This window comes from Henckelia pumila, chromosome 1 (genome assembly GCF_033568475.1).
Source record: "Henckelia pumila isolate YLH828 chromosome 1, ASM3356847v2, whole genome shotgun sequence".
NCBI classification, from domain to species: Eukaryota; Viridiplantae; Streptophyta; class Magnoliopsida; order Lamiales; family Gesneriaceae; genus Henckelia; species Henckelia pumila.
Genome location: NC_133120.1, coordinates 121,681,349 through 121,825,527, shown reverse-complemented (window position 1 = coordinate 121,825,527; position 144,179 = coordinate 121,681,349).

Genomic DNA, 144,179 nt, shown 5'->3' with positions numbered 1-144,179 from the left:
TCCTCGAAATCCAGACTAGGATGATCAGAACAAAACATAACTGAAAAAAACTATATTACAATGTTGAAGTAGCAATTCCAACTAAAATGAAAATGGAAAACAATTACAATCAAAACAACTCCGGATGCACAGAACGCATACGACTTTCTAACTCCCAAGTCATTTTCTCGGTGCCTTGACGCTCCCATTGAACCATGACCAGAGGAATGTGTTTATTCCAAATTACCTTGTCCTTCTGTCGAGAATTCCGAGTGGTTTCTCCATGTATGACAAATCGTGCTCAAGCTAAACCTCTGTCGGATGCAGAATGTGCGACTCATCTGCAACATACTGACGGAGTAATGATACGTTAAATACATTGTGAATACTGGAGAGGTACGGTGGTAATGCCAAGCGGTAAGCCACATCTCCAATCTTTTCTAGTATCTCGAATGGACCAATGAATCTAGGCACTAACTTGTCCTTCAGACCAAATCTCTTCACCTTTTGGAAAGGCGACACTTTCATGAAAACATATTCTCCCGCTTCAAAATGCAATGGTCTACGCTTGGTGTTGGCATAACTTGTTTGCTTGTCTTGTGATGTTTCGATCATCTTCTTGATCAACTCAACTTTTTCAACAATCTACTGGATCAATTTCTGTCCTTCAACCCATCTTTCCCAAACTTCATCCCAAATAAGGGTGTCCGACAACGGCAACCATAAAAAGCCTTGAATGGTGCCATACCAATGCTACAATGATAGCTGTTGTAGGAGAACTCTATCGACGGTAAGTGATCCTGCCAGGATAACCCAAAATCCATCACTGAAGTCCTCAACATATCCTCCGATGTTCGAGTAGTTCTCTCGGATTGACCATCCATCTCTGGGTGATATGCAGTACCCAAACTCATAGTAGTACCCAAATATCGCTGAAAGCTACCCCAAAATAGTGAGGTAAATCTTGGATCTCTATCACTGACTATGATAAAAGAAACTCCATAATATCTCACAATAGTTCTCTCGGATTGACCATCCATCTCTGGGTGATATGCAGTACCCAAACTCATAGTAGTACCCAAATATCGCTGAAAGCTACCCCAAAACAGTGAGGTAAATCTTGGATCTCTATCACTGACTATGATAAAAGAAACTCCATAAAATCTCACAATCTCCTGAATGTATAACCTTGCCATGCGATCAAAAGTGAACTCGCGGTTATACGTAAGAAAATGAGCAGATTTGGACAACCTGTCCACAATAATCCAAATAGCATCACACTGCCTGGAGGTCACTGGCAAGTGGGTGACAAAATCCATCGTTATGTGCTCCCACTTCCATTCTGGAATCTCCAAGCTCTGCATCAGAACATCGGGTCATCGATGCTCAACCTTGACCTGCTGACAAACAAGACATTGAGAGACAAAATGATAAACACTACACTTCATACCTTTCCATCAGAATCTGGTATATAGATTCTTATACATCTTGGCACTACTTGGGTGCAAGGAGAATCTACTACGATGAGCCTGAGACAGAATCTCATCTCGCAAGGTCCAATCGTCAGGTACCACTACTCTACCAGACAAACACACCAATCCATCTGTCTGAAAGTGAAAACCAGATGGTTGTCTCCCTAAGCAAGTCTCTCTAACTTTTGTGTCTTTGGATCAGATAATTGTACCTCTCGGATACGGGCGAACAAGGATGGCTCAGCTAGCACTGAGAACACTCAGATCCCTTAATTTCGTTTCTTATGCCGAAGACAAAGTCCAAGGAACAACACTCCAGTACTATACTAGCCCTGAAACTGGTGCGGAGAGCATTAAGTGTGTCTACCAATGGATTCGCAGTACCCAGATGGTACTTAATCTCATAATCATAGTCCTTGATAAGATCCATCCAACGATGCTGTCGCATGTTCAACTCTGCCTGAGTGAACAAATACTTCAAACTCTTGTGGTCCAAAAAAATTTCAAACCGCTCGGCATAAAGATAATGACGCCAAATCTTCAGTTCAAACACAATCGCTGCAAGCTCTAGATCGTGCACTGGGTAATTTCCTTTGTGGTTCTTCAAATACCTCAAAGAATAGAAAATAACATGCCCATTCTATGTTAACACACAACCTAACCCTTGAAGAGATGCATCGGTGAAAACCACATAACCTCCAGGTTCAGAGGGTAATGCAAGAATAGGTGCGGTATTCTGTCGGCCCCTCAACTCATCAAAACTCAGCTCACACTTGCTAGAACAGACAAAAAGAACATCCTTCCTTGTTATCTGTGTCAATGGTCTAGAAATTTATGAGAAATTCTCATTGAATCGCCTATAGTAACCTGCTAAACCCAAAAAGCTACAAATTTCTGAAGCTGTTGTAGGACGCGACCAATTCATTATAGCTTCAGTCTTACACGGGTCAACTGATACACCTTCCTAAGAGATGACATGACCAGGGAATACTACTTGGTCAATCCAAAACTCACACTTATTGAAATTGAAGTATAACTGCCTCTCATAGAGAATCTGCAGTACTAGCCACAAAGTGCTGCGCATGTTCCTCAACACTACGCGAGTAGACCAAAATGTCATCAATGAAGACCACGACAAAATTGTTTAGATAATCGTGGAAGACTCGGTTCATCAAATCCATGAACACTGCAGGTGCGTTCATTTTCCCAAAAGGCATCACTAAAACTGGTAATGACCATATCTGGTACGAAACACTGTCTTTGAAATATCCGCATCTCGAACACGCAACTGATGATACCCTGACCTCAGATCAATCTTGTAATACAAAGAAGTACCCTGAAGTTGGTCGAACAAATAATCAATCTGAGGCAAATGATACTTGTTCTTAATTGTCTCTTGGTTCAACTGTCTATAATCGATAAAGAGATGCATAGAAACATCTTTCTTCCCGCAACTGCTGCTCAAACTCTCTCATCTCTGCTAGTGCTAGACGATAAGGTGCACGAGAAATCTGTGTCGTCCCTAGCATATATAAGTTCAATCTCGAACTCGACTTCTCTAACTGAAGAAACCCTGTAATCTCATCTGCAAAAACATCTGGGTACTCGCAAACTACTGTAACTCCTCTACAGTCCTGCTCACCGTGGATGTATCAATCACATAGATAAGGAAGCCTTCCCCACCTGTCTCTAAATCTTGACAAGCCTTCAGAGCTGAAACTAGAGGCATAAGAGGTCGCGCTCCCTCACCATAGAAAAATCAACTATCGCCCTCAACCAGACAAAATTGAACAAAATTTTGATAACAATTCACAGTATCTCGATAGAAGTCAACACATCGATACCCAAAATACAATCAAATTAATCCTCAATCGCTAACAACTCAGATCCCTCAAACTATAAAGTACAACCCAAGACTAAAAAATTGGCCAAAGCCGAATGAATAGTTGGGGTAGACACTAAAAATATTACGTCTAGAGATATGTACGACAATACATGACGCTTAGCAAAACATGCCGAAGCAAATGAATGCGATGCATCAGTATCTATGAGAACGAAAGCATGAATTCCACAAAAAAATGTACCTGCGATAACCTCCTCATTCTCTTTCTGAACCTGATATTGGCTTAGAGAAAAACTTGTCCTGGAACACATGGCCTCTGGTTGGTACTCCCAACCAACTGTCCAGCTGGCTTCTGCGGAACTGATGCTTGAGAATCCGAGCCAGATGCTGATCCTCCAACCATCTATGGACAATCCTTGACCGCTAAAATCGGTGTGATATAAATCTACTGGCAAGCATACCAGGTCAAGTAATAAATAGTGGACAAAGGTCCAGATGTCGAACCCACATAGACTGTATATGTATGAGTACCAAAATATGATTATTCCTACTTAATCTAGATTTTAGACTAACCAATAAAAGTCATGAAATTTTAGATTTTTAACTAAGAAATTAAATTGCAAATGAATTTTAATTAAAACCGCAGCAGGAGTTTTGGATTAAATTTAAATATGAGAAAGTTCAATTAAGGACACACGTAGGTACCGGACAAATCATGTAACAAGTAGCCGATTCAGGACTCAGATTTAATCATAGATTACGGGAATTTTCCTCAATTGTTTAAAGGTTTATTTCTAGAACAATCAAATCTATTCAAATATTGACGAATTAATTTTTCGTAATTCTAATCAAATTTGAATGCATTAAATATTTGTGAAAATTCAATTTTCACCTAAAACCGCACACTGAAATCGAATACTATTTATAGTCAATTTTACCATGTGTTAATTATTATAGTGATCGAAATCAATTCCTCCTCTGTCGACTTGGAATCGATTAACATGCAAGCAAACAATTGATCAGGATATTCACAAAGACAAATATAAATCTAACAATAAATAAAATAAAATGAAGTCTGAAAAACCCAAATAAACATCCAAATTTTCTACATAAATTTGTCCGGCACAATCACCTAGCCTTGATCGAAAATAAAGAACTACTCAAGGTCTAACATAATTCACAATTGAAGTTTTTAATCCAAAACATCAACCAAAAATCAAAAATAAAAGAAAAATAAGAAGAATAGAATGGTAGACGAAGTTGTAGCCGCCTCTTGCCTCTTCAATCCTTGTGTCCTTTAATCTGATGGAGAGAGATCTATTTATACGCCCAAGGATCCCCAAAATATAGTGTCCAGCCCGAGAAAGAGTTTCCAAATTTAAAATGTCTGTGCGTCAATATCGCTAAAGCGCGCAAACATGCGCCCTAGCGAGAGATCCTCTGTTCCGACATTTTTTGGTTCCTCATTTCTCGCTAGAGCGCGCAAAATGCGCCCTAGCGAGATAATTTCTGCTCGAATGAATTCCTCACGATGCATCACTTTCTGGGGCGCGCAAACATGCGCCCTAGCGAAACTTTTTCTGTCCCAAATTCCAACTTTTCTTCAATTATTCCAGCTTTTCTGCAAATAAACCAAGGGAGATGAAATGAAGACACCATTCATGAACTATGATTAAAACACACCAAAAACATAATGACCACAACACAAATGCATGCAAATAAAAAACATACTAACATAACAAAATATTTTTACAAAACACACTTATCAATTCCCCCACACTTGAATCTTGCTCGCCCTCGAGCAAGACATGCAACAAACAATATGCAAACAATAACACAAGTAAGAATGAATCATGAATAAAAATAGCCTCAGATAAGTTCCAACTCCAAAAATTAAAAATGAAAATAATGTTCAAACCAGAGTGGGTCTTTCTCAGGTGCATGAATGTGCGCTCGAGTGAGACAATTGCACCTAAAATTTCTGAGGCCCAGAGCCTTTCTCGCTCGGGCGCATGAATGCGCGCTCAAGCGAGATTTTCAATTTTTCAAAAATTTATTTATTTTTTTTTTATATTTTTTTTTCAAAAATTTATAATAGCTAAAAACAAAAAAAAATGATTCACAAATACATTAACAAGTAAAAAGAGATGAAGAAAAAGAGCATTGGGTTGCCTCCCAGTCAGCGCTAAATTTATAGTCTATAGCCCGACTGTACTTCCCTTTCATTGGCAAAATTATGGTGGTTCATCCACCCTTTTGAATAAGGTCTGATCAATCTCGCTACTGCCACGTGATTCAATTCCATACAAATTTTGCAAGGGATTGATGTTTTCATACCACTGAGCATGCAAATTTTTATCAATCAAATCATTAACTACATCTATAAAATTCATAGTAGCGCAAGAATTTGAGTTAGGACTATTGCCAGCCGAATTAAACATATAAAATATTACTTGCTCGACATTCATTCTTAGAACTAACTCTCATTTTTCCACATCAATTAATGATCTACTCATGACTAAGAAGGGACAACCTAGAATTAGAGGAACTTCACAATTTTCATCAATGTCAAGAATAACAAAATCTATAGGATAAATAAATTGTTCTATCTTGACTAAAACATGTTTCACAACTCCTCTTGGGTATTTAATGGATCCATCAGCAAATTAAAGAGAAATATTCGTTGTTTCGATGTTGCTTATACCAAACTTCTTAGCAAGTGAATATGACATCAGATTTATACTCGCTCCTAAGTCACACAATACATTATCAAACTTTCTATTTGACAAGGTATGGAAAAACTCCGTGGGTCCTGAAAATTGCATGGGCGCTTGTTTTGCAGCACAGCCAAACACTCCTAGTTCATTGTGACTTGCGTTATATCATTCAACTACTTTTTATTTTTCAGCAAGTCCTTCAGAAATTTTGTATAACTTGGCATCTGAGCTAAAGTATCTGCAAAAGGAAGGTTAATATATAATTTCTTGAAAATTTCAAGAAACTTTTTAAATTGATGATCAAATAATACTTGCTTAGCTCTCTGAGGAAAGAGGAGGCTAGACACATCTACATCAGCATTAACTTCAAAATTTGAATTTTTACCTTTATTTTTCTTACCTGTCGCCACAAGGTTTTCTGCGTCATGCGTGTCCTCCTTGGGTTCTGAGATTTTTGTCCTCTCCTTGTTCTTTTCTTCATCACTAATCTATGGTTCCACCTTTTGTGCCCTTGTCACCACCATAATTGCGTTCACATCCCGAGGATTTTTCTCAGTGTTGCTTGGTAGTGATCATGTTGGCCTTATCGACAGTTGGGTTTCTATCTGAGCCATTTGTATCTCCAAATTTTGATACATTGCCTCTTGATTCTGCAGACGAGTCTCAGTACCTGCTACATATTTCATCATGATTTCTTCAAAAGAGGGTTTTTTCTCGACTGGCTTCAAAGCACTGGCTGTGGGGTCTGCAGGTTTCCATGAGAGATTTGGATAATTTTTCCAGCCAGGATTATAGGTATTGTTGTAAGTATTGTATGGCTATCTCCCTTGATTTCCCATGAACCGCATCAATCTCAAAGATCTGCTGCTTCTCGAGCTGCTGTGCCTGTACTTGATTAGCTGTATCTGTATGCATAATCACCATCTGATGTGTAAGAGCATCAATCTTGGCATTCAGTGTTGTCAGTGCATCAACTTCTAGAACTCCAGCCTTTTTCTCCTTCTTCACATCTGGCCACCCTATGTTGCTCTCTTCCATGTTCCCAATAATCTTCCACGCTTCTGCTGGTGTCTTTCTGAATAAAATTCTATTGGCAGTAGCATCCAACATAGATCAAATAGACTGATCAGCCCCATTGTATAATGTTTGAGTCTGCTAGCTCTGAGTAAGATTATGTTGAGGACACATCCTTAACATATTTTTAAATCTGGTCCATGTCGCATGAAGAGATTCACCCTTCTTTTGTTTGAATGAGATAATATCCGAGAATAATTTCGCCATTTCGTAGGAGGGAAATACTTGTTCAAAAAAGTTTGAACAAGTTGGGTCCAAGTAGTGATAGAACCCGCATACAGATCATTCAGCCACTCCATTGCTTTGCCTTGTAGAGAGAATGAGAATAACCGCAGTTTCACTGCATCAGAGGTTACCCCATTAAATTTTAAAGTGTTGCTGATCGACAGAAAATGCTCCAGATGAGCATAATGATCCTCCTAAGAAGTGCCCCCAAACCGCGCTTGAAGCTGGATCATCTGAATGATAGAAGGCTTCAACTCAAAATTGTTCATCTCAACAGTAGGACAAACTATGCTAGATCCATATCCTTCAATAGGTGTGCGAATTAAATCCATAACTGTACGATTGTCCGCCATCTTTTCGTCTAACTCTGATTCAAGCTCTAGATTAAGATTCCTCTTTGCCTTCCGAATTCTGCTCAGTGTGCGTTCAATCTCCAAGTCAAGTGGCAATAGATTTTCAGTGCGTCGATTGCTATACATGCACAAGAAGAAAGTACCTGAAAATCACAAAGAAAAGAGAGGAATTCAGAATTTAGGATGAAAAATAAAATAAAATAAAAATCTAATATCAAGTAAAATAAAAATTTTGATATCACAAACAGTCCCCGGCAATGGCGCCAAAATCTCCGATCGGAACGTCCGATCCTGCCATCGGAGCTTCCGAACATCGTTATCTGCCACGTGTCAAAATATCACTGGTTGACTTCGGATAGGGGTGATCGGAGCTTCCGATCCTGATCGGAGCTTCCGATCCTGCCACATGTCATGCCTGACGTAATACCATCGGAGCTTCCGATCTCGATCGAGACGTCCGATCCTGCATCGGAGCTTCCGATCCGTTCGGTACCCCAATCTATTTAATTAGCGTTGATTAATCCTTTAATCACTGATTTTGGTTACGGGCTACTACATTCTCCCCCACTTAAGATATTTCGTCCTCGAAATCAGATCTTAAGTACCGAATGTAATACAGAAATCAGAAACATTCTTTATTCAAATCAAACGTTTACAGAGTTTGCAACTGAATACAACTTTAAGAATGAAATCAAAACAACTCAGGATGGTCTTCACGCATCCTGTCCTCAAGCTCCCAAGTAGCTTCTTCAGTGCCTCGGCGCTGCCACTGAACTAAAGCCAAAGGAATGACTTTGTTCCGCAAAACCTTATCCTTATGATCCAGGATACGAATAGGTTTCTCAACATAGGTCAAATCCTTGCTCACCTGAACCTCAGACCGCTGCAGAATATGAGACTCATCCACCACATACTGTCGCAACAGAGATACGTGGAACACGTCGTGAATACTGGAAATATGCGGTGGCAAAGCTAGTCGATAAGCCAAATCGCCAATGCTCTCCAAGATCCCAAACGGACCGATAAACCTGAGAGACAACTTGCCCTTAAGGCCAAATCTGAGAATTTTAAGAAAAGTTGACACTCTCAGAAACACTTTCTCCCCGACATCGAACTGCAAAGGCCTACGCTTGGTGTTAGCATAGCTGGCCTGACGATCCTGTGCAGTCTTAATCCGTTTCTTGATCTGATCAACAATGTCTACCGCCTGCTGGATAAACTCCGGTCCCTCAGCCTGTCTCTCCTCCAATTCTTCCCAGAAGAGTGGAGTACGGCAACGTCGTCCGTACAACGCCTCAAAAGGTGCCATCCCAATGCTAGTATGATAGCTGTTGTTGTACGCGAACTCGATCAATGGAAAATGATCCTGCCAGGCTGAACCAAAATCCATGACGCACGCTCTAAGCATATCCTCCAAAGTACGGATAGTGCGCTCTGACAGACCATCAGTCTTCGGATGATAGGCAGTACTCAAACTGAGAGTAGTACCCATCGCACGCTGAACACTCCCCCAGAATCTAGAAGTAAACCTGGGGTCCCGATCGCTGACAATGCTCACAGGCACTCCATGAAGTCGAACGATCTCCTGAATGTACAACCGAGCCATACGATCCACATTGTACTCCTGGCTATAGGCAATGAAATGCACTGACTTTATGAGTCGGTTCACCACAACCCAGATAGCATCACAGTTCCTTGGGGATACCGGCAAATGGGTCACAAAGTCCATTGTGATAAACTCCCATTTCCATTCAGGAATAGGCAGACTGTGAAGCAATCCTCCAGGTTGTCGGTGCTCTGCCTTGACCTATTGACACACCAAACATCTCGAAACAAACTGATAAACACTGCGTTTCATTCCCTTCCACCAGAAACGAGTACATAGATCCTTGTACATCTTGTTGCTCCTAGGATGAATACTCAACTTAGTGCGATGCGCCTGAGACAAAATCTCCTCTCGCAACTCTACATCCTTCGGAATCACAAGCCTACCAGACAAACACAGAAAGCCATCTGACTGATAATTAAATCCAGACGAGCTACCCTCGTTAGCTAGACGAGCTAAACGCTGGGTCTTCGAATCAGACATCTGAGCATTTCGAATCCGCGAATACAAAGCTGGCTCAGATAATATCGCAAACATCTGTATACCCTGCATACCTTTCTTATGCTTGAAAGTATATCCTGAAGTACAACAGTCACTGATCGCACTAGACATCGAACAAGTCTGAAATGCGGATAGTCGCACCTTGCGACTCAATGCATCAGCGGTGAGATTAGCAGCTCCCGGATGATACTTAATCTCGCAATCATAGTCCTTAAGCAAGTCCATCCAACGTCTCTGCCTCATGTTCAACTCCGCCTGAGTGGACAAATACTTGAGACTCTTATGGTCGGTGAAGATCTCAAATTTCTCGCCATACAGATAATGACGCTAGATCTTCAAAGCGAACACAATGGCTGCTAACTCCAAATCATGGACTGGGTACTTGTCCTCGTGAAGCTTCAGCTGTCTAGAAGCGTATGCAATCACATGCCCATTCTGAGTCAGGACACAACCTAACCCCTGAAGAGAAGCATCAGTGTATACCACATACCCTCCAGATCCTGACGGTAATGCCAACACTGGCGCAGAAGTCAACCGCCGTCGAAGCTCACAGAAGTTCTCCTCACACTCGGAGGACCACTCGAAATCCACACCCTTGCGGGTCAAAGGTCGAGCTAAATGAGAGAAGTTCAGAATGATGCGACGATAACATCCTGCTAGACCCAAAAAACTACGAATCTCAGTAACTGTCGTTGGACGCGACCAATTAAGCACCGCCTCAATCTTTCTTGGATCAACAGAAATCCCCTCCCTGGATATGATATGGCCAAGAAAGACCACTCGATCCATCCAGAACTCACACTTGCTTAGCTTGGCCTATAACTGCTCATCTCGAAGAGTCTGCAGTACCAACCGCAAGTGAGAAACATGCTTTTCCATATTACGCGAATACACCAAGATGTCGTCAATGAAGACCACGACAAACTTGTCCAAATACTCCCTGAAGACACGGTTCATCAGATCCATGAATACAGCCGGCGCATTAGTCAAACCAAATGGCATCACTAGAAACTCGTAATGCCCATAGCGAATACGGAATGCAGTCTTGGCTACGTCCTGATCTCGGACTCTCAACTGATGATACCCAGATCTCAAGTCAAACTTGGAGTAAACTGAAGTGCCCTGCAGCTGATCAAACAAGTCATCAATACGAGGCAAAGGATACTTGTTGTTCACAGTGACTCGATTCAGCTGCCGATAGTCAATGCACAGCCGCATTGACCCATCCTTCTTCTTCACAAAGAGAACAGGAGCTCCCCAAGAAGATACACTAGGATGAATGTACCCCTTGTCCAAAAGATCCTGTAGCTGATTCTTTAACTCTCGCATCTCTGACGGAGCCAGACGATACGGTGCTCGAGAAATAGGAGAAGTACCCGGCATCAACTCTATGCCAAACTCGACTTCCCTAACAGGAGGAAAACCCGGAATCTCATCAGGAAATAAATCTTGAAATTCATCCACAACAGGAATACTTTCTATCCCAACGCTCTCAGCGGACAAATTAACTGCATAGATAAGGTAGCCTTCCCCGCCAGACTCTAGAGCTCGACAGGCTCTCAAAGCTGATACCAAAGGCATCGGGGGTCGCGCTCCCTCTCCATAGAAAAACCAGCTATCACCCCCCTCCGGATGAAAGTGTACTAATCTCTGGTAGCAGTCCACTGAAGCTCGATAGGTAGTCAACATATCTATTCCCAGAATGCAATCAAAGTCGTCCATCGCAAGAACCATGAGATTCGCTAACAGAATGTTCCCCTCGAACTCTAAAGGGCAACCCATCACTAGACTCTTAGCCAAAGCAGATTGGCCCATCGGAGTAGAAACAGACATCACTACGTCTAGTGCAATGCATGGTAACTTATGCCTCTTAACAAAACGTGCAGAAATGAAGGAATGAGATGCACCAGTGTCAATAAGTACAAGAGCAGGTATACCATAAAGCAGAAATGTACCTGCGATGACTTTCTCATTCTCCTCCACTGCCTGATCATGTCTTAGGGCAAACACCTGGCCAGAAGCTCGTGGCCTCAAATGAAAACTCCCAACAAGCTGTCCCTACGACCTCTGCTGAACGGTGGCCTGAGAACCAGATCCTGAACCAGAACCAGAACCGCCTCCCCCAGATAGTGGACAATCCCTCCAGATATGACCCACCTCACCGCAACGAAAACAAGCTCCAGAAGCTCTACGGCACTTGTCGGATGGATGGTTCTTCCCACAGTGATCACACTTGTCTTTTTTTCCAAAACAGACAACACCAGCAGAGCAATAGGAAGAAGAAGTAGATCCAGACTTCTTAAAATGTTTGGGCACGGGGACCCAAAGAACTAGCAGGTCTTGACTGAGAGAAAGACCTGTTCCGTCGAATGCTGTTGTAGTGACCCGTATCCGTAATTAGCGATTAATGAGTATATTAATCATGTATTCATGTTTAGATTAAGTAAAACTTGATTAAGGAAATTCCAAATGGGTTAACGAAGTCCAGAAATGGATTCAGGACACTCGAAAATAGCCGGGAAGGTCCCAAGGGTTCGGATGGTTCGGAAGCTCCGAACCAAGTCAAGAGGCTCCGAACTGGATCAGAGGATCCGAACTCAGGATCGGAGGCTCCGAAGTGGATCGGAAGCTCCGTCGGTAAGATCGGACGTTCCGATCGGGACCAGGGCACACGTCATCGCTTACGTCAGCAAGGTGATGTCATGGCTGACGTAATATTGGGCGATCGGACGCTGCGAAGATGGGATCGGAGGATCCGATCGTGTTCGGACGTTCCGAACAGGGTCCAGAGGCTCCAAACTCCGTCTATATATAGGGGGCCAAGATTTCATTTCAAAGTGCACCTTTCCCTCTCTTCTCTCTGATTCCTAGGCCTTCTAACTCAGATCTAGGGAGTTCTAGGCATCCTATTAGGAATCCGGAAGTGGCATAGCAATCCAAGCATCGAGGCGGAGCTGTGGCCTAGTTATGAGGCAATTGTCATCAGCGGACTGACGACGGAAGCAGGTATAGCTATGGTCTCCTTAAATTATTTAGGAGTATGCAATAGCTTAATTATGGCTTTTTGTAACGCCCTGTTTTTATCTTAAATGAGTTTATTTGAGTTAATCAGAGATTACAGAGTTCTCGAGCCGGTTTGATTTTGATCAGGGTCCTTTTTGAAAATTTTGGAAATTTCAGGGACTAAAATGCAAATATTAATTTTTATATATTATCTACACTTGAAATTGATTTCTAAAGTCTTCCTCCTACTCCACACAACCGAGAGACTCCATTGAAGCGCCCCTTTTGGATTTCAAGCTTCCAGATTTCCTCCCGAACTCGATCCGGCCGTTAGAAAGTATTTCTGAAGGCAGATTATCGATCACTGCAGTGAGAGCTCTGTTATACCGTAAGTATTTCTCCGATCAAAATTTTTTTGTTTTTCTGAGGTTTTTAGAATCGATCTAGATTCTAGTATGTTGTTCTTGGCAGAGTTCTGATTGTTTATTATCCGTCGGTTTTGAATTAGAGCGACGTTCGGATTTGTTGTGATTTTTGAAAGCCATTTTCGGAAGTTTGAGTTTTGAGATTTGTTGGGATTGCTTTGTTGTTGTTGTATTAGCATTGTTATGAGATTATATCGGTATTGAACTGCTGTCCGCGTTTTCGGTTTGTTCAGTTTTTAGCCGTTATGCCGTCGGTTTGAGTTTTGGGATTTCGAACCGTTTTTGAGTGTTGAACTTGGCTTGTAAGTTGATCATGGTTATTGATCTTTGATTTGTATCTGAACAGATTCGTTTGGAGTTTGTCAAGCCCAGGGTTAACAGCATTTGTTCGTTTCAGAGATTTGGACGAAGAACGGTATAGATAATTACCTTGAGCCTTGTTGTTGTTTAGATTGGTTAGACTTTGATATAATCTTTTGTTGTAGCTTCCCAGAAGTTGAAACTACTGCCTTGAAAGGTAAAAGCAGACATCGATAGCGGGATAGCATACTCGGGACAGTTGGTTCTCGAGTTTCCCTTAAAAGAACATACTTTCATCTACACTCGTTCTGGCATGAGGAACTTGTGTTCTGTTGTTTTGATTGAGCTTTTGTTATATGGCTATGTTTTATGTTCTGTTATGCATTCATCTTGAGCCAATATTGTTTTCAGCGGGCAGAACCGCCCTTTTTGTCTAGAAGTTTGGGAACTATAATTGAGTGGCCTAGGTCGTAGTCATTTCGCCTAGTGCTAGCATACTCATTATAGTTGCTCAAAGTATAGAGAAGTGGGATACGTGGCACCACCTCGATTGGGAGAGTCTTGGCTTTTAATTGCTTACTTATTGAATTACTCCTTTAATTGTTGTTTAGAACCGAGGTCTCACATTAAGTGGTATCAGAGACGTTAAGATTCTTGGTCGAACTAGAGTGAGCGGGTAGATCGAGTCTGCGTGTATTGTCTCCTCGAATGTGTTTGAATTATTTTAAATGTGTACTTAATTCCATGCGAGCATGCTTTATTATTGAGAATTATTGAATTACATGGTTATGTGATTTAAATTATAAAGCATGATCTACTTGAAATATAACTGTTTCTGTTATCGACTGGTATCCGGTATTCCAAGCGGTTGTAAGGGCACTGATTGTAGCGATTGAGATATCTCGTGTCCTAACCTTTGATTATCAGATGGGTCCTCATCGAGTGATAAACATAAACACACCGCCAGTTATCCCTGCAACTGAGCAAGCTAGCACTGAAGTTGATCAGTTGGATGCTTCAGCAACGCCTATGGAAACCTTGTTGAAGAGGTTTCAGTCGTTCAATCCGCCATTATTGATGGGTTCAGAAAATCCAGTTGACTGCGAGAGTTAGTTGGATGATATTGATCAGATATTCGATTCCATTGATTACACAGATGACCGCAGAATCAGGTTAGTCATTCATCAGCTACGTGAGGTTGCTAAGAGCTGGTGGATCATGACAAAGAAAGCAATAGAGAATAGAGGTACGGAAGTTACTTGGACTCTTTTTAAATCTGAATTCTATAAGCGATTTTTCCCTATCTCGTACCGTAAGGACAAGGGAGCAGAATTTTCCAATTTGAGACAAGGGAATCTTAACATCGAAGAGTACGTTGCCAAGTTTGATAGTCTGTTGCGTTTTGCACCACTAATTTCCGGAGATGAAGAAGCTAAGGCAGATCATTTCATAAATGGCTTGAATCCTGACATCTTCACTTTGGTAAACACTGCTAGTCCAGACAATTTTGCGGATGCCATGAATCACGCAAAGGGAGTAGAAGCAGGCTTGTGGAGGCAAAGAGGTAATCAGGTAGCACCTCAGCAGCAGAGGCAGTATCAGAACCAACCCCCTCAGTATCAGAATCAGCCACCTCAGCATCAGAACCAGCAGCAGAGGTATGAAGGTGGTAACAGTGGGGAAAATAGAAAGGATCAGTACAAGGAAAGAGGTAATTCAGGACCGAGTTTTGGGTCATCATCCTTGTACTGCAGCAAGTGTGGAGGAAGGCACTCACCGGATCAGTGTGTGGGAGTCTTCGGCAATTGTAACACATGTCAGCAACCGGGACACTTCTCTAAGGTGTGCCCTCAGCGTAATAGAGATAGAGCTCAGAGTGGGAGTTCATCTAGACCTGCAGCTCAGCCTGAGAGGCAGTCTTCTGCAGTGCACTCTTTCCAGCCTCAGCAGCAGAACAGACAGGGAGGTAGTACCAGTGCAAATCAGCCTCCGAGACAGCAAGCACGAGTCTTTGCTCTGACAGAGGATCAGGCTCAAGCAGCACCTGACGATGTTATAGCAGGTAACTGTTCGATTTTTGGTTATTCTGCTCATGTCTTGATAGATACAGGTGCTTCCCATTCTTTTATCTCTGAGAAATTCGTATTATTGCATGCTTTGCCAACTGAATTGTTGCCTACAGTAGTAGCTGTTACTTCACCTTTGGGTGGAGGAATTATTTCTGTCAGATTAGTCAGGAACTGTGAACTGGGTTTTGAAGGAAAATTGTTAGAATTCGACTGTATTGTACTTGGACTGTGAGATTTTGATTGTATTGTCGGAATAGATGCTTTAACCAAGTACAGGGCGACAGTCGATTGTTTCCAGAAAGTTTTCAGGTTCAGACCGGAAATGGCAGACGAGTGGAAATTCTTTGGTAAGGGTTCTCGATCTAGAATTCCTTTGATTTCAGTGTTATCTATGACTCGTTTGCTACAGAAAGGTGCAGAAGGATTTTTGGTGTATGCAGTTGATGTACTGAAATCTAGCCCAGCTTTGGTAGATTTACCGGTGGTTAGAGAATTTGCGGATGTGTTCCCGAAAGATGTTCCTGGATTGCCGCCTATTCGAGAAATCGAATTCAGCATTGACTTAGTGCCAGGTACTCAACCTATTTCAAAAGCTCCTTATCGTATGGCACTTGTTGAATTTAGAGAGTTGAAGGAGCAGCTTGAGGATTTGATTGCCAAGGGATACATCAGATCTAGTGTATCGCCTTGGGGTGCTCCTGTTCTATTCGTTCGGAAGAAGGATGGTTCTATGCGGCTTTGTATCGACTACCGTCAATTGAATCAGGCTACAGTTAAGAACAGGTATCCTTTACCCCGAATAGATGACTTGTTTGATCAGCTGTAGGGTTCTTCTGTCTACTCTAAGATTGATCTGAGGTCAGGTTATCACCAGTTGAGAGTGCGAGAGGAAGACGTTCCTAAGACCGCATTCAGGACGAGGTATGGTCACTTTGAGTTTATAGTCATGCCGTTCGGTTTGACTAACGCCCCAGCGGTTTTTATGGGTTTTATGAACCGTATCTTTCAGCGTTATTTAGATGAGTTCGTCATTATCTTTATCGATGATATTCTTATCTACTCGAAGAACCGTACTGACCATGCAGAGCACTTGAGGACCGTATTGCAGATTTTGCGAGTTGAGCAGTTGTTTGCCAAGCTGTCGAAATGCGAATTTTGGTTAGATCGAGTTGTCTTTCTCGGTCATATTATTTCTGAAGATGGGATTTCTGTCGATCCCAGTAAGATTGAAGCGGTTATGAATTGGCCTAGACCGACATCAGTACCTGAGATCCGAAGCTTCATGGGTTTAGCGGGTTATTATCGCAGATTCATCGAGGGTTTCTCATCTATTGCCAAGCCAATTACCCAGCTGACTCAGAAGAATGCGCCTTTTGTTTAGACTCCAGATTGTGAGGCTAGCTTTGTTGATCTGAAGAGGAGACTGACCAGTGCTCCAATTCTTTCTATTCCGAAGGGTACTGGAGGTTTCACAGTCTATTGTGATGCTTCTAACCGAGGCTTGAGTTGTGTTCTTATGCAGCATAAGCATGTGATAGCGTATGCATCGAGGCAGCTGAAACCGCACGAGACTCGTTATCCGGTCCATGATCTTGAACTAGCTGCGATCGTCTTTGCTCTGAAGATCTGGCATCACTATCTTTATGGTGAGTCTTTCGAGATCTTTTCTGACCATAAGAGCCTTAATACTTGTTTTCACAGGCAGAGCTACATATGAGACAGAGAAGATGGTTAGATCTGTTGAAGGATTTCGACTGTGAAATCAAGTACTATCCGGGGAAGTCTAATGCAGTTGCAGATGCCTTGAGCTGAAAGCTTTGTTCTTTATCTCTTTCTACTATCGGTGTTTCTCAGTTGATCGATGATTGTTGCACTTCTGGTTTAGAGTTTGAACCAGATAGGGAGACTATCAGAGTATTTGCTATTCAAGCCGAGCCAGAGTTGTTTGTTGCAATCAGAGAAGCACAGAAGTCTGAGCCGAGCATCCAGATTTCTGTAGAGAAAGTCAGATCGGGTCATCAGTTTGAATTCCAGGTTAGAGATGATGTTTTGTTCGTGAATAACCGTATTGTTGTGCCTGATATTTCGGAGTTGAGACAGCGTATTCTCCGAGAGGCTCATTGCAGTCGGTTTAGTATTCATCCTGGAGGTCGTAAGATGTACAACGATCTGAAGAACCAGTTCTGGTGGAAGAGAATGAAGAGCAACGTAGCGAGGTTTGTATCTCGGTGTTTGAATTGTCAACAGGTGAAAGCAGAACGAAAGCAACCAGGAGGTCTGTTGTACAGTCTATCTGTTCCTGAATGGAAGTGGGATCACATTTCCATGGATTTCGTCACGAAGCTACCACGATCCGTTCGAGGATGCGATGCCATTTGGGTAGTGATCGACCGATTGACGAAGTCTGCATGTTTTATTCCGTACAGGATGACGTATCGTCATGATCAGATGGCTGAGTTGTATGTTAGCAATGTTGTGAGATTGCATGGTGTGCCGAAGTCGATCGTTTCAGACAGAGATCCTAGATTCACTTCTCACTTCTGGCACAGTCTTCAGGGGGCACTTGGTACTCAATTGCATCTGAGTACATCTTATCATCCTCAGACCGATGGACAGTCAGAGCGGACTATCCAGACATTAGAGGATATGCTGCGAGCGGTAGTGCTAGATTTTGGCACTAGTTGGCAGGATTCTTTGCCTCTTGTCGAGTTTTCTTACAACAACAACTTCCAAGCGAGTATCGGTATGGAGCCTTTTGAGGCATTGTATGGTAAGAAATACCGATCTCTGTTGTTTTGGGATGACTTGTCCGAGTCACCAGATTTGGGACCGGATATGCTTCGAGATATGGCAGAGCAGGTTAAGATCATTCAGACCAGAATGAAGTCAGATCAAGATAGACAGGCGAAGTATGCGAACGTCAGACGTAGACCTCTGAGTTTTGAGCAGGGAGACCGCGTTTTCCTTAAGATTTCTCCGTTCAGAGGCACTGTCAGATTCGGTAAGAGAGGAAAGTTGTCTCCGAGATTCATCGGTCCGTACGAGATTCTCGAGAAGATAGGCGATCTTGCCTACAGACTTGCACTTCCTCCGTCTTGATCTGGTATTCACGACGTTTTTCACGTCTCTATGCTGCGAAAGTATCATCCAGATCCTTCACATATCCTTCAGCCTGACGAAGCCAAATTAGACGAGACTCTGAGCTACTTTGAGCGACCGATTCAGATCCTTGATCGGAAGGAGAAACAACTCAGGACCAAGTTGATTCCGTTGGTGAAAGTGCAGTGGAGCCGTCACGGCATTGAGGAAGCGACTTGGGAGACAGAGTCTGACATAAGACAGCAATTTTCGGAGTTATTCGGATGACGTGAGTTCTTCTTACTGTCTTTAGTCCTTTATTCTATCTTATGAGTTGTGGTTCTCATTGATTTCGAGGACGAAATCTCTTCTTAGTGGGGGAGAATTGTAACGCCCTGTTTTTATCTTAAATGAGTTTATTTGAGTTAATCAGAGATTACAGAGTTCTCGAGCCGGTTTGATTTTGATCAGGGTCCTTTTTGCAAATTTTGGAAATTTCAGGGACTAAAATGCAAATATTGATTTTTATATATTATCTACACTTGAAATTGATTTCTAAAGTCTTCCTCCTCCTCCACACAACCGAGAGACTCCATTGAAGCGCCCCTTTTGGATTTCAAGCTTCCAGATTTCCTCCCGAGCTCGATCCGGCCGTTAGAAAGTATTTCTGAAGGCAGATTATCGATCACTGCAGTGAGAGCTCTGTTATACCGTAAGTATTTCTCCGATCAGATATGTTTTGTTTTTCAGAGGTTGTTAGAATCGATCTAGATTCTAGTATGTTGTTCTTGGCAGAGTTCTGATCGTTTATTATCTGTCGGTTTTGAATTAGAGCGACGTTCGGATTTGTTGTGATTTTTGGAAGCCATTTTCGAAAGTTTGAGGTTTGAGATTTGTTGGGATTGCTTTGTTGTTGTTGTATTAGCATTGTTATGAGATTATATCGGTATTGAACTGCTGTTCGCGTTTCTGGTTTGTTCAGTTTTTAGCCGTTATGCCGTCGGTTTGAGTTTTGGGATTTCGAACCGTTTTTGAGTGTTGAACTTGGCTTGTAAGTTGATCATGGTTATTGATCTTTGATTTGTATCTGAACAGATTCGTTTGGAGTTTGTCAAGCCCAGGGTTAACAGCATTTGTTCGTTTCAGAGATTTGGACGAAGAACGGTATAGATAATTACCTTGAGCCTTGTTGTTGTTTAGATTGGTTAGACTTTGATACAATCTTTTGTTGTAGCTTCCCAGAAGTTGGAACTACTGCCATGAAAGGTAAAAGCAGACATCGATAGCGGGATAGCATACTCGGGACAGTTGGTTCTCGAGTTTCCCTTAAAAGCACATACTTGCATCTACACTCGTTCTGGCATGAGGAACTTGTGTTCTGTTGTTTTGATTGAGCTTTTGTTATATGGCTATGTTTTATGTTCTGTTATGCATTCATCTTGAGCCAATCTTGTTTTCAGCGGGCAGAACCGCCCTTTTGTCTAGACGTTTGGGAACTATAATTGAGTGGCCTAGGTCGTAGTCATTTTGCCTAGTGCTAGCATACTCATTATAGTTGCTCAAAGTCTAGAGGAGTGGGATACGTGGCACCACCTCGATTGGGAGAGTCGGTGAGTGGTTACGTGATCTCATCCTCGGGTTCCCAAAAGCACAGAAGAAATCCCTCGTTTATCAGATTTGATATCCCGGTTTAAAGACATGCATTTCATTACGTTGTTATTGATTTCGTTGTTGTTTTGAAAGCATGTTTGTTGTTGTATTACTTGTATGTTGCTTTTACTGGGATTATCATTCTCACCGGTTATCCGGCTGTTGCTTTGTTTTGTATGTGTACTTGGCAACAGGTGGGGCAGGATCAAGTCCGAAGAGGCATGGTTAGCTTTGAGGGAATGATGCAGAAGTGAGACTCGGTTTAGAAGTCTTGTTAGCATGACAATCTAGTTTATGTTTTGAAGCATGTTAAGAACTGGAACTTGGATTGGAAGTGGTCTTGCTTGTGGTTAGAACTCTTGTATTCTGTATTCGGCTTGTAATAGCTAGCATCGATGCGTGTTCTTCACTTTTATGTATTTAACTGCTATGTTGTTGGATATATATATTAGTTGGATCATGTTAGAGTTCTTTTGGTTATGATATTGCACTTTTGGAGGCTTGTTTTGAGCCAATTCAGCAGGCCATGCGCGCCCGCACCTTGTTGGAAAACTGGCGAGTTCCCAGACCAATTACGATTGATACCCGGTGCAGCGGAAGTTTAAAAAATTTTTTCATGGAACGTTTCCATGGTATGGGTATCAACCGTTCATCGATTGAATTACGTGTGTGTAAAATTTAAATAACAATTAAATAAATTTTACCTCAAATCTCGCAACGAGATTAATGGACACCAACAGAACAATTCTGCTCTTGTTGTCTCTCCCTGGAACCGATGAACGCCTTCAATCAGGTCCACGAACAGAGGTTTAATCCCTCTGATAGATTGCACTAGAAAATCTATCAGAAGTTTTCTGCGAAGAGAATACACGAATTTGATTCGTTATTCCTTACTGCGATTCAAAATCACAGACCGGAATTTTCTCGGGCAGAGGGGGAGGGGTCGGCCGAAATTTTCTTTTAGAGAGACTAGGGTTTTCGATTTTTTTTCTCAAAAATTATGACCCATTGTATATAATTTCTGTACTGAAATAACTTATTTATAATGCAGGCCACTAACACCTTAGGGCCCATTAGTCATAAGCTGGGGCCCGACAAGCAAAGCCCGCTCGTTCAGAAATTAATATAAAATTCATCGTGACTCCGATTGATGAAACGATTTCACCAATGTGCACAGAAACCATTTCTGCACGTTTTAAAGTCAAAATAAATTTTCCTGAATCCGAATTCAGTGGTTTCCAAAAATGTCCATCCCTATGTCATTTTAGGAAATCCTACTCCCTTACTCTTATTTAAGAATTCCAACTTCTTAGTTCATTAAATTTAACTCTTTAAATTTAACTATCTCAACGGGGATTAAAACTCCATTACACTGTGTGACCCTCAATGGTTCAGGGATACAGCTAGCCGTGGGCTCACAACTCCTTGTGACTCGGAACAACACTTTTCCGACTTGCCCAACGAATCATGGTAAAGCGCCTAGCAACATCGCCCCATGATTCCCTAGGTATCACTGATAGTGCCTACAAGAACCAGTAGATTTTGGTTAGCGTACACGGTCCCTTCATCCATATATCCCGATCGAATCAACAACCATTGGTATATCGAGAGTCGCTCAAGATTCGATAACTATGCAATACATCTTGAAGATCAAATTAGTGACATCGCATGTGCTACTAAGAAACCATTTCTTAAATCACATCAAGTACTCTGGCCAGAGATTTGTCACACTAATATCTCCTCAGATCGCATAGGATATCCACACTCGCAAGTATGTGGTGAATCCTTGACAACAATGCATTGACTCCTATATGTGTCGTAACTGTACCCAATCTCGACACCTGATGACCCCCTCAGAGTCGGTAAACGAGTCAAAGCACAGTACTAGCATATAGAGTCTCCATGATGTTTCAAGTCGTAAGGACTAATGGTGTACAACCAAAACCGCGGACTTTATCCACTCGATAAGTGATAACCACTTGGAAAGTCCGGATAGGGTAGTTCGACTATTCATCCTATGAATATCCATTTGCATGCTTCGAACATCTCCATGTTCCCTACCAATGAAACGTGGTACTCCGCATCGCAAATGCTAGTCTCAAACTCGAGCGATCCTTATCCTTATTATCGGACGGCTCAATCGACTAGGAACGGTTTTAGAATATACAGTGACTATAAGATGTATTTCATGATAGACATCTCCATGTTCTACCACATCTTACATACACTATAGTATATTCAAGGTCTTTATCAAAACAACAATAGTATATCACAATATAACAATATGAAGTAATATAAAGTCATTGCCATAAAAGTGTAAATAATATTAAACAAAAGATTGTTTATACAAAGAGTCAACAAAGCCCATAGCCACACAGTTGGCTCACTGGGCACCCACTCTTACAATCTCCCACTTGCCCTATAGCCAACTAGTCATACTACGTAGACTCATTGCTTCGCGATGTTTGTCAAACAATGGTCCTGGCAAAGGCTTAGTAAGTGGATCAGCGATATTGTCTGCAGAGGCCACTCGTTCGACACTGATGTCTCCTCTTTCCACAATCTCCCGGATTATGTGGTATTTCCTCAGTACGTGTTTGGATCTTTGATGAGACCTTGGTTCCTTTGCTTGAGCAACGGCACCCGTGTTGTCGCAGTACACCGGGACTGGACCAACAAATTCAGGAATGACGCCCAACTCTTGGACGAAATTCCTCATCCAAACGGCCTCTTTAGCAGCAGCTGATGCTGCAATGTATTCAGCCTCAGTGGTGGAATCCGCTGTGGTGTCCTGCTTGGAACTCTTCCAAGAGACAGCACCACCATTGAGCATGAACACAAATCCAGAGGTTGACTTCGAGTCATCCACATCACTTTGGAAGCTAGAGTCGGTATAGCCTTCCAGTTTGAGTTCTCGTCCTCCATAAACCATGAACATATTCTTAGTCCTTCGCAAGTACTTAAGAATGTCCTTCACGGCTTTCCAATGCATCTGACCAGGATTAGACTGATATCTGCTCGTGACACTCAGAGCAAATGCTACATCCGGTCTGGTAGATATCATCCCATACATGATACTACCTATAGCTGACGCATATGGTACATGTGTCATATTCTCTATCTCTGCATCAGTCTTGGGACACATAGACTTGGATAGAGAAACTCCATGACACATGGGTAGATGTCCTCTCTTGGACCCATCCATTGAAAACCGTTTCAATATGGTATCGATGTAGGTTGATTGAGTGAGTCCTATCATTCTCTTAGATCTATCCCTATAGATCTGTATCCCAAGAATGTAGGATGCCTCACCCAAATCCTTCATCGAAAATCTACCTGATAACCATATCTTTGTTGACTGCAACATCCCTACATCATTCCCAATGAGTAGGATGTCATCAACATAAAGTACTAAGAATGTCACCGCATCCTTAACTACTTTCTTGTACACGCAAGGTTCCTCCGGGTTCTTGATGAAACCAAAATCTTTAATTGTTTCATCAAATTTATGGTTCCAACTTCTTGATGCTTGTTTTAGACCATAAATTGATCTCTGAAGCTTGCATACCTTATGCTCGCTTCCCATGGATGTGAACCCCTCAGGCTGCTTCATATAGATTTCTTCCTTAATGTCTCCATTAAGAAAAGCAGTCTTCACATCCATCTGCCATATCTCATAGTCATACCATGCAGCTATGGCAATTAGGATTCTTATGGACTTGAACATTGCGACTGGTGAAAAGGTTTCATCATAGTCAACTCCTTGCCTTTGAGTATAACCTTTCGCCACCAATCGCGCCTTGTAAGTCAATATCTTACCATCAGGCCCAAGCTTTCTTTTGTAGATCCATTTACACCCTATTGGAACAATTCCATCGGGAGGATCCACTAAAGACCAGACTTGGTTAGTATGCATCGAATCCAATTCTGATTGCATAGCTTCAAGCCATAAATTCGAATCCGCATCAGAAATTGCTTCCTTGAAGCTTCTTGGATCACATCCAATGTCGGGTTCATCTTGACCCTCTTCAAGAAGAAGACCATATCGAACTGGAGGTCTAGAAGTCCTCTCGGATCTTCTAGGTGCAGGCGTGTCCAGCAATGGTTCCTGAGGTGTGGGATCGTTATTTTGTATTTCGGGTTCTTCTCGAACTTCTTCGAGTTCCATCATCTCGCCTTTCTTATCCAATAAGAACTCCTTCTCCAAGAAGGTGGCATTCCGTGAAACAAACACCTTTGTTTCAGCAGGATAATAGAAATAATATCCGATTGAATTCTTCGGATACCCCACAAAATAACACAAGCTGGATCGACTATCCAACTTATCTCCCACTGTCCGCTTCACGTAAGCAGGACATCCCCAAATCCTCAAGTATGAATACTTAGGAGCTTTGCCATTCCATAACTCGTATGGTGTTTTGTCCACTGCTTTAGTGTGGACGTTATTCAACAATAATACCGCCGTTTCAAGCGCATAGCCCCAAAACGAAGGTGGAAGCTCAGTGAAGCTCATCATGGATCGAACCATGTCCAACAAAGTTCGATTACGACGCTCCGATACACCATTAAGCTGTGGTGTCATAGGAGGAGTCCACTGAGAGAGAATCCCATTCTCTTTTAGATAGTCCAAAAACTCGGTACTCAAGTATTCTCCACCTCGATCCGATCGAAGTGCTTTAATACTTTTACCTAGCTTGTTTTCTACTTCAGCCTTGAATTCTTTGAACTTTTCAAATGCTTCAGACTTATATTTCATTAAATATAAATACCCATACCTAGAATAATCATCAGTAAAGGTAATGAAGTAGGTGTGGCCATGTTGAGTCCCTACTCTAAATGGACACAAACATCTGTATGGATCAAATCCAACAGATTTTGACTACGTTCAGGCTTCCCCTTAAAAGGAGATTTAGTCATTTTCCCTTTTAGGCAGGATTCACAAGTAGGTAGAGAGTTAATATCAGACATATCAAACATGCCCTCTCCCACTAGCTTGTTCATCCTCCTTGAGGAAATATGACCTAGTCTAGCGTGCCAAAGGTTTGCCGGGTTTTGACTATCGATTTTCCTTTTGTTTGTTGTCGCCGTTTGTCAATACAATTTACTGGAAGTTCTTTTAGTTTTAATTTGTATTGATCGTTTCCACGTTTTCCATTCCAATTAAACATTCATTCTTGTAAATATTGCAAATCCCATTCACAAAATTACAAGAATAACCATCTCTATCAAGCATAGAAATAGAAATAATGTTTTTAATTAAATCTGGCACAAATAAAACATCTCTCAACAATAATTTAAAACCATTCTGCAAAATCAAACAAACATCTCCAATGGCCGTAGTTTCAACTCTGGAACCATTCCCGAGCCTCAGCTGGGTCTCACCCATTCTAAGCCTGCGACTTCTTGTCATCACCTGCAAATCATTGCAAATGTGAGATCCACATCCGGTATCCAATACCCAAGAAGTTGTATTAAGTGACATGTTTATTTCGATATAGAACATACCCTTTGCAGTTCCCAACTGCTCAAGATACTCCTTGCAGTTGCGCTTCCAATGACCCGGCTTCTTGCAGTAATGGCAAACATCCTTGGATTTTCCATCGTTTGAAGCCTTTGTCTTTTGATTCTTCTCGGGTTCCACTTTCTTGGGTGGGGCAGAACGTTTCTTGCCCTTCATACTTGGCCCCTTCTTAGCAGAAGATGAGGAGCCCACCAAGAAAGCTGGCTTATCCTTCTTAAGTGTGGATTCATATGTAACGAGCATATTGACCATCTCTTCAAGGGTGGCCTCTATCTTGTTCATATTAAAATTTATCACGAATCCATCAAATGAAGAAGGAAGAGATAGAAGCAGCAAGTCCACATTGAGTTCATGCTCCAACACCAAATCAAGGGTCGCTAACTTCTGTATGAGCCAAATCACTCGTACCCCATGATCACGGACCGAAGTCCCTTCACGCATGCGGCACGTCATCAACTCCTTAACAGTAGAGAACCTTTCAGCCCTCGACTGAGCCCCAAAAAGTTCCTTGAGTTGCGTGTGAATGTCAGCAGCATTCACCGTGTCCTCAAATCGCCTCTGGAGTTCATCAGACATCGAGGCTTGCATATAGCATTTGGTCTTGATGTCATGGTCACACCATGCATCAAGTTTGGCCAATTCCTCCGGACTTATGTCAGCTGGTGCTTCCTTCGGAGGTGCTTTCTCTAACACGTAGAGCATTTTCTCCGAAGTTAAGACAATCTTCAACTTCCGGAACCATTCCGTATAGTTGGCGCCAGTCAGCTTGTTTTGTTCGAGGATCGAGAATAAAGGATTTCGCGAATTCATTGTATGAAATACTGAAAAGGAAAAACAGACATATATCAATGATTGTTTAACAATTTACTAAGACATAAAATAGGCGAATTTAATTTTATGAATCTCACTCCCACTATTTTAACGATTTCACCACCCTCTAGTGAAAACGGGAAACTTTTTCCTTAGTGAGAACATGGAGTCCAATTGACAAACTTATGGTCCCGAATAATATCAACCAACCATAATTCTCAAAAGGTAGAGCCCAATTGCTTCCAAAGCAACCCCCATGTATTTACCTCATGTCCAATAAGGGCCCAATAATATGACGCCGTTTAAAGTGACATGTCAAGATGACCCATCAATATTAAGTTGTGATGGACGGTCGCCATGTGGATCCCCCAATAATATGAGCCGATCCCATGGGAGTTCCACCCAACTTACAACATTTGTCGATCCAATGTACAGCTTTCCGACGGACGGGCCCCCCCAATAATATGAGCCGGACCGTATCCGCGGGTAGCATCACATACATTGACCGTTGATGGAAGGTAGGAACATTTAAACAATATTTAAATTTCCTTTATTTATCTTGATATAAATTTTAAATCATATTTAAAATGAGGGATTTTATTTATAAAAATATTTGTCTCATCATATTTAATTTATTGCATGCATTGCCGGATTCACGCAATTTATGTCTAAACATGCATACAATCATAATATCACATATTATATAGGATGATCGATTCCATTTCTAATTGACCCGTGGTTGCCAATCACGGGTCTTAGTCCAATCCTAGGTAATATGCAGTATGCAAATGCAATCCTATTACATATGCTTCCAATTTACATTTCTTCAGTCTTCATTGTCTGCTGGGCCCACCATCTTCAAATCTTGATCTCCCACTAAATCTAATGTATTTACAATAAATAACAATGACAAGTAGGGGATACATTTTTAGGGGGTGGGAACGGGCTATAAACCAAGCCCACTTTTATTACATATGACATTCATATCGGGTCATAAACCAGGCCCATTAATAAAACCAACAACAATAAAGACAAAATGTAAATTCCTAACATACACCTACAAAATTGGTCATGGCAATCGATCATCCTTATCCAATAACATTTAATTCAAAATTAATTTATTGGATAACATGCTGTGGCAATTCAAATTTAAACAAGATAAAATCATATTTTATATATAAAATCACATTTCACATATAAAATCATATTTTATCTCCATATCAAATAAAATCATATTTTATCTATAAAATCCAATTTTACAAATAAAATCATATTTTACTTAATATATCATAAGATCATATCTTATCATCAATTGTACCAAAATAATTGATTTCAAAATTCAATTTATCCAAAATCAATTTTAAAATTTACGGACTCGAACAATTCGATCCGAAATCTCGTGAACCAATCAAAAACAATTTTTTGACCGGACCAAAAATAAAATTTTAACATATTAAAATTAATTTTTAATAAAATATTAATTTTTCCCGCGGGCCACCCGGGACACTCCCGGGTTGGCCCGCACCCGGGGCGCGGGCCGGGGCAGCCCGGCTGCCCCCTTAGGGCAGCAACGCTTGCTGCCCTGGCGGCGCCTGGCGCCGCCGCTGGGCGGCGCCGAGCGCCGCCCTTGGGCGGCGCTGTGCACCGCCCTGGGCGGCGCCGAGCGCTGCCCTGCGCAGCGCACAGCGCTGCCCTGGGCAGCGCCGTGCGCCGCCCCTGGGGGCAGCGACCATCGCTGCCCCCTCCGGGCAGCGATCCAATCGCTGCCCGGGTTTCGCCCCCGGAAAAAAAATTTATTTTTTTTTATTAAAAATATTTATTTTGTTTCATAAACCGAGACTCAAAAATTTTGTACAATTGATTAATTCAATCGATTGATCTGAGCAACCTGGCTCTGATACCACTGTTGGAAAACTGGCGAGTTCCCAGACCAATTACGATTGATACCCGGTGCAGCGGAAGTTTAAAAATTTTTTTCATGGAACGTTTCCATGGTATGGGTATCAACCGTTCATCGATTGAATTACGTGTGTGTAAAATTTAAATAACAATTAAATAAATTTTACCTCAAATCTCGCAACGAGATTAATGGACACCAACAGAACAATTCTGCTCTTGTTGTCTCTCCCTGGAACCGATGAACGCCTTCAATCAGGTCCACGAACAGAGGTTTAATCCCTCTGATAGATTGCACTAGAAAATCTATCAGAAGTTTTCTGCGAAGAGAATACACGAATTTGATTCGTTATTCCTTACTGCGATTCAAAATCACAGACCGGAATTTTCTCGGGCAGAGGGGGAGGGGTCGGCCGAAATTTTCTTTTAGAGAGACTAGGGTTTTCGATTTTTTTTCTCAAAAATTATGACCCATTGTATATAATTTCTGTACTGAAATAACTTATTTATAATGCAGGCCACTAACACCTTAGGGCCCATTAGTCATAAGCTGGGGCCCGACAAGCAAAGCCCGCTCGTTCAGAAATTAATATAAAATTCATCGTGACTCCGATTGATGAAACGATTTCACCAATGTGCACAGAAACCATTTCTGCACGTTTTAAAGTCAAAATAAATTTTCCTGAATCCGAATTCAGTGGTTTCCAAAAATGTCCATCCCTATGTCATTTTAGGAAATCCTACTCCCTTACTCTTATTTAAGAATTCCAACTTCTTAGTTCATTAAATTTAACTCTTTAAATTTAACTATCTCAACGGGGATTAAAACTCCATTACACTGTGTGACCCTCAATGGTTCAGGGATACAGCTAGCCGTGGGCTCACAACTCCTTGTGACTCGGAACAACACTTTTCCGACTTGCCCAACGAATCATGGTAAAGCGCCTAGCAACATCGCCCCATGATTCCCTAGGTATCACTGATAGTGCCTACAAGAACCAGTAGATTTTGGTTAGCGTACAGTACGGTCCCTTCATCCATATATCCCGATCGAATCAACAACCATTGGTATATCGAGAGTCGCTCAAGATTCGATAACTATGCAATACATCTTGAAGATCAAATTAGTGACATCGCATGTGCTACTAAGAAACCATTTCTTAAATCACATCAAGTACTCTGGCCAGAGATTTGTCACACTAATATCTCCTCAGATCGCATAGGATATCCACACTCGCAAGTATGTGGTGAATCCTTGACAACAATGCATTGACTCCTATATGTGTCGTAACTGTACCCAATCTCGACACCTGATGACCCCCTCAGAGTCGGTAAACGAGTCAAAGCACAGTACTAGCATATAGAGTCTCCATGATGTTTCAAGTCGTAAGGACTAATGGTGTACAACCAAAACCGCGGACTTTATCCACTCGATAAGTGATAACCACTTGGAAAGTCCGGATAGGGTAGTTCGACTATTCATCCTATGAATATCCATTTGCATGCTTCGAACATCTCCATGTTCCCTACCAATGAAACGTGGTACTCCGCATCGCAAATGCTAGTCTCAAACTCGAGCGATCCTTATCCTTATTATCGGACGGCTCAATCGACTAGGAACGGTTTTAGAATATACAGTGACTATAAGATGTATTTCATGATAGACATCTCCATGTTCTACCACATCTTACATACACTATAGTATATTCAAGGTCTTTATCAAAACAACAATAGTATATCACAATATAACAATATGAAGTAATATAAAGTCATTGCCATAAAAGTGTAAATAATATTAAACAAAAGATTGTTTATACAAAGAGTCAACAAAGCCCATAGCCACACAGTTGGCTCACTGGGCACCCACTCTTACACACCTCGGGTGGCGCGTCCCGCGTCCCGCACTTCATTTCGAAAGTTTTGGTCAGAGCTTCAGGCGCGCTCGTGCCTCGTGTGGCGCGCCCGCGCAAGGGCTTGGGCAGGACGCCATGCGCGCCCGCGCCTCACCTTTTAAAAAAAAAATGCTCTTGGCTTTTAATTGCTTACTTATTGAATTACTCCTTTAATTGTTGTTTAGAACCGAGGTCTCACACTTTTAGAGCTTAATTATTGATGCATGGGTATTTGTATTGTAGAGCTGATATAGGCTTGGAACCTAGAGTGGGACTGCTAGGAACTTCCTGTAGTATGGTACGTAAGTACAGACTGAGATAGCCAGCGGGTTTTTCATGCTTATATGTTGCATTTGTATGTCATTTATTATGCAGCATGTGCATATCATATTGTGCCTATCCATCTTGTGAGATGAGCCATGTAGGGCCGCTCAGCCCTGTCTGGACGGGTGATGACTAGTGCCTAGTGACTGACGGGTCATGGGTGATTAGCATCTGGAGACACAGACCACGTCCTATAGGAATGAGCAGTGTCGATAGGGTTTGCTGCCCGGGTTGTACCACTCATGTCCTAGGCGCCATTACTGAGCAGTTATATACAGTTATCCCAGATATGGATACCCTATCATTTGTATGCATCATATTTGTATGTTTTACCTAGTGCTTTCGTATTGAGCTTAGAGCTCACGTCCAATCTTTTCTGTGTATTTGGACACCCCATTCGACGGGGCAGGTGTAGATGCAGGATTGAGCACCCGGAGCTTGGAGTAGCCAGTGACAAGTGAAGACAGCAGGATTAGCTATAGGTTTTGCCTTTAGGCTATTTATTCGATTTGGTTGTATAAATCTTATTGGTTTAACCGGTTGTATACCGCCGGTCTGTTTTTATTTAAGTCTTCCACATCGATTTATTTAATGCATGTTTAATTATGCTCTTAACTCTGATTAGGTAGCGGATCCGGGTAGGGTCGCTACATTTATTGGTATTAGAGCATATGCATGCAAGAGACTTGGGATATAGTAATGAGACTTTGGGTTATCCTTATAGGATTGATGAGACCTTGGAAGAGGTGATGATGCGGCGATTAGTTGCCCAGAGACTATCATCATCGGCAGGATTTCTGAAGATTTGTCTTATGGGATTCCAGCAAGTGCGGACAGGAGTGATGGATCGTGTCCGAGTTTTCAAGATTTCTACTCAGGTGGATCCTACTTTTGGATCGAGTACCGGATGCTAGAGGCAGTGGCAGAGGATTGGTGGGGACTTACTTGATGCTTGCATCTGTATCGTCCATACCATGATGACACTACTCTGAAGATTCTCCACTAGTAGTTGGAGAGATTGTCAGATAGAACTTTACCAAGGAATGCCTCGAGTGCCTAAAGTATGACAGGTTTCGAGCATGAGGTATTTAACCTCATGCAGAACATGGTTTTTCCGGTATGCTGATATCGATGCTTTCGGTAGGCACACGGGAAACTTCATGTTCAAAAGCATGATTTGGCTACAAGAAGAACGCTGATGGTAGATCGTGAGCAGAAGAGGTCGACTGACATGCACTGACGTAGAGCATAGCTGGTTAGCTATCACGAGCCATTTCTCCAGAGTTCTTTGTAGGAGGACATGTAGAGAGACTTGGTCGGGAGTATGCTTGTATCGATGCGTGTGTCGATTAGAAGCTTCATGCTCAAGAAACGAAGACTAGTACGATGATTTAAATACTATATTGATGTAGTTGTAAACAGTATTTCAGTTGTAATGAATCATCATACTTTAGCTGTATCATTTCAAGTTCGATTGTACATTTCATTGTATTTTGAATCCTATATGTATTACATGAGATTGTAATAAAGAGAATTGTACATAACTTGAAATAAGTAATACTTGTTTTATTTATCCAGCAATTTATGGATGATTGCATGATTGTGCGGAAGTTTGGATTGGGTTTAGTTGATTAGCGTTCAACTATTGCAGCTCATGGGATTTGAGTGGGCCGACTGTGATTGTTTGACTTATGGTTAGTCTAGGCGTTTTTCTAGGATTGACCTAGTTAGTCAGTGGACTATGTTAGTGCCAGCGATGAGTGGACTCATCTAGAGGCATTAAGGGTATTGTTCGGTTTAGAACATTTGGGCTTTGTTCTAGGTTGTTTTCTTGGAACATTAGGCTGTCTGACCTTCGTTAGGTTGAGACTTGAGATGATGGGTTTTCATCAGGTTACCAGGTCCAGTATATGCCAAGAGTTGTGGACTATGACCATGAAATAGACGTGATGGGGCGCGACCCTATGCCAGTGTTACTCTGGGAGTCCTTGTACTTCAGAGGATACCTGGGAGCCTTTGTGCTTCAGGAGATGGCGATGGGAAGGCTACTCAGTCTAGGGATTTGGTGACAGTCACGACGACATATGACCTTGGATTAGATATCAGGTTTGATATCGATGGTACGATATCGTCTGGTGAGCCAGAGATATATATTGAGTTTTCTGCTGAGGAACCAGTCATGGAGGGATTTTCTTGACAAGTGTATACTCTGAGCAGATAGGTTTTAACCTTTGGGTTACTGCTAGATGCATGGATCTAGTAGGTGGACAGATTTCTACCAGCGATGACTAGGGGTTTTCATCAGAGTTGTGATTAGAATTTCCTTGTAATAGGAGTCATCCGAGATACTGGATGGGATACTGATTCAAGACTTAGACTCGAATAGGAGAATTAATTCATGATGATGGACTTCATCTGTGATGGTTTATACCGTATGCTAAGGATTGTATAAGCATTAATTGAGATAAGAGGGAAGCGTGGCCTATACCCGTGAAACCTTGGTGATTGTCCAAGTGGGTTATCGTGGTAAGCTACCTCAGTCTTAATTTGTTGCACAATCCTAGCGTGGGATATAATCAGGAGCATGTCCGGGAATGTTGGGAATCTTTGGAATTCCTTAGGTATAACTTTGGACTTGACGAATCGCGATGTTCATTCTGAATGAACGAGGTAAGGATAGTGAGTCCGGTGATTGCACTAAGTATTGCCTGACATTTTCAGAGATTGAGCGTAGGATTTTCCATGGGATGGAAATGGGCTTAGTTTATCTTAATGTTTGCCTTGAGTGAACAAGACAACGATTGGTAGTGCTAAGGTGGCACGGGATCTGTGCTAGTGACTACTAGTGATTATTGGCTAACTCTATCAGAGTTAGGATGATTAAGTTCAGAATACGAAACAGCGGTTAGTAGTGCTGAAAAGGCGCAGGACTTGTGCCAAGTAAACTACTTATGTACCGTGATCTGACACCGTTTGGAAATGGTTCTTTGTGGCAGCTGAGTCATGGTTATTGACCGAGCCATGTAGGTTGGATGATCAGTGGTGGTCTGATCTGATAAAGTGCGAGCTTAAGTAGATCGACAAGTTCGATTGGTTGAGCCAATCAGGGTTGATCAGGATGTAGCAATTAAGAAATACTTGGAATAGTATTTTGTCGAGTAATGCTTATGGGATGAGTACTGAATACCATCTCAGAAAAATCGAAGATTTGAGTTATTTAGTCTCAATGATCGCCAGAGATGAAATCTTCTGGGATTGCTGTAATCGGGAACGATTGCAAGTGGACTTGTATGATCAAGTTAGGTGCTAACTTGACAGTGGAGACAAGCAAGGGAGTTGGTAGTTTCCAGTATAGGGCATTCTTGTTAAGAAAGAAGCTGATATTGATCCAATCAATTGTATAGTGATAGCAATAGGTCAGGAAAGGATCATGTTGTTGTTTCATGTGAAAGTTTTCCATTGAACAACAATAGTGAAGATTGTTGACCGGACATTTCGGTTAAGTGAGGGCATCTATGTGTACCGTTGTGGTTGGATCCGACGAGTAGTTGGAAATGCTAATGGACATTAGCAAGGAAACATCAGTTGTCTGATCTGTGTGACATTAGCTAGGATCTGATCCTCGAGATCTAGTAGGATGTGTCACTAGTCTTCTAGCGTGTGATGAACGATGTCTCTGAAATGACAGAGATAGTCAAGGATCGACTTAGTAGCCAACAAGGTTTGCCTTTGGGATCGAAGATTTCGCAAGATCGTGACATTTCGAGTTATTTCTTTCGATTCAGTGAGTCACATATATGCAGACTGTTTGTCAAATATATTGCGTTGTAGCAATAGATGACAATCAGAGACGCATTGTGTGACAAGTTACTTCGAGCACAAGTATTTCCCAGGATTGACTAGGGAATCGACGAGTTAGATCGTTCAGTGCTGAGACAGATGCATTCGGCAAGGGAGCGGTTTGAATATTGAGAATCCGTTGGGATTTAGTTCCAGGATCAGTATGTTCAACGTTCGGAGATTGGTATGAGCTGATGGTATTATCAGAGACTCTGTTTTGAGTTATACCAGGTGCCATGACTGTCAAGTTTTGAGATGGAATAGGAAGCATTTCCATATGTCTGTGCACTGTGGAATGTCCCAGTCAAGCATATTGGTGGGAGCTTGCCTTAGTCTTGATGAGCGTACAGTGATTGCAAGTATGTATAACTATTAGGAGGATGTTTATCGATCAAATTCATGAGGTGAATAACCTATGATCGAGATGGTGTAGATCATCAGAGGCGTGATGACTTTCATTGCAATGTATGCGTGATTTCGTAGGCAAATGGCTAGGAGATGACGTAGCGTCATGAATTGCAAGTGATGATAATTATCATCAGGGCACAGTGTTGAGGTTATACTAAGAAATGTGGACAGCAGAATGTACTAGACATGATGGTTTAAATTTCCAGTATTCCTTGGGAAGCCGGTTGTGCTTCAGGGAGAGTGGGGAGGGTAACCAGTCTAGGGAACATTGTGAGCAGTTACGTTGGAGTATATACTTGAGTCAACTGGATTATCTTAAAGCGAGATTCATGTTAGAATGTGTCAGCACAATGTTGGGATTAGTGTTTTCCTGACTAGAGGTGTTGAGCACCGAGAACTTTTGGAACCATTAGATGGTTAATTTGATTAGCAATTCGACGATTGTCGAAAGCCAGTCAGGTTATGACTTGGTCTTCGTTAACTTAAGATTTTACTTGAGATGATGATCTTGATAAAATGGGTGTTGGCATCCTTCGTGATCAGTTAGATAGTGGTTACGACAGAGGACGTATCAGTGCTGTGATACGTTAGTGTCAAGGAATATTGGTTGTCATCAAGTAGCGCAGAAATTTTCAGCTGGGAAAATGTTAATGCGGTTCGGCATTAATGGAGCTTGCAGAGAATTCGACGGGAGTCTGAGTGTGTCGAAGAATATTTCGACCAGACACTCGAGCAAGGGTTTCTTGTACGTTCTCAAGGTATTACCTTAGATTTCGAGGACGAAATCTTTTAAGGGCGGGGGGGGGGGGGGGGGGGAATGTAGTGACCCGTATCCATAATTAGCGATTAATGAGTATATTAATCGTGTATTCATGTTTAGATTAAGTAAAACATGATTAAGGAAATTCCAAATGGGTTAACGAAGTCCAGAAATGGATTCAGGACACTCGAAAATAGCCGGGAAGGTCCCAAGGGTTCGGATGCTCCGAACCAAGTCAGGAGGCTCCGAACTGGATCGGAGGCTCCGAAGTGGATCGGAAGCTCTGTCGGTAAGATCGGACGTTCCGATCGGAACTAGGGCACACGTCATCGCTTACGTCATCAAGGTGACATCATGGCTGACGTAATATTGGGAGATCGGATGCTCCGAAGATGGGATCGGAGGATCCGATCGTGTTCGGACATTCCAAACCAGGTTTGGAGGCTCCGAACTCCGTCTATAAATAGGGGGCCGAGATTTCATTTCAAAGTGCACCTTTCCCTCTCTTCTCTCTGATTCCTAGGCCTTCTAACTCAGATCTAGGGAGTTCTAGGCATCCTATTGGGAATCCGGAAGTGGCATAGCGATCCAGGCGTCGAGGCGGAGCTGTGGCCTAGTTTTGAGGCAATTGTCATCAGCGGGCTGACGACGGACGCAGGTATAGCTATGGTCTCCTTAAATTATTTAGGAGTATGCAATATCTTAATTAAAGCTTTTAGAGCTTAATTATTGATGCATGGTTATTTGTATTGTAGAGCTGATATAGGCTTGAAACCTAGAGAGGGCCTGCTAGGAACTGCTTGTAGTAAGGTACGTAAGTACAGACTGAGATAGCCAGCGGGTTTTGCATGCTTATATGTTGCATTTGTATGTCATTTATTATGCAGCATGTGCATATCATATTGTGCCTATCCATCTTGTGAGATGAGCTATGTAGGGCCGCTCAACCTTGTCTGGATGGGTGATGACTAGTGCCTAGTGACTGACGGGTCATGGGTGATTAGCATCTGGGGACACAGCCCACGTCCTATAGGAATGAGCAGTGTCGACAGGGTTTGCTCCCCGAGTTGTACCACCCATGTCCTAGGCGCCATTACTGAGCAGTTATATACAGTTATCCCAGATATGGATACCATATCATTTGCATGCATCATATTTGTATGTTTTACCCAGTGCTTTCGTATTGAGCTTAGAGCTCACGTCCAGTATTTTCTGTGTATTTGGACACCCCATTCGACGGGGCAGGTGTAGGTGCAGGATTGAGCACCCGGAGCTTGGAGTAGCCAGTGACCAGTGAAGACAGCAGAATTAGCTATAGGTTTTGCCTTTAGGCTATTTATTTGATTTGGTTGTATAAATCAAATTGGTTTAACCGGTTGTATACCGCCGGTCTGTTTTTATTTAAGTCTTCCGCAGCGATTTATTTAATGCATGTTTAATTATGCTCTTAACTCTGATTAGGTAGCGGATCTGGGTAGGGTCGCTACAGCTGTCCTCCGCCTGGTGACAACGGCTCACCAAAACCTCGTAGGACATATTGTCACCAACCGCCACACGGTCATGGATCTCAGGGTTAAGGCCCTGAAGGAACAGATTATACTTCATCTCAGAGCTGTCGGCAATCTTGGGGCAATAGGATAGCAGATCAAAGAACTTCTGCTGATACTCATCAATAGACATGGCTCCCTGTCGCAGACTCAGTAGCTCGCCCGCCTTCGACTGACGGAGTGCAAGAGGAAAATACAGCTTTTGAAAAGCTATGCGGAACTCGGCCCAGGTGACCACTCCTCTCGCCGCAACAAAAGGTTCAGAAGTAAACCTCCACCACCTGCGCGCACGTCCATCCAGAAGATAACCAAGGGTCTCCATCTTCTGCTCCTCGGTGCATTGGAAAGTCTGAAAAGTCGTCTCCATGAGGTCCAACCAGTTCTCCGCATCCTCCGGAGATAAACCTCCAACCAAGGGCTTAGGCCCCATCTGCAAGAATCGACGTACACTGAAATGGTCCTCATCTCGATGACGATGGAGGCGTTCCCGACGAGGCTCTCGGTCGGCATCACCCCAACACCCACCAATACTGCCATGAGAACTCTGGTCATCACGATCTGCCATCTACAAAATTAACCTAACGGTTATCTTATGTAGAATCTAAATCCCAAGAATACTTTGCATGCTCTGATACCATAAATGTAGTGACCCTTACCTAGATCATCTACTAAACAGAACTTAGGCATGCAATTAACTTAATTAAATGGATATCAGAATAAAACTGCGGAAACCATAAACATTATACAATCCCAAGGCAAGGAATCTGTAAATACCCAAATATAATACAACCCAATCGAACAGTTGTATCAATCCAAATAACAACAGAATAAAACCTAGGCGAAGCTCCAGCTGGCCAACCACTGCCTAGCCCCTCTTGGATCCACCCGCCTCGTCCAATCGCAAACCTGCCCCATGGAATAGGGTGTCCAAAAACATAGAGTACGAGACGTGAGCATAAAATTCTCAGCACGAGAGTATGAGTATACATGCATGCAAAGTGAATTACCTATAAACTCGAGATCAAGGATCAGATAACAGAGACAGACCGGGACCTGGTATGTAGCAAGCTGTGCCGTCACTTCAGGAGGTGACTCCCATACCATAATACTAGTGGATTTACCGGACCCAAAGCCATGGAAGTCCATCCACTAACAGGATAGGGTACAACCCTACTAATAGACATCTCGAAGGAGATAGCTCAGTATGCAAATGAATGCAGCATAAATCAATGACATATAAACCATGCAGTCACATAATACATGCATACTCAGTCAGGATATCTCGAACAGTACTTTCGTACCTCAAATCAGTGCAAGCTCTACCAACTCTAGGTCCACGCCTATAGTTTGCTTTACACTGCCAAATGATACTACTATCATTATAGCGCTCTTAAAGCCTTAACTAAGCTAAAGCATACTCATAAATATTTTTAGGAAGCAAAAGCTATACCTTCGTCCGTCGTTAGCCCTTTGATGTCGATGCCTCCAGAACTTGAGCACAACTCTGCTACGACTATCGAACGCCTCGCCAACCCCCGGGTCAAGCCTATGAAGACTAGAACTACTCAAATATGCTTGGAATAGAGAGGGATTCTCGGAATTGGCAAATGAAAGTGAAGCCTTGGCCTTCTATTTATAGACATCGATCGGAACCTCCGATCTTCAATCGGAACTTCCGATCTCCGATCGGAACGTCCGATCCTGCCATCGGAGCTTCCGAACATCGTTATCTGCCACATGTCAAAATATCACTGGTTGACTTCGGATAAAGGTGATCGGAGCTTCCGATCCTGCCACATGTCATGCTTGACGTAATACCATCGGAGATTCCGATCTTCCATCGGAGCTTCCGATCTCGATCGAAACGTCCGATCCTGCATAGGAGCTTCCGATCCGTCCGGTACCCCAATCTATTTAATTAGCGTTGATTAATCCCTTAATCACTGATTTTGGTTACGGGCTACTACAATATGTATGTGTACCAAAATATTATTATTCCTACTTAATCTAGACTAACCAATAAAAGTGATGAAATTTTAGATTTTTAACTAATAATTTAAATTGCAAATGAAGTTTAATTAAAAACGCAAGAGGAATTTTGGATTAAATTTAAATATGAAAAAAGTTCGATCAAGGACACACGTAGGTACCGGACATATCATGCACCAAGTAGTTGATTCAGGACTCAGATTTAATCTTAGATTACGGGAATTTTCCTCAATTGTTTAAAGGTCTATTTCTAGAACAATCAAACCTATTCAAATATTGACAGATTAATTTTTCGTAATTCTAATCAAATTTGAATGCATTAAATATTTGTGAAAATTCAGTTTTTAATTAAAACCGCACACTGAAATCGAATACTATTTCTAGTCGGTTTTACCATGTTAATTATTAGAGTGATCGAAATCAATTCCTCCTCTTTTGACTTGGAATCGATTAACATGCAAGCAAACAGTTGATCAGGCTATTCACAAGACAAATATAAATGTAAGGTCCAAATCCACTAAACTCACTTACGATGATTTTAAAATAATTTTTATGATTTTATGCCATAAATTGTTTAAGTTATGATTTAATGATTATGGTTTCATGATATAATTATTTTATGTTTAATGCTTTCGATTAAGTTAATGGTTTCAGGTCGAGTTTGATTTTGGAATCATGGGACGAGGCTAACCTATGAACGAGATGATAGAGCGTATTTTTACGAACGTTTTAAGTATAATATTGATATGTTTTTGATGTATGAGTCGGGGATGGTATTTTTATCAGACGAGTCGGGACGGGTGACTGACTGCATTTTAGAGATGAACACACATTATGTATTGAATGATCATTATCCTATCTATCTACCCGGTTCCCACCCCATTACTTCCCATGTCCCCTTGTTCCCTTGACTCTCTCTTCTTCCCTATCCTCTACACGATTCTTTCCCCTTCTCTTCATTCTATCATCTTCTCCTTCTTGTTTCCTAATTGAACCTTCACGGTTCTTCAAGAAAGTCACAAGCCAAAGTTCCAAATCTCGTTCTTGGTGTGGTTAGCTCGTTGCCAAGAATCCGAATCAACTTCGTCTTCATTTCAAGGCAAGTACAAATTTAAAAGATTTTGAAACCCATTCAAGCTATTATGTATTTTTCTATGAATTGTTGTGTGTTGAAATATGTATGCATGATTTTCATGAATTTCAAGAGCATGAAGTTATGATTTTACGAGATTGTGAAGCGCAGGTTGTTCTTGTCAAGTACTTGAGTTGATTCAAGAGGTTCATGTTCTTTTAAGATTTTAATGTTTTGAAGTTAGTTAAATCATGTTCAATTACAAGAAAATGAGCTTTGATGATTTATGTAGTTATGATTTTGATTAAAAGAAGTTTATGTTTGAAGTTTGAAGTGTTGAAGTTGTGTTTGGTGGCACCAGATTACCTATACTTGTTATGATTTTGAGGATAACAATTAGGATAGTGATCCAAATGATATGAGGCCAATTCTATTTGAAATCTAGCTTATTTGTCTACAACTTTCTTGTTTTGAGTTTTGTCAAAATCATTTTGGAAGATTGGTCAAAGTCACCCCAAAGTGTGTCGAGTGTTTTGATTTCCCGGCAGTGACACATTTGGGGAGAATGAGCATAACGTTTTACTGAAAACTCCAATTGAGGTGCGGTTTTCGGCATTCGAAAGCCAAGATAGAGAGCTACAACTTTTTTGTTTACCACATTTTCAAATTCTGAATTAAAAATAGATTTGCGGAGAGAGCACGATGAAACATTTGCGCAGGTCAGGCGCGCCCGCGCCCAGAAGTTAAGCGGCCGCGCCTTTCCTTAGAAATTCATGATTTGTTTATGTTATTTTAGGGTCCTAAATTCATGATTATGATCTCAAAGGCTTATAAATTATATTTAAGAGTTTCTATGCAAAAAGTTTCAAGTTTTAAGTCAAGAACGACAAGAACGACTTACGTGGATCGATTACGCTATGTGATGCATGTAAATGTCTATGTTTCATTCATGAAACCTATGTTCAATATGAAAGTATGTTTTTTATCATCTATGACATGCATGAAGTAATGGAGTAAAGTTTTATGTTCATGAAATGAAAGTTATGACGGAATTTACGATGAAACAATGATGTTTCATAATGAATGAAATGATATGATGAATGATGTTAAGATGAAGCATGATATGATATGCTGATGCATTAAAAGATTTTGATGTCTTATGTGTCCTTGTGGTGGCAAACACGGGATTGGTGCTCCGGTTTGGGCTCCAGAGAGGGCCTTTCCAAACATGGCTTATGAGACAGATAAGTACACGGGACTGGTGCTCCGGGATGAGCTCCGGAGAGGGCCTTTCCAGAGAACGAATGTTATGAGGCTTAGTGCCATATGCTTGTTGATCAACAAGAAAAGGATGAATGTGCCCATTATGACTGTTGCCACAATTTCGCATAATTCGTCACCAAATGATGAGTTTATGTTATCTTATGTTACGTTTAAATGATATTTGAAATCTCACGATTTTTACTGCATATACTTGCTGAGTCTTTAGACTCACTATACTTGAATGTGCAGGTAATGAGGATGAAATTTATGCATATGTCGACGAGTTTAATGTCGGACATGAAGAAGAGCAAGGAGTCGGACCGGCGGGCGATGCATGAGTGTGTTATGTGTTGAGTGTGATATGCTATGTCTTGAGTTATTTGCAACTTTATGATGTATTTTAAGGTTGTAAACAAGTTATATAAATTTTAAGGTTTGGATTTGGTTTGTAAACTATTCTGAAAAGTTTTAAGTAAGGTTTGATGTATGCATACATCTTTCAAAAAATTTCTTTTCCGCGTTATTTTAAGGTTATGTTAGTTTTGTAACATCTTCATCGGTTGAGGGTGTTAAAGTTTGGTGTCAGAGCAGTTCGCTCTGGGTTTTCTTGAAACATTCATGCATACTCGCCCCGACTCCAACGCTCCGTCTTCATGTCTGTAAGTTATGATGTTTATTCGATTATGTGTATGATAATGCGATGAGATATTGTATGCATGTTACATGTTAAATTATATTTACGTATTGAATCGTGACTGAGCGGTGTGGATAATATTGGACTTTAGGACTATGGCATCACGTAGGGGAAATAACACCAACGCCAACGCCAATGCCGCTAACAACAACCATAATGATTGCGGGCCAGATAGTGAGAACAATCAAAACAACCAGTTTTTGGCGGGATTAACTGCTCTGCTTCAAGAGCAAAGCCGTGCTCAGGGAGCTCAAATCCAACAGTTTCTTCAAGCCCAGATAGCTAATGCCAGAAATAACCATCCTGTAGCTAATCAAAACCCTATCTACAAAAGGTTCTTAGAGTTGGGACCACCTGAGTTCAAAGGAGAGACTGATCCTTTGATTGCGGAACAATGGTTCCAAGCTATGGAGACTGCTTTTGAATTCATGCAGATCACAGATGCGGATAGATTGAGATGTGCTACCTATATGTTCCGTGATGACGCTCGTGTTTGGTGGAATGGAGCCAAAGCAGCATTGAACCTAACCACCCTTACTTGGAATGGATTCAAGGATGTGTTCTACGGCAAATATTTCACGGTGAGCACCCGAAACAGGTTGGCTAGAGAGTTTTTGGAGATCCGTCAAGGAAACATGTCAATTGCGGAGTATGTAAAGAAGTTTGAAAGGGGAAGATACTTTGTACCGATGATTTTTGGTGATCCTGCTGAAGAGTTGAAACACTTTACAGAAGGGTTGAATGCCTTCATCAGAAAGGATGTTAGACTAAGTGGAGCGAAAAATTACAAAGAAGCGGTAGATCAGGCCATGCTGTCCGAAAAGGACAGAAACAATATTATCAGAGAGTCACAGGCAAAGAGATCTAACTATCAGGGTCGAGACCAACAAGGAAATTCTAGCAGAAAGAGGCCGTACCAAGCCCCTCCCCAACACCGACCGTACCAACAACAACAGCCTCAACCTCAAGGGCAGAAACAGTTGGATCTGCCAGCACCAAAACCGGCAAATGCACCAACAGCTTGTCAAAAATGTGGAAAACTTCATTCAGGCCAATGTATGATGGGAACTGGTGTATGTTACTTGTGAAAACAACCAGGACATTTTGCGAAGGAATGTCCCCAACAAAGAGGACCGGTCAAAGGCCGAGTGTTTGCCATGACTCATGAGCAAGTGGACACAAACTCAGCCATTGTCACAGGTATGATTAATGTTTCCAGTATTCCTGCTCATATCTTAATTGATATTGGAGCTACACATTCATTCATATCTGTTGAATTTGTTAATAAATTGGGTTTGGTATCGGATAAGTCAATTTCGGGGTTTAGTATATCTTTGCCTTCAGGGGAAGAATTGAGTAGTGATTTGATTATCAGAGGATGCGGTATACAGATGCAAGGTCATGAGTTGTATGCTGATCTTATTATCCTCAAAATGTCGGACTTTGACGAGATATTTGGTATGGATTGGTTGTCTTGTTAAGAGGCTACCATAGACTGTAAACGGAGGACGGTTTCCTTGAAAACTAAGGATGGAGAAACGTTTCTATTCCATGCCACACCGAAAAATAATTCATCTCTTTTAATTTCAGTAGGTAAGGCATGGAAACTGTTGAATAAGGGATGTGCAGGTTTCCTCGCAAGTGTCACTTGCGACCAAGAATTACCTCGACCGAAACTTGAAGACGTCGAGGTAGTGAGAGATTTCCCAGAAGTATTTCCTGATGATATTGCAGGATTACCTCCAGCTAGGGAGGTAGAATTTGGGATTGAATTAATGCCCGGAACCCAACCAGCTTCCAAAGCACCATACAGATTAGCACCGAAGGAAATGAAAGAATTGAAGGAGCAACTACAAGAGCTACTCAATAAAGGCTTTATTAGACCAATTATATCGCCTTGGGGTGCACTGGTATTGTTTGTCAAGAAGAAAGATGGGTCTATGAGACTGTGCATCGATTATAGAAAGCTGAATCGAGTAACAGTGAAGAACAAATATCCACTGCCAAGGATTGATGATTTGTTTGATCAGTTACAAGGGGCAGTAGTATTCTCCAAGATCGATTTGAGATCAGGTTATCACCAATTGATGGTGAAAGATGAAGATATTCATAAGACGGCTTTCAGGACTCGTTATGGCCACTACGAGTTTTTAGTCATGCCATTTGGAGTTACCAATGCACCGGCAGTATTCATGGATCTTATGAATTTCAGCCTTTCTTAGATCAGTTTGTCATAGTATTCATAGATGACATACTGATTTACTCTCGTAGTTCGGATGAGCATCATCAGCATCTAACTACAGTCTTGCAGATTCTGAAAGAAAAACAATTGTTTGCTAAGTTCAGTAAGTGTGAATTTTGGCTGGAACAGATTGCATTTTTGGGTCACATAGTTTTGGCTAAGGGAATAGAGGTTGATCCAGCAAAGATAGAAGCAATTAAAAATTGGGTTACTCCAAACAATGCTACAGAGATACGGAGTTTCTTGGGATTAGCGGGTTACTATAGGAGATTCATTCAAGATTTCTCCAAGATAGCGCTGCCACTAACGTCATTAACTCGCAAAAGTGTGAAGTTTGAATGGTCTAATCAGTGTGAGAAAAGCTTTTTAGTGTTAAAGAAAAAGTTGATGACAGCACCAGTACTAGCCATACCAGAAGGAACAGGTCGATTCGTAATTTATACAGATGCTTCCAAGAGTGGTTTAGGGGCTGTCTTGATGCAAGATGGAAAGGTCATAGCATATGCTTCACGACAGTTGAAGATTCATGAAAAGAATTACCCTACCCATGACCTTGATTTGGTAGCAGTTGTATTTGCACTCAAACTGTGGAGACATTACCTTTATGGTGAGAAGTGTCAGATTTTCACTGATCATAAGAGTTTGAAGTACTTCTTCACCCAGAAGGAGTTGAACATGAGGCAGAGAAGATGGCTCGAATTGGTGAAAGATTATGACTGTGATATTAGCTACCACCCAGGTAAAGCTAATGTAGTAGCAGATGCTTTGAGTCGTAAATCTGCAACCTTGAATAGAATGACAACTCAACAAGAGTTGATTGCAGATTTTGAACGACTCAGATTGGAAGTAGTTGAGCCGATGGAAGTTTGTGCCCTATCAGCCTTAACAATGGTTCCAAGTTTGCTCGACAAGATTCGAACAGGTCAGGCTTCAGACCAGCAATTATTAACTTGGAAACTTAAAGATGAAGCTAAAGGGGGTGCAATGTATACAGTGAAGGATGGGATCGTGCATCACAAAGGGCGAAAGTGGGTACCAGCAGTAGATTCACTGAGGGAAGATGTGATGACTGAGGCTCACACTGTACCATATTCTATTCATCCAGGGAGTACAAAGATGTTCAAGGATTTACAGATGCTATACTGGTGGCCAGGTATGAAGAAAGACATCGTTAAGTTTGTTAGAGAATGTTTGACATGTCAACAGGTCAAAGTTGAACATCAAAGGCCTGAAGGACTTCTGAAACCATTACACATTCCCACTTGGAAATGGGAAGATGTCACCATGGACTTTGTGATTGGACTGCCAATTACACATCGAAGAATGAATTCAATATGGATAATAGTTGACAGGTTGACGAAGTCAGCTCACTTTTTACCAGATAGAAACAACTTCTCGATGAATCAATATGAAGAGTTGTATATTCGAGAGGTAGTTAGATTGCATGGAGTTCCAGCAAGGACAGTCTCTGACAGGGATCCCAGGTTCACATCGACCTTTTGGAAGAGTCTACATCATGGATTGGGGACAAAGTTAGCCTTCAGTACAACTTTTCATCCACAAACAGATGGACAATCTGAGCGAGTGATTCAGATACTGGAGGATTTACTTAGGGCTTGCATGATTGACTTCGGAGGAAATTGGGAACCGAAGTTGCCTTTAGTGGAGTTCACATATAACAATAGTTATCAAGCTACTATTGGAATGGCTCCTTATGAGGCTTTGTATGGGAGAAAGTGTAGGACTCCATTGCATTGGGATGAAGTGGGAGAAAGAGCTGTATTGGGGCCAGAAATAATGCAACAGACAATCGACATGATAGCAAAAGTCAAGGACAGAATGTTGACATCACAGAGTTGACAAAAAAGCTACGCCGATAAGAGGGGTAGAGACTTGGAGTTTCAGGTAGGATGGAGTTTTGAGATTTGGGAAGAAAGGAAAGCTGAGTCCGAGATATATAGGGCCTTTCGAGATCCTAGACAAGATTGGAGAAAGAGCCTATCGATTAGCATTGCCTCCAAATCTAGAAGGAGTACACGATGTCTTCCATGTCTCGATGTTGAGGAAGTATATCTCAAATCCTTCCCATGTCATTCGTCATGAACCAGTTCAGTGGACGCCATACTTGTCATATGAAGAGGTACCTATCCAAATTTTGGATACACAAGTCTGGAAGTTGAGAAACAAAGAGATCAAGATGGTAAAGGTATTATGGCGCAATCAATTAGTGGAAGAGGCTACATGGGAGACTGAACAAGATATGCGTAGCCGATACTCAGAATTTTTTGGTGAGTCGAATTTTGAGGACAAAATTCTTTTAAGGAGGGTAGAGTTGTAAGGTCCAAATCCACTAAACTCACTTACGATGATTTTAAAATAATTTTTATGATTTTATGCCATAAATTTTTTAAGTTATGATTTAATGATTATGGTTTCATGATATAATTATTTTATGTTTAACGCTTTCGATTAAGTTAATGGTTTCAGGTCGAGTTTGATTTTGGAATCATGGGACGAGGCTAACCTACGAACGAGATGATAGAGCGTATTTTTACGAACGTTTTAAGTATAATATTGATATGTTTTTGATGTATGAGTCGGGGGATTGTATTTTTATCAGACGAGTCGGGACGGGTGACTGACTGCATTTTAGAGATGAACACACATTATGTATTGAATGATCATTATCCTATCTATCTACCCGGTTCCCCACCCCATTACTTCCCATGTCCCCTTGTTCCCTTGACTCTCTCTTCTTCCCTATCCTCTACACGATTCTTTCCCCTTCTCTCCATTCTATCATCTTTTCCTTCTTGTTTCTTAATTGAACCTTCACGGTTCTTCAAGAAAGTCACAAGACAAAGTTCCAAATCTCGTTCTTGGCGTGGTTAGCTCGTTGCCAAGAATCCGAATCAACTTCGTCTTCATTTCAAGGCAAGTACAAATTTAAAAGATTTTGAAACCCATTCAAGCTATTATGTATTTTGACATGAATTGTTGTGTGTTGAAATATGTATGCATGATTTTCATGAATTTCAAGAGCATGAAGTTATGATTTTACGAGATTGTGAAGCACAGGTTGTTCTTGTCAAGTACTTGAGTTGATTCAAGAGGTTCATGTTCTTTTAAGATTTTAATGTTTTGAAGTTATTTAAACCATGTTCAATTACAAGAAAATGAGCTTTGATGATTTATGTAGTTAGGATTTTGATTAAAAGAAGTTTATGTTTGAAGTTTGAAGTGTTGAAGTTGTGTTTGGTGGCACCAGATTACCTATACTTGTTATGATTTTGAGGATAAAAATTAGGATAGTGATCCAAATGATATGAGGCCAATTCTATTTGAAAGCTAGCTTATTTATCTACAACTTTAATGTTTTGAGTTTTGTCAAAATCAATTTTGAAGATTGGTCAAAGTCACCCCAAAGTGTATCAAGTGTTTTGATTTCCCGGCAGTGACACATCTGGGGAGAATGAGCATAACGTTTTACTGAAAACTCCAATTGAGGTGCGGTTTTCGGCATTCGAAAGCCATGATCCTGAGCTACAACTTTCCTGTTTACCGCATTTTCAAATTCAGAATTAAAAATAGAGTTTCGGAGCGAGCAGAATGAAACATTTGCGCAGGTCAGGCGCACCCGCGCCTAGAAGTTGAGCGGCCGCGCCTTTCCTTCAAAATTCATGATTTGTTTATGTTATTTTAGGGTCCTAAATTCATGATTATGATCTTCAAAGGCTTATAAAATATATTTAAGAGTTTCTATGCAAAATGTTTCAAGTTTTAAGTCAAGAACGACAAGAACGACTTACATGGATCGATTACGCTATGTTATGCATGTAAATGTCTAAATTTCATTCATGAAACCTATGTTCAATATGAAAGTATGATTTTTATCATCTATGACATGCATGAAGTAATGGAGTAAAGTTTTATGTTCATGAAATGAAAGTTATGACGGAATTTACGATGAAACAATGATGTTTCATAATGAATGAAATGATATGATGAATGATGTTAAGATGAAGCATGATATGATATGTTGATGCATGAAAAGATTTTGATGTCTTATGTGTCCTTGTGGTGGCAAACACGGGATTGGTGCTCCGGTTTGGGCTCCGGAGAGGGCCTTTCCAAACATGGCTTATGAGACAGATAAGTACACGGGACTGGTGCTCCGGGATGAGCTCCGGAGAGGGCCTTTCCAAAGAACGAATGTTATGAGGCTTAGTGCCATATTCTTGTTGATCAACAAGAAAAGGATGAATGTGCCCATTATGACGGTTGCCACAATTTCGCATAATTCGTCACCAAATGATGAGTTTATGTTATGTTATGTTACGTTTAAATGATATTTGAAATCTCACGATTTTTACTGCATATACTTGCTGAGTCTTTAGACTCACTATACTTGAATGGTGCAGGTAATGAGGATGACATTTATGCATATGTCGACGAGTTTAATGTTGGACATGAAGAAGAGCAAGGAGTCGGACTGGCGGGTGATGCATGAGTGTGTTATGTGTTGAGTGTGATATGCTATGTCTTGAGTTATTTGCAACTTTATGATGTATTTTAAGGTTGTAAACAAGTTTTATAAATTTTAAGGTTTGGATTTGGTTTGTAAACTATTCTGAAATGTTTTAAGTAAGGTTTGATGTATGCATACATCTTTCAAAAAAATTCTTTTCCGCGTTATTTTAAGGTTATGTTAGTTTTGTAACATCTTCATCGGTTGAGGGTGTTACAATAATTCTAACAATCAATAAAATGAAATCAAGTCTGAAAAATTCCAAATAAATATCCAAGTATTCTTCATAAATTTTCCGGCCCAATCACGTGGCCTTGATCGAAAAGAAAGAACTACCCAAGGCCTAACATAATTCACAATCAAAGTTTTTAATCCAAAACATCAACAAAAAATCAAAAATAAAATAAAAAATGAAGAATAGAATGGTAGACGAAGTTGAGCCTCCTCTTGCCTCTTCAATCCTTGTGTCCCTTAATATGATGGAGAGAGATCTATTTATACGCCCAAGGATCCCCAAAATATAGTGTCCAGTCTGAGCAAGAGTTTCCAAATTTAAAAATTTTGTGCGTCAATCTTGCTAGAGCGCGCAAACATGTGCCCTAGCGAGAGATCCTCTGTTCCGACATTTTTTGGTTCTGCATTTCTCGTTAGAGCGCGCAAAATGCGCCCTAGCGAGACAATTTATGTTCGAATGAATTCCTCATGATGCATCACTCGGTGGGGCGCGCAAACATGCGCCCTAGCGAGACTTCTTCTGTCCCGAATTCCAACTTTTCTTCAATTATTCCAGTTTTTCTGCAAATAAACCAAGGGAGATGAAATGAAGACACCATGCATGAACTATGATTAAAACACACCAAAAACATAATGAACACAACACAAATGCATGCAAATAAACAACATACTAACATAAAAAATATGCATACAAAACACACTTATCAATCCTCTTCATGTGACCCATCTGGCCACAACGAAAACAAGCTCCATATACTCCACGACAATGGTCTGTATGATGACGTCCCCCCACACTTCTCGCATTGTCCCTTCTTCTTTCCAAAGTGGAACACACCACCACTAGATCCTGAACCTGATCCTGAAGAAGAAGACGCAACAGGTTTCTTGAAAGATTGGGTTTTTGGCCCTAAAGAGTTACTGATCGGAAAAATGAAAAGTTCATGTTCCGCTTGATGTTTCTCTCTGCTTGGCGACAACGGTTCACCAGCACATTGTGCAATGTCGGATCGTCGTTAATGGCTACTCGATCATGAATCTTTGGGTTAAGACCTTAGAGGAAAAGATCATACTTGGCTTCTGAGTTAAGGGCAACATACGGAAAATATGGTAGTAGCTCAAAGAACTTCTGCTGGTACTCGTCAATTGTCAAGTTTCCCTACTTCAAGTTCATCAGCTCATTCACCTTTGACAGTCGGACTGCTGGAGAAAAATACAGTTCTCTAAACGCTGTACAAAATTTGGTCCAAGTGACTGTGCCTCGTTCAAATATCGAAGGAGCAGAAGTGGACCTCTATTACTTGCGGACAGTTCCATCCAGAAGGAAATTAGTAGCCTACATCTTCTGCTCATCAGTGCTGCAGTACACATTGAAACAGTTCTCCATACTCTCTAATAATTTCTCTCCGACCTCCGGAGTCTCGCCTCCCTCCAATGGCTTAAGAGCCATCTGCACAAACCTACGCAAGTAGAAACGGTGTTTATCATCCCTGTGGCGATGGTGCCTCCGAGACTGCTCCCTCTCCTCGTCATCTCCCCAACGACCACCAATACTCCCATGACTTTCATTTCTTGTCCTTTCATCTAGCAAAGATAACAAAATTTAAACCTCAAGACCGTTTACCTAGATCCCAAATCTCATTGCATGATCTGATACCAAAACAATTAGTGACACGTGTAGTGGCTTACACCATGATCACCTACTAATCAAAAGCTTAAGCATGCATTTAACTTAACAAATTAAATAATCAGAAATAACAGCGGAAACCATAATCAATAATTAAAATACCAAATAAAATATTGTTATACAACCATATCGAATCCAAATGTATTAACCCAAATACATAACAACTGAAAACTTAAACATCTTTGCTGGCCATCTGCAGCCTAAGCCCTCTTGGAACCACCCGCCTAATCCAACCGCAAACCTGCACCATGGAATAGGGTGTCCAGAACAACAAAGTACGGGGACGTGAGCATAAAATTCTCAGTGCGAGAGTATGAGTATAAGGTATTATACATGCATGTATGCAAGTGAACTGGTACCAAGATACTCATGTCAAGAAAAAAGCTCATAGACCGGGCCCAAGGTATATAGCACGCTGCACCGTCGCCTCAGGAGGTGGCTCATATACCCAGTGGATAATGGTGACCTGATACTAGTACAAGTGTCCAACCATAACGGTGACCTGTCACAAGATTTACTCATCCAATTATCCATAAACTCGTAGGGTGAACGCCCTACTACAAGATACCTCTAGGATAAGGGCTCAATATGTTCATGTATGAAACATACAGTCATGACATGTTGTATCATATAAATCATGTAATCACATAATACATACATACTCAATCTGGATATCTCGAATAATACTTCCGTACCTCAAAAACTAGGTAAGCTAAACCACCTCTATGTTCAAGCCTTAGTCCGCACTACAATGAAAAATAATCATGCATTATATTCTTATTCTAAAAACCTTAACTAAGCTATAGCATACTCCATATTTACTATAAGAATCTGGAGCTATACCTGCGTCCGTCGTCAGCCCGCTGATAACGACTGCCCCCGAACTTGGGCACCTCTCTACCGCAACCCCGAAGCACCTTGCCAACTCTCGGAGAAAACCTAGGAAGGCTAGAAACACCTCCAAAACACCTAGAAGGCCTAAGAACCGAGAGAGAAGTTTGAGAAATTGTATGCCAAAATTGAATCTCGGAGGGCCTATTTATAGGCAGAGATCGGACGCTTCGATCCTTGCATGCGCAACACGTCACTGCATGCATAGTTAGGATGCTCCGATCCCTATTTTGGAGGATCCAGAATGCTGCGTGTCCATTCAACCTTGACACTTCAACACTTGTGTGGCCTACCTGAGATCGGATGCTCTGATCTTGGTTTAGACTGTCCGATCTATCCATAGCCTCCGATCCTCTGATTCTTGCCTCAGAAGGGTTCGGACCATCCGATCCCGATTTTGGACGCTCCGAACTTCCCTTGGCCAAAATTCCAAAAATTGTCCAATTAGATCCAAATTAAGCCTCTAATCCATGATTAATCATTTTTACTTAATTAATCTTTTAAAATGGAGTCGGGAGTAACATTCTCCCCCTACTTAAGATATTTCGTCCTCGAACAAATCTTAAGTACTGAATGCAGCCAATAATGAATAAACATATTTTATTCAAACTGAACATTTTACAAGATATAGCTGAAATACAAATCAATCAAAACAATGCTGGATAATTTGTACGCAAATGGATCTCAAGTTTTCAAGTGACTTCTTCAGTGCCTCGGTGTTGCTACTGAACTAGAACAAGAAGAATTATCTTGTTACGTAAAACCTTATCCTTATTACCTCTGATACCCAAAGGTCTCTCCACATACGTCAAATCTGTATCCAACTGTACTTCAGACGACGGTAAGATATGAGAATCGTCTGCCACATACCGTCGTAACAATGATATATGGAATACATAATGGATACTTGACAAGTATGGTGGTAACGCCACTCTGTAAGCCAAATCTCCTACACTTTCCAAAATATCAAATGGACCAATGAACCTAGGAGATAGCTTACCCTTGAGTCTGAATCTCAGAATTTTGCGAAATGATGAAACTTTCAATAACACCTTCTCGCCCACATCAAACTTCAAAGGCCCACGTTTAACATTCGTATAACTAGCCTACTATCATAATTTATTTAAGTTTCATAAACTGAGAACGAACAAAAAATTTTAATTTACATGTGAGATACACGATGAATTTTTCAGTCTTTTAGACTTTCATCTTCTGCTATCATAATTCTTATGCACTAAACAATCGAGTCCCTGGTAAATGAACCCAATTAATTTAAGCGTGGACTAGTTCAGGGAAATTCAACTTAACTATGAAAAGCGAGGGATAATATATACATACTGGAACATAATTAGAAGTTGTATGAGATTTATATATCCCAAGTTATCATATTATCTAAAACTCCATCAGAAAGTTCGGCACCACCCAGAACACCACCTGCGAGTCACTGAACGCCGCCGCTGGCAGCCACCTCTGGGACAAGCCCGACCTATCACCGCGTGGCTAACTCACAGATGCATCGCTCAGTTCAAAAAGCCCCATCAATCGTCGCTTCTATATATCTTCAATACTTCATTGAGGAAGTGGGGGGCCGCACAATCGGACCTATTTTGGTATATTTGTTCGATTTACTTGAGGCATGGAAAATTAGTGCGAGCCAACCATCCTTGAACTATCCGACATTTTGTACTCCAGTTCCAAACCGACCACCGCCCTTTACGCCGCCTGAGTCGGGGAGAATCAAAGTGCAGACACGGCTCCAAAACATCCTCCAACAGTTGGCCTTAATCAACAGATAAGTTTTAAATCCACGCAGTAAATTTATGCCCAGAATTTAATTATTATTATTTCATCATACGTGAGTTAACATCACAAGAGTTTGAAAATAAAAATTGATAGCAGCAAAATCTTCGCGAGCTAAAACTTTGTTATCTGTGTTTGTGGCATAATAATTCTTAATGATTAAATTAATTCATGTTCTATAATTCCTTATTTACTTGTCAAACATTTAATAACTTGGGATATATAAATCTCATACAACTTCTAACTATGTTCCAGTATGTATTATCCCTCGCTTTTCATAGTTAAGTTGAACTTCCCTGAACTAGTCCACACTTAAATTAATCGGGTTCATTTATCAGGGACTCGATTGTTTAGTGTATAAGAATTATGATAGCAGAAGATGAAAGTCAGAAAGATTGAAAAATTCATCGTGTATCTCCACTAGTAGACTTGGAGTCTTTTGTGTCAGAAATCCAATTTGCATCACAATATCCTTCTAGGACCGCAGGATATTTTGTATACACTATTCCATAACTTGAAGTGTATTTCAAATATCCAAGAACTCTCATTAATGCTTTCCAATGATCCTCACTTGGATTACTTGTGAACCGACTAAGTTTGTTTACTGTATATGCAAGATCAGGACGTGTACAGTTAGTTAAGTACATCAAACTTCCTATCACCCTTGCATATTCCACTTGTGAAACAGGTTCTCCTCTATTTTTGGCTAAATGTATACCCAATTCCATAAGTGTTCTAGCCGAAGGACGATTTGTGGCATGAAATTGTTCAAGAAATTTTTCTACATAATGGGTTTGTGATAAAATAATTCCAGCAGATGTTCTAGAGACTTTAATCCCTAGAATAATATCACACAATCCCAAATCCTTCATATCAAAATATTGTCAAAAATCTTTTTCATTTTCACAATCAATTCATGGTTACTTCCCATGATTAACATGTCATCTACATAAAGGCAAACAATTACATATGCATTTGTAGTACCTTTAATATAGACACATTTGTCACATTCATTTATTGTGAAATCATGTGACAACATTGTAGTGTCAAACTTTTGATGCCACTGTTTAGGTGTTTGTTTAAGTCCATACAACGAATTGACAAGTTTACACACCTTTTCTTCTTTTTTGTGTACAATAAACCCTTCTGGTTGTTTTATATATATTTATTCTTCCAATTCTCCATTAAAAAAATGCAGTTTTAACATCCATTTGATGAATATCAAGATCATGCAATGCAGCAATAGCTATGAGAACACGAATGGATGCTATTTTAGAAACTAGAGAGTAGGTATCGAAGAAAACATATCCATCCTTTTGTCTAAAACCTTTAACCACTAGTCAAGCTTTATATTTATCTATAGATCCATCTTATTTGTATTTCCTTTTAAGAATCCACTTGGATCCCAAAGGTTTACATCTCGGAGGGAGATCAACCAAATCCCACGTATGATTATGCATGATGGAATCTATCTCATTTTGTATGGCTTCCTTCCAAAAAGGAGCCTCAGGATTTGATAAATCCTCTTGAAGAATTCTTGGTTCATTATCTAACAAGTATGTTAGAAATCAGGACCAAAAAAATTTTCAACTTGTGCACGCTTGCTGCGTCTTGATTCATCGTTGGTTTGTGGAGTTTCTATTGTATTTTCATAAGTTCGCTTGTTCAAACTTATTTATTTCCTTTCTTTACAAGGAAATATCTTTTCAAAGAATACAACATTTCTTGACTCCATGATTGTGCCTTCATTTACATCAAGAATTGTTGACTTATGCAATAAGAATCGATATGCACTACTATTGTATGCATAACCAATAAATATGCAGTAAACCGTTGAGGTATTGGTAAGAAGGTTTACGACCTTTCCACTGTTCATACGGTGTTTCATCTTTCCCTTTGATTGGTATCCTATTTAGAATGTGAGTTGCTGAGAGAATCGCTTTACCCCACATATTTTGAGGTAAGCCGGAATTTATTAACAACGCGTTCATAATTTCCTTTAATGTTCGATTCTTGCATTCTGAAACGCCATTAGATTGAGGTGAGTAAGGGGCTGTCGTTTGATGAATGATGCCCGAAGTTGAGCAAAATTCTTCAAGAGGAGCCACATACTCTCTACCTCGATCATTTCGAATCATTTTAATCTTTGAACTTTGTTGATTTTCAATCTCAGTCCTATATTTCTTGAAAGCTTCAATTTCTTCTGTAACGCCCCGTTTTTATCTTAAATGAGTTTATTTGAGTTAATCGGAGATTTCAGAGTTCACGAGCCGACTTGATTTTGATCAGGGTCCATTTTGCAAATTTTGAATTTTTGAGGGACTAAAATGCAAATATTGGATTTTATATATTATCTACTCATGGAAATGATTGACTTAGTCATTCTTCACTCCCTTCATCCCTTCCAAACCGAGACCTCCATTGTAGGCGCCCAAAAAATCTTCCAAGCTTTGTGATTTTGATTTTCGGTCGATCCGTCCGTTGGAAATTATTTCTGAAGGCAGATTAGCGATCACTGCAGCGAGAGCTCCGTTATATCGTAAGTTTTTTTACGATCGGATACATTCTAGTTTTTGGATGTTATTAGAATCGTTCTAGATTCGAGTATGTTGTTCTAGACAGAGTTCTGATCGTTTATTATCTGTCGGTTTTGAATTAGAGCGACGTTCGGATTTGTTATGATTTTTGGAAGTCGTTTTCAAAAATGTGGATTTTGAGATTGATGGGTTTACTTTGTTATTGTTGTTTTGGGCATTGATATGAGGTTATATCGGTATTGAACTGTTGTCTGCGTTTCCGATTTGTTCAGTTTATAGCCGTTATGCCGTCGGTTTGAGTTTTGGAGATTTCGAACCATTTTTGTATTGATTGAAGCTTTGGCTTGTGAGTGATCATGATTGTTGATCAACTCTTGTATTCGTACAGATTCGTTGGAGTTGCCGAGCCCTGTGTTAGCAGCATTGTTCGTCATGAGTTGGACGAAGAATGGTAAAGAGATTTCCTTGAACCGTTGTTTGTTGTTTAGGTTGTATAGTTGTTGATACAATCTTTTGTTGTAGCTTGTCCGGAGTTGGATCTACGATATTTAAAGGTAAAAGCTGTCATCGTAGCGGGATAGCATACTCGGGACAGTTGGTTCTCGAGTTTTCCTTTCAAATAACATATTGCATCTACACTTGTTCCAGCATAAGGAACTTGTGTCTTGTTGATTGAATTTGCTTTTGACTATGTGGCTTATGTTTTATGTTTCTGTTATGCATTCATCTTGAGCCTACGTTGATTCAGCGGGCAGAACCGCCCTTTTTGTTGGGACGTTTGGGAACTATGATTGAGTGGCCTAGGTCGTAGTCATATCGCCTAGTGCTAGCATACTCATTATGGTTGCTCAAAGTCTAGAGGAGTGAGATATGTGGCACCACGTCGATTGGGAGAGTCGGTGAGTCGTCACATGATCTCATCCTCGGGATCCCAAAAGCACAGCAGCAATCCTTTGTTTATCAAATTTGATATCCCGGTTTAAAGACATGCATTTCATTACGTTGTTATTGATTGTGTTGTTGTCTTGAAAGCATGTTTATTGTTGTATTACTTGATATGTTTCTTTTACTAGGATTATCATTCTCACCGATTTATCCGGCTGTTGCTTTGTTTTGTATGTGTACTTGGCAGCAGGAAGGGCAGGATCAAGTCAGCATAGACCTGGTTAGCGTCCAGAGCAAGAGATAGAAGTGAGACTCGTTTTGAATTCGAATCAGCATGTCAACCTAGTTATGTTTTGCGAACATGTTTAGTAATTCGAACTTCTCGTATTTGTTTTGTAAGCAAGAATCGATGTAGGTACTATTGTATTGAATGTTTCTCTTCCCTAAACCTTACTTGTATTGTTATTGGCATGTCAAATACTTTTAATGCAAATGTTTAGGTTTGGTTGGATTTCTTTTCGGTCCCTTGGATTTCTGGGCGAGAGAAAGGCGCGGGCGCGATGACTCTTGGCGAGGTTAGGGCGCGGGCGCGCTGGTTTTGGCGAGGTTCCGGCGCGGGCGCGCGAACGTCCTTTTAAAAAAAATAAAATTAATATATGTCATTAGTTGTTTGGAAACTAGGTCTCACATTAAGTGGTATCAGAGAGATAAGATTCTTGGTTGAACTAGAGTGAGCGGGTAGATCGAGTCTGCGTGTATTGGCTCCTCGCATGTGTTGAATTATTTAAACTGTATACTTAATTCCATGCGAACATGCTTTATTGTTGAGAATTATTTGAATTACATGGTTATGTGATTTACTTTTATAAAGCATGATCTACTTGAGATATAACTGCTTATGTTATCGACTGGTATCCGGTTTTTCTAAGCGGTTGTAAAGGGGCACCGGTTGTAGCGATTGAGATATCTTGTGCCCTAACCTTTGTTATTTAGATGGGTCCTCGTCGAGTGATAAACAGAAACAACACCGCCAGTTATCCCTGCGACTGAGCAAGCTAGCACTGAAGTTGATCAGTTGGATGCTTCAGCAACGCCTATGAAAACCTTGATGAAGAGGTTTCAGTCGTTCAATCCGTCGTTATTGATGGGTTCAGAAAATCCAGTTGACTGCGAGAGTTGGTTGGATGATATTGATCAGCTGTTCGATTCCATTGATTACACAGATGACCGCTGAATCAGGTTAGTCATTCATCAGCTACGTGGGGTTACTAAGAGCTGGTGGATCATGACAAAGAAAGCAATGGAGAGTAGAGGTACGGAAGTTACTTGGACTCTTTTTAAATCTTAATTTTATAAGCGGTTTTTCCCTATCTCGTATCGCAAAGATAAGGGAGCAGAGTTTGCCAACCTGAGGCAAGGGAATCTTAACATTGAAGAGTACGTGGCTAAGTTTGATAGTCTGTTGCGTTTTGCACCGCTAATTGCCGGTGATGAAGAAGCTAAGGCAGATCAGTTCATCAATGGTTTGAACCCCGACGTCTTCACGTTGGTAAACACCAACAGGCCTAACAACTTTGCAGATGCCATGAATCACGCAAAGGGAGCAGAAGCAGGCTTGTGGAGGCATAGAGGTAACCAGGTAGCACCTCAGCAATAGAGGCAGTATCAGAACCCACCATCTCAGTACCAGAATCAGCCACCTCAGCATCGGAACCAGCAGCAAAGGTATGAAGGTGGAAATAGTGGGGGAAACAGAAAGGATCAGTACAAAGTAAGAGGTAAACAGTTCAAGAGGCAGGGGAACAGTTCTTCTAGTTCCAGTGGTTCTAAGCAATTTGGTTCAGGACAGAGTTCTGGATCTTCATCCATGTACTGCAGCAAGTGTGGGGGAAGACACTCACCGGATCAGTGTGTGGGAGTCTTTGGTAATTGTAACAACTGTCAGCAACCGGGACACTTCTCTAAGGTGTGCCCTCAGCGTAACAGAGATAGAGCTCAGAGCGGAAGTTCATCTCGACCTGCAGCTCAAACCGAGAGGCAGTCTTCTACAATGCACTCTTTCCACCCTCAGCAGCAGAACAGACAGGTAGATAACTCTAGTGCAAACCAGCCTCCGAGACAGCAGGAACGAGTCTTTACTTTGACAGAGGATCAGGCTCAGGCAACACCTGACGATGTTATAGCAGGTAACTGTTCGATTTTCGGTTATTCTGCTCATGTTTTGATAGATACAGGTGCTTCCCATTCCTTTATCTCTGAGAAATTTGTGTTATTGAATGCCTTGCCTACTGAGCTGTTGCCTACTTTAGTAGCTGTTACTTCACCGTTGGGTGGGGGGAATTGTTTCTGTCAGACTAGTCAGGAACTGTGAACTTTGTTTTGAGGGAAATTTGTTAGAATTCGACTGTATTGTGCTTGGGTTGTCAGATTTTGATTGTATTATCGGTATAGATGCTTTGACCAAGTACAGGGCAACAGTTGATTGTTTTCTGAAGGTTGTCAGGTTCAGACCTGAAATGGCAGACGAGTGGAAATTCTTTGGTAAGGGTTCTCAATCTAGAATTCCTTTGATTTCAGTGTTATCTATGACTCGTTTGTTACAGAGAGGTGCAGAAATTTTTGGTTTATGCAGTTGATGTACTGAAATCTAGCCCAGCTTTGGTTGACTTACCAGTGGTTAGAGATTTTGCTGATGTGTTTCCGGAAGATGTTCCTGGATTGCCACCCATTCGAGAGATCGAATTCAGCATCGATTTGGTGCCAGGTACTCAACCTATTTTCAAAGCTCCTTATCGTATGGCACCTATTGAACTGAGAGAGTTGAAGGAGAAACTTAAAGATTTGATTGCCAAGGGATACATCAGACCTAGTGTATCGCCTTGGGGTGTTCCTGTTCTATTTGTTCGGAAGAAGGATGGTTCTATGCGGCTTTGTATCGACTACCGTCAGTTGAATCAGGCTACAGTTAAGAACATGTATACTTTACCCCGAATAGATGACCTTTTTGATCAGCTGCAGGGTTCTTCTGTCTATTTGAAGATTGATCTGAGGTCAGGCTATCGCCAGCTAAGAGTGCGAGAGGAAGATGTTCCTAAGACCGCATTCAGAATGAGGTATGGTCACTTTGAGTTTATAGTCATGCCGTTCGGTTTGACTAACGCTCCAGCGGTTTTTATGGGTTTGATGAACCGTATCTTTCAGCGTTATTTAGATGAGTTCGTCATTATCTTTATCGATGATATTATTATCTACTCGAAGAACCGTACTGACCATGCAGAGCACTTGAGGACCGTACTGCAGATTTTGCAAGTTGAGCAGTTGTCTAAGTGTGAATTCTGGTTGGATCGAGTTGTCTTTCTCGGTCATATCATTTCTGGAGATGGGATTTCTGTCGACCCCAGCAAGATTGAAGCGGTTATGAATTGGCCTAGACCGACATCAGTACCTGAGATCCGAAGCTTCATGGGTTTAGCTGGTTATTATCGCCGATTCATCGAGGGTTTCTCGTCTATTGCCAAGCCTATTACCCAGTTGACTCAGAAGAATGCGCCTTTTGTCTGGACTGCAGATTGTGAGGCTAGCTTTGTTGATCTGAAGAGGAGACTGACCAGTGCTCCGATTCTTTCTATTCCGAAGGGTACTGGAGGTTTCACAGTATATTGTGATGCTTCTAACCGAGGCTTGGGTTGTGTTCTTATGCAGCATAAGCATGTGGTGGCGTATGCATCGAGGCAGCTGAAACCGCACGAGACTCGTTATCCGGTTCATGATCTTGAACTAGTTGCGATCGTCTTTGCTCTGAAGATCTGGCGTCACTATCTGTATGGTGAGTCTTTCGAGATCTTTTCTGACCATAAGAGCCTTAAGTACTTGTTTTCACAGGCAGAGCTGAATATGAGACAGAGAAGATGGTTAGACCTGTTGAAGGATTTCGACTGTGAAATCAAGTATTATCCGGGAAAGTCGAATGCAGTTGCAGATGTCTTGAGCCGAAAGCTTTGTTCTTTATCTCTTTCTACTATTGGTATTTCTCAGTTGATCGATGATTGTTGCACTTCTGGTTTAGAGTTTGAAACATATAGGGAGACTATCAGAGTGTTTGCTATTCAAGCCGAACCGGAGTTGTTTGTTGCAATCAGAGAAGCACAGAAGTCTGAGCCAAACATTCAGGTTTCAGTAGAGAAAGTCAGATCTGGGCATCAGTCTGAATTCCAGGTTAGAGATGACGTTTTGTTTGTGAATAACCGTATTGTTGTGCCTGATATTTTGGAGTTGAGGCAGCGTATTCTCCGAGAGGCTCATTGCAGTCGGTTTAGTATTCATCCTGGAGGTCGTAAGATGTACAACGACCTGAAGAACCAGTTCTGGTGGAAAAGAATGAAGAGCGATGTTGCGAGGTTCATATCTCGGTGTTTGAACTGTCAGCAAGTTAAAGCAGAACGGAAGCGACCAGGAGGTCTGTTGCACAGTCTATCTATTCCAGAATGGAAGTGGGATCACATTTCCATGGATTTCGTCACAAAGCTACCACGATCCGTTCGAGGATGCGATGCCATTTGGGTAGTGATCGACCGATTGACGAAGTCTGCATGTTTTATTCCGTACAGGATGACATATCGTCATGATCAGATGGCTGAGTTGTATGTTAGCAATGTTGTGAGATTGCATGGTGTGCCGAAGTCGATCGTTTCAGACAGAGACCCTAGATTCACTTCGCACTTCTGGCACAGTCTTCAGGGGGCACTTGGTACTCGATTGCATCTGAGTACAGCTTATCATCCTCAGACCGATGGACAGTCAGAGCGGACTATCCAGACGTTAGAGGATATGCTGCGAGTGGTAGTGCTAGACTTTGGCACTAGTTGGCAGGATTCTTTGCAACAACAGCTTCCAAGAGAGTATCGGTATGGCGCCTTTTGAGGCTTTGTATGTTAAGAAGTGCCGATCTCCGTTGTTTTGGGATGATTTGTCCGAGTCACCAGATTTGGGACCGGAGATGCTTAGAGATATGACATAGCAAGTTAAGATCATTCAGACCAGAATGAAGTCAGCTCAAGATAGACAGGAAAAGTATGCGAATGTCAGGCGTAGACCTTTGAGTTTTGATCAGGGAGACCGAGTCTTTCTGAAGATTTCTCCGTTCAGAGGCACTGTCAGATTCGGTAAGAGAGGGAAGTTATCTCCGAGATTCATCGGGCCGTACGAGATTCTCGAGAAGATAGGCGATCTTGCCTACAGACTTGCACTTCCTCCGTCTTTATCTGGTATTCACGACGTTTTTCACGTCTCTATGCTACGAAAGTATCATCCAGATCCTTCTCATATTCTTCAGCCTGACGAAGCCGAGTTAGACGAGACTCTGAGCTACTTTGAGCGACCGCTTCAGATCCTTGATCGGAAGGAGAAACAACTCAGAACCAAGTCGATCCCGTTAGTGAAAGTGCAGTGGAGTTGTCACGGCGTCGAGGAAGCGACTTGGGAGACAGAATCTGACATGAGACAGCGATTTTCGGAGTTATTCGGATGACGTGAGTTCTTCTTACTGTCTTTAGTTCTTTATTCTATCTTATGAGTTGTGGTTCTCGTTGATTTCGAGGACGAAATCTCTTCTTAGTGGGGGAGAATTGTAACGCCCCATTTTTATCTTAAATTAGTTTATTTGATTTAATCGGAGATTGCAGAGTTCACGAGCCGACTTGATTTTGATCAGGGTCCATTTTGCAAATTTTGGATTTTTCAGGGACTAAAATGCAAATATTGGATTTTATATATTATCTACTCATGGAAATGATTGACTTAGTCATTCTTCACTCCCTTCATCCCTTCCAAACCGAAACCTCCATTGTAGGAGCCCAAAACATCTTCCAAGCTTTGTGATTTTGATTTCCGGTCGATCCGTCCGTTGGAAATTATTTCTGAAGGCAGATTAGCGATCACTGCAGCGAGAGCTCCGTTATATCGTAAGTTTTTCTACGATCAGATACATTCTAGTTTTTGGATGTTGTTAGAATCGTTCTAGATTCGAGTATGTTGTTCTAGACAGAGTTCTGATCGTTTATTATCTGTCGATTTTGAATTAGAGCGACGTTCGGATTTGTTATGATTTTTGGAAGTCATTTTCGAAAATGTGGATTTTGAGATTGATGGGTTTGCTTTGTTATTGTTGTTTTGGGCATTGATATGAGGTTATATCGGTATTGAACTGCTGTCTGCGTTTCCGGTTTGTTCAGTTTATAGCCGTTATGCCGTCGGTTTGAGTTTTGGAGATTTCAAACCATTTTTGTATTGATTGAAGCTTTGGCTTGTGAGTGATCATGGTTGTTGATCAACTCTTGTATTCGTACAGATTCATTGGAGTTGTCGAGCCCTGTGTTAGCAGCATTGTTCGTCGTGAGTTGGACGAAGAACGGTAAAGAGATTTCCTTGAACCGTTGTTTGTTGTTTAGGTTGTATAGTTGTTGATACAATCTTTTGTTGTAGCTTGTCCGGAGTTGGATCTACGACATTGAAAGGTAAAAGCAGTCATCGTAGCGGGATAGCATACTCGGGACAGTTGGTTCTCGAGTTTCCCTTTCAAATCACATATTGCATCTACACTTGTTCTAGCATGAGGAACTTGTGTCTTGTTGATTGAATTTGCTTTTGACTATGTGGCTTATATTTTATGTTTCTGTTATGCATTCATCTTGAGCCTACGTTGATTCAGCGGGCAGAATCGCCCTTTTTGTTTGGACGTTTGGGAACTATGATTGAGTGGCCTAGGTCGTAGTCGTATCGCCTAGTGCTAGCATACTCATTATGGTTGCTCAAAGTCTAGAGGAGTGAGATATGTGGCACCACCTCGATTGGGAGAGTCGGTGAGTCGTCACATGATCTCATCCTCGGGATCCCAAAAGCACAGCAGCAATCCTTTGTTTATCAAATTTGATATCCCGGTTTAAAGACATGAATTTCATTACGTTGTTATTGATTGTGTTGTTGTCTTGAAAGCATGTTTATTGTTGTATTACTTGATATGTTGCTTTTACTGGGATTATCATTCTCACCGGTTTATCCGGCTGTTGCTTTGTTTTGAATCTGTACTTGGCAACAGAAAGGGCATGATCAAGTCAGCATAGACCTGGTTAGCATCCAGAGCAAGAGATAGAAGTGAGACTCGTTTAGAAGTCGAATCAGCATGTCAACCTAGTTATGTTTTGCGAACATGTTTAGTCATTCGAACTTCTCGTATTTGTTTTGTAAGCAAGAATCAATGTAGGTACTACCGTATTGAATATTTCTCTTCCCTAAACCTTTGGCATGTCAAATACTTTTAATTCAAATTTGTAGGTTTGTTTGGATTTCTTTTCGGTCCCTTGGATTTCTGGGCGAGAGGAAGGCGCGGGCGCGCTGACTCTTGGCGAGGTTAGGGCGCGGGCGCGCTGGTTTTGGCGAGGTTCCGGCGCGGGCGCGCGAACGTCCTTTTAAAAAAAAAAATTAATATATGTCATTAGTTGTTTGGAAGCGAGGTCTCATAGCTTCATCTTTGTTTTTCAATAAATATACATAACAAAATCTGGTGCAATCATCAATGAATGTTATAAAGTACTTATTTCCACCTCGTGTTTGTACCATTTTTAAATCATATACATCAGTATGTATTAATTCAAGTGGCATAGTACTTCTCGTGACATTATGAAATGGAGTTTTAACCATTTTCGCTTCAACACAAATCTCACACTTTTTTTGTGTATTTATTTTAAGCGTAGGTATTACATTTAAATTTGCAATTCGTTGTAACGTTTTGAAGTTAACATGTCCTAGACTTTCATGCCATAAATCATAACTTTCAAAAAATTAAGCAGAACCAACAATTTTATTCTTCGCCTCTGGGCGGATAACATTCAGTGCATTCAACTTAAAGAGACCACTATCTTGGTACCCTTTACCAACAAATACACCGGATTTTGTCAATACAAACTTTTCAGATTCAAACACCATTCTAAATCCTACATTGCTCAAAAGAGAACCCGAAACTAAGTTCTTTTGAATTTCTGGCACATGCAGCACATTCTTGAGTGTCACCACTTTGCCCGAGGTCATTTTCAACACCACATTTCCTAATCCAACAACTTCAGATGTTGCGGAGTTTCCCATGAACAGCTTTCGATCACCAACGGTGGCATATGTGGAATACATATATTTTTTGGCACAAATGTGGCTCGTAGAGCCGGTATCGATCCACCATCCTCTTTGATCATCCACCATGTTGGTCTCACAAATAACGACACTTAAATCAATATCAGAAATTGCTAAAGGTACATGCCTTTGTTCAACCATGTTTGTTTGATTTGGTTTCTGATTTTTGTTGTTTTTCTTTTGAAGTCGGTAGTCCCTTGCCATATGATTCGGTTTGCCACAGTTGTAGCAACTTTCCTGGAATTTCTTCACTTTCCCCTTTTGCTTTCCATCATGGGGGCGCTTTCTCTTGTGACTCGTACTTGATTCCGCCAGATTTGCTTTGGCCTCGATTTCCACCATCTTTTTATGTGACTTGGCCTCAATTTTTTGTTGTCCTCCTTGATGCGAAGTCTCACAATCAGATCTTCAAGTTTCAACTCCTTACGTTTGTGCTTAAGGTAGTTCTTGAAATCTTTCCACATCAAAGGCAGCTTCTCAATGATTGACGCGACTTGGAATATTTAATTTATCTCCATCCCCTTGGCCAACAAGTCATGCAAGATAATTTGTATCTCTTGCACTTGACTCATCATAGTTTTTGAGTCGATCATCTTGAAGTTCAGAAAGTTGCCAACCACAAACTTCTTTATGCCAGCATCTTGAGTTTTGTATTTCTTTTCCAAGAAATTCCAGAGTTCCTTGGCAGACTTCACAGAGGAGTAGAAAATATAGAGAGTGTCATCAAGGCCATTCAATATGTAGTTTCTGCACAGGAAATTGCTGTGGTTCCATGCATCAACATCGGTCTTCCTTTAAGTGTCAGAATCGCCTTCAACGACGACAGGGGGATCCTCCTTAAAAAATGTGGACATATTTAGTGTGGTCAGATAAAGTAGCATCTTCTGCTGCCAACGTTTGAAGTCGGCACCAAAAAACTTTGGTTGCTTTTCTCCATCTCATATTCTATATACATTATTAATTCTATATACATTATTAAGATAGTGTTTGGAAGAGCTTATAAGAAACATTTCTCAGCTTTTTCTTAACAAAATTTTGATTCTTAGACTAAACAACTTCTTCTATACTGACATTCATTCGGTTTACGCTAGCTTATGACAAAAACTCACTATATATCACTTTTATAGTTATTTTTGACGGTACTTATTGTTTATTTATTATTATTTTTCTAACAAGAGCTTACATGGCTCAAATACTGATTTTCAACTCATTAACAAGTATTTAAGTGACGCATATGATTCACTTGAATCATGCCAATTTAAGTCTTATTTATATAAGATATGTTTTAAATCTGAATTCTCTCTTAACATTTCAAGGACTTGTTTAGAATTTCTAATACGCTAATACTTTACAGATTTGGTAAAATTATATCTTGAACATAAATATATATCTATCTATCTATCTATTTACATATCTATCTATCTTCTATCTATCTATGTAAGACCCGAAAATATTAAATAATAAATTACGGGATTTGATATTTAAATTCCGAATATGAAAAAATATTACTTTGAGAATTTATAAAAGTAGAGATTTAAATTTCGGGTCGAAAATATTTAATTTGAGTATTTTCGGATTTTAATATTTTAATATTCGAAAATCTTAAATTAAAAGAATAAAATATTTAAATTGAATATTTATGGGATTTAAGATTTAAATGTTAAGTTTGATATTAAAAATGATTTAATTAGAAGGTGAAAGTGGCGCAGGAACTAAATTGAAAATATGGAGAAGATCAGGGACTAAAGTGCAATTTGATCAAGCTAGTGGGATTTATATATTTCTAGGCTGGTATACACGTGTATATCACTTCCTTATCAGTTTATAAATGTGAGAAATCAGATTCACAACTCCCATGGCCGATTCTTGCATTTTCAATTTGATAGAAATTGATCCGTCAGATAGAATTTCAAATCGATCGTATATTTGTGATTACGGCTTCGAATGCTACGTTTTGATGAAAGTTTTAAGAAGTTATAGCATGTTTGAATTTTAAGATATTTTTAGAATTAATATTTAATTTTTTAAACGTGTTCTAGTATATACGACGATAGCATATCTAAGATGGATCGAGAAAAGATCGTCGTTTGAACATGTTTTGAATTTTCGAAGATTTTTCAGAAATCCAAAATTTAGGGGCTGTTGTGTACGTGTATGTTTTGATGAAATGGTGATGATATAATATTTATATGATAGACATATTGTTGTTATTGCCTTTGAAAAGACCGACTTCGAACTGTTACGCCGCCGGTTTGCGTTTTGATACGATTTCAACTATAGATCGAATTTGGTAATGAATATCAGATTTGACAATGATATTAAGCATGTTTTACACTTCATTTCAGTTGGAAATTGAAGTTATCGAAGTCGAGTTGATGAGTTCAAGCCGTTTGAACAATCGAAGTTGAATCTAGAACATTTTCAATTAGCAAAGATTGAAATAAGCAGAATTGATGACATATTTGACTAGCTTGAAGTTGATCAGTATTTTCAAGAGTTTGCAAAGATTCAAGATGTCTGAATCAAGATCAAATGTATAAATATACATTAGATAAAATGGGAAGAACAACTCGAGATCGTTTATGATTATCGAGTTTCCTAAAATCACATACATATATGTTTATGTGTTTTAATGTGATTTAATTGTTATTGTTGCTTTGAATGATTATGTGAATTATGTGTTCAAGATGTGTTACAGTATTGTATGATTTAATTTATCAAGATCATGTTGCATTCATCTTGAACCCTACCTCGAAAAGCATAGAGGGCTGAATGGCCTAGATTGCGAAATGACGTTTGGAAGAGCTATAATTGAGTGGCACGAAATGTAGATTTACTTACAGAGCTAGAAGACTCACTATAGTTGCACTAAAGTCAGGGGACTGAGATATTTGACGCCACCCCGATTGGGAGAGTAGGTCGTTGTTAAAGATTTTATTCCCCGGGATCCCAAGAACCAAGATTTATTGTTATCATATTTGATAACCTATTCCTTAAAACATGCATTGCATTTATGCATTAACCTAGAGTTTTCCTTAGTTTAGAATATGCGTTTATAAATGCTAGCATGTTATTATATGTTATTCAAGATATGCATGTGTTTATATGTTTGATTTGATATTGTTGTAGATGAACAGTTATGCTGCAAGAATTAAGATTCGATTATGCTTCAATGATTTACATATTCGTACATGTTTAAGATTTAAGATTATTATGGCGTATAGATGCATTATGCTTAAATGATGTCTATGTTTGTTGTTCATACTGAGATTTATTCTCACTGGAGTTATCCGGTTGTTGCTTTATTTGTATGTGTGCATTGCATCAGGTTGGGACATGAGCAAGTCAGACATGGCTTGGATAACTCGAGATTAAAAGATTAGAAGTGGTGACTCGGGTTTTAAGCAGATGAAATGTAGTTTATGAATTTGGTAAATATGTTAGAATAACAAGAACCTTTGTATATGTTGTTGTCGAGTATTGATTCATACTTGATATTTCATGTATTACAAATGTTTAGATTGATGTTTAAATGCATGTCAATTTTATAGAATCATGTTGAGATTTTAATTTGATAGATTATATCATTTTTCAGACTTGAAAGCTTAATATTTCTGATTTTTATAGCAGGGCACGGACCCTGTGCATGGGTCCGTGTACCCTACTGTTTCAGAACTTGTTCAGAAATAAGAAGGCACGGATCCCGTGCATGGCCCGTGCACAGGTTTGTGTAGCCTACTATTTTTGAAGATGTGCAGAAAAAGAGATGCACAGACCTCGTGCCTACCTCCGTGCATGAGTCCGTGTGGTCTGGATGCAAAACAGTAGCTTCATAAATTTTGAAACTTGGACACGGACCAGGATACGGAAGGGGCACGAGGTTCGTGTACCTTTCATATTTTTATTGTGCGTACAGGTTAATGCACAGATCCAAGCACGAACCTGTGCACGGATTCCGTGTACCTTATAAAAAAAAATTTGAGTCTTGATTTAATTATCCTACGTTAATAATGTTTAAATGTTAATTTTTCATAAGAAAATATTAGCTACCCAAAGTCCCCACAATCTATCTATATTATATTGATAGCGCTTAGTCGTGTCGCGCCCAAATTAACCCAACTCAGATTAAACAATGAAAAATGTAGTAGTGTGAGTAGGGATCGTTCCCACGAGGAAAGGTAAATATAATTGTATTCTTAATAAACAAAAAGGGGGTTTGAGATTGGAAATTAACTACTGAAAATTTTAAGCAATTAAAATTAAAATTATCACTATCATGCAAGAATAACAATTCAACTAGAGAAATCAATAAGAGATGAGACTTGGTATCGGTCGACTACAACCTTGATATTTGTTCATTCAATCATCAATTCACTAAAAATAATTAATCCTATTAAATATTCGTCATGGAAAATCAAATTTCTGTTTCACCATAATTTTAGTTAATTATAAAACAACATTCTAAATTAACCCTTACAAATAAATTAATCCGGATTCCAGCGATCTAGATTTAAATTTACGGTAGCATTCAAACTATTAAAACTGACGAACCTAGACAACACAAACACCAGCGGTTGTATTTAGCCTAGTCAATAATTGATCTTACGAATCAATAAATTCAACAGCAGAAAATATCAAACGTAGTCGCTTCGCAAATTAGTTGATTCAAACAATTACGGATTTGAATTCTAATTTAGCTATCGTTTGCAAAACAAAATCCTATGATGGCCAATCCTAAAATCTCGCATACAAACATGAAATAAAACAGATCAAAAATCAATATTCAACAGGAATTAAACACTGAAGATCGAATCTCATGAATAAATTATATCAAGGTTTCGTCTCCCTCAACCAAGTATAAAAGTTAGTTACAACGATTCATCACCAAATCAATAAAAATTCAAGGAAGAGAGAAAACTAGAGAGAAAAATTGAAAGAAAAAAACCTAGCCTCCAAAGAAGTCCCCAAAAGTCTGATAATATCTCTCCAAAACGGAATTAAGAACCTAATAAAGCCTAGATTCCAAAATAACAAAATTACCAAAATTATAAAATTATTCTCGAACAGCCTAGCGCGCTCGAGCGCAGGAGTTCATCCGCTCGAGCGCGCTAAAATATGCGTGTTCTCTATTTTTTTTTACTTCTCGGCCGCGCTCGATCGCGCGAGTACATCCGCTCGAGCGCGCCAAAATATGCTATCCCACTGCCTTGATAATCCGGATACTGCGCTCGATCCTATGAGTACGTCGGATCGAGCGCATGGAAAATAGACAACATTCTGCCTTCGTTTTCTTCAACTTAAAATCTCCTACACATTAAAACCGGGAATAGATTAGGTAGCCAAATGCATGCTTAAAAACAAAACTAAGATAAAACATGAACTAAAACAAATAAATACATGCAAACTACTAACAAAATAACATAAAAATATGCAAACAAAACACAACTATCAAATACCCCCACACTTAATCCTTGCTCGCCCTCGAGCAAGTCATGCAAAAACATAATGAAACAACAAACAAACACATAAGTAAGGACGATCATTCATAATATAGCCTCAGAGAAAACTACCTTCAAACAAGTTCATAGCTACTCTCAATCATCAATGATACACCTTCTGTCGAATGCGAACGTGCGTGTGTGTCATGTTACCCCAGTTACATGCAACTTTAAAAGAACAAAGCTTCAAGACTGCTCGCCGACCTATAACAATTCAGTGCAAGCCTCACCATCAAGAACTCTCCCCCCAACAATCCTTCAACACAACATAGCTTCCTTGAGAATAATTACGCACCGTCGGATTTTGCACTCGATATTTTTTTTAAAAGTCCCAATAATTACCCGCAGACTTAGCTATAACTAGATAGGATTCAAATTTCAACCCCCTCGTCTATAGACCGGATGGAACTACAATCCCATTAGGTCCACAAACTTAGCTATGAAATAGTGAATAGAATTTCATTCACAATTCAAGCCCGGATGGAATTTTTATTTCAAAACTTTTCAAATTTTTAACCCCATTTTACCCGCAGACTTAGCCACGAACAAGATGAATAGGATTTCAAACATCTCGCTCGCAACCCAGATGGAGTTAATTGGTTTTCAAAAATTTGTTTCTCTTTTTCATAAAACAAAAAATTTTAAGGTGCGCCCAAGAAAGTGTATGCCATATCAAAAAAAATCATCAAGATTCAAGCACTATCAAGTTTCACAAACACCAATTGTCGTGTAATGGTCCAACAGACATCCACGATATCTAATACATCGCTAAACTTCACCGGTTACACATGCGTGCTTAAAATATTTAACAAACAACCTTCGGTTTCTCATATCCAATCAAGAGTAAAAAAATTTCAAAAATTCATAATTTTTCAACTATCTCATCATAGGCTAACAATTTCATCCTCAACGCATGCATTTAACAACACAAACGACACAACAACAATACGATGCAAAAACAAAACACGAGAATGCAATACAAACAAAGGCAACAATATGCATGCAATGCAACCCCCCCACACTTAATCTAAGCATTGTCCCCAATGCACACCAACACAAAACACAACTAAACAACAAAAACAAAATGCGATGCAAAAATGTAAAAAGAAACTCCTCGGGTTCAATGGTCTGCGGCCTCTTCCTCTTTATGCTCGGGAGGAAGGACAGGATCAGCGCCTTGAAAGTCAGAAGGCTGTGGACATGGGACAGCCGGTGGCAGCGTAGTTGGGTCGATCCCGAGGCGCTCTGAGATGCCGCGGAAAATGAAGGCCAATGCCTAAAAATTTGAGGCTACAGCGGCATTGAATGCATTTTGATATTGAGCATGGTGGGCCAGCTCTCGAACCGTAACAGTAGTGGTTTGGCGGGGAAGCGGCGGAGGGCGGACTGGATCGGGAACCGGCACGAATTGATCATCAACCACGAATTGGCTCATCCGATATGCATGCTTGGCATTGATAGTCTCACCGTCAATAGGGCGCATGGGTGACAACCATTCCTTGTCGGGGCGATGAGGCACACCGGCACGCACGCATAGCTGCGTGATAATCATGGGGAAGAAAAGAGCCAATGTCCTTGTAGCGATGGAATGCCGCATCTGTGCATGAATCACGCGCCCCGCATTCACCGACATATGAAGATCAAGAGCATAAAGTAACACGGCCCTCTCAATATGGACCTCGCTCGTGTGTGAAATGTGCATGAGGCGGCGGGCTACAAAAATGTACCAGGTTGCCGGATCCATCAACAGGTATTTCTCCTTGAAGCACTTGAAAGTAACTGGATCTTGCCAGGCAGCCCCTGCCATGCAAATTTGCTAAATGACCTCGAGCAAATCCGGGGCGAAAGCTATGCTCTGGTACAAACTATCATCGACGTCGAGCGTCTCCAAAAGACTATTCAGATCTTGGGGCGCATATAAAACTAGAATGCCTTGAACAAAGGCCGTACTATCCGCGCGCTCCGCAGCATTAGCATAAAATTCCCTCAAAATAGGGACAATAGCCGGAGACGGTTGTCAAGCAAATTTTATCCACCCACGATTCACAACTTGGTTACCCACATCGCTGTCGTAAGCCTCTATGTCAAAACCCCTCTCAGTAATAGGGGAGCGATGGGTTTTCGCATGATCGTATCTATCTCGAGCCGCTTGGTTGACAAATTGGTCGGCTGGGTGGATTGGATCATGTTCATTCCGTGGTCCTTGGCGAGAAGATTCGCCGCGCTCTCGAGGGCGTTTCGGGCCCATAATTGTGTTAGAAGAGCAAGAAACTTGATCGGGGAAATATATCGAACACTTGGCGTGCACTAAGAATGCCGGTGTTTCTGAGCAAAATAAGGCGCTGGAGAGGTGGAGAGGAGAGGAAGGATGATGATTGCAATCCTGGGAGTGATTCCTGCAATGGATGAAGAGAAATTGGTGAAGATTGGAAGAGTTCGAAATTTTGGGATTTAGGGTTCTCTGTTAACCGAGAGAGGGGAGAAGAAAAAGTGAAGGAAAAAGGTGAGAGAAGAAAGGAATAAAATCGCACAGGGGAGCGCGCTCGATCGCACGAGTTCGTGCGCTCGAGTGCACATCTTAAAAAAATCCAGGCAGAGAGTAGTGTTCAAATCGCGCGCTCGATCGCGTGAGTACGCAGGATCGAGCGCGCCTCTTAAAAATTTTCGGGCAGAGAACATGGGAAAAATCGTGCGCTCGATCGCGTGAGTACGCAGGATCGAGCGCACAAAAGAAATTTTTTTTTTTTTTAGTTTTTTGAAATTTTCCGAAAAACAAAATAAAGCAGCAATTAACCAAAACAAAACAATAAATGCAGATAAAAAGAATAGGGAAAGAACACTGGGTTGCCTCCCAGTCAGCGCTAAATTTATAGTCAGTCTATAGCTCGACTGCATGCCGCGATTTAGTCGACAATTGGTGGAGCATCTAGAGGAATATCATGCTCTTCTCCTCCTACGTTCGCTTGGACTCCTTCATAATAGTGTTTAAGCCGGTGGCCATTCACCTTGAATGTTTTGGATGTGTCCAAACTTTGAATTTTGACTGCACCATGAGGAAAGACATTAGTAATAACAAATGGTCCATTCCAACGTGAACGTAACTTACCTGGAAATAACCGAAGTCGCGAATGATAGAGCAAAACTTTCTGTCCGACTTCAAAGTTCCGTCTAGAGATCATCTTGTCATGGAAAGCCTTTGTTTTGTCCTTATAAATCTTAGAGCTGGCATAAGCATCATTGCAGATATCTTCCAATTCTTGCAACTGCAGCTTTCGGTGCTCACCGCTCTCATCCATCTGCATGTTGAAGTGTTTGATTGTCCAATAAGCTCTATGCTCCAATTCCACCGGCAAATGGCATGGTTTTCCAAAAATCAGCCGATAAGGAGACATTTCAATCGGTGTCTTGAATGCCGTTCTATACGCCCATAAAGCATCATCCAAACGCAGGCTCCAATCCTTTCTTGTAGGATTCACGGTCTTTTCTAGGATAGACTTGATCTCTCTGTTCGATACCTCAGCTTGACCGTTGGATTGTGGATGATATGCAGTGGAGATCCTGTGCGTCACATGGTACTTTTTAAGCAGGCTCGCCACAATACGATTGCAGAAGTGTGTACCTCTATCGCTGATGATAGCTCGTGGAATCTCAAACCTAGAGAAAAGGTTGTGCTTGATAAATTCTGCAACAACTTTAGAATCGTCAGTACGGGTGGCCTTTGCTTCCACCCATTTCGAGACATAGTCCACAACAAGCAATATATATATATCCATATGAACTAGGAAAGGGTCCCATGAAATCGATGCCCCAAACATCAAAGATTTCACAAACTAAAATAGGTTGCTGGGGCATCTCCTTACGTTGGGAAATATTACCTGTTTTTTGGCATTGAGTGCATGACTTACAGAACAAGTAAGCGTCTCAAAATAAAGATGGCCAGAAAAATCCGCAATCTAGCACTTTTCTTGCGGTCCTTTTTGCACCAAAATGGCCGCCACATGCATAAGAATGACAAAACGTGAGGATAGGGATTACCTCGCTTGCGGGTACACATCGACGTATAACTTGATCAGCACAGTGTTTCCACAAGTATGGATCATCCCACACATAATACTTTGCATCGCTCCGCACTTTGTCCCTTTGCGCATTGGAAAATTCAGAAGGAAACCCTTTAGTCACTAAATAATTGACAATATTTGCATACCAGGGTAATTCGGCGCTTGCTGAAAATAGTTGCTTATCCGGAAATTCTTCTCGCAAATTCAGCTCCTCATCAACATGGACCAGGCGACTCAAGTGGTCAGCAACTCGATTCTCGGTTCCTTTTTTGTCCTTTATTTCCACATCAAATTCTCTTAAAAGGAGTATCCATCTTATCAGCCTTGGTTTTGCCTCCTTCTTTGCCATAAGAAAACTAAGAGCTGCATGATCAGAATAGACAATAACTTTAATACCAAGTAAATAAGAGCAAAATGTTTCTAATGCAAAAACAACTGCTAGAAGCTCTTTTTTAGTGGTGGAGTAGTTTTGTTGGGCATCGTTCAAGATACGTGAAGCGTAGTATATAGCATGCGATGCTTTCCCAACTTTTTGTCCTAAAACAGCGCCAACTGCATAGTCACTGGCATCACACATGATCTCGAATGGCTTGCTCCAATCCAGTGGTTGAATTATTGGTGCAGATGTCAATGATTCCTTGAGTTTCTCAAAAGATGTTTTGCAAGGTTCATCAAACTCGAATGGGACATCTTTTTGCAATAGCTTGCACATTGGGGATGCGATCTTGGCAAAATCCTGAATGTACCTTCTGTAGAAACCTACATGGCCAAGAAAAAAACGCACTTCCCGCACACACGTGGGATAAGGGAGGGATTGAATAATATCAATTTTAGCCTTATCTACCTCTATTCCCTTAGAGAAAACGACATGTCCCAATACAACACCTTGCCCAACCATAAAGTGACATTTTTTAGAATTTAAGACTAAGTTGGTGTTGACACACCTCTTAAGGACAAGCGCAAGATTAGAGAGACAGTTTTCGAATGAATTACCATAGACAGTAAAATCATCCATAAAAACTTCTAAGATATGCTCAATGAAGTCAGAAAAAATACTAACCATACACCTCTGAAAAGTGGCCGGTGCATTGCAAAGTCCAAAGAGCATCCGTCGATAAGCAAAGGTGCCAAACGGGCAAGTGAATGTCGTCTTCTCCTGATCCTCTGGCGCAATAGCAATCTGAAAATAACCAGAATACCCATCTAGAAAACAATAGTAAGGGTGACACGCTAACCTTTCAATCATTTGATCAATAAAGAGTAAAGGAAAGTGGTCCTTTCAGGTTCCGGCATTCAACTTCCTATAATCAATGCAAACCCTCCACCCATTTTGAATACGGGTGGGAATCATCTCGTCATCCTTATTCTTCACCACAGTAATTCCGATTTTCTTGGGTACCACTTGTACTGGACTAACCCACTGACTGTCAGAGATTGGGTAGATGACCCAACTTCAAGTAATTTCAAAATTTCAGCCTTGACTACTTCCATCATCGGTGGATTCATCTTTCTTTGCGGTTGACGTGAGGGATTCGCTCCTTCCTCCATCAAAATTCGGTGCATGCACGTTGAAGGGCTAATTCCCTTGATGTCTGCTATAGTCCACCCTATAGCAGTCTTATGCTCTTGCAATACTTTGACTAACTGCTCCTCTTGATCGACTTCCAAACTGTTGGAGATGATAACCAGTAATGTTTCTCCTTCTCCAAGGAAAACATACTTAAGATGGTTCGGAAGTGTCTTTAGCTCGACCACTGGTGCCTGCAAAATAGATGGAAGGCACCTAGTATTAGATATTGGCAACGATATATATGATATATTACCTGACTGAGGCAGCTCAGGAGAACTGTTCAGAATTTCCTCAATTTCCTTCACTTCTTGGCAGAATCCAATTCCACCCTCCTGCTGAACGGGTGCAACAATAGCTACCTCTAGATCATCTTTTCCTGCATGCTCACAGTAATCTTGTGCCAAGTAATCCACAATATCAACAGAAAAAACACAATCATCACTATCAGGAAACTTCATGGCATCATAAATATTAAATTTCACAACTTCGTCATCAAATTCCATAGTAAGTGTGCCACTGTGAACATCAATTTTAGTCATGGAAGTTTTCAAGAATGGTCTGCCTAACAAAATAGGACTATTATGATCACCGTTTTCCATGTCTAAAACATAAAAATCCGCAGGAAATACCAATTCATTTACTTGCACTAGCACATCTTCTACTACTCCCCTAGGGTATGCATTAGACATATCTGCTAATTAAATAACAATTCCAGTTTTGTTAAATGGACCAAGTTTCAAGGATGCATAGATAGAATAAGGCATGACATTGATTGATGCTCCTAGATCTAACATGTCCTTCTCAAGTCTAACATTTCCTATACTGCATGGGATAGAAAACATACCTGGATCCTTGAATTTTGCGGGAAATTTTCGTTGGATCACAAGAGATACGTTCTCACCAAGCTCCACTTTTTGACAACCATTCAGTGTCTGTTTCCTCTTTGCTGTGCACAGTTCTTTCAAGAACTTCGCGTATCAAGGTACCTGCTTAATAACATCTAACAACGGGATATTCACCTAAAATCTACGAAAAGTCTCATACAGATCCTTTATCCCTTCATCTTTTCTAGATTCCTTAAGTGCTAAGGGGAAAGGGGCAACAGGCTTATATTCAGACAGTGGAGGAAACTTACCTCTTGGCGCTTCTTCCATAGATGTTTCTCCATCAGTCGCCTTCGGTTCTTCTTGTGGCTTCTCCTTGGTTGAAGCCTCCACTTCTTTTTCCTTGATCTTCAACTCCTTCCCATTCTTTAGAGTGATTGCACTTGCGTTTTCTCTTGGGTTCGGAATTGTTTGAGATGGTAAAGCATGAGAATGCTATGCTTCCAACTTATTGATGGCGGTGGCGAGTTGTCCCATCTGAGTATTCAAGTTTTGGATACTTGCTCTTGTTTCCTGTTGAAAAGCTACAGTGTTAGTGGCAAGATCCTTAACAATATTTTCGAGAAATTCACCCGGTGTTGGTATCTGAGGTCGCTGCTGTTGTTGAGGGTATGGCGGCCTATAAGCTTGATTGTGCGGTGGTGCTGGAGGCCCCGATTGATTTGCCAGAGGGTTCCCATATCTCAGATTTGGATGATCCTTCCAACCAGGATTGTATGTGTTGGAATAGGGATCATATTTCCTCTGTGGTGGTCCAGGAAATCCTCCAGTATCATTGACCTGTTCAACTGTCCAGGAAATCCTCCAGGGATCATATTTCCTCGGTAGCGTGTCCCACTGCAGCACAAATCCCACATGCCTTTGCAGTCTGTCCATTCCCTACAGCTATCTGACGCACAAGAGTCGTCAATTCAATTAATTGTTGTTCAAGGGAAGAGACATTTACCTCGTTTTTCTTTTTCAGTATATGCTCGTTCCTGATGGTGCCAAATTGTTGTGAATTGGCAGTCATACTCTCTATCAAGTTCCTTGCTTGTGCCGGCGTCTTGTCCACAAAAACTCCTCCACTGGCTGCGTCTAGCATACTCCTGTCATGATGTAACAAACCTTCATAGCAAAATTGTATCAATTGATTTTCACTTATCTGGTGTTGCGGACAGCTAGTGCAAAGCTTCTTGAACCACTCCCAATACTCATGCAGTGACTCTCCGGATTATTGCTTGATTCCATAGATTTCCTTCCAGATGTTTGTAGCTCTAGTGGCTGGGAAATATTTCTCTAGAAAGATTCTTTTTATCTCCGTCCACATCGTGATAGAACCAAAGGGCAAGTAATACAACCAATCCTTAGCAGCACTCTTTAAAGAGAAAGGAAAGGCCCTCAGTTGAATCTGCTCCTCTGTTACTCCATGGGGCTTCATACTCGTGCAAACCACATGGAATTCCATCAGGTGTTTATTCGGGTCCTCACCTGCAAGACCATGAAAGGAAGGTAATAAGTGAATTAATCCAGATTTGAGCTCAAAAGTAGCATTATTTTCTAAAGTAGGAAAAGTAATGCATAAAGGTTGTTGATTGGGGTCAGGAGTGCCCAATTCTAAGATTTGCATTAGCAGCCATCTCTTCTTCTTCTTCTGGAAAAGCAGCTCGAGCAGCGGCTTCGTGTTGTTGCCTACGGAGTTCTCTCCTTCGCCTGTGAAAAGTTCTTTCAATCTCCGGGTTGTAGAGAAAATCTTCTTCAGCAAACTCACCTGAAAGCATGAACAAGAGAGAACTAGAAACAAAGAAAAGAGACGAGAGTGAGATAAAACAGAACAAAATAAAAAAAAATAGAACACAATAAATTAAACACCGTTCCCCGGCAACGGCGCCAAAATTTGGTAGCGCTTAGTCGTGTCGCGCCCAAATTAACCCAACTCAGATTAAACAATGAAAAATGTAGTAGTGTGAGTAGGGATCATTCTCACGAGGAAAGGTAAATTTAATTGTGTTCTTAATAAACAAAAAGGGGGTTTGAGATTGGAAATTAACTACTGAAAATTTTAAGCAATTAAAATTAAAATTATCACTATTATGCAAGAATAACAATTCAACTAGAGAAATCAATAAGAGACGAGACTTGGTATCGGTTGACTACACCCTTGATATTTGTTCATTCAATCATCAATTCACTAAAAATAATTAATCCTATTAAATATTCGTCATGGAAAATCAAATTCCTGTTTCACCATAATTTTAGTTAATTAGAAAACAACATTCTAAATTAACCCTTACCAATAAATTAATCCAGATTCCAGCGATCTAGATTTAAATTTACGGTAGCATTCAAACTAGTAAAAACGAACCTAGACAACACAAACACCAGCGGTTGTATTTAGCCTAGTCAATAATTGATCCTACGAATCAATTAATTCAACAGCAAAAATATCAAACGTAGTCGCTTCGCAAATTAGTAGATTCAAACAATTACGGATTTGAATTTTAATTTAGCTATCGTTTGCAAAACAAAATTCTAAGATGGCCAATCCTAAAATCTCGCATACAAACATGAAATAAAACAGATCAAAAATCAATATTCAACAGGAATTAAACAGTGAAGATCGAATCTCATGAATAAATTATATCAAGGTTTCGTCTCCCTCAACCAAGTATAAAAGTTAGTTACAACGATTCATCACCAAATCAATAAAAATTCAATGAAGAGAGAAAACTAGAGAGAAAAATTGAAAGAACAAAACCTAGCCTCCAAAGAAGTCCCCAAAAGTCTGATAATATTTCTCCAAAACGGGGTAATTAAGAACCTAATAAAGACTAGAGTCCAAAATAACAAAATTACCAAAATTATAAAATTATTCCCGAACAGCCTAGCGTGCTCTAGCGCAGGAGTTCATCCGCTCGAGCGCGCTAAAATATGCGTGTTCTCTGTTTTTTTTTGTAACTTCTCGGCTGCGCTCGATCGCGCCAAAATATGCTATCCCACTGCCTTGATAATCCGGATACCGCGCTCGATCCTATGAGTATGTGGGATCGAGCGCATGGAAAATTGCCAACATTCTGCCTTCGTTTTCTTCAACTTAAAATCTCCTACAAATTAAACCCGAGAATAGATTATGTAGCCAAATGCATGCATAAAAACAAAACTAAGATAAAACATGAACTAAAACAAATAAATACATGCAAAATACTAACAAAATAACATAAAAATATGCAAACAAAACACAACTAAATAGATTAGGTAGCCAAATGCATGCATAAAAACAAAACTAAGATAAAACATGAACTAAAACAAATAAATACATGCAAACTACTAACAAAATAACATAAAAATATGCAAACAAAACACAACTATAATATATCTATCTATCTATCTATCTATCCATCCATCTATTCTATCTATCAATCTATCTAGCTATTCTATTCTATATTATAAATATGTGAGTTTGAATTGTGAGCTTACTATTTTGATTTCTTAGTTGCTCATTGTACATAAGTTTATTTATGTACTTCTATGTTAGCTTAAAAGAGTAATTAATAATAAACTTAATACTAGATATCTCAAAGATCATTTTTCATGTTTACCCTTGGCTTCCAATTGTAAGATTTTTGTATAAAATAATATTTTGTTCAATTATATTTTTATTTAATAATCATAATTTCTTTCCGTTCTATTTTTGATGTTGTCTATCTATCTATCTATCTATATTATAAATATGTGAGTTTAAAGTGTGAGCTTACTATTTTGACCTCTTAGTTGTTCATTGTACATAAGGTTATTTATGTTCTTTTCTATGTTAGCTTAGAAGAGTCATTAATAATAAACTTAATACTAGATATCTCAAAGATCATTTTTTATGTTTTACGCTTGGCTTCCAATTGTAAGATTTTTGTATAAAATAATATTTTGTTCAATTATTTTTTTATTTAATAATCATAATTTATTTCCGTTCTATTTTTTATGTTAAATGTTAAAAAACTTAATTGGTTATTATTATTATTTATTTAATAATCATAATTCCTCTTTGTTTTATTTCTGATGTTAAATGTTGTCTATCTATATCTATATCTATATCTATCTATCTATCTATCTATCTATTTATCTATTTTATTATAAATATGTGAATTTGAATTGTGAGATTACTATTTTGGTCTTTTAATTGTTCATTGTACATAAAGTTATTTATGTTCTTCTCTATGCTAGCTTAGAAGAGTCATTAATAAAAAACTTAATACTAGGTATCCCAAAGATCATTTTTCATATTTTACCCTTGGCTTCCAATTGTTAGATTTTTGTTGGCTTTCAATTATAAGATTTTTGTATAAAATAATATTTTGTTTAATTATTTTTTATTTAATAATCATAATTCCTTTCCGTTCTATTTATGATGTTAAATGTTAAAAAACTTAATTGGTTTTTATTATTATTTTATTTACTAATCATAATTCCTTTTCATTCTATTCTGATGTTAAATTTAAAAAACTAAATTGGTTTTTAATTAATTACCATCTATCTATTATAGCAAAAAGTATTTTATACTATTATTAAAATGATATTATTTTACTTAAACTAATTTTTTTAAATTATTATCATCTATATGTTATAGCAAAAATTATTGTATACTATTATAACAATGATATTATTTTACTTAAACTAAAATTTTCTTTGTCAAATTTTCTATCTATTTTATATCTATATCTATCTATATCTATATCTATATATGATCATCTTTCATGTTTTACCCTTGGCTTCCAATTGTAATATTTTTTTATAAAATAATATTTTGTTTAATTATTTTTTATTTAATAATCATAATTCCTTTCAGTTCTATTTCTGATGTTAAATGTTAAAAAATTTAATTTTTTAAAATTATTTTTTGTTATTTAATAATCATAATTTCTTTCCGTTCTATTTCTGATGTTAAATGTTAAAAAATTTAATTTTTTAAAATTATTTTTTGTTATTTAATAATCATAATTTCTTTTCGTTCTATTTCTGATGTTAAATGTTAGAAAACTTAATTGGTTTTTTAATTAATTATCATCTATCTATTATAGAAAAAAATATTGTATACTATTATAAAAATGATATTATTTTACTTAAACTATTTTTTTATTAATCATCATCTATAAATTAAAGCAAAAATTATTGTATACTATTATAACAATGTTATTATTTTACTTAAACTATATATTTTTTTATCAAATTTGTCTTTTAATTGTTTTTTATTATTTTTGAAAAATATTTACATAAAAATGTTCTAAAATGTTTAAACAAAATATTAGTGCCAGAGAATATTTACAAAAAAATAATCTATTTTATTTCTATTTCTATTTCTCACCAAATATATTTATTTGTACAAAGTAACTCATTCAATTTACATGTAATGGTAGTATTTCTAAAAAATTATTTTTTATTGAAAGAAAATAATTTATTTACCTTGGTCGTGGTGGTGGTAACAACATTGTTGGAAGCACCGTGTTTAATTATTTGGTTTAATTGACTAAATTAAAAAATACCCTAATATGAGACTTTATTTAATTTTTAATTTTAAAAATTATGTTTTTTAATTAATGTCTGTTGGAAATTTCAAGGTGTTGATATCTACGAAACTATTCGTTCAAAAAGTCGCAAAATTGAATTCTGCAATTGACATCAAGAAAAACAAAGGCAAGATATAAACTGACGATCTAAACTGAGATATCAACTGCGTTAACCATCGACCATTGCAAAAGAGATTACTGCACTTAGTTGAAGAAGAATCAATCTTAATCAGTCATCGGAGCAGTTGAGCCGAATTCAACTGAAAGTATGAAGACAACTCGATTCAGTTTAGCATAGATAAAATGAATCAGTTGGGATTAATTAAAACCTCAGCCGATCAAGAATCTGTGTAAGACAATCCAAATCAAACGGAACTCTTGTGGATAAGGTTTTCCCATACCAGACAAAAGCGCCAAAAGCAAAAATACATCAGTGTACGATGTTTCCAAAGAATGTCGCGGAAAATACAAGCTAACGGAAAAATGATTTGAATTCAAAACAGAGCCATTATCTGTTGGAATATAAATACCCATCCTCGGGACATTTCCTAAACATTCGGCATCTTATAAAAGCACTCGCAAGTAGACCCTCACAATAAAAGGTAAACTGAACACATTTAGTTTACCCATACACAATCAGTCGAGAAAAAAAACGCTTACTGAAGATAATACTAAAGCAAGCCAAAGAACACTAGCAAAATTCCGTGATTAGAATAACAATCAAGTGCTAAGTGTTGTGTTGCAAACATTGTTGTATCAGTGTGATCAGTTAAGGTGCTGAAAACCTCGTTGCAACAAGGAGCAGTCGTGAAGTGTGTCCTTGAAGTGTTTCTAGGAGTTATGGGATATGCAGTGTGTGTAAATCCTGGTCTTCGAGTGAGTTGTTGCAAGTTGATTGTAATAGTCAAAGTCCTCTAGAGTGAATCATTCCAAGGTGTAAAAAAGGGTGACGTAGGAATTTTTTATATCTCCGAACATCCATAAACAAACTTTAGCATTTTTACTTTCAGTTCATCATCACTTACGGTAACATCCCAATTTCTTATTGGAGCGCTACTCATACATTGATACTTAAAAGATAAAAAAATTTGGGGAAAAATAAAATCTTTGCGGAGGCATAGTCTTCTTTATTAAATAAAAGAATTTAAATGTGCACAAAATAAAAAAATAACATTCAAAAGACTTCGCCAATCATGGCCATCAAAAGAAATAATAAAGCTTGTTTTCCTCTCATCAACATAAAATGTTTTGAACAACTTTCATTCATAAATCTCGCACTCATGCATCGCCCGCTGGACCGATCCCTGCCTCCTCTTCATGTCCACCCACGTAATCATCAATGAATGCATCAACATAATTGTTACCTGCACCATTCAACTATAGTGAGTCTAAAAACTCAGCAAGAAAATGCATAAAAATTATTTTACTAAACCTTGAAACAACAATAAACTTGTATGCAAAACGTGTCATTGATGTAACCATAACATAAAATATTTGAGGGTGAAGAAGTATGTGAATTGTGGTAATCGTCATAAACATCCATTCATAGTTCTCTGTTGTACAACAAGCATATGACATTACACCCGTAAACTTTCATTCGTTGGATAGCCAATCCGAAAATCATCCCAAAGTGCATACCCCGTATAACCATCCCGTGACCCATGTTTGGATAGCCGCTCCGGAGCTCATCCCAAAGTGCATACCCCGTATAATCACCACAAGATGCATAAGTCATCAAAATATTTTTCATGTACCATAACATTCATCTTATCATATCATTTCGTATCATCGAAAAATCATGCTCATAAAACTTCTTGTGATGCTAAAATACTTACAAACTTCAAACATTCCATGAGAAATTAGTTTTCAAGAGAAAGTCACATAAACATGCAATACATTACTTGATCAATCCACGTAAGGCATTCCGTCCATCCCGAACCTTGAAAACATAAAACTTTTTCATGAATATTCTTTAAAATGATTAAAATACATTAAAATATCATAAACATGATTTTTATGACCCAAAACACGTAAAATTGGGGTGGGGATCCCGAGCACAGCAGCGCGGGCACGCCGCCCATCATGCGCCCAGAGGGCCATGCGCGGGCGCGCTGCTGTTGCGACGACCTGCACAAACAGGACGTTGCGTACAAAGCGCGACTCTGCCTCTGAACCTTCTTCCTTCTTACCCTTTTCAATCCTAAATATTTTGGAGCGTATTCTCATCAAAATACCATCCAACACCATAAAAACTTCAAAAGATTTGAACCAAAAACGCTCAACCATAAAAAGATTTGAACCAAGAATCCCTTTCATCTTTTCAACCAAAACTTCTGATTTATTGCTTCAAAATCATATAAACATTGATAAACTTGAACCGAAAACATCAGGAATGCTTCAGGTATCATCATCAAGCAACAAACTCATAAATTTTTCAAGAAAACATGCATAAATCATCAATCAAACACTAGGGTTTTACCTTGAGCATATATATATATATATAGCCTTGAGACGAACGAACCCTAGCCTTGATATTGCAGTGTTTGAACGTGAGTTCTTTAAGAGAAGAAAAGGGAGCGTTCAAGTGAGAATTCAGAAGTAAATTCTGAACGCTTATTTTTTTTGTGACTAATGTCTCCAACACGGTCCATTAGTTACATATAAAAGCCTTTGAAATTTTAACTCTCTTTCAAATAATAAATTACATTGCATCAACTTAAACTTTATTTGAATAAAAATATTTTCTTAACTCATTCAAAGGCTAGACCCGTTCCTACGATCCAAAATTAAATACCAACCTGAAAACTTTAAAATCATAAATATCACATAACATTTCAGGCATTCAAATAAGTCACATAAATAAACATATAAATTAAATATTTTAACTAAAATGAAATAAATCATATAAGTTAAATTTATCGTGATTAAGCTAGTGGACTTTTTGGACCTTACAACTCTACCCTAAAAATAATTTCGTCCTCGAAATTCGACTTACGAAAAAACTCAGGATAGCATGCTCTCATTTCCTGTTTGGTTTCCCATGTAGCTTCCTAAACCAATTGGTTGCGCCATAGGACTTTAACCATCGGGATCTCTCAATTTCTCAACCTACGAACTTGTCTGCCCAAGATTTTGTTGGAACACGGTCGTTCTCCAGATCGAAAAAAAAAATGATACCCGTTGCAGCGGAAGTTTTAAAATTTTATATGGAACAATTCCATATCATGGGTATCAAATTCCTACGATTAAAATTGACAACATAAAATTTAAATAATGGACACCAACAAAATTTAATCTGCTCTTGTTGTATATCCCAGGAACTAATGAACGAACGTTTCTTCAATCAGGTCCACGAACGGAGATTTAATCCCTCTGATAGACTGCACTAGAAAGTCTATCAGAAGTTTCTACGAAGAGAAATTAACAGATTTGATCTGTTAAACCAGACTGCAATTTCAAAAATTACAGGCTGGATTTTCGATGACAGAGAGGGAGAGGGGCGGCGGCCACCTAGAGAGAGAACCCTGGGGTTTTCGAAAATTTTTATGCCTTATTCTGTCAATTTTTGTACTACAATAACTTATTTATAATGTGGGCTGCTAACAGCTTAGGGCCCATTAGTCATAAGTTCAAGCCTGACAAGCAAAGCCCGCATGTTCAGAAATTAATATAAAATTTATCGTGACTTAGATTGATAAACCAATTTCACCAATGTACACAGAAACCATTTCTGCATCTTTTAAAGTCAAGACAAATTTTCTGAATCCGAATTCAGTGGTTTCCAAAAAATGTCCATCAATATGTCATTTTAGGAAATCTTACTCCCTCTACTTTTAAATAAGAAGTCCTACTTCTTTATCCACTAAATTTAACTCATTAAATTTAATTATCTCAACGGGGATTAGAAATCCATTACTTGTGTGACCCTAAATGGTTCAGGGATACAGCTAGCCGTGGGCTTACAACTCCTTGTGACTCGGAACAACAATTTCCGACTTGCCCATCGAATCATGGTAAGAGCGTCTAGCAACATCGCCCCATGATTCCCTAGGTATCACTGATAGTGCCTGCAAGAACCAGTAGATTTTGGTTAGCGTACAGTACGGTCCCTTCATCCATATATCCCAATCGAATCAACAACCATTGGTACAACGAGAGTCGTTCGAGATTCGATAACTATGCAATGCATCTTGAAGATCAAACAGTGACATCGCATGTGCTACTAGGAAACCAAGTAACCTAAAACACATCATGTACTCTGGCCAGAGATTTGCCACACTAATATCTCCTCAGATTGCATAGGATATCCACACTCGCAAGTGTGCGGTGAATCCTTGACAACAAAACATCGACTCCTATATGTGTCGTAACTGTACCCAATCCCGACACCTGATGACCCTAATAGAGTCGGTAAATGAGTCAAAGCACAGTACTAGCATATAGAGTCTCAATGATGTTTCAAGTAATAAGGACTAATGGTATACAACCAAAACCGCGGACTATATCCACTCGATAAGTGATAACCACTTGGAAAGTACGAATAGGGTAGTTCGATCATTCATCATATGAATATCCATTTGCATGCTTCGAACATCTCTATGTTCCATACCAATGAAACATGGTACTCGGCATTGCAAATGCTAGTCTCAATCTCGAGCGATCCTTATCCTTATTTGTGGACGGCTCAATTGACTAGGAACTGTTTAGAATATACAGTGAACATAAGATGTGTTTCATGATAGTGATCTCTCTATATTCACTATCTCATATTACTTTAGTATATTCAAGGTCTTTATCAAAATAGCAATAGTATATCATTATATAATAATAAGATAAAGTGAACGCCATTTAAAGAACGTATATTATATTAAACAAATATTGTTTACAAAAAGAGACTCTCAAAGCCCTTAGCCACAAGTTGGCTAACGGGGCATCAACTCTTTCAATCTCCTACTTGCCCTAAAGCCAACTAGTCATACTACGTAGTCCCATTGCTTCGTGATGTTTGTCAAATAATGGTCCTGGCAAGGGCTTAGTAAGTGGATCAGCGATATTGTCTACAGAGGCCACTCTCTCGACAGTGATGTCTTCTCTTTCCATGATCTCCCGGATGATGTGGTATTTCCTCAGTACGTGTTTGGATCTTTGATGTGACCTTGGTTCCTTTGCCTGAGCAACGGCACCCGTGTTGTCACAGTACACCGGGATTGGACCAACAGCTTCAGGAATAACGCCCAACTCTTGGACGAATTTCCTCATCCAAATGGCCTCTTTAGCAGCAGCTGATGCCGCAATGTATTCTGCCTCAGTGGTGGAATCCGTTGTGGTGTCCTGCTTGGAACTCTTCCAAGAGACAGCACCGCCATTGTGCATGAACACAAATCCAGAGGTTGACTTCGAGTCATCCACGTCACTTTGGAAGCTAGAGTCGGTATAGCCTTACAATTTCAGATCTCTTTCTCCATAAAAAATGAATACATTTTTAGTTCTTCTCAAGTACTTAAGAATATCCTTCACGGCTTTCCAATGCATTTGACCGGGATTGGCTTGATATCTGCTCGTGACACACAGAGCAAACGCCACATCCGGTCTGGTAAATATCATCCCATACATGATACTCCCTATGGCTGACACATATGGTATGTGTGTCATTTTCTCTATCTCTTCGTCAGTCTTGGGGCACATAGACTTGGATAGAGAGACTCCATGACACATAGGTAGATGTCCTCTCTTGGACTCATCCATTGAAAACCTTTTCAATATAGTGTCGATGTAGGTAGCTTGAGTAATTCCTATCATTCTCTTAGATCTATCTCTATAGATCTTTATCCCTAGAATATAGGATGCCTCACCCAAATCCTTCATCGAGAATCTACCTGACAACCATATATTTGTTGACTGCAACATCCCTACATCATTCCCAATGAGTAAGATGTCATCAACATAAAGTACTAAGAATGTCACAGCATCCTTAACTACTTTCTTGTAGACGCACGGTTCCTTCGGGTTCTTGATGAAACTAAAGTCCTTTATTGTTTCATCAAATTTCTGGTTCCAACTTCTTGATGCATGTTTGAGACCATAGATCGATCTTTGAAGCTTACATATCTTATGCTCACTTCCCATGGATGTGAATCCCTCGGGCTGCATCATATAGATTTCTTCCTTAATGTTTCCATTAAGAAATGCAGTCTTCACATCCATTTGCCATATCTCGTAGTCATACCAAGCTGCTATGGCAATAAGGATTCTTATGGACTTGAACATTGCGACTGGTGAAAAGATTTCATCATAGTCAACTCCTTGTCTTTGAGTATAACCTTTTGCAACCAATCGTGCCTTGTAGGTCAGTACCTTACCATCAGGCCCAAGCTTTCTCTTGTAGATCCATTTACACCCTATTGGAACTATTCCATCGGAAGGATCTACTAAAGACCAAACTTGGTTTGCATGCATCGAGTCTATTTCCGACTGCATAGCTTCAAGCCATAAGTTCGAATCAGCATCAGAAATTGCTTCCTTGAAGTTTCTCGGATCACATCCAATGTCGGGTTCACTTTGATCCCCTTCAAGAAGAAGACCATATCTAATAGGAGGCCTAGAAGTCCTCTCGGATCTTCTAGTAATAGGCGTTTCTTGTGATGATTCTTGAGGTATAGGATCGTTATTTTGTATCTCGGGTTCTTCTCGAATTTCTTCGAGTTCCATCATCTTGCCTTTTTTATCCAATAAGAACTCTTTCTCCAAGAAGGTGGCATTCCTTGAAACAAACACTTTTGTTTCAGTAGGATGATAGAAATAATATCCGATTGAATTCTTCGGATACCCTACAAAATAACATAAGGTGGATCGAATATCCAACTTATCTCCCACTGTCTGCTTCACGTAAGCAGGACATCCCCAAATCCTCAAGTACGAATACTTAGGAGCTTTGCCATTCCATAACTCGTATGGTGCTTTTTCCACTACTTTAGTGTGGACGTTGTTCAACAACAATACTGCCGTTTCAAGAGCATAGCCCCAAAACGAAGGTGGGAGCTCAGTGAAGCTCATCATAGATCGAACCATGTCCAACAAGGTTCGATTGCGATGCTCCGAAACACCATTCAGCTGAGGTGTCATAGGAGGAGTCCACTGAGAGAGAATCCCATTCTCTTTTAGATAATCCAAGAACTCGGTACTTAAGTATTCTCCACCTCGATTTGATCGAAGTGCTTTAATACTCTTACCTAGTTTGTTTTCTACTTCAGCCTTGAATTCTTTGAACTTTTCAAATGATTCAGACTTATATTTCATCAAATATAAGTACCCATACCTAGAATAATCATCAGTAAAGGTAATGAAGTAGGTGTGACCAAATTTTGTACCAATACTAAATGGTCCGCAAACATCCATATGGATCAAATACAATAGATTTTGACTACGCTCAGGTTTTCCTTTGAAAGGAGTTTAGTCATTTTTCCTTTCAGGAAGGACTCACAAGTAGGTAGAGAGTTAATATCAGACATATCAAACATGCCCTCTCCCACTAGCTTGTTCATCCTCCTTGAGGAAACATGACATAGCCTAGCATGCCAAAGGTTTGCCGGGTTTTGATTATCAATTTTCCTTTTATTTGTTGTTACCGGTTTATCAACATAATTAATTGGAACGTCTTTTAATTTTAAGTTATATAGATCGTTTTCAAGTTGTCCACATCCAATTAAACATTCATTCTTGTAAATATTGCAAATCTCATTCACAAAATTGCAAGAAAAACCATCTCTATCAAGCATAGAAATAGAAATAATGTTTTTAACCAAATCTGGCAAATATAAAACATCTCTAAAAAATAACTTAAAATCATTCTGCAAAATTAAACAAATGTCTCCCACAGCTTTGGCTTCAACTCGAGAACCACTTCCGAGCCTCAGCTGGGTCTCACCCATCCTAAGCTTGCGACTTCTTGTCATCACCTGCAAATCATTGCAAATGTGAGATCCACATCCGGTATCCAATACCCAAGAAGTAGTATTAAGTGAAACATTTATTTCAATATAAAACATACCCTTCGTAGTTCGCAACTGCTCGAGATATTCCTTGCAGTTACGTTTCCAATGACCGGGTTTCTTGCAGTGATGACAAACATCCTTGGATTTTTCCACGTTTGAAGCCTTTGTCTTGTTTTTTTTCTCGGGTCCGATTTTCTTGGATGGGGAAGAACGTTTCTTACCCTCTGTACTTGGCCCCTTCTTAGCAGAAGAAGAGGAGCCCACCAAGAGAACCGGTTTATCCTTCTTTAAAGTGGCTTCATAAGTTACAAGCATATTGACCATCTCTTCAAGGGAGGCCTCTATCTTGTTCATATTGAAATTCACCACAAAACCATCAAACGATGAAGGAAGAGAGAGAAGTAATAAGTCTACATTGAGTTCATGCTCCAATACCAATTCAAGCGTTACCAACTTCTGAATGAGCCAAATCACGCGTACCCCATGATCACGGACCAAAGTCCCTTCACGCATGCGACATGTCATTAACTCTTTTACAGTAGAGAACCTTTCAGCTCTCGATTGAGCCCCAAAAATTTCCTTGAGTTGAATGTCAGCAGCATTCACGGTATCCTCAAATCGCCTCTGGAGTTCATCAGACATCCAAGCTTGCATATAGAATTTGGCCTTGATATCATGGTCCCACCATTTATCAAGTTTGGCCAACTCTTCCGGACTTATATCAGCTGGTGCTTCCTTCGGAGGAGATTTTTCTAACACGTAGAACATCTTTTCTCCGAGGTCAAGACAATCTTCAAATTACGGAACCATTCCGTATAGTTTGCGCCAGTCAGTTTGTTTTGTTCGAGAATAGAGAATAGTGGATTGCGCGAATTCATCTTAATGAAATACTGAAAAGAAACAGACAATAATCAGTGATTGTTTAATTAATTTACTAAGACATAAAATAAGGCGAGTTTAATTTTATGAATTACACTCCCACTATTTTAACGATTCTACCACCCTTTAGTGAAAACGAGAGAATTATTTTCTTTAGTGGGAACATGGAGCCCAATTGACAAAACATGATCCCGAATAATATCAGCCAACCATGCTCTTCAAAAGGTAGAGCCCAATTGTTTCCAAAACAATCCCCATGTTATTTACCTCATGTCCAATAAGGGCCCAATAATATGACGCCGTTTATTGTGACATGTCAAGATGACCCATCAATATTAAGTTGTGATGGACGGTCGCCATGTGGATCCCCAATAATATGAGCCAATCCCATGGGAGTTCCACCCAACTTACAACATGTGTCGATCCAATGTACAGCTTTCCGACGAACGAGCCCCCAATAATATGACCCGGACCATGCCCGCGGGTAGCATCTCATACATTAATCGTTGATGGAAGGAAGGAACATTTAAACAATATTTAAATTCCCTTTTGTTAATCTTGATATCAATTTTAAATAAAATTTAAAATGAGGGATTTTAATTTTGAAAAGGTTTGTCTCATAATTCAAAATTTTGTATGCTTGCGGGATTCATACAATTTAGTCTAAACATGCATACAACAATAATATCATATATTATATTTTAGATGATCGATTTCATTACTAATCGACCCGTGGTTGCCAATCACGAGTCTAAGTCCAATCCTAGGTGATATGCAAGTATGCAATGCAATCCTATTACATTGTGCTTCCAATTTATATTTTTTCAGTCTTTATCATTGCTTGCTGGGCCCACCTCCATCTTCAAAATCTCTCACTATTTCTAGTGAATTTACAATAAATTACTATGACAAATAAAGGGATACATTATAGGGGTAGAAACGGGCCATAAACCAGGCCCACTTTTATTACAAATGATAAAATCAAATTGGGCCATAAACCAGGCCCATTAATAAAATCCAACAATCAATAATAAAGCCAAATGTAAACAACCTAACATACACCTATAACATTGGTCATGGCAATCAATCATCCTTATCCAATATTTAATTCAAAATTAATTCATTGGATAACATGCAATGACAATAAATTTAAATAGATAAAATAATATTTAATACATAAAATCTTATTTTATATATAAAATCATATTTTATATAATTTATTCATAAAATCATATTTTATATATAAAATCTTATTTCATATATAAAATCATATTTTATTATCAATTGTACCAAAATAATTAATTTAAAGATTTAAATTATTGGATTAAATTTATAAATTTCCAAAATTCAAAATTTATCCAAAAATTAATTTTCTTAAAATTTTGGGCTCAAACAATTTTAACACATTTCCTCATGGACTAATCCAAACAATTTTTAATTGGTCTAAAAATTATAATTTCTAAAATTATAAAATAAAAAAAAATTTAAATATAATTTTGGGGCTGCCCCGGGACAATCCCGGGCAGCCCACCCTGCCCTGCTAGGCTGGGCCATAGCCCAGCCCAGCTTTCGGCCCAGCCGAGCGCTGGGCTAGGGCAACAGTTGCCCTAGCCCAGCTGCTGGCCACTGGGCCGCCACCTGCAGCTCAGTTGCGCGCTGGGCTAGGGCAACATTTGCCCTGGCCCAGCCGCCAGGCTGCTGGGCCGCCTTTAAGCGGCCCAGCTGGGTGATGGGCTAGGGCAACGGTTGCCTTAGCCCAACACGCCACCCCCCCCCCCCCAAAAATTTTTTTTTTTTTTTCAGTTTTGAAAATTGAGGCATGGTACAATTTTGATAAAATTTTAATCATATGATCCGAGAGCAACCTGGCTCTGATACCATTGTTGGAACACGGTCGTTCTCCGGATCGAAAAAAAAATGATACCCGTTGCAGCGGAAGTTTTAAAATTTTATATGAAACAATTCCATATCATGGGTATCAAATTCCTACGATTAAAATTGATAACATAAAATTTAAACAATGCAAATTTTACCTTAAAATCTCGAAGCGAGATTATGGAGACCAACAGAATTTAATCTGCTCTTGTTGTATATCCCAGGAACTGATGAACGAACGTTTCTTCAATCAGGTCCACGAACGGAGATTTAATCCCTCTGATAGACTGCACTTGAAAGTCTATCTAAAGTTTCTACAAAGAGAAATTAACAGATTTGATCTGTTAAACCAGACTACAATTTCAAAAATTACAGGCTGGATTTTCGATGACAGAGAGGGAGAGGGGCGGTGGCCACCTAGAGAGAGAACCCTAGGGTTTTCGAAAATTTTTATGCCTTATTCTGTCAATTTCTGTACTGCAATAACTTATTTATAATGTGGGCTGCTAACAGCTTAGGGCCCATTAGTCATAAGTTCAAGTCTGACAAGCAAAGCCCGCATGTTCAGAAATTAATATAAAATTCATCGTGACTCAGATTGATAAACCAATTTCACCAATGTGCACAGAAACCATTTCTGCATCTTTTAAAGTCAAGACAAATTTTCTGAATCCGAATTCAGTGGTTTCCAAAAAATGTCCATCAATATGTCATTTTAGGAAATCTTACTCCCTCTACTTTTAAATAAGATGTCCTACTTCTTTATCCACTAAATTTAACTCTTTAAATTTAATTATCTCAACGGGGATTAGAAATCCATTAATTGTGTGACCCTCAATGGTTCAGGGATACAGCTAGCTGTGGGCTTACAACTCCTTGTGACTCGGAACAACAATTTCCGACTTGCCCATCGAATCATGGTAAGAGCGTCTAACAACATCGCCCCATGATTCCCTAGGTATCACTGATAGTGCCTGCAAGAACCAATAGATTTTGGTTAGCATACAGTACAGTCCCTTCATCCATATATCCCGATCGAATCAACAACCATTGGTACAATGAGAGTCGTTCAAGATTCGATAACTATGCAATGCATCTTGAAGATCTAATAGTGACATCGCATGTGCTACTAGGAAACCAAGTAACCTAAAACACATCATGTACTCTGGCCAGAGATTCGTCACACTAATATCTCCTTAGATTGCATAGGATATCCACACTCGCAAGTGTGCGGTGAATCCTTGACAACAAAGCATCGAATCCTATATGTGTCGTAACTGTACCCAATCCCGACACCTGATGACCCTAATAGAGTCGGTAAACGAGTCAGCACAGTACTAGCATATAGAGTCTCAATGATGTTTCAAGTAATAAGGACTAATGGTGTACAACCAAAACTGCGGACTATATCCACTCGATAAGTGATAACCACTTGGAAAGTCCGAATAGGGTAGTTCGATCATTCATCATATGAATATCCATTTGCATGCTTCGAACATCTCTATGTTCCATACCAATGAAACATGGTACTCGGCATCGCAAATGCTAGTCTCAATCTCGAGCGATCCTTATCCTTATTTGTGGACGGCTCAATTGACTAGGAACTGTTTAGAATATACAGTGAACATAAGATGTGTTTCATGATAGTGATCTCTCTATATTCACTATCTCATCTTACTTTAGTATATTCAAGGTCTTTATCAAAATAGCAATAGTATATCATTATATAATAATAAGATAAAATGAACGCCATTTAAAGAACGTATATTATATTAAACAAAGATTGTTTACAAAAAGAGACTCTCAAAGCCCTTAGCCACAAGTTGGCTAACGGGGCATCAACTCTTTCAGATTTTAACAGAAATCTCCTTGTAGGACAAATCTGGTGTCCATTCCACTGGCTCGTGGCGAATAACATGGGAAGGATTCGCCACATACTTCCTTAGCATGATGATATGAAAGACATTGTGTACACCTTCCAAGTTTTGAGGTAGAGCTACTCGGTAAGCTCGAGCCCCAACTTTCTCTAGGATCTCAAAAGGACCTATATATCTTGAGTCTGGACTCAATTTACCTCTCTTTCCAAATCTCATAACACCCTTCCATGGTGACACCTTCAAGAACACATGGTCACCTACTTCAAACTCAAAATCCCTACGCCGCTGATTGAAATAACTCTTTTTTCAAATTTGTGCTTTCAACATCCTATCTTTGATCTTGGCTATCACATCTACCATCTGAGTCACTATCTCTGGCCCCAAAACAGCCCTCTCTTCAACTTCATCCCAGTGTAAGGGAGTTCTACATCTTCTCCCATACAATGACTCATATGGAGCCATGCCAATTGTTGCTTGATAACTACTGTTGTAGGTGAACTCCACTAAAGGTAGTTTCGACTCCCAATTACCTCCAAAGTCGATCATACAAGCCCTCAACATGTCTTCGATTATCTAAATTACTCGTTCTGACTTATCATCTGTCTGTGGGTGGAATCCTGTACTGAAAGCCAGCTTCGTTCCCAACCCTCTATGTAAACTTCCCTAAAATTTCGAGGTGAATTTGGGATCTCTGTCAGATACTATTCTTACTGGAACCACGTGCAGTCTGATTATTTCTCGAATGTACAGCTCTGCATATTGTTTCATTGAGAAATTATTCCTGACTGGAAGAAAATGAGCTGAGTTCGTTAGCCTGTCAACTATCACCCGGATTGAGTTCATTCTTCGCGGTGTAACTGTAAATCCTACCAAAAAATTCATCGTAACATCTTCCCACTTTCATGTGGGTATTGGCAATGGTTTCAGAAGTCCTGCCGGAATTTGGTGCTCAATCTTCACATGCTGACAAGTCAAACATTCACTCACAAATCTTACAATGTCCTTCTTCATACCTGGCCACCAATATAAGGATTGCAGGTCCTTTTACATCTTCGTACTCCCTGGATGAAGGAAATACGGGACAGTATGGGCTTCAGTCATTACTTTTATTCTCTGTGAGTCTACTACTGGCACCCACATTCTTCCTCTGTGATAAACAATCCCATCTTTGACGGTATACAGTGTACCACCATTAGCCTCATCTCTATTCCTCCACGCCATCAACTATTCGTCAGAAGCTTGGCCTGCTTGAATTCTATGAAGCAAACTAGGTACTACTGTTAATGCCGATAGCATGCATACCTCCATTGGTTCAAATACCTCCAAACTCATCCACTCAAAATCAGCAATTAAATCTTGTTGTACTATCAATTGGTTCAATGTCGCAGAGTTGCGACTCAGTGCATCTGCTACTACATTAGCCTTACCTAGATGGTAGCTAATGTCACAGTCGTAGTCTTTCAATTCCAGCCATCGTCTCTGCCTCATGTTCAAATCCTTCTGAGTGAAGAAGTACTTTAGTCTTTTGTGATCAGTGAAAATCAGACACTTTTCACCATACAAATAAAGTCCCATAGCTTCAAATCAAATTCAACTGCAGCTAACTCAAGGTCATGAGTTGGGTAGTTCTTCTCATGAATCTTCAGCTGTCAAGATGAATAAGCTATCACTTTATCATCCTGCATCAAAACAGCCCCTAATGCACTCTTAAAAGCACCAGTGTAAACCACAAAACGTACTGTGCTTTCTGGAATTGCTAGCACTAGTGCTGACATCAGAATCAATAATCAATCAAAGCATCAAGAACAAATAAATCACATAAGAGTTCTTAAATAGATAAGTATGTGATTTTAGGAAACTAGATAATCAAAACTGTAACGTCCCGAATTTATCTTAATTGACTTTATTTGAGATAATCAAAGATTACAGAGTTCAAGAGCCGACTTGATTTTGATCAGGATCCTTTTTGCAAATTTCAGATTTTTCAGGGACTAAAATGCAAAAATGGAGATTGTTAGATATTTATAGCATGTTTGACTTGGTCTTATATATATAATAGGAGAGATAGGCGTGGGTCTTCATCTTCTCCTTCTTCCCCATGCCTCCCAAGCCGATTCCTCCATTAATGTGAGCTTTCAATCTTTGGGATTTCAGTCCGAGCTCGATCCGTCTGTTATAATTTAATTCTAAAGGCAGATTAGCGATCACGACAACGAGAACTTCGTTATAGAGTATGTATTTCTCCGATCAGATTCGTTCTATTTTTCGGATGTTGTTAGAATCAGATGATTTCCGAGTATGTTGCTCTTGGTAGAGTTCTGGTCGTTTATTCTCAGTCAGTCTTGAATTTGAGCGTCGTTCGGAATTGTTTTGATTTTTGGTAGATTATTCGAAATTTGGGTTTTTGAGATTTGTTGGGTTTGATCCATTTTTGGTTGTTTGATGGTGGATTTGAGTTTATTGGATTGATATTATACAGTCTGTATTTCCGGTTTGATCAGTTTTAGCCGTTATGCCGCCAGTTTGAGTTTTGGAATACTAATCGTTTTTATTGATGAGATTTTGGATTTAGGAGTTGGAATTGAGTTTGAATGGTTTGATTTGGATGGATTGACATTGGAATTCTTTTATATCTCCTTTCAGATTCAGTTGCAGATTTTGGAGTCCAGAAATTACAGAATTCGAATCGTTGATGAATTGATCGAGGTTTGATATCAAGGTTACTTTATTATTTGACTTGAATCGAATGATGTTTGATTGAGCCTTTTGTGCTTGTAGCTTGTCCGGATTTCAGCTACGTCAATCAAAGAAGAGGTAAGAGACGACATCGTTTGAAATGGGATGAGTTCTCGAATCGGAGTTATATTCGAGAGTCCCGAAGAAATCACATACTTGCATGCTACTTGAAGTCTATGTGTTTGTTGTTTGATTTGCACTTGCATTCATATTGATCCAACTACCTTTGTTTTGCGGGCAAGAGAGGTCCAGAAGAGTTAGATGTTCTGTGGACTATAGTTGAGCGACATTGGTTAGCATATTTTTACCAATTGTCGAGAAACACTCTCTATAGGTGCCCAAAGTCTAGAGGAGTAAAATATACGCCGTCCACCTCGATCGGGAGAGTCGGTGTGTTGGTGATATTCTATCCTCGGGATCCCAATTGAGAGAAGAGAGCCTTTACCTTGTGATTATCCAGACTTGATAATCCTTGTTTTAAAGACATGCATTGCATCTTATGCATTTTGATTTGGAGTTATTGATATGCCATTGGAATTCTTAACTGGTTGTGTCATATATCATGTTTGATATTTTAAGTGATATGCATGTTTTGTCTCTTTTACTGGGAATTGTATTCTCACCGGATTTATTCGGTTGTTGTCTTGTCTTTGTATGTGTGTTTGGCATCAGGTGGGGCAGGATCGAGTCAGAGATCGCATGTCTAGGTGGATGAGTTGATAGAGTGAGGCCTTGTTGTTGTGGAAGTCGAATTTTTATTTGAACTTGTATCGTATGGTATTTTGGATTGTGGAACTTAGAACCGATGTATGTTGTAGTGACCCGAACCGTGATCACCTACTAATCAGAACTTAAGCATGCAATTAATTAATAAAATAATCTTAATCAGAGAAATTACAGAATTAAAGTAAGTCAAATACCAGGTAAGCAAAACATAGTGGTCAACCCCGCTATCCAGCCTTGGTCACCACCTAACCTCCCTGTCTCCGGGAGAACTACCTGCATCTGCCCCATGGAATAGGGCATCCAGCCAACAGAAAATAACCGGAAGTGAGCCTAACATGCTCAGTACGAGAGTATGAGTATACGGTGTTATGTGTGCATGTATGCAAGTAAACTGGGTACCAAGACTCTCAGGTCAAGAAACAAGCTCATAGACCGGGCCCAGGGTATATAGCACGATGCGCCGTCGCATCAGGAAGTGGCTCATATACCCAGTGGATAATGGTGACCTGATACTAGTACATGTGTCCAACCATAAAGGTGACCTGACACAAGACTTACGTATCCAACCATCCACAAACTCGTAGGGTGAGCGCCCTACTACAGGATACCTCTAAGGTAAAAGCTCAATATGCTCATGTATGCAACATACAGTCATGACATGCTGTATATAAAGGCATATAAAACATGCAATCACATAATCCATGCAAACACATAATACATGCATACTCAATCTGGATATCTCGAATAATACTTCCGTACCTTACTAAGGCAGATCCTAGAAGCTCCCCCTCTAGGTACAAGCCTACCATGAAGCACTACAACATAAATAACCATGCATTACCTAGCATGCCAAACATCACCTACTAGGCTCTAAAAGCCTTAATTAAACTATAGCCTACTCCCTATTTACTATAGGGAACCAAAGCCATACCTTCGTCCGTCGTCAGCCCGCTGATGTCGCATGCCCCAGAGCCTGGGCATAGCCTAGGTACAACTCCTAGACGCCTCGCCAGAGCTCCGCCGCCTGGCTGCTACTGCGGACACTGTCTGCTATAAAATAAACTATTTTCTACTCCAACTCTTAAAGAAAGAGTCCCGAATCCCTTAAATAGAGCGATTACCGGGAGAGGAGAGGGAAAATTGCACATAAAAATGAGGGATTCGGACCCCTATTTATAGGCCACGATCGGAAGCTCCGATCGGTGCATGTTTGCCACGTTTTGGACGGCCGAGATCGGAAGCTCCGATCTCCTGCATCTGGCCACGTGTTTAAATCTCCTTGACACCTGTTTCTGGTTGAGATCGGAAGCTCCGATCTCAGGATCGGAAGCTCCTGTCTCGGATCGGAAGCTCCGATCTGCCCGGTAGCTCCGAACTGTTTCTTATGCTTCCGAACTGGTTTTGGTCCTCCGGGACCCCTGGGACCTACCCCACCATTTTCGGACGTTCCAGATTTGATTTTCCACTTATTTTAACCAAATAAGGACTCCTTAAACATGTTTTGACACTTTTAAAATTATATGTCATTTTCTAACATGTTTAAAATGACTTAATCTTGTAAAATGGAACCGGGCTACCATGCATGTTAAAGAAAAAGATATTGTTGCGACTTTTAAAAAAGCTCGGCTTTTAATCTATTCATATTTGTTTTATGTTTCTTTTTAATTTTAATAATTTACAGTATGGAGATACAAATTAAAGAAAAAGATCAGATTGTTGCGGCTTTTATGAAAGCTCAGGATGCTGACATGTGCTGAAGTGAAGAATAAAAATTTTTCAAGATTAATGCATATTTTTTAACTAGTGTTCATTAATTTAGAATTCGATTATTTTTTATATTTGAATGATATATAATATTGAAAGATTGTATATTAAATTTTATTTTAGAAATTTTTGAATTTTGAGTGATTTATAATATTGAAATTTTGTGATTTAATTTTTTTTTTGTTTTTTATTTAAAAAAAGACAACGCTTTTTTATATGTTGTCTTTACAAAAAACGACAACGCTTTTTATGAAATGACAACACTTTTAATGCGTTGTCTTTAACAAAAACGACAACGCTTTTTATGCGTTGTCTTTACCAAAAACGACAACGCTTTTTATGTGTTGTCTTTTTCAGAAACGACAACGCTTTTTATGTGTTGTCTTTGCCCAAAACGACAACGCTTTTTCTGCGTTGTCTTTGAGCGTGGTCTTTTACAACACTGGCTACAACAACGCTTTTTTGGTGACATTAACAACGCGAAAAAGCGTTGTCTTTCACCTTTTTTCTTGTAGTGTGACTAACACTTGTCATAACAACTGTGACAACGTCGTTGTCCACAATTCTTGATTTCTTGAACCTCTCAGGTTTTCTTCTTAGAAAACATCAATACAATTATTCTGTTGATTAACAAATCGATTAGTGCAATCTTTAGTGCCAATTTATATTGACACCCATCTCATAACTTCAGATAACACCTGAAAATGAGAATATTGCTTATCCTCTCACGGATAATCATTTCTTGTTGAATCCTGACTTGCATTACTGGATGAACAAAACCATTTCATCCCTCTTAGGCAAAGTCCTAAAAACAATACAACCTAGCAAAAACCCCTGAATTGATTTCATCGAATCAGACTTATCAATGCATCAATTAGACATCCTGAAAAAAAAATCAGTGACAACAATCCCGCTGGATCTGATAACCTTAGATCTCAGCTGCTGTCCTTTTTCCATGTCTAAACACTTGATGTTATCCTGTTAGTATTCATTAAAATTCAAACGCTTTCTAGATCAATTTCTATCACTGAAGTCCGAGAATTACTTCAAATCATTCCTGAGAACTGAATATCTGATTACTATACTCATCTTATCAGTCTACCAAAAATTGAATAATTTCAATCGTTCTTTATGCAAAAGAATATTTAGCTCCTCCGTCACGGGGTTATAACATCTGTATCTACCTCAGACAAATACTTGTAAATAGTCACTGGGCACAAAACTTGCACCAGTTTAATTGACCATTTCAAAACATACATGAACACCTAAGTGTTCATCTTTCCACTATCCAAGTGAATTCTTATATTGTCGTATCCATGTTTTAACTTAGCAGGCTTATGACATCTGTCAATAGAATCGAGTATCCTTTCAAAGTTATTAAACTGACACCAAATTATACTTTAACGTAATTGTCGCAATGATCATAGTTCACGTCTCCCAGTATAAGTCATCCCAGTGTTCTCATCTTTGCTTGATAACCCATTAATAAAATTCCAATTTTTACAGGGAAACTTACCTAAGTAGATTCATCACTTAGAATTTCCTTTTCATCTTGTAATCAAGATCCTGATCACTAATTATACCTCTGATAGAATCAGACAATACTGGTAAAACCTCCTGGTTCTCCCCCAGTATCATATGCGAGGACTATCCGTTCAGAATATTCACTTGTCGAGGAATCCTTTCCAAGACTATCCTGTCCACAAAAACCAAAGTCTGTATCTCTGATAAATTCAGACAATAAATCACCACAATCCCTTTGGCACTAATCCAGCACCAAATGCAATTCCAGAAGACTCAAATAAATCCTGAATATTTTCCTGATAGTTATACCCATTGCTATGATTGTACATACAACGAGACTGAGGTAAGTCTTCCTATAATGCCAAACTGGAACAAAAGAATCCTTCCAGAGTATGCCGGCATAATGTCGCACTTACTATACCATCTCGAAACCCGACAGTCAAGAGCATCCTGGCATAACTCATCCCCGAGTCTCTGATATTATGAAATATTCCTATCTGGACCAAAATCACTGGTCAAGGAAAATTATCTGTAGAGGCACAACTCAAATCCCGAGTTTGCAAACATCTGATAATTAAATCCTGTTGAATATCAATTCAACTAATCTTTGAAATCATAAATCTAGATCAAAACTTATCTACTCAGAACAATTACTTGTCAAGGAAAAATCTATTCCAAGACTGTTCTGACAACGGAACATCTGTATCTCAAACAGAGGATAACTAAACCTTGATACCATACCTGGTATCTGTCCTATCCAAAGTCATACCCTGCTGTGACAGTGCCAAATTTCCAGACTGAGTAGCCTTCCTTATATAGTCTATGGAGCACAAAGGCCTCCAAAACAACCTCTGAAGTAAGAAAACTTCCAGAGTAATACCAACTAAGGGTCGCGCTTCCTCACGTCTAGTACTGGTCACAATCCACAACTCTTGGTATTACTTAGTCTGTCATCCTGATGAAAATCCATTACCACTAGGTAACAACCTAAAAAGATCAAAACAGCCAACTGTTCTAAATAAATCCATCTAGAACAAACATTCATGCATCCTGATGAATCACATCATATCTGAAAACACTTGGTTTACTAGAATATTCTAGGTAAAACATCTAGAACTATTCATTGAAAACATGCAAAATCCCAAGTACTCATTAAAACAATGATCAGTCTTTTATTCAATACCAAGTTAATCTCAAAGATTACAACACTTGAACGACAAATCCAGGTTCTAATACAATCTTTATTACAATCCCATGTAATACATAACTTAATCAAAATATTACACTGAAAGATGTACAATACAAAAATAACTGAGTACATCAAATACTGAAATCTTTAATACATCTGATTACAACTGAAATACTGTTTACAAGAGAATACAATATTTAAACTCTTGCGAAAGTCTTTCATTCCGTCTGCTGATCTTGAACATGAAGTTTTCCTCAGGTCAGCAGACCTTCTTCATCGCAAGATCTCAAAGATAAAATCTTGCTAATCTACCGGATCCTTCCAATATTGTTGGGTTCCTTATCTGGTAGATAAGACAAGATTTTCCCGTCAATCTCTTCAACTACTAGTGAAGAGTCTTCCGGGGTGGCTTCCTTGGTCGACTTAGAATGGATGACTACATGTCACACATTCCGTTCAACCTAGAGAAGTGCCTGGCGTTGAAAACTGGATCTTCTCTTCCAACTCCATCCTGCTGGGATCCACATAATACGATCCTCCGCTGCCAACCTTGGCAATGACGATCTTGGAAAAGCCTAGACATCCTGTTATTCCAATTCCTGATACTGCTGTCGTTATTGAATCCAACTTATAATCCTACAAAGTATAACCCAAAATCAATACTATGTCCCAAAGAATCTTATTGCATGCTCTGATACCATAAATGTAATGACCCGCACCGTGATCACCTACTAATCAGAACTTAAGCATGCAATTAATTAATAAAATAATCTTAATCAGAGAAACTGCGGAATTAAAGTAAGTCAAATACCAGGTAAGCAAAACCTAGTGGTCAACCCCGCTATCCAGCCTTGGTCACCACCTAACCTCCCTGTGACCGAAAGAACTACCTGCATCTGCCCCATGGAATAGGGAATCCAGCCAACAGAAAATAACCGGAAGTGAGCCTAACATGCTCAGTACGAGAGTATGAGTATACGATGTTATGTGTGCATGTATGCAAGTGAATTGGGTACCAAGACTCTCAGGTCAAGAAACAAGCTCATAGATCGGGCCCAGGGTACATAGCACGCTGCGCCGTCGCATCAGGAGGTGGCTCATATACCCAGTGGATAATGGTGACCTGATACTAGTACATGTGTTCAACCATAAAGGTGACCTGACACAAGACTTACGTATCCAACCATCCACAAACTCGTAGGGTGAGCGCCCTACTACAGGATACCTCTAAGGTAAAAGCTCAATATGCTCATGTATGCAACATACAGTCATGACATGTTGTATATAAAAGCATATAAAACATGCAATCACATAATCCATGCAAACACATAATACATGCATACTCAATCTGGATATCTCGAATAATACTTCCGTACCTTACTAAGGCAGATCCTAGAAGCTCACCCTCTAGGTCCAAGCCTACCATGCATCACTACAGCATAAATAACCATGCATTACCTAGCATGCCAAACATCACCTACTAGGCTCTAAAAGCCTTAATTAAACTATAGCCTACTCCCTATTTACTATAGGAAACCAAAGCCATACCTTCGTCCGTCGTCAGCCCGCTGATGTCGCATGCCCCAGAGCCTGGGCATAGCCTAGCTATGACTCCTAGATGCCTCGCCAGAGCTCCGCCGCCTGGCTGCTACTGCGGACACTGTCTGCTATAAAATAAACTATTTCCTACTCCAACTCTTAAAGAAAGAGTCCCGAAGCCCTTAAATAGAGCGATTACCAGGAGAGGAGAGGGAAAATTGCACTTAAATATGAGGGATTCGGACCCCTATTTATAGGCCACGATCGGAAGCTCCGATCGGTGCATGTTTGCCACGTTTTGGACGGCCGAGATCGGAAGCTCCGATCGTAGGATCGGAAGCTCCGATCTCCTGCATCTGGCCACGTGTTTAAATCTCATTGACACCTGTTTCTGGTTGAGATCGGAAGCTCCGATTTGCCCGGTAGCTCCGAACTGTTTCTCATGCTTCCGAACTGGTTTCGGTCCTCCGGGACCCCCGGGACCTACCCCACCATTTTCGGACGTTCCAGATTTTATTTTTCACTTATTTTAACCAAATAAGGACTTCTTAAACATGTTTTGACACTTTTAAAATTATATGTCATTTTCTAACATGTTTAAAATCACTTAATCTTGTAAAATGGAACCGGGCTACTACATATATTCTACTCTGTTGAGCGGTTGAACAACTTTATTAGTATTGTATTGTATGTTACTGGAATTTGTACCAATGCATGATTTTGTTGTTAGAGAAATGATCGTTTCACTCCCCCGAGCTTTGGTCATGCGTTGGAATTATTTTCTTAGCATCAGGAGCAGCGCGCCGCGCAGCCATTCCTTCCCAGGCAAGGCGCCATGCACGTGCGCGCCTCGCTAGGGCGTGGTCGCGCGTCGTCCAAGAGGCCGTGCGCGCCAAGCTGAGGTGCAGCCGCGCGGCCTCCCTTTTAAAAAAAAAAAAATTGATTTCTTTCCACGGCTCCTCGTGTTCGTTTGTGTTTAATTAATCGAGTTTAGAAGATTAGAAACGGGGTCTCACATTAAGTGGTATCAGAGCGATAAGTTTCTTGGACTGAATTAGAGTGAGCGGGTGTAAGAGTGGGTGCCCAGTGAGCCAACTGTGTGGCTATGGGCTTTGTTGACTCTTTGTATAAACAATCTTTTGTTTAATATTATTTACACTTTTATGGCAATGACTTTATATTACTTCATATTGTTATATTGTGATATACTATTGTTGTTTTGATAAAGACCTTGAATATACTATAGTGTATGTAAGATGTGGTAGAACATGGAGATGTCTATCATGAAATACATCTTATAGTCACTGTATATTCTAAAACCGTTCCTAGTCGATTGAGCCGTCCGATAATAAGGATAAGGATCGCTCGAGTTTGAGACTAGCATTTGCGATGCGGAGTACCACGTTTCATTGGTAGGGAACATGGAGATGTTCGAAGCATGCAAATGGATATTCATAGGATGAATAGTCGAACTACCCTATCCGGACTTTCCAAGTGGTTATCACTTATCGAGTGGATAAAGTCCGCGGTTTTGGTTGTACACCATTAGTCCTTACGACTTGAAACATCATGGAGACTCTATATGCTAGTACTGTGCTTTGACTCGTTTACCGACTCTGAGGGGGTCATCAGGTGTCGAGATTGGGTACAGTTACGACACATATAGGAGTCAATGCATTGTTGTCAAGGATTCACCACATACTTGCGAGTGTGGATATCCTATGCGATCTGAGGAGATATTAGTGTGACAAATCTCTGGCCAGAGTACTTGATGTGATTTAAGAAATGGTTTCTTAGTAGCACATGCGATGTCACTAATTTGATCTTCAAGATGTATTGCATAGTTATCGAATCTTGAGCGACTCTCGATATACCAATGGTTGTTGATTCGATCGGGATATATGGATGAAGGGACCGTACTGTACGCTAACCAAAATCTACTGGTTCTTGTAGGCACTATCAGTGATACCTAGGGAATCATGGGGCGATGTTGCTAGGCGCTTTACCATGATTCGTTGGGCAAGTCGGAAAAGTGTTGTTCCGAGTCACAAGGAGTTGTGAGCCCACGGCTAGCTGTATCCCTGAACCATTGAGGGTCACACAGTGTAATGGAGTTTTAATCCCCGTTGAGATAGTTAAATTTAAAGAGTTAAATTTAATGAACTAAGAAGTTGGACTTCTTAAATAAGAGTAAGGGAGTAGGATTTCCTAAAATGACATAGGGATGGACATTTTTGGAAACCACTGAATTCGGATTCAGGAAAATTTATTTTGACTTTAAAACGTGCAGAAATGGTTTCTGTGCACATTGGTGAAATCGTTTCATCAATCGGAGTCACGATGAATTTTATATTAATTTCTGAACGAGCGGGCTTTGCTTGTCGGGCCCCAGCTTATGACTAATGGGCCCTAAGGTGTTAGTGGCCTGCATTATAAATAAGTTATTTCAGTACAGAAATTATACACAATGGGTCATAATTTTTGAGAGCAAAAATCGAAAACCCTAGTCTCTCTAAAAGAAAATTTCGGCCGACCCCTCCCCCTCTGCCCGAGAAAATTCCGGTCTGTGATTTTGAATCGCAGTAAGGAATAACGAATCAAATTCGTGTATTCTCTTCGCAGAAAACTTCTGATAGATTTTCTAGTGCAATCTATCAGAGGGATTAAACCTCTGTTCGTGGACCTGATTGAAGGCGTTCATCGGTTCCAGGGAGAGACAACAAGAGCAGAATTGTTCTGTTGGTGTCCATTAATCTCGTTGCGAGATTTGAGGTAAAATTTATTTAATTGTTATTTAAATTTTACACACACGTAATTCAATCGATGAACGGTTGATACCCATACCATGGAAACGTTCCATGAAAAAATTTTTAAACTTCCGCTGCACCGGGTATCAATCGTAATTGGTCTGGGAACTCGCCAGTTTTCCAACAGTGGTATCAGAGCCAGGTTGCTCAGATCAATCGATTGAATTAATCAATTGTACAAAATTTTTGAGTCTCGGTTTATGAAACAAAATAAATATTTTTAATAAAAAAAAAAAAAAAAAAATTTTCCGGGGGCGAAACCCGGGCAGCGATTGGATCGCTGCCCGGAGGGGGCAGCGATGGTCGCTGCCCCCAGGGGCGGCGCACGGCGCCGCCCAAAGGGGGCGCACGGCGCCGCCCAAAGGGGGCGCACGGCGCCGCCCAGGGCGGCGACCGTCGCTGCCCAGGGCGGCGCACGGCGCTGCCCAGCGCAGCGCTGGGCGCTGCGCAGGGCAGCGCTCGGCGCCGCCCAGCGGCGGCGCCAGGCGCCGCCAGGGCAGCAAGCGTTGCTGCCCTAAGGGGGCAGCCGGGCTGCCCCGGCCCGCGCCCCGGGTGCGGGCCAACCCGGGAGTGTCCCGGGTGGCCCGCGGGAAAAATTAATATTTTATTAAAAATTAATTTTAATATGTTAAAATTTTATTTTTGGTCCGGTCAAAAAATTGTTTTTGATTGGTTCACGAGATTTCGGATCGAATTGTTCGAGTCCGTAAATTTTAAAATTGATTTTGGATAAATTTGAATTTTTGGAAAATTTTAATATTTTATCCGTAAATTGAATTTTGAAATCAATTATTTTGGTACAATTGATGATAAGATATGATCTTATGATATATTAAGTAAAATATGATTTTATTTGTAAAATTGGATTTTATAGATAAAATATGATTTTATTTGATATGGAGATAAAATATGATTTTATATGTGAAATGTGATTTTATATATAAAATATGATTTTATCTTGTTTAAATTTGAATTGCCACAGCATGTTATCCAATAAATTAATTTTGAATTAAATGTTATTGGATAAGGATGATCGATTGCCATGACCAATTTTGTAGGTGTATGTTAGGAATTTACATTTTGTCTTTATTGTTGTTGGTTTTATTAATGGGCCTGGTTTATGGCCCGATATGAATGTCATATGTAATAAAAGTGGGCTTGGTTTATAGCCCGTTCCCACCCCCTAAAAATGTATCCCCTACTTGTCATTGTTATTTATTGTAAATACATTAGATTTAGTGGGAGATCAAGATTTGAAGATGGTGGGCCCAGCAGACAATGAAGACTGAAGAAATGTAAATTGGAAGCATATGTAATAGGATTGCATTTGCATACTGCATATTACCTAGGATTGGACTAAGACCCGTGATTGGCAACCACGGGTCAATTAGAAATGGAATCGATCATCCTATATAATATGTGATATTATGATTGTATGCATGTTTAGACATAAATTGCGTGAATCCGGCAATGCATGCAATAAATTAAATATGATGAGACAAATATTTTTATAAATAAAATCCCTCATTTTAAATATGATTTAAAATTTATATCAAGATAAATAAAGGAAATTTAAATATTGTTTAAATGTTCCTACCTTCCATCAACGGTCAATGTATGTGATGCTACCCGCGGATACGGTCCGGCTAATATTATTGGGGGGGCCCGTCCGTCGGAAAGCTGTACATTGGATCGACAAATGTTGTAAGTTGGGTGGAACTCCCATGGGATCGGCTCATATTATTGGGGGATCCACATGGCGACCGTCCATCACAACTTAATATTGATGGGTCATCTTGACATGTCACTTTAAACGGCGTCATATTATTGGGCCCTTATTGGACATGAGGTAAATACATGGGGGTTGCTTTGGAAGCAATTGGGCTCTACCTTTTGAGAATTATGGTTGGCTGATATTATTCGGGACCATAAGTTTGTCAATTGGACTCCATGTTCTCACTAAGGAAAAAGTTTCCCGTTTTCACTAGAGGGTGGTGAAATCGTTAAAATAGTGGGAGTGAGATTCATAAAATTAAATTCGCCTATTTTATGTCTTAGTAAATTGTTAAACAATCATTGATATATGTCTGTTTTTCCTTTTCAGTATTTCATACAATGAATTCGCGAAATCCTTTATTCTCGATCCTCGAACAAAACAAGCTGACTGGCGCCAACTATACGGAATGGTTCCGGAAGTTGAAGATTGTCTTAACTTCGGAGAAAATGCTCTACGTGTTAGAGAAAGCACCTCCGAAGGAAGCACCAGCTGACATAAGTCCGGAGGAATTGGCCAAACTTGATGCATGGTGTGACCATGACATCAATACCAAATGCTATATGCAAGCCTCGATGTCTGATGAACTCCAGAGGCGATTTGAGGACACGGTGAATGCTGCTGACATTCACACGCAACTCAAGGAACTTTTTGGGGCTCAGTCGAGGGCTGAAAGGTTCTCTACTGTTAAGGAGTTGATGACGTGCCGCATGCGTGAAGGGACTTCGGTCCGTGATCATGGGGTACGAGTGATTTGGCTCATACAGAAGTTAGCGACCCTTGATTTGGTGTTGGAGCATGAACTCAATGTGGACTTGCTGCTTCTATCTCTTCCTTCTTCATTTGATGGATTCGTGATAAATTTTAATATGAACAAGATAGAGGCCACCCTTGAAGAGATGGTCAATATGCTCGTTACATATGAATCCACACTTAAGAAGGATAAGCCAGCTTTCTTGGTGGGCTCCTCATCTTCTGCTAAGAAGGGGCCAAGTATGAAGGGCAAGAAACGTTCTGCCCCACCCAAGAAAGTGGAACCCGAGAAGAATCAAAAGACAAAGGCTTCAAACGATGGAAAATCCAAGGATGTTTGCCATTACTGCAAGAAGCCGGGTCATTGAAAGCGCAACTGCAAGGAGTATCTTGAGCAGTTGGGAACTGCAAAGGGTATGTTCTATATCGAAATAAACATGTCACTTAATACAACTTCTTGGGTATTGGATACCGGATGTGGATCTCACATTTGCAATGATTTGCAGGTGATGACAAGAAGTCGCAGGCTTAGAATGGGTGAGACCCAGCTGAGGCTCGGGAATGGTTCCAGAGTTGAAGCTACGGCCATTGGAGATGTTTGTTTGATTTTGCAGAATGGTTTTAAATTATTGTTGAGAGATGTTTTATTTGTGCCAGATTTAATTAAAAACATTATTTCTATTTCTATGCTTGATAGAGATGGTTATTCTTGTAATTTTGTGAATGGGATTTGCAATATTTACAAGAATGAATGTTTAATTGGAAATGGACAACTTGAAAACGATCTATACAATTTAAAACTAAAAGACGTTCCAGTAAATTGTATTGACAAACCGGCGACAACAAACAAAAGGAAAATCGATAGTCAAAACCCGGCAAACCTTTGGCACGCTAGACTAGGTCATATTTCCTCAAGGAGGATGAACAAGCTAGTGGGAGAGGGCATGTTTGATATGTCTGATATTAACTCTCTACCTACTTGTGAATCCTGCCTAAAAGGGAAAATGACTAAATCTCCTTTTAAGGGGAAGCCTGAACGTAGTCAAAATCTGTTGGATTTGATCCATACAGATGTTTGTGGTCCATTTAGAGTAGGGACTCAACATGGCCACACCTACTTCATTACCTTTACTGATGATTATTCTAGGTATGGGTATTTATATTTAATGAAATATAAGTCTGAAGCATTTGAAAAGTTCAAAGAATTCAAGGCTGAAGTAGAAAACAAGCTAGGTAAAAGTATTAAAGCACTTCGATCGGATCGAGGTGGAGAATACTTGAGTACCGAGTTTTTGGACTATCTAAAAGAGAATGGGATTCTCTCTCAGTGGACTCCTCCTATGACACCACAGCTTAATGGTGTATCGGAGCGTCGTAATCGAACTTTGTTGGACATGGTTCGATCCATGATGAGCTTCACTGAGCTTCCACCTTCGTTTTGGGGCTATGCGCTTGAAACGGCGGTATTGTTGTTGAATAACGTCCACACTAAAGCAGTGGACAAAACACCATACGAGTTATGGAATGGCAAAGCTCCTAAGTATTCATACTTGAGGATTTGGGGATGTCCTGCTTACGTGAAGCGGACAGTGGGAGATAAGTTGGATAGTCGATCCAGCTTGTGTTATTTTGTGGGGTATCCGAAGAATTCAATCGGATATTATTTCTATTATCCTGCTGAAACAAAGGTGTTTGTTTCACGGAATGCCACCTTCTTGGAGAAGGAGTTCTTATTGGATAAGAAAGGCGAGATGATGGAACTCGAAGAAGTTCGAGAAGAACCCGAAATACAAAATAACGATCCCACACCTCAGGAACCATTGCTGGACACGCCTGCACCTAGAAGATCCGAGAGGACTTCTAGACCTCCAGTTCGATATGGTCTTCTTCTTGAAGAGGGTCAAGATGAACCCGACATTGGATGTGATCCAAGAAGCTTCAAGGAAGCAATTTCTGATGCGGATTCGAATTTATGGCTTGAAGCTATGCAATCAGAATTGGATTCGATGCATACTAACCAAGTCTGGTCTTTAGTGGATCCTCCCGATGGAATTGTTCCAATAGGGTGTAAATGGATCTACAAAAGAAAGCTTGGGCCTGATGGTAAGATATTGACTTACAAGGCGCGATTGGTGGCGAAAGGTTATACTCAAAGGCAAGGAGTTGACTATGATGAAACCTTTTCACCAGTCGCAATGTTCAAGTCCATAAGAATCCTAATTGCCATAGCTGCATGGTATGACTATGAGATATGGCAGATGGATGTGAAGACTGCTTTTCTTAATGGAGACATTAAGGAAGAAATCTATATGAAGCAGCCTGAGGGGTTCACATCCATGGGAAGCGAGCATAAGGTATGCAAGCTTCAGAGATCAATTTATGGTCTAAAACAAGCATCAAGAAGTTGGAACCATAAATTTGATGAAACAATTAAAGATTTTGGTTTCATCAAGAACCCGGAGGAACCTTGCGTGTACAAGAAAGTAGTTAAGGATGCGGTGACATTCTTAGTACTTTATGTTGATGACATCCTACTCATTGGGAATGATGTAGGGATGTTGCAGTCAACAAAGATATGGTTATCAGGTAGATTTTCGATGAAGGATTTGGGTGAGGCATCCTACATTCTTGGGATACAGATCTATAGGGATAGATCTAAGAGAATGATAGGACTCACTCAATCAACCTACATCGATACCATATTGAAACGGTTTTCAATGGATGGGTCCAAGAGAGGACATCTACCCATGTGTCATGGAGTTTCTCTATCCAAGTCTATGTGTCCCAAGACTGATGCAGAGATAGAGAATATGACACATGTACCATATGCGTCAGCTATAGGTAGTATCATGTATGGGATGATATCTACCAGACCGGATGTAGCATTTGCTCTGAGTGTCACGAGCAGATATCAGTCTAATCCTGGTCAGATGCATTGGAAAGCCGTGAAGGACATTCTTAAGTACTTGCGAAGGACTAAGAATATGTTCATGGTTTATGGAGGACGAAAACTCAAACTGGAAGGCTATACCGACTCTAGCTTCCAAAGTGATGTGGATGACTCGAAGTCAACCTCTGGATTTGTGTTCATGCTCAATGGTGGTGCTGTCTCTTGGAAGAGTTCCAAGCAGGACACCACAGCGGATTCCACCACTGAGGCTGAATACATTGCAGCATCAGCTGCTGCTAAAGAGGCCGTTTGGATGAGGAATTTCGTCCAAGAGTTGGGCGTCATTCCTGAATTTGTTGGTCCAGTCCCGGTGTACTGCGACAACACGGGTGCCGTTGCTCAAGCAAAGGAACCAAGGTCTCATCAAAGATCCAAACACGTACTGAGGAAATACCACATAATCCGGGAGATTGTGGAAAGAGGAGACATCAGTGTCGAACGAGTGGCCTCTGCAGACAATATCGCTGATCCACTTACTAAGCCTTTGCCAGGACCATTGTTTGACAAACATCGCGAAGCAATGGGTCTACGTAGTATGACTAGTTGGCTATAGGGCAAGTGGGAGATTGTAAGAGTGGGTGCCCAGTGAGCCAACTGTGTGGCTATGGGCTTTGTTGACTCTTTGTATAAACAATCTTTTGTTTAATATTATTTACACTTTTATGGCAATGACTTTATATTACTTCATATTGTTATATTGTGATATACTATTGTTGTTTTGATAAAGACCTTGAATATACTATAGTGTATATAAGATGTGGTAGAACATGGAGATGTCTATCATGAAATACATCTTATAGTCACTGTATATTCTAAAACCGTTCCTAGTCGATTGAGCCGTCCGATAATAAGGATAAGGATCGCTCGAGTTTGAGACTAGCATTTGCGATGCGGAGTACCACGTTTCATTGGTAGGGAACATGGAGATGTTCGAAGCATGCAAATGGATATTCATAGGATGAATAGTCGAACTACCCTATCCGGACTTTCCAAGTGGTTATCACTTATCGAGTGGATAAAGTCCGCGGTTTTGGTTGTACACCATTAGTCCTTACGACTTGAAACATCATGGAGACTCTATATGCTAGTACTGTGCTTTGACTCGTTTACCGACTCTGAGGGGGTCATCAGGTGTCGAGATTGGGTACAGTTACGACACATATAGGAGTCAATGCATTGTTGTCAAGGATTCACCACATACTTGCGAGTGTGGATATCCTATGCGATCTGAGGAGATATTAGTGTGACAAATCTCTGGCCAGAGTACTTGATGTGATTTAAGAAATGGTTTCTTAGTAGCACATGCGATGTCACTAATTTGATCTTCAAGATGTATTGCATAGTTATCGAATCTTGAGCGACTCTCGATATACCAATGGTTGTTGATTCGATCGGGATATATGGATGAAGGGACCGTACTGTACGCTAACCAAAATCTACTGGTTCTTGTAGGCACTATCAGTGATACCTAGGGAATCATGGGGCGATGTTGCTAGGCGCTTTACCATGATTCGTTGGGCAAGTCGGAAAAGTGTTGTTCCGAGTCACAAGGAGTTGTGAGCCCACGGCTAGCTGTATCCCTGAACCATTGAGGGTCACACAGTGTAATGGAGTTTTAATCCCCGTTGAGATAGTTAAATTTAAAGAGTTAAATTTAATGAACTAAGAAGTTGGACTTCTTAAATAAGAGTAAGGGAGTAGGATTTCCTAAAATGACATAGGGATGGACATTTTTGGAAACCACTGAATTCGGATTCAGGAAAATTTATTTTGACTTTAAAACGTGCAGAAATGGTTTCTGTGCACATTGGTGAAATCGTTTCATCAATCGGAGTCACGATGAATTTTATATTAATTTCTGAACGAGCGGGCTTTGCTTGTCGGGCCCCAGCTTATGACTAATGGGCCCTAAGGTGTTAGTGGCCTGCATTATAAATAAGTTATTTCAGTACAGAAATTATACACAATGGGTCATAATTTTTGAGAGCAAAAATCGAAAACCCTAGTCTCTCTAAAAGAAAATTTCGGCCGACCCCTCCCCCTCTGCCCGAGAAAATTCCGGTCTGTGATTTTGAATCGCAGTAAGGAATAACGAATCAAATTCGTGTATTCTCTTCGCAGAAAACTTCTGATAGATTTTCTAGTGCAATCTATCAGAGGGATTAAACCTCTGTTCGTGGACCTGATTGAAGGCGTTCATAGGTTCCAGGGAGAGACAACAAGAGCAGAATTGTTCTGTTGGTGTCCATTAATCTCGTTGCGAGATTTGAGGTAAAATTTATTTAATTGTTATTTAAATTTTACACACACGTAATTCAATCGATGAACGGTTGATACCCATACCATGGAAACGTTCCATGAAAAAATTTTTAAACTTCCGCTGCACCGGGTATCAATCGTAATTGGTCTGGGAACTCGCCAGTTTTCCAACAGCGGGGTAGATCGAGTCCGCATGAATTGAATTCTCGCATGTGATTGAGTTATTTAATTGAATTATTTAAATACCATGCGAGCATGCTTTATTATGTGAAGATTATTTGAACTGCATGATTTTGTGGTTTAATTTGTGAAGCAAGAATTATCTGGAATATAAACTGTAATTGTTTCTCAATTGCAACTGAATATTTCTGAGATAGAAGAAAATTATTGAATAGAGATTATGGACACGAGATGATTGAGTTGAGATTGAGATGTTGTGTCCTAATGCTCTCAAATTTGAAATATGTGTTCCTCGATAAATTTTGAACAGGAGAATTTCGTATCGAAATTCAATTGAACGAGGTTGTGCTACGACCGAAGAATGGACGTTACTCCAACGCCGATGGAAGCCTTGTTGATGAGGTTCCAGACCTTTCAACCCCCAACCCTGAGAATTTTAGAGAGTGCAGAGGAATGTTTGAATTGGTTAGAAGAAATCGACCAGTTATTTGATTCTCTAGAATACAAAGATGACCGTAGAATTCGGTTAGTTATGTACCAACTGCAAGGGACTGCCAAAAGTTGGTGGATTTCTAGGAAAAAGGCATTAGAGAATCAAGGTTTGGTTGTTTTGTGGAGTTTGTTCAAAGCTGAATTTCTTAGGTAGATTCCGTTCCAAAAACCGACCGTGTACAGAGGGAGTACCACTTGAGATCGTTTGCAACCGAGAGGACGGTCGTTCAAGAAGTAGGGAGTAGTTCTTCCAGCTCCAGCGGATCGAAACAGTTTGGTTTCGGACATAGTTCAGGATCTTCCGGTGTATCTTGCAATAACTGTGGAGGTCAACACCTCAGTGAGCATTGCCTTGGGATTTCTGGATTCTGCAATATCTGCCATCTGCCAGGACACTTTGCTAGGAGATGTCCTCAGTGTTATACATTTGTGTCTCAGTCGGGGAGTTCTTTTAGACCGATGGTTCAACAGGAGGGACAAGCTCGTGTAGTTCATTCATTTCAACCGCCGCACCAGAATCGGCCTAGAGGCTCTGCGATCATGAATCAACCTCCGATTCAACAGACGCTGTATCTTGCTCTCAATGAGGATCCGCAGACTTGTGTTGCACCCGATGATGACACCGCAGGTAATTGTTGAGTATGATTTTATGCTCTTATTCTGATAGTTCTGTTACGCTCCGTATTTCTTAACTTAGGATATTACTATGATGCATACTCCGCCTTTTTGAGCTTTTGCATTCCGTAGTTTCTATCTTCTGCCATGTGACCGCTTAATTTCGGAGTTGTACGGAGGAATTCTCTTTGTATGAAGTTGAGGTCCTAGTATATAGCCCGAATTAGTTGATTAATCAGTGGTTAGAGAGTTTGCTGGTATTGCCAGATGAGATTCCGGGATTGCCTCTGATTTATGAGGATAATTTCAGCAACAACTTGAGATCAGACATCATAAGTTGAGAGTTAGTAAGAAAGAGGTATGGAAGAGTGGATTCGGAATGAGGTATGGCCGCTTTGATTTTGTTGTAGTACCGTTTGAATTGTAAACTCGGCTTCAGTTTTATAGACCCTTTGAACTGAACCTGTCAGAGATGTTAGATGAATTCGTAAGTTTTCGATCGGTGGATTTCACATCCGTTTGAAGAGTTTTACTGATCTTTAGGTTCTTGGTTGATGATCGCTAATTGCATGCCGACCAGTGATATGCTATATTACCGACGTTGAAATTTTGATTGGCTTGAGTTGTTCTTCTCAATCATGTTGTCTGGAGGTGGAATTTCTGTTGAACACCTCAAGACCGGGACAATAAGAATTGATCTGTATCGACGTATTTATCTAGAATTTGGAGATGTTTGAGTCCTATCGCAGATTCTGTGAGAAATTCTTATCGTTCATAATCCGATCACTGAGCAGGAGGTATTCTTATGTCTGGACTTAATCTTATGAGACCAGTTCTTATAGATTTGAATAAGAGATTGACCAACGCTTCACAATTCTTTATTCTTCTGTATTGAATACCTTACGGTGCTTTGCATTTATTCTTATTGAGATTTGAGGCTTATTCTTGTTTGGAAGAAAAAATTATTAGCCTGAGCATCGAGACAACTAAAGATGCTCGAGACTCAATGTTTGAATCTGGACTTTGATCTCGTCGCGATCTTATTGATTTGAAGATCTGTATCGCTTTTCTTATGTGGAAATTTCCATAATCTTCCCTGATGTTGGAAGCTGTAGTAATAATTTTTTTGCCATACAGACTGAGTATAAGAAAGAAAGGATGATTAGAAGTACTACGGAATTTCTGATTGGAAATCCTTTCTTTTCAAGATATCGAATGCAGCAGTTGTTGCTCTAAGCCGAAAGATATGTTTTTATTTTATCTACTATCGGTAATTCTCTTTGAGTGACGATTGGTACAGTTTCGATTTTGAGTTTGAAGCAGGTATGAGAATTCGTTGAAGAAATTCAGATTGGGTTAACAGTTTGAGTTTCAGTTCAGTGCCGAGATTGTATGTTGGGAGTAATTGTTTTGTTACGCCAGATGTTTTGAGAAATCAGCATATCTAGAGATCGGCACTTTGAAGTTATTCAGTACCCTCTAAAATGATAGATGGATATTCAGGGAATTGAGGAATTGATCTTTTCAGAACAGATACAGAAGGAAGTTTAAAGAATAACTACTGATAGTCTGGACTGTCCATAGCTGGTAGCTGAGAGAGAGATCTGAATTCGGTGATACCGTTTATTATTTCAGAATAGAATTGGGAACTTTCGACAGGTGTTGTCGCAGAGCAACCGGTCAGTCTGAGTTTGAATTGCCATCCAAGTTTGATTGACCGATTGATGAATCTGCTATTGTATTCCCTACAGAATGGTTCTCAGACATGATCAGACGTTAGTGTTTCTGTCATAACTTTTGTCAGATTGATTGAATGTAGAATTTGGTCATTTTAGATAGAGATCTGGGTTATGGACTTTCTTTTGGTATATTCTTCGAAGAGACTTTTGATATTCTAGTACATCTGAGTTTAGCGATTATCCTCAGAACGACGAACAGCCAGAACAGATGATATGGATTAGAGGCTTTGCCTTCTGTTTAGAAAAGTTTTTGTATGAGCAGTCTATGCCTTCTCTCAAGCTCAACCTTAATCATACTTGGTAAATCATGGTACCGATCCTGAAGGTCCATGGTTTGAATGAGAGGAAGTTATGAAACTCCCTGATCCCGGGAGGGGGAAATCTGAAGCATGGTGCTTGACTCTTGCACTAGCTGACGAGTAACGCTAACTTCTATGAAGTTCTTATACAACAAAAAACTATCAGATAATTATCTGGATGGAATCTTTTGACGAGTTGTACGAGCAGAATTGAAAACCTCTATTGTTTTGGGATCAGATTTGTTTCGAGGTTTTGAGCAGTTGACGATTGTGTGTCAAGAATGAAGAGGACTTGGACTTAGCAGTCGAAGTATTCAGATTTTAGATGCTGACTTTTGTATTTTGATCGGAAAGATCGAATAATTCTGAAGAATCCGAATTTTAGAAAGATTTGTCAGAAATGAGAAGAGAGATAAATCGTCTCTGAGATTGTTTGAATATCATTAGAGTCCGGAGATGATGGGCGATCTATCCTATAGACTTGTTTTATTCTGTCTCTTTCTGGTTTGCACGTAATGTTTTCTGTCCTTTGATGCGGATTATCACCATATTCTCGTTGTTGGGTTACCAGATCAGAATTTCTTTTGCTCTTTAGCTGATGAAACTGGATTTGTTAAGATGACAAGTTGCTTGAGATGACTGATTCAGAGTATGACCGAATAGAGTAGCAGCTCCATAGCCAAACCGTTTCAGTTTGTGTTAGTGCAGTGTAGTTGCTACAGATTTTAAGAAGAGATTTTAGAATTAGAGTTCGATTGGAGACAACATTTTCAGGAATTTTTCTAAGAGTTGGATTCTCTTGTAAATTTTGGGTTTTTATCCCTTACCTTTGAGATTGAATTGTATTCGATTTCGAGGACGAAATCAGTTCTTAGAGGGGGAGAATAGTAACGCCCCAAATTTATCTTAATTGACTTTATTTGAGATAATCGAAGATTACAGAGTTCAAGAGCCGACTTGATTTTTATCAGGATCCTTTTTGCAAATTTCGGATTTTTCAGGGACTAAAATGTAAAAATGGAGATTGTTAGATATTTATAGCATGTTTGACTTGGTCTTATATATATAATAGGAGAGAGAGGCGTGGGTCTTCATCTTCTCCTTCTTCCCCACGCCTCCCAAGCCGATTCCTCCATTAACGTGAGCTTCCAAGATTTGGGATTTCAGTCCGAGCTCGATCCATCCGTTAGAATTTAATTCTGAAGGCAGATTATCGATCACGGCAATGAGAGCTTCGTTATAGAGTAAGTACTTCTCCGATCTGATTCGTTCTATTTTTCGGATGTTGTTAGAATCAGATGATTTCCGAGTATGTTGCTCTTGGAAGAGTTCTGGTCGTTTATTCTCAATCAGTTTTGAATTTGAGCGTCGTTCGGAATTGTTTTGATTTTTGAGCCTTTTTTGGTTGTTTGATGGTGGATTTGATTTATTGGATTGATATTATACTGTCTGTATTTCCAATTTGATCAGTTTTAGCCGTTATGCCGCCAGTTTGAGTTTTGGAATACCAATCGTTTTTATTGATGAGATTTTCGATTTAGGAGTTGGAATTGAGTTTGAATGGTTTGATTTGGATGGATTGACATTGTAATTCTTTTATATCTCCTTTCAGATTCAGTTGCAGATTTTGGAGTCCAGAAATTACAGAATTCGAATCGTTGATGAATTGATCGAGGTTTGATATCGAGGTTACTTTATTATTTGACTTGAATCGAATGATGTTGGATTGAGCCTTTTGTGCTTGTAGCTTGTCCGTATTTCAGCTACGTCAATCAAAGAAGAGGTAAGAGACGACATCGTTTGAAATGGGACGAGTTCTCGAATCGGAGTTATATTCGAGAGTCCCGAAGAAATCACATACTTGCATGCTACTTGAAGTCTATGTGTTTGTTGTTTGATTTGCACTTGCATTCATATTGAGCCAACTACCTTTGTTTTGCGGGCAAGAGAGGCCCAGAAGAGTTAGATGTTCTGTGGACTATAGTTGAGTGACATTGGTTAGCAGATTTTTACCAATTATCGAGAAACACTCTCTATAGGTTCTCAGAGTCTAGAGGAATAAAATATACACCGTCCACCTCGATTGGGAGAGTCGGTGTGTTGGTGATATTCTATCCTCGGGATCCCAATTGAGAGAAGAGAACCTTTACCTTGTGATTATCCAGACTTGATAATCCTTGTTTTAAAGACATGCATTGCATCTTATGCATTTTGATTTGGAGTTATTGATATGCCATTGGAATTATTAACTGGTTGTGTCATATATCATGTTTGATATTTTAAGTGATATGCATGTTTTGTCTCTTTTACTGGGAATTGTATTCTCACCGGATTTATCCGGATGTTGTCTTGTCTTTGTATGTGTGCTTGGCATCAGGTGGGGCAGGATCGAGTCAGAGATCGCATGGCTAGGTGGATGAGTTGATAGAGTGAGGCCTTGTTGTTGTGGAAGTCTAATTTGTATTTGAACTTGTATCGTATGGTATTTTGGATTGTGGAACTTAGAAACGATGTATGTTCTACTCTGTTGAGCGGTTGAACAACTCTATTAGTCTTGTATTGTATGTTACTGGAATTTTGTACCAATACATGATTTTGTTGTTAGAGCAATGATCGTTTAACTCCCCCGAGCTTTGGTCGTGCGTTGGAATTATTTTCTTAGCAGCAGGAGCAGCGCGCCGCGCAGTCGTTCCTTCCCAGGAAGGGCGCCATGCTCGCCCGTGCCTCGCTAGGGCGCGCCCGTGCGTTGGCCAGGAGGCCGTGCGCGGCCGCGCGGCCTCCCTTAAAAAAAAATATTTTTTTGATTTCTTTCCGCGGCTTCTCGTGTTCGTTTGTGTTTAATTAATCGAGTTTAGAAGATTAAAAACGGGGTCTCACAAAAACAATCTCGAGTTGTTCGTCCCATAATATCTAATGTCTATTCATATCTTTCATCGCGATTAAAACATCTCGAATCTGTACAATCTCTAGTAAATGCTGATCAACTTCAAGCTAGCCAAATCTGTCATTTAATTCTGCTCATTTCAATCGTTGCTAATTGAAGGTGTTCTTGATTCAACTTCAAACACTTCAAGTCATTCAAACTCGGACCTATCGATTCGAATTCAATAACTTTTACTTAAATCTGAAATAAAATGTTTACAACTCAATTATCAGCTCATAAAATTCTTTCAATATCATTACCGACCAAAAACTTCATTTTTTGATCAAGTGATCGGAATTCAACCGACGACATACCGATTTCGAAACCGTAATCTGAACAACTCAAAACTTGATTCACAAAACATTAATTCAACATTATATGAATCATATTCTTTTCATTCCATCCATAATACACTTGAAAATAAGCTCTAAAGATTTTGAATTTATATCAATTCAAAATCTCAATCCGGCGGCGTAACGGATCGAAACCGTTAATTACAAAGACATTAACATCAATAATACCATCATATCGACACTATAACATCAACAATTCAGCAGCATATTCACGTGAATATTAACCCAAAATTTCAGAATTTTCGACAATTGCTTCAAGAATTCATAACAAATTCAAACGTCATTCTTTTTCCGATCCGTCTTGGATATGTAATCTATGCTAGCTCAAGCACACATATATATCCAATCATAATTAAATTTCATCATCCACTCAAAAATTAAAACATGGTATAACTCACGAAAACTTATGTCAAAACGTAGCTCTCGGAGCGATGATCGCAAATATATATTCAATCTTGAATTCTATCGAACGAATGACGAAAATCGAAGCTTGAAAAGGTTCAAAAATGGCGTTGGAATGGTTTCAGAGTTCTTCTACCTTAGCTACTGATCTCACGTGAAATGAAGGTAGGCAATTGTGTAAATTTAGATATATATTGGCCTATTTTCAGTTTAGTCCCTGATCTTTGGCTTAATTGCAAATCAGTCCTCGGACAAGCGATTTAATTCAATTTCAATCCTAAATAATTTAAGAATATTAGAATTTAAGTCTAAACTCTAAATATTCTCAATTAACTATTCTCGAATTAAAATGAAATACTTTCGAACCTTATCGCATTTTAGTCCTTGAACTTATCAATATTTGCAAATTGATCCTTACTCGGTTTTCATCCTCAAATTAAATTCTTCTTAATATCAAACTCATAATCTAAATCTTAAATCTCATAAATAATCAATTCAAATATTATCTTCATTTAATTTAAGAATTTTGGATATTAAAATCTTAAAATCCGAAAACCTCAAATTAAATATTTTCGACCCGAAATTGAAATCTCTAATTCCGTAAAGTCTCCGATTAATATTTTCTCATATTCAAAATTCCAATCTTAAATTCCATAATTAGAAACTTAATATTTTTTCGGGCCTTACAATTCCTCCCCTCTAAGAAATGATTTCGTCCTCGAAATTGTATTCGGTCTTATTACTGAATCTCGTAAAATGTATAGCCAAGTGAAGTAATACTTATTTCAATTCTGTGAGCTTTAGATATCTATTCTGATATCTTCTCTTTTATCGTATCTTATTCTTCTTTCTGGTCGCTTCTGCAATCATGTCTAGTATACTGTTCTGTAATCAAAGAGGAAACTTATATCTGAGTTAATCGTTCTCTTGATCAAAATCTGCATATGATATTCTGCTTAACTCAAAATCTTATCGGCTTCTGCTTTATCTGAATTGAATGCACATACATATTCTAGCTGATATTCTTCAGCCGATGCATATGGATCACATTTCATATATCTGAAAAAATCGAGATTGAGTATTAATCACTAAGCTCGATTAAATACTCACAAGACTCAATTAGTGATTCACTTCTGAAATTTCTTTCTGAATTGGATAGTGCTCTGAGACGAATTTTCTTGCTGATCATTCTGTTCACAGATCAAAATCTTTATCTGTTATTTTTCTGCTATCTCTGGGAATTCTGCTTTGTTCTTGTCTGTTCAGATACATCTTCATATTCTCTATATTTTCTTATGTGATCTGATAGTTGATACTTCTGACATATCGTTTCAATTTATTGACAATTATGCTTTTCTTATAAATCAATAATCAAAATAATGGCTCTATATCTATCAGATAGATGTCACAGGAATTATAGTAATCAAGTGGCAGTAAATCAATCAGCTAGTACCAAATCTAGTACTATAGTTCTGAGTATATCCTCGAAAATCTGGATAATCACATCTGATAGTCCACTAATCAAAGGATGGTATAATGAAATCTGATACAGCCAAACACTCAGAACATCTGACAATCAGTGCCACAATCTAGAAAACAAATCTAAAGTCTCTATCTCGACAATAGATTCCAACAATTCCTGTAATCTTATCATCTTGTTAACTTCTTAACAACTATCTCTTTATGTCTGTATCATATCTACTACAGCATATTTTTGAATCTGTCAAAATCTACTACAATTAAATCGCAAAATCATGACGATTTGTGTAGTTTCGACCTAAAATATTTCAAACAGTTGCTTTTCTTTAAGCTCTTACGTAACTAATCTGTTACATAACCCACTTGGGTTCTTCTTTTCTGCTTCATTTGCTGGAAATGTAGTATTGAAAATTTCAATTCTGTTGTATCTGCTTTCATTTTATTTTACCAATACTACTTTCCAAGTCATTCATACATGCAAGTCATACATTTTTCGAATAATTGGATGAATATTACATGTGTTGTAGTATACCTTGTTCAAAATCTGATGTCCCAGTTCTAGAACATCTAGCATATACTCAAACGATTATTCACCGCAAAATTCATTTGTTCTGATCTGCTGTCTTGTCTCATATCTTAATCTAGCGTTCTCAATTGAATTGTCATTGCTTGATTTAATATCAATGTTGCTTTCATCTTTCCAAACCAATCGAGTTTAGCTTGGAGTGCAACAATTCTGATTGTTTGAGTATCTGTCTAGAAACTCAAGAACAATAATAAAACAATTACATATATGTACTCAATCAATCAAGCAATTATCTAATTCCTTCTTTCTATTTCCCAATTACTGATAATTCGTGAACTTCTATCAGTTACAAGCCAAATACTTCAAAATACACTGAATAGACAAATCACATAATCAATAATTCCCAAATTTCAACTCAAAGGAACTCGCTCAAGTCAAGGTCATCCAAAATCAAATATTCTGAATGAAAAATCTGTACAGTGAAAATAACTCACTTGCATATCAAAACTTAAAGCGAGTAAATCAAATCAGACTCTAGCAATGGAATAAGAGTCAATCAAAATCGATCGAGGTTGAATTCAAAAACCTCAGAATCGATATCAAGAAATTCAAGAATCGTGATTTCTATGATGTAATAGCTTCAGCAAAATTGAATAGAAAGCTTGACTGCAACTGAATTTTCTTATTCTTGATTGATATGAGTTTGTCTCTAACTTTCTGCATGACAATAGTTGAATCATCTTTTCGACTTAATGCATTGTCGTCGAAAGAATAGCCATTTCGGTCCTAGGATAATTCTTCTCTAGGCAATATGATATCTGTTTGTGGAGTTCTTCAGTTCAAGTAGTGCTCTTCTATACATGTTGTCATAAGACCTTCGTACTAGTCACCACTCAATCAACAACTCCTTTCATTTCGTAGAAAGATCAGAATGTTTCATCTAAATAATTTCTGTATAGTCTAACCACTGACATATCTGCCAATTCTAGGTTAGTTCTATACTAATTCAGTACATCGACTACAATTCTTCCGACGTTCGTCTACTTTCATCTTGTTATAATCAGTACCGAAATAACAAAAACGTTATTTTCTGAAACTCATATCAAATATATCTCTAATCATTTCTATTGCTGATCTAAATTAATCACTGCACGGAAAACAATCAACTGTTAACTGGTACTCAAATATTGCATTAATATCTATAATGCATCTTAGCTTAATTCCCAAGTCTTATATTATCAAATTCAATCTTATTTCCTCAAATCTGTATTTCATCTTTTCTGTCTAATCTTTCAAATGTGGTCCATCTACTCAAAAGCAAAATCTCAGCAAATACAATTAATAAAAGCTCAACAGATAAAGATTGTAGCATAACAAATCACTGATCTATGAATGTATGCTATGAAATCAATATATAAGTAGGTTAACTAGAATTAACTCACTTACCTGCAATAGTCGTATTTGCTACAACTTGAGCCCAATCTTCCGTACTTGCTTATTGCCTGTGAGATTATCTGCCATTCGAATTTCCTCTTGATATGTTTCAGCTAGGGAAGCTATTCTCATATTTCTTCATCTACTGGCCTTTAAACTGAATCGATCTTTGCTGCTGTAGTCACTATCTCTTGTTTCATAGCTATACTTCTATAAAATTTATAGTGGAGGTGATGATCATAGTTGTCACAACTACGGAGGCGTGAATAAAATTCAACTCTGCCTTGTACTATCGGTTCGTGGTTTCTTTGTTCTGTCATTGGCTTCAATCAACTTCATTCAAGTTGATATGCTTCTATACTACAAATTCTGCTTTCTATCTTCTCTATCAACTACAGAAAGAAACAATTCTGTTTACTTAGCTGCCGAGCCAAACCATTTCAGTACACCTGCTCTTCAATAAGCTCTTTTGCACAATCCATCAACCTCTTGCCAAGCCATGGAGTTGGTATAACATCAGGCTGGTTCTATGTTCATCTGAATTTTCTTCTCTTGAACAACTGATCCAGCTCTTTACCTCAACCCCTTTCTAGCCATAAAATATTATGTTCTGTCTGAGGTTCTCATGTTGTCTGCAAACTCTGTTTTACACTATAGCAAAAGCAATATATATCTAATACAAGGATTATGAAATACAATTCTATATAACATACATATAATCTCATGCTTCTGAATAAAACACATACTTGAAAATTCTCATGCTTTTCACATAGTACGTGCTTACAATGAATTCACTTATTCTAATGAATTCAATAAATCAGGCATACATAGCAGCATATCAGCATGTGATTCTCACATCAGTAAAGCAAGCCGTGTTCAATCAAGAAGTCATATTCGCATACAAGTCTTTAAATCAAGTAAAGAATAATCATGCATACTAGAAATGCATGCGACTAAATCTACCCCACTCAACTTCTATCTTATTTCAAGACTTTATGCTCTGATACCACCTTTTTGTGGGGACCTCGGGTGCTAATCTCATATTAAGGGAAAATTAATGAATAAGCATCATTAAATGAAAATAATCCAAGACATTTGGAGATGCAAAAACACGTCGCTAAAAGAACCAATTTTTTTTTTACATACGAGTGCGGGTGCGCCCAGGGACAGCGCGGGTGCGCCCGGAGTGGCGGAAACTTTTCTTCAACAGGGCGCGAGTGCGCCCAGGGACAGCGCGGGTGCCCCCAGACGACCAGAAAACTTCCAATTCGGCATCTTTTGCTGTCAAAATGTAATTCTACAGTATAATTCAGCAGAGAACCATCTTACATCAAATCTAACTTGATCTATGTAGCGACCCTACCCGGATCCGCTACCTAATCAGAGTTAAGAACATAATAAAACATGCATTAAATAAATCGCTGCGGAAGATTTAAATAAAAATAGAGCGGCGGTATACAACCGATTAAACCAATTTGATTTAAACAACCAAATAGAATAAATAGCCTAAAGGCAAAACCTACAGCTAATCCTGCTGTCTTCACTGGTCGCTGGCTACTCCAAGCTCTGGGTGCTCAATCCTGCACCTACACCTGCCCCGTCGAATGGGGTGTCCAAATACATAGAAAAGACTGGACGTGAGCTCTAATCTCAATACGAAAGCACTGGGTAAAACATACCAATATGATGCATGCAAATGATAGGGTATCCATATCTGGGATAACTGTATATAACTGCTCAGTAATGGCGCCTAGGACATGAGTGGTACAACCCGGGGAGCAAAACCTGTCGACACTGCTCATTCCTATAGGACGTGGATGTGTCCCCAGATGCTAATCACCCATGACCCGTCAGTTACTGGGCCCTAGACATCAATCGTCCAGACAGGGCTGAGCGACCCTACGTGGCTCATCTCACAAGATGGACAGGCACAATATGATATGCACATGCTGCATAATAATATGACACACAAATGCAACATATAAGCATGCAAAACCCGCTGGCTATCTCAGTCTGTACTTACGTACCTTACTACAGGCAGTTCCTAGCAGTCCCGCTCTAGGTTCCAAGCCTATATCAGCTCTACAATGCAAGTATCCATGCATCAATATTTAAGCTCTAAAAGCCTTAACTAAGCTATTGCATACTCCTAAATAATTTAAGGAGACCATAGCTATACCTGCGTCCGTCGTCAGCCCGCTGATGACAATTGCCTCAAAACTAGGCCACAACTCTGCCTCGACGCCTGGATCGCTATGCCACTTCCGGATTCCCAATAGGATGCCTAGAACTCCCTAGATCTGAGTTAGAAGGCCTAGGAATTGAGAGAGGAAAAGGAGAGGTGCGAGTTGAAAATTAAATTTCTGACCTCTATTTATAGGCGAAGTTCGGGCCGTCCGAACTCAACTTCGGATCCTCCGAACTGGTTCGGATCCCCCGTTCCTGACTTCGGAGCCTCCGTTCCTGTTCGGAGCCTCCGATCCCATCAATGATGTCATCCATGACGCATTATCTTCGGATCCTTCGATCAGAGTTCGGATCCTCCGATCCAGTTCGGAGCCTCCTAACCCGGTTTGGAGCCTCTGAACCATCCGAACCCTCGAAACCTTCCCGACCATTTTCGAGTGTCCTGAATCCATTTCTGGACTCCGTTAACCCATTAGGAATTTCCTTAATCATGTTTCACTTAATCTAAACATGATTACACGATTAATTATTCATTAATCGTTAATTCTGGATATGGGTCACTACATTCTCCCCCCCTTAAAAGATTTCGTCCTCGAAATCTAAGGTAAAACCTCGAGAACGTACAAGAAACCCTTGCTCGAGCATCTGGTCGAAATATCCTTTGACACACTCAGACTCCCGTCGAATTCTCTGCAAGCTCCATTAATGCTTAACCGTATTAATATTTTCCCAGCTGAAAATTTCTGCGCTACTTGATGACAACCAATATTCCTTGACACTAACGTATCACAGCACTGATACGTCCTCTGTCGTAACCACGATCTCACTGATCACGAAGGATGCAAACACCCATTTGATCAAGATCATCATCTCAAGTAAAATCTTAAGTTAACGAAGACCAAGTCATAACCTGACTGGCTTTCGACAATCGTCGAATCGCTAATCAAATTAACCATCTAATGGTTCCAAAAGTTCTCGGTGCTCAACACCTCTAGTCAGGAAAACACTAATCCCAACATTGTGCTGACACATTCTAACATGAATCTCTCTTTAAGATAATCTAGTTGACTCAAGTCTATACTCCAACGTAACTGCTCACAATGTTCCCTAGACTGGTTACCCTCCCCACTCTCCCTGAAGCACAACCGGCTTCCCAAGGAATACTGAGAACTTAAACCATCATGTCTAGTACATTCTGCTGTCCACGTTTCTTAGTATAACCTCAACACTGTGCCCTGATGATAACTATCATCACTTGTAATTCATGACGCTACGTCATCTCCTAGCCATTGGCCTGCGAAGTCACGCATACATTGCAATAGAAGTTATTACACCTCTAATGATCTACATCACTTCACCGATAGGTTATTCACCCATGAATCTCAATCGTTGGACATCCTCCTGAAAGTTATACATACTCGCAATCACTGTGCGCTCATCAAAACTAAGGCAAGCTCCCACCAATATGCTCGGCTGGTACATTCCACAGTGCACAGACATATGGAAATGCTTCCTATTCCGTCTCGAAACTCGACAGTCATTGCACTTGGTATAACTCAACTCAGAGTCTCTGATAATACCATCAGCTCATACCAACCTCCCAAGGTTGAACATACTGATCTTGGAACTAAATCCCAACGGATTCTCAATAGTCAAATCGTTCCCTTGTCGAACGCATCAGTCTCAGCACTGAACGATCTAATTCGTCGATTCCCTAGTCAATCCTGGAAAATACTTATGCTCGAAGTAACTTGCTACTCGACGCACATCCGAATATCGATTATTGCTAACGCGCAATATTCTTGTCAAAACAATCCACATAGATGTGACTCATTGACTCGAAAGAACAATTTCGATCCGTCACGATCTTGCGAAATCTTCTATCCCAAAGGCAAACCTCGTTGGCTACTAAGTCGATCCTTGACTATCTCAGTCACATATCGCACATCACTCGCTGGAAGATTAGTGACACAACCTGCTAGATCTCGAGAATTAGACCCCAGCTAATGTCATACCTCACGATTAGACAACTGATGTTTCCTTGCTAATGTCCATTAGCATTTCCAACTACTCGTCGGATCCAAACACAACGGTACACTTAGATGCCCTCACTTAACCGAAATGTCCGGTCAACAATCTTCACTATTGTTGTTCAATGGAAAACTCTCGCCTGAAACAACAACATGATCTTTTCCTGACCTATTGCTATCACTAAGCAATTGATTGGATAAATATCAGCTTCCTTCTTAAAAAGAATGAACCATACCGGAAACTACCAACTCCCTTGCTTGTCTCCATTGTCAAGTTAGCACCTAACTTGATCATACAAGTCCACTTGCAATCGTTCCCGATTACAGCAATCCCAGAAGATTCATCTCTGGCGATCATTGAGACTAAATAACTCAAATCTCCGATTTCTCTGAGATGGTATTCAGTACTCATCCCATAAGCATTACTCGACAAAATACTATTCCAAGTATTTCTTAATTGCTACATCCTGATCATCCCTAATTGGCTCAACCAATCGAATTTGTCGATCTACTTAAGCTCGTACTTATCAGATCAGACCACCACTGATCATCCAACCTACATGGCTCGGTCAATAACCATGACTTAGCTGCCATAAGGAACCATTTCCAAATGGTGTCAGATCACGGTACATAAGTAGTTTACTTGGCACAAGTCCTGCGCCTTTTCAGCACTACTAACCGCTGCTTCGTATTCTGAACTTAATCATCCTAACTCTGACAAAGTTAGCCAATAACCACTAGTAGTCACTAGCACAGATCCCGTGCCACCTTAACACTACCAATCGTTGTCTTGTTCACCCAAGGCAAACATCAAGATAAACTAATCCCATTTCCATCCCATGGAAAATCCTACGCTCAATCTTTGAAAATGTCAGGCAGTACTTAGTGCAATCACCGGACTCACTATCCTTGCCTCGTTCATTCAGGATGAACATCGCGATTCGTCAAGTCCAAAGTTATACCTAAGGAATTCCAAAGATTCCCGGACATGCTCCTGATTATATCCCACGCTAGGATTGTGCAACAAATTAAGACTGAGGTAGCTTACCACGATAACCCACCTGGACAATCACCAAGGTTTCACGGGTATAGGCCACGCTTCCCTCACATCTCAATTAATGTTTATACAATCCTTAGCATACGGTATAAACCATCACAGATGAAGTCCATCATCATGAAGTAATTCTCCTATTCGAGTCTAAGTCTTAAAACAACATTCTATCCAATATCTTGGATAATTCCTATCACAAGGAAATTCTAATCACAACTCTGATGACAACCCCTAGTCATCGCTGGTAGAAATCCGTTCACCTACTAGATCCACGCATCTAGCAGTAACCCAAAGGTTAAAACCTATCTGCTCAGAGTAAACACTTGTCAAGGAAATCCCTCCATGACTGGTTCCATAGCAGAACACTCAAATTATATCTCTGGCACACCAGATGATATCAAACCATCGATAAACCTGATATCTAATCCAAGGTCATATGTCGCCGTGACTGTCACCAAATCCCTAGACTGAGTAGCCTTCCCACCGCCATCTCCTGAAGCACAAAGGATCCCATGTATCCTATGAAGTACAAGGACTCCCAGAGTAATACTGGCATAGGGTCGCGCCCCATCACGTCTAGTCCGGTCATAGTCCACAACTCTCGGCATATACTGGACCTGGTATCCTGATGAAAAACCCATCATCACAAGCCTCAACCTAACGAAGGTCAGACAGCCTATTCTAAGGGAACAACCTAGAACAAAATTCAACGTTCTAAACCGAACAATACCCTTAATGCCTCCAGATGAGTCCACTCATCGCTGGAACTAACTTAGTCCATCGACTAACTAGGTCAATCCTAGGAAAACGCCTAGACTAACCACAAGTCAAACTGTCACAGTCGGCCCACTCAAATCCCATGAGCTGTAATAGTTGAACACTAATCAACTAAAACAATGCCAATCCTAGCAAAATCACTCGCAATCATTCACGAATTACTAGATAAATAAAACATGTATCATTGCTTTCATTTATGTACAATTTCTCAATTACAATCCCATGTAATACATACAGTATTCAAAATACAATGAAATGTACAACCAAACTTTAAATGATACAACCATAGTATGATGATTCTTTACAACTGAAATACTGTTTACAACTACAACGATACAATATTTAAATCATTGCACTAGTCTTCGTTTCTTGAGCATGAAGCTTCTAATCGACACACGCATCGATACAAGCATACTCCCAGCCAAGTCCCTCTACATGTCCTCCTACGAAGAACTCTGGAGAAATGGCTCGTGATAGCTAACCAGCTATGCTCTGCGTTAGTGCATGTCAGTTGACCCCTTCGGCTCACGATTTATCATCAGCGTTCTTCTTGTATTCATATCATGCTTTTGAACATGAAGTTTCCCGTCTACCTACCGAAAGCATCGATACAAGCATACCGACAAAACCATGTTCTGAATGAGGTTAAAGACCTCACGCTCGAAACCTGTCATGCTTTAGGCACTCGAGGCATTCTTTGGTGAAGGTCTATCTGACAATCTCTCCAACTACTAGTGGAGAATCTTCAGAGTAGTGTCATCATGGTATGGACGATACAGATGCAAGCATCAAGTAAGTCCCCACCAATCCTCTGCCACTGCCTCTAGCATCCGGTACTCGATCCAAAACTAGGATCCACCTGAGTAGAAATCTTGAAAACTCGGACACGATCCATCACTCCTGTCCGCACTTGCTGGAATCCCATAAGCCAAATCTTTAGAAATCCTGCCAATGATGGTAATCTCTGGGCAAACTAATCGCCTCATCATCACCTCTTCCAAGGTCTCATCAATCCTATAAGGATAACCAAAAGTCTCATTACTATATCCCAAGTCTCTTGCATGCATATGCTCTGATACCAATAAATGTAGCGACCCTACCCGGATCCGCTACCTAATCAGAGTTAAGAGCATAATTAAACATGCATTAAATAAATCGCTGCAGAAGACTTAAATAAAAAAAGAGCGTTAAATACAACTGATTAAACCAATTTGATTTATACAACCAAATCGAATAAATAGCCTAAAGGCAAAACCTACAGCTAATCCTGCTGTCTTCACTGGTCGCTGGCTACTCCAAGCTCCGGGTGCTCAATCCTGCACCTACACCTGCCCCATCGAATGGGGTGTCCAAATACACAGAAAATACTGGACGTGAGCTCTAAGCTCAATACGAAAGCACTGGGTAAAACATACAAATATGATGCATGCAAATGATAGGCTATCCATATCTGGGATAACTGTATATAACTGCTCAGTAATGGCGCCTAGGACATGAGTAGTACAACCCGGGGAGCAAACCCTGTCGACACTGCTCATTCCTATAGGACGTGGACTGTGTCCCCAGATGCTAATCACCCATGACCCGTCAATCACTAGGCCCTAGACATCAATCGTCCAGACAGGGCTGAGCAACCCTACGTGGCTCATCTCACAAGATGGACAGGCACAATATGATATGCACATGCTGCATAATAATATGACACACAAATGCAACATATAAGCATGCAAAACCCGCTGGATATCTCAGTCTGTACTTACGTACCTTACTACAGGCAGTTCCTAGTAGTCCCGCTCTAGGTTCCAAGCCTATATCATCTCTACAATGCAAGTATCCATGCATCAATATTTAAGCTCTAAAAGCCTTAACTAAGCTATTGCATACTCCTAAATAATTTAAGGAGACCATAGCTATATCTGCGTCCGTCGTCAGCCCGCTGATGACAATTGCCTCAAAACTAGGCCACAGCTCTGCCTCGACGCCTGGATTGCTATGCCACTTCCGGATTCCCAATAGGATGCCTAGAACTCCCTAGATCTGAGTTAGAAGGCCTAGGAATTGAGAGATAAAAAGGAGAGGTGCGAGTTGAAAATGAAATTTTGGACCTCTATTTATAGGCAAAGTTCGGGCCGTCCAAACTCGACTTCGGATCCTCCGAACTGGTTCGGATCCCCCGTTCCTGACTTCGGAGCCTCCGTTCCTGTTCGGAGCCTCCGATCCTGACTTCGGATCCTCCGAAGTCCCATCAATGATGTCATCCATGACGCATTATCTTCGGAGCCTCCGATCAGAGGTCGGATCCTCCGAACCCGTTCGGATCCTCCGATCTTTGGTTCGGATCCTCCGATCCAGTTCGGAGCCTCCTAACCCGGTTCGGAGCCTCCGAACCATCCGAACCCTCAGAACCTTCCCGACCATTTTCGAGTGTCCTGAATCCATTTCTGGACTCCGTTAACCCATTAGGAATTTCCTTAATCATGTTTTACTTAATCTAAACATGATTACACGATTAATTATTCATTAATTTTTAATTCTGGATACGGGTCACTACAATCTAAATACATGATTCAAGCTACAACATGAAGTTTAGAACATAAAAATCTCATACATGTTTCTAAGGTGCAATACAATAAACTCAATTCTAAGTTTTCAAAGCTCAAACTAAGCCAACACCTTCTAACATGTATTTGACAGCAATCTATTCATAGATCAAAGTCACCACATGCTAATATTTCTCAATCTCGAGCTATCCAAGCCACATCTGACTCGCTCATGCCCAAACCTAATGCAATGCACACATACAAACAAAGCAACAGCCGGATAACTCCGGTGAGAATACATCTCAGTATGAACGACATGCATATACATCATTGAAGCATAATTAATCTATATGCCATAACAATCTTATTTCACAAACATTTAAGAACATGTAAATCATCAAAGCATATTCGATTTTTAATTCTTAAAGTATAAATGTTCATCTACAACAATCTCACATACGAATCATATAAACACATTCACATCGTGAATGGAATACAATAACATGCTAGCATTTATAAATGCATATTCGAAACCATAGAAACCTCTAGGTTAATGCATAAATGCAATGCATGTTTCAAAGAATAGGCTATCAAGTCTGATAACAATCAAATCTTGGTTCTTGGGATCCCGGAAAAATAAAATCTTTAACCGACCACAACCTTACCCAATCGAGGTGGCGTTAAATATCTTAATTTCCCTGACTTTGGTGCAACTATAGTGAGTCTTCTAGCTCTGAAAGTAAATCTACATTCCTTGCCACTCAACTACAGCCCTCCAAACGTTATATGCACTCTAGGCCAATCAGCCCTCTGTGCTTTGCAAGGTAGGGTTCAAGATGAATGCAACATAATCTTGATGCATTAAATCATACAAATACTGTAAAACATCTTGAACACATAAATCAATAATCAATCAAAGCATCAAGAACAAATAAATCACATAAGAGTACTTAAACAAATAAGTATGTGATTTTAGGAAACTCGATAATCAAAACGATCTCGAGTTGTTCTTCCCATAATATATAATGTCTATTCATATCTTTCATCGCGATTCAAACATCTCGAATCTGTACAATCTCTAGCAAATGCTGATCAACTTCAAGCTAGCCAGATCTGTCATTTAATTCTGCTCATTTCAATCGTTGCTAATTGAAGGTGTTCTTGATTCAACTTCAAACACTTCAAGTCATTCAAACTCGAACCTATCGATTCGAATTCAATATCTTTTCTTAAATCTGAAATAAAATGTTTACAACTCAATCATCAGCTCATAAAATTCTTTCAATATCATTACCGATCAAACAACTTCATTTCTTGATCAAGTGATCGGAATTCAACCGATGGCATACCGATTTCGAAACTGTAATCTGAACAACTCAAAATTTGATTCACAAAACATTAATTCAACATTATATGAATCATATTCTTTTCATTCCATCCATAATACTCTTTAAAATCAGCTCTAAACATTTTGAATTTATATCAATTAAAAATCTCAAACCGGCGGCGTAACGGATCGAAACCGTTAATTCCAAAGACATTAACATCAATAATACCATCATCTCAACACTATAACATCAACAATTCAGCAGCATATTCACGTGAATATCAACCCACAATTTTAGAATTTTCGACAATTGCTTCAAGAATTCATAACAAATTCAAACGTCATTCTTTTTCCGATTCGTCTTGGATATGTAATATATGCTAGCTCAAGCACATATATATCCAATCATAATTAAATTTCATCATCCACTCCAAAAATAAAACATGGTAGAACTCAAGAAAACTTACGTCAAAACGTAGCTCTCGGAGCGGTGATCGCAAATATATATTCAATCTTGAATTCTATCTAACGGATGACGAAAATCGAAGCTTGAAAAGGTTCAAAAATGGTGTTGGAAAGGTTTAAGAGTTCTCCTACCTTAGCTACTGATCTCACGTGAAATGAAGGTAGGGAATTGTGTAAATTTAGATATATATTTGTCTATTTTCAGTTTAGTTCCTGATCTTTGGCTTAATTGCAAATCAGTCCTCGGACAAGCGATTTAATTCAATTTCAATCCTAAATAATTTAAGAATATTAGAATTTAAGTCTAAACTCTAAATATTCTCAATTAAATATTCTCGAATTAAAATGAAATACTTTCGAACCTTATCGCATTTTAGTCCTTGAACTTATCAATATTTGCAAATTGATCCTTGCTCGGTTTTCATTCTCAAATTAAATTCTTCTTAATATCAAACTCATAATATAAATCTTAAATCCCATATATAATCAATTCAAATATTATCTTCATTTAATTTAAGAATTTCGGATATTAAAATCTTAAAATCCAAAAACCTCAAATTAAATATTTTCGATCCGAAATTGAAATCTCTAATTCCTTAAAGTCTCCGATTAATATTTTCTCATATTCAAAATTTAAATCTTAAATTCTATTATTAGGAACTTAATATTTTTTGGGCCTTACATGATCGTAGATCAATTTTAGAGAACACCACTGCTCTCTGCAATTGGTCGAACAAATCATCTATCCTAGGCAAGGGGTATTTGTTCTTCACTGTAACTCGATTCTAGTATCTGTATTCAATCCACAACCTCATTAACCCATCCTTCTTCTTAACAAACAACATCGGTGCACCCCATGGCGATACACTCGTTCTGATGAACCCCTTATCCATCAACTCTTGCAACTGATACTTCAGTTCTTTCATCTCAGTCGGTGCTAATCTGTACGGTGCCTGAGAAGTTGGCTTAGTTCCAAGAAACAACTCGATCCCAAATTCAACTTCTCTGACTGGAGGAAATCCCGCAACCTCATCGGGAAAAACCTCTGGAAAATCCTTCACCACTTCCACCTCTTTGAGTTTCGATCACTGCAACTCCTGATCACCCGATAGGCTTGCTAGAAAACCTCTACAACCCTTATTCAACAGTTTCCATGTAGTAGCCCATACCCTAATTGAGTAATTAAGGATTAATGCTAATTAAATAAATTGTGGATTGGACGGATCGGAAGCTCCGAAGGGACGATCGGAAGCTCCGATCGGGATCGGAAGCTCCGATGAGGATCGGAGGCACCGATGATATTACGTCATCCATGACGTGTGGCTGGATCGGAAGCTCCGATCAGGACCGGAGGCTCCGATCACCCCTATCCGGAATCAACAAGTGATATTTTGACACGTGGCAGATCAGGATCTTCGGAAGCTCCGATGGCAGGATCGGACGTTCCGATCGAGGTTCGGACGTTCCGATCAAGGATCGGAAGTTCCGATCGTTGTCTATAAATAGAAGGCCGAGACTTCATTTCTCTTTGCCAATTCCGAGTTCTCCTTTCCTTTCTAGTCCTTTTGGAGCTGTTCTAGTCTTCTTAGGCTTGGTCCGGAGGTCGGAGAGGCGTTCGGTAGTCGTAGCGGAGTTGTGCCCAAGTTCTGGAGGCATCGACATCAAAGGGCTAACGACGGACGAAGGTATAGCTTTTGCTTCCTATAAATATTTAGGAGTATGCAATAGCTTAGTTAAGGCTTTTAGGGCGCTTTAATGATAGTAGTATCATTTCGCTGTGTAGGCAGACATTAGGCTTGGACTTAGAGCTGGTAGTGCCTACCTGGTATTTGAGGTACGAAAGTACTGTTCGAGATATCCTGACTGAGTATGCATGTATTATATGACTGCATGATTTATATGCCATGATATTATGCTGCATTCATTTGCATCTTGCTGTATCTCCTTCGAGATGTCTGTAGTAGGGTTGTGCCCTATCCTGTTAGTGGATGGACTTCCATCGATTTGGGTCCGGCGTATCCACGGTTATCTCGGTATGGGAGCCACCTCCTGAAGCGACGGCACAACGTGCTACATACCAGGGCCCGGTCTGTCTCTGTTATCTGATCCTTGACCTCGAGTCTATAGGGAGTTCACTTTGCATGCATGTATACTCATACTCTCGTACTGAGCGTTTTATGCTCACGTCTCGTACTCTGTATTTTCTGGACACCCTATTCCATGGGGCAGGTTTGCGATTGGACGAGGAGGGTGGATCCAGGAGAGGCTAGTCAGTGGTTGGCCGGCTGGAGCTTCGCTTAGGTTTTATTACTGTTGTTTGGGTTTATACAGCTATTCGATTTGGTTGTATATTATTTGGATAATTACAGATTCCTTTACTTGGGATTGTATAATGTTATTGGTTTTCGCAGTTTTATTCTGATATCTGTTTTATTAAGTAAATTGCATGCATAAGTTCTGTTTAGTAGGTGATCCGGGTAAGGGTCACTACATTTATGGTATCAGAGCATGCAAAAGATTTCTTGGGATTTAGTCTCATCTTGAGGTATTTTTGTAGATGTCAAATCGTGACGACCAGAGTTCTCATGGCAGTGTTGGTGGGCGTTGGGGTGATGCCGACCGGGAGCCTCGTCGAGAACGGCGTCATCGTCACCATGACGACGAGCGTTTCACTGTGCGTCGATTCTTAGCTATGGGTCCTAAGCCCTTAGTTGGAGGTGAGTCTCCGGAGGATGCGGAGAACTGGTTAGACCGCATGGAGACGACTTTTCAGACTTTCCAATGCACCGATGAGCAGAAGGTGGAGACCCTTGGTTATCTTCTGGATGGGCGTGCGCGCAGGTGGTGGAGGTTTACTTCTGCACCTTTTATTGCGGCGAGAGGGGTGGCCACCTGGGCCGAGTTCTGCACAGCTTTCCAAAAGCGGTATTTTCCTCCTGCACTCCGACAGTCGAAGGCAGGCGAGCTACTGAGTCTGCGACAGGGAACCATGTCTATCGATGAGTATCAGCAGAGGTTCTTTGATCTGCTATCCTATTGCCCCGAGATTGCTGATAGCTCAGAGATGAAGTATAATCTATTCCTTCAGGGCCTTAACCCTGAGATCCATGACCGTGTGGCGGTTGGTGACGACATGTCCTACGAGGGTTTGGTGAGCCGTTGTCACCAGGCGGAGGACAGCATTCGGCGGAACAGGTCTTTCTCTCAGTCGAGACCTGCTAGTTCTTTGGCCCCCCGTGCCCAGTCATTCAAGAAGTCAGGATCTTCTTCTTCCTCTGGTTCTGGAGGTGTTGTCCGTTTCGGTAAGAAGGACAAGTGTGATCACTGTGGGAAGAACCATCCATCCGACAAGTGTCGCAGAGCTTCTGGAGCTTGTTTCCGTTGTGGAGAGACTGGTCATATCCGGAGGGATTGTCCACAGTCTGGGGGAGGCGGTTCTGGTTCTGGTTCAGGATCGGGTTCTCAGGCTACCGTACAGCAGAGGTCGCAGGGACAGTCTGCTGGGAGTTCTCATTTGAGGCCACGAGCTTCTAGCCAGGTGTTTGCCCTGAGACATGATCAGGCTGTGGAGGAGAATGAGAAAGTCATCGCAGGTACATTTATGCTTTATGGTATACCTGCTCTTGTACTTATTGACACTGGTGCATCTCATTCCTTCATTTCTGCACGTTTTGTTAAGAGGCATAAGTTACCATGCATTGCACTAGACGTAGTGATGTCTGTTTCTACTCCGACGGGCCAATCTGCTTTGGCTAAGCGTCTAGTGATGGGTTGCCCTTTAGAGTTCGAAGGGAACGTTCTGTTGGCGAATCTCATGGTCCTGGCGATGGACGATTTTGATTGCATTCTGGGAATAGATGTGCTGACTACCTATCGAGCTTCAGTGGACTGCTATCAGAGATTAGTACGCTTTCATCCGGAAGGGAGTGAGAGTTGGTTTTTCTATGGTGAGGGAGCGCGACCCCCGATGCCTTTGGTATCAGCTTTGAGAGCCTGTCGAGCTCTAGAGTCTGGCGGGGAAGGCTACCTTATCTATGCAGTTGATTTGTCCGCTGAGAGTATTGGGATAGAGAGCATTCCTATTGTGGATGAATTTCCAGATGTGTTTCCTGATGAGATTCCGGGTTTTCCTCCTGCTAGGGAAGTCGAGTTTGGCATAGAGTTGATGCCGGGTACTTCGCCTATTTCTAGAGCACCGTATCGTCTGGCTCCGTCAGAGATGCGTGAGTTGAAGAATCAGCTACAGGATCTTTTGGACAAGGGGTACATTCGTCCTAGTGTATCTCCTTGGGGAGCTCCTGTTCTCTTCGTGAAGAAGAAGGATGGGTCGATGCGGCTGTGCATTGACTTTCGGCAGCTGAATCGAGTCACTGTGAAGAACAAGTATCCGTTGCCTCGTGTTGATGACTTGTTTGACCAGCTGCAGGGCACATCAATTTACTCCAAGATTGACTTGAGATCTGGGTATCATCAGTTGAGAGTCCGTGATCAGGACGTAGCCAAGACTGCATTCCGTACTCGCTATGGTCATTACGAGTTCCTAGTGATGCCATTTGGTTTGACTAATGCGCCGGCTATATTCATGGATCTGATGAACCGTGTCTTCAGGGAGTATTTGGACAAGTTTGTCGTGGTCTTCATTGACGACATCTTGGTGTATTCGCGTAATACGGAAGAGCATGTTTCTCACTTGCGGTTGGTACTACAGACTCTTCGAGATGAGCAATTGTACGCCAAGCTGAGCAAGTGTGAGTTCTGGATGGATAGAGTGGTTTTTCTTGGCCATATCATATCCAGGGAGGGGATTTCTGTTGATCCAAGCAAGATTGAAGCGGTACTTAATTGGTCGCGTCCGACGACAGTTGCTGAGATCCGTAGTTTTCTGGGTCTAGCAGGGTATTATCGTCGCTTCATTCTGAACTTCTCTCAGTTAGCTCGACCGTTGACGCAGCTTACCCGTAAGGGTGTGGATTTTGAGTGGTCCTCCGAGTGTGAGGAGAATTTCCGTGAGCTTCGACGGCGGTTGACTTCTGCGCCGGTGTTAGCATTACCGTCAGGATCTGGAGGGTATGTAGTTTACACGGATGCTTCTCTTCAGGGGTTAGGTTGTGTCCTGACTCAGAATGGGCATGTGATCGCATACGCTTCTAGACAGCTGAAGCTTCACGAGGACAACTATCCAGTCCATGATTTGGAGTTAGCAGCCATTGTGTTCGCTTTGAAGATCTGGCGTCATTATCTGTATGGCGAGAAATTTGAGATCTTCACCGACCATAAGAGTCTCAAATATTTGTTCACTCAGGCGGAGTTGAACATGAGGCAGAGACGTTGGATGGACTTGCTTAAGGACTATGATTGCGAGATTAAGTACCATCTGGGAGCTGCTAATCTCACCGCTGATGCTTTGAGTCGCAAGGTGCGACTATCCGCACTTCAGACTTGTTCGATGTCTAGTGCGATCAGTGACTGTTGTACTTCAGGTTATACCTTCAAGCATAAGAAAGGTATGCAGAGTATCCAGATGTTTGCGATATTATCTGAGCCAGCCTTGTATTCGCGGATCCGAGATGCTCAGATGTCTGATTCAAAGACCCAACGTTTAGCTCGTCTAGCTAACGAGGGTAGCTCGTCTGGATTTCATTATCAGTCAGATGGCTTTCTGTGTTTTTCTGGTAGGCTTGTGATTCCACAGGATGAAGAGTTGCGAGAGGAGATTTTATCTCAGGCACATCGCACTAAGTTGAGTATTCATCCTGGGAGCAACAAGATGTACAAGGATCTACGTACTCGTTTCTGGTGGAAGGGAATGAAACGCAGTGTTTATCAGTTTGTTTCGAGATGTTTGGTGTGTCAACAGGTCAAGGCAGAGCACCGACGACCTGGAGGATTGCTTCACAGTCTGCCTATTCCTGAATGGAAATGGGAGTTTATCACTCTGGACTTTGTGACCCATTTGCCGGTATCCCCGAGGAACTGTGATGCTATCTGGGTTATGGTGGACCGACTCACCAAGTCAGCGCATTTCATTGCCTATAGCCGAGAGTACTCTGTGGATCGCATGGCACGGATGTACATTCAGGAGATCGTCCGACTTCATGGAGTGCCTGTGAGCATTGTCAGCGATCGGGATCCCAGGTTTACTTCTAGATTCTGGGGGAGTGTTCAGCGTGCGATGGGTATTACTCTCAGTTTGAGTACAGCCTATCATCCAGAGACTGATGGTTAGTCAGAGCGCACTATCCGTACGTTAGAGGATATGCTTAGAGCGTGCGTCATGGATTTTGGTTCAGCCTGGCAGGATCATTTGTCGTTGATCGAGTTCGCTTACAACAACAGCTATCACACTAGTATTGGGATGGCACCTTTTGAGGCGTTGTATGGGCGACGTTGCCGTACTCCACTCTTCTGGGAAGAAGTGGGGGAGAGACAGGCTGACGGACCGGAGTTTATCCAACAGGCGATAGACATTGTTGGTCAGATCAAGAAACGGATTAAGACTGCACAGGATCGTCAGGCCAGCTATGCTAATATCAAGCGTAGGCCTTTACAGTTCGAGGTCGGGGAGAAAGTGTTTCTGAGAGTGTCACCTTTCCGCAAGATTCTCAGATTTGGCCTTAAGGGCAAGTTGTCTCCCAGATTTATCGGTCCGTTTGAGATCTTGGAGAGTATTGGCGATTTGGCTTATCGACTAGCTTTGCCACCGCATCTATCCAGCATTCACGACGTGTTCCACGTATCTCTGTTGCGACGGTATGTGGCGGATGAATCTCATATTCTGCAGCGGTCTGAGGTTCAGGTAGACAAGGATTTGACTTATGTTGAGAAACCTCTTCGTATCCTGGATTATAAGGATAAGGTTTTACGAAACAAAGTCATTCCTTTGGTTTTAGTTCAGTGGCAGCGCCGAGGCACTGAGGAAGCTACTTGGGAGCTTGAGGACAGGATGCGTAAAGACCATCCTGAGTTGTTTTGATTTCATTCTTTAAGTTGTATTCAGTTGCAAACTCTGTAAACGTTTGATTTGAATAAAGAATGTTTCTGACTTCTGTATTTGCATTCGGTACTTAAGATCTGATTTCGAGGATGAAATATCTTAAGTGGGGGAGAATGTAGTAGCCCGTACCCTAATTGAGTAATTAAGGATTAATGCTAATTAAATAAATTGGGGATTGGACGGATCGGAAGCTCCGAAGGGACGATCGGAAGCTTCGATCGGGATCGGAAGCTCCGATGAGGATCGGAGGCACCGATGATATTACGTCATCCATGACGTGTGGCTGGATCGGAAGCTCTGATCAGGACCGGAGGCTCCGATCACCCCTATCCGGAATCAACAAGTGATATTTTGACACGTGGCAGATCAGGATCTTCGGAAGCTCCGATGGCAGGATCGGACATTCCGATCGAGGTTCGGACGTTCCGATCAAGGATCGGAATTTCCGATCGTTGTCTATAAATAGAAGGCCGAGACTTCATTTCTCTTTGCCAATTCCGAGTTCTCCTTTCCTTTCTAGTCCTTTTGGAGCTGTTCTAGTCTTCTTAGGCTTGGTCCGGAGGTCGGAGAGGCGTTCGGTAGTCGTAGCGGAGTTGTGCCCAAGTTCTGGAGGCATCGACATCAAAGGGCTAACGACGGACGAAGGTATAGCTTTTGCTTCCTATAAATATTTAGGAGTATGCAATAGCTTAGTTAAGGCTTTTAGGGCGCTTTAATGATAGTAGTATCATTTCGCTGTGTAGGCGGACTTTAGGCTTGGACTTAGAGCTGGTAGTGCCTACCTGGTATTTGAGGTACGAAAGTACTGTTCGAGATATCCTGACTGAGTATGCATGTATTATATGACTGCATGATTTATATGCCATGATATTATGCTGCATTCATT